Source organism: Genypterus blacodes, unplaced genomic scaffold (genome assembly GCF_046128005.1).
Source record: "Genypterus blacodes isolate CSIRO-AG114 ecotype Tasmania unplaced genomic scaffold, CSIRO-AGI_Gbla_v1 ptg000085l_1, whole genome shotgun sequence".
In the NCBI taxonomy this organism is placed as follows: Eukaryota; Metazoa; Chordata; class Actinopteri; order Ophidiiformes; family Ophidiidae; genus Genypterus; species Genypterus blacodes.
Genome location: NW_027466890.1, coordinates 1,078,720 through 1,222,898, shown reverse-complemented (window position 1 = coordinate 1,222,898; position 144,179 = coordinate 1,078,720). Strand labels below are relative to the sequence as shown.

The window sequence follows — 144,179 nt, the reverse complement described above, 5'->3', positions numbered from 1 at the left end:
AGCTTATGTTTGCTCTGACACCTTACAGCTCCGTGATCAAGATGGATGATGATCTGCCTGACCCCCCGGCCTTTAACAATAACTCTGAACAGGCCTTGTGTAGCTCTCGCTTCACCTGCCCAAACGGCTCTGACACACAGGAAGCTGCCTTTGCAAGCTGCCTGGGTTCTGACAGGAAGTGCTTTGTTATTCTCTGCAAATGTTTCATCAGACCAGCTCCAGGCCCCTGACGGCCCCTCAACACGCACGCAGTCACGCAAGCACGCATGCGGTCATGGATGTTCGTTAAGGCAGGGTTGCTCAGAATAGAGGAATTATAGGTGAACAGAAAGAAAGAACGAAAGAAAGATACTACACACAAGAATTAATTCTGCTTGAGCAAGGTGTCTCTTTGGTTCCAGAGTAAATTACTCGCGAAGCTCAGTAAAATTCCAACGAATGGAAGCTGATTGCACCATTCGTCTTGCAATCATTGACGTTCCTTCCACAACCTCAATGTTCCTCCTTCTCCTCCTAAAATGGATCATCGTGACTCAGCAGCACAGATCCCGTCAACCTTCGCCTTAAAAGGCATGAAGTATAATAAAAGTATACAATTGAAAGCAACCGTTTCTTTAATTTAATAGTTTAGTTCCCCCGAAAACGTCTCGACTTCATGGCCTGCTTATGGGAATGTGTTGTCAGCAGCGTTCTGTGCCAGCACGCAGGCATCAACACTATCTCACTCCCATGGTTGTGAACCAGACCAGAAAAAGGAAAGAAAACGAAAAACATTTCAAACAACAAACAACCAAATGAGGAAGCAGGGTTACAAAAAATAATTTTCCTCTCTTTTTGTCTCTCTTCTGTTTGGGTTGAGAAAGATGAATGTCTGTCAAAAGGACTTTAGTCGAGAGGACAGATGGACAGAAACAACCTGTGTGGCAGGACACAAGGTCAAAGTGTCATGAACAGAACTGAGCAGGGGCAAAACTCATAGCACAGACATATCCTGTCCTTAAACACACCAGTCCACGTATAGTGACACACACACACATTTTATACCTGAAGATAAACAAGCACTTTCAATTTTGAATGCTGATGTGAAGTCACAGCAATCAAAGGTTGTTTGACACTGATTGCGATCCCTCATATGTTACACAGTAGCTGCTGACGTCTGTACTCAGAGGAACTAGAGGAAGGTTCAGTCTGAGTTCCTCTTAGAAATGCCTTTAGCTGGCAAAACTCATGATACAGAAATGTTTCATACATTGCTAAAGAAATCAAATGTTTGGGCTCGTGCTTGAAGTACCATGCTGATCATTTTTATGCATACAGTTTCAAAAAGCGAGTGTGATAAAACTAAATTATTCAGACTTTGCAGGGTGACTTTTATGTGGCCGGCCCACTTGAATCTAAATTGGGCTGAATGTTGCCCCAAACTAAAATGAGTCTGACACCCCTGAAAGTCTTAGTGTTACAAAAGTGACCCTTTGGTGAATGAGTGCACTACTAACAAGCTAGAGAACTTGATGTACCGCAGAAGAATATCAGGTCATGTTTTTGATTTGGAGAGTAGGGCTTATACATAAACGGCATTTCTGTGTGACCGAGGTGGAAAACACACTACTGGAAATAAAACTAAACCTGGCGTAGGAGCCTAAAACAGGAACTGGAACTCTGATCCAAAGTCTGGCGCTCACCCACTGAGCTATCCAGGGTCCGTGCAGGGTCTGATGCACTCATGTCTCCCATAGTAACATATGCAGCTCCAGCTCATAATGGTGAGGAACACACAAACACAACACACATACAATGAGAAATCTGGAAGGTGGTACATTAATGCAAAAATTCTAATATTTATGTTTACTTGCTGATCTGTTATGCAATATAAATGAATTGTTTTTGGTATTCCAGTTTGTGCACTCAAACTAGGCTACTACTATTCATTAGATTTAGCTGACTAGGTGTAGCTATTGCCAATCATAACCACTTTAAAGAAAGAAATCACAATGAAAGAGTTACATAAGGTGACCTAGATTGGTGTTAGTTTAGCTTATTCTTCTCCTTTGCTAATAAAAGACTGAGGCCTTTTCTGATTTTGATGAATGTGTGTAAGAAGACAAGTGCCTGAAGCGACCCGGTGGAAGAATTTGAAATTAAAGTCATTATGTTTTGAAGTACAGAAGTCTCCAGTTTATTTGAACAAAGAGAGGATTGTGTTCTTGTCTGTAGTAGCAGCTTTTTTCATTTTGTTTTGCTACCTGTTGGATGCCTGCAGGGTAAAATTGTAAAAAGTGCCAATCAATACACATTTGTTCCTTTGTAAGTAAGTGTGTGTGCATGCGTGTGTCTGTGTGTGTGTGTTTGATGGAGAGAGCGGGTGTACAGATCTCTCAATGCCTCGTCTGTGGTCCAAGATACTTTTGTGAAGCTGGATCTCGATGTTTATCTTATGTAATTAAGCAAGAATGCTTGAGCAAACCCCAACACACACATATGCACACACATGTACAGACATGCATACACAAGCACACAGACGGACACACACAAGCACACAAGCAGACACACACACACACACACACACTGCATTAACTCTGATTGCCATGTATAGTAGAGTTTGTAAGTTCATTCATTGTCAACAGGGGAGGACGTTTATTTTGAAGGAATGCAGAGGACAGGTGTGGCACTATGCTAACAGACAGATGCCAGAACTATAATAATAATAATAATAATACATTTTATTTGTAGAGCACTTTTCATAGTTAAAAACAATCTCAAAGTGCTAGAACTCACCACTGAGGCTGTACGTTTCCCTCATTTAACGCTGAAATGGAACACGTGGGAGTGAATCTGTCTGAAAGCGTGTTTATTACTCAACAAGGTGTGAAAGTCTCGCCAAAAGCAGGATTTATATTGTGTGGGTCCAATGATTCTGCAGAGTAAAGTCGATACTCCTGCAGGTAATGAAGGCATAGGAAATTTCCAGATAGCAGCTTACTGTGAGGAGCGCCAGAGGTGTTGGAAACACACCAACAAATAAGCACCTTATCTAAAGCAATCAGTTCAAAGTTGCAAGGACAATCAACTTAGAAAAATGTGCACCATATTACAGAAAGAATGGGAGTTCATAATCTGATATATAGTCTCTTTAAAGCTGTCAATACATTTACCAGATCTCAGCCATTCAATTCAATATCAGGGAAGCTACTTTCAAGCTACAGGTTACTCATGAGTCAAAGCAGTTAAACTGTTGCCAAGCTACACAAGAAGCTACTTTGATTGGTAATACTGAATATTTTATATATATATATATATTGAATATCTCAAAGCTAATAAGCATAAAATGTGGAAAAAAGGTGTAGCATACATCTGTATTTCTGTCTGCTGTTTCCCATAACAATTACAGTCAAATCTCAAAAAGAGCCAGTTGATTTTATTCACAAACAAAATGTAATACATGTTAAAAAAAAGAAGTAAATAATGATAATTGTTGATCATTTTCTGGCATAGATGCATGTTTTTCCACAGGTGGTATGTTTTTGTTGTTGCATACTTTGCTATTTTGCTGCATGTCTGTGTGAAAAACTGTATTTACGTATGGAAAAAAACCCATAAATGGAACTCGGGACTTTCCCAAAGTGATGTTGCTGGAGTGATAACCCTGTTCAGTTTTTTTCACACTCATAACCAACATGAGACAAAGTCCTTGATAGCATTCTGTCCTTCTGCTTTCACATCCTGTACATATTTGAACAACTTTTAGAATTTTCTCGTCAGTTCTTGCAAAATGCCTCATCACCTATAAAACACGCTTTTGTCTGTGTTTACCTAAGTCTGTGCAACTGTAGGCACAAAATGTCAAATGCCTAAATGTTCACTATATGTATGTAGGAGCAGAAGCATGCAGTGTTTGCACTGAATCGTGGTTGTTGAATTAATTTAGAGTACATCTGTCTCCTTCTGTGCCTCACATACACATCTACTCAGAAAATGCAGGCCATGTAGTACTTAATATTTGTTGTTTAATCTGCCTGCGGGAAATAGTTTGCCACAGTTGAGACTTGTTCCTCTAAAGCTTATGTTAAAACCGCGCCTGAGAGTATCAAACTGATGAGCATAATTATAGCCATAAGTATCTGAGGCTCTTTATGAGTGCACTTACTGAAACAGAAAGAAACCTTTGCTGTGCGTTCATAACAGCATCCCAAGCGAGGTGAAGTAGGGGACACATACAAATGTATACACAAAGTGGGACAGGGGGAGTTACAGATCACACCATTCTAGTTTGTGTCACTTGCCTGCAAAGACAGTTAGAACTTCTTACATCCTTCCTGTCACACTGAATCAGGATGTATTTTATTATGCGTCAGTTCACCAATGCCCAATAGTGTCGCTACGAAACACACCCACACGCGGACACATCACACAAATACACACCAGCGCTCTGTGTTGCTGCCGGCAAAGATAAAGATTCTGCGGTCTGAGTTTAAAGCGTGTGTTGTCATGATTGCACAGGACACAAGGTACGTCCCACTTACAGCGTTACCATGTGCACTCTTAGTAAGTCATAAAGTATTTGCCCCTGTTTTGGTGCTTGAGGTCGACGGGTACAGTTTGAAATCTTACATTTAGTTGCTGAAGCATTTGAAATGATGTCACATGCATATTGGGTTAACTGTTTTTGTTTGTGGTCTTTAATTTGGCAATTCCTTGCATTTAACACGGCTGCCATGACAGTGTCACCATCAGATATCACTCGTGTTAATCGCATATATATTCTCACTTCATCAAGGTGCTCAATCTCTTGATTACATCGTCTTTTAAAGTGGGATGTATCACCATTCACGCCACTCTGCGCTATACAGCCCTCAATGCATTTTAAGGTGCAACCGTATTTTATTTTATATTATATATATATTATATATTTATATATTTTTATTATCACTGATCAAGACTGCTGTGATAATTACAAGCATATACGCTGATGAGTTTAATAGGACGTCTTACATTTAAGAGATTGTGGCTGTTTTGTATGTGACTGTCCTCCCTCTCAAGACGCTTCCATTTTATTTTGGCAACTCAGCCAACCGCTGATATGATACAATTTTAGGAATGTGTATTGGGGTTGAATCATTTCTATCCCAAGCACTTGCCAACAGAGCCTTATCTCTCAACCTGACTCCAGAGGCTTCACTCCACACTGCTGATATGGGAAGTTTACGTGGGATGTGTGATAAAGTTGGACCATGTTGTTGAGCTGACAGTGTGTTACAGGGAAAACAATGAAATAAGGACATGCCTCTCCGTGACTCTGTCTTAAATTAGCACAAGATTTAATAAACCCCTGAAACAGTTGGCACTGGAAACTGTGTGGCAGAAAAAACATGTATAGTCATAAACCGCAACAGCAAATACAGATCTGCACATGCCGAACAGTTACAAACAAAAGGGCCGTCATTGGCACGCTGACACACACAGAAATAGACACACCAAATATTAATGTTTTCTCTCCAAACTGAAACGTATCCATTATAAAGCAGCCTGGAGGTGGTCTGATATGGCCGAGGGGCTTTGGTTAATGGTGTTTTGACTCATTCCCCAGGGGAAGATCATCAGAGGTCTGGGTCCAGGTCAAAAGACTCAATTCCAACATGACCCTCTCTGCATAGCGGACCTGAGTTGAGATGGGGAGGCAATAGTCGAGGTTTGGTGCTTATACCTCCCCAGGGAGCTAAAAAAAATGTCTCTGGCTTTCCCAGGCTGGAACATGACTTCTTATGGGTGTTTTCCTTTTTATATTCGGTATTTCTGCTCCTGTTTCGAAATGCAACCTCAAGAATATCATGTTGTCACACAAAATTAAATCACTCATGGCAGCCGAGCACTTCAAACAAAGTCCACCCTCCTGACACTGACAGCTGATTGATAACTCAGATTTATTGATTTGGATTTTATCAATGATTCTGTCTGTGTTAAAAGGACAAATTAGAAGCTTAGTCTTCTAAGGCCTGTAGGCCTGTAAGGTCTGTAGGGCAGCAGTAGCTCAGTCCATAGGGATTCAGCTTGGGAACCGGAGGGTTCGAATCCAGTATGGACCAAGTAAGTGGACTGGTAGCTGGTGAGTTGCCAGTTTGCCACCAGGGCACTGCCGAGGTGCCCCTGAGCAAGGCACCGAACCCCCAACTGCTCCACAGGTGCCGAAGAATGGCTGCCCTGCACCCTCTCTGTAATGCATGTGTTTGTGTGTGTGACCTTAAATGTTAAGTCAATTATTTTTTTTTATCGTACAAAATTCAGTGCATGTTGCATTCAGTAAATGTTGAAATAAAAGCACCAAAATAAAGCTGAGGGGAGGAACTGTGATTGTGGGGTCACTAAGCAGAAAGGGAGCTGGAACAAGTAGGGCAGTTAAGGAGAAATGTTAGAATTACTTAATAACTTCTATCAGCTTTTAAGAGTTTGATTGTTCTCTAGAAGCCAGACCAGATGTTGCCGTAACGCTACATTGTTCTGACGGATGAGGAAGTTCGACCGTTGACCTCTACTCTGTATTGAAACCTTCTGGGGCCTGTTATTCAAACAGATCTTGATTTTCAGGTCTCTGCAGGGTTCCTAATCCAGTTCTGGGAACAGGGAGTCTATCATGATGAAGGAATGCATCTGTAGCAACTATTTGTCTGTATTAGAGATTATCATTCATTTGAAATTCTGTAGAAATGTGAGTGAAGCGTCCAGTCGTAATTTTAGTCAAAGTCACTGTTCAGACGGATGCTTTTTAAGGTTGAGCCAATTATTCATATAAACTATTATTGCAATAAAATAATAACTTGTTCTTATATTTTCATGGGTTTACGCAGCATGTGGGAGTTACATTTTGCTTTGAGAGGAGAAAAGAAAAAGGAGAGCTCGTAATCCTTTGTGTCCTGATGTTATCTTGATCCATTACTTTAACGGTTACAGTTAAATCTCTGTAATGAAGTGTATGCAAAGTGTTACACAAATGTATAAACAACACACCAACTAATATGGAGGATTTGCCCTTAGTTTATATTTAATTTAGAACAAGGTGTCCTTTTCTTGGTGACTGTTATTATCTTAAATGCCACACAGAAGGTTCCGGTAATATTCTGTTTTGGAAACACATCAAAGTGTTTCACTGGGAAATGAAACATGTACACACACCAGACAGATTTATTTCTGTGTTCTGTGCAGGTCGCAAAATACCTCATATTTGCTACATACCTACGTCATGTGATTACATAAATAGAATACAATTAAATGAAATGATAAACAGAGAGAATAATAATTTGGCACACAATCATATATTTCGTGAATTTCTTCAAAATGAATACATTCATCTTAAAGGGGGGACTTGTTAAGCTGTGTGCACTACGATAGACCATCATTAGACTACATCTGCTTTGGATTCCAATAATGATGTGGATCTGGTGGTCAGAAATGCATTCCCAGGTAGGAACAAGACTTGGTGGGCTACAAAACATGGAGCCACCTCCATCATCCATAGCTGCAATCAGGCTGCTACAGTAAAGCTAAACCACATGAATGGACAGGCTTTCATCTTCATTAAAGCCTTTCCAACAAAAACCTTTTTTTGGAAATAAGAAACTTCAATATATCTTCAACAGCAAAAGAGCTTGATCCAAAACCAGAACCACCAAATGATTGTAACATTAACTTATGAAGCATTCAGGGTATCAGATTATAAAAGTCAAATATATACTGTACATAGAAATGCATGTTTTGGACTTTTTTGGCAAATTAGTGAGGTCTTCGCCCTCTGAGTGTCTCACAACATGCAACCACTTGTTATCCTGACACTACAAACCGCAGAAAGCTCTGATTTGATGGTTCAGCTGGTGCAGCAGTGACTGACTCACTATAAGCTAATGGTTCCACAGCCTGGCTTTTGCAGAGCCAAAAAACCTTTCTGGTGAAAGTACCCGCAGATGGTAGTTTACATCATTTGTCTCACTTTCACATGTTTTGCACCTGTCGGGATCCTTTGGTGAACCTCGAAGTGCAATTTGCTGGCAGACAGTCATGCCTCAACAGTAACACAGTAAAATACAGCACACTGTTGCCAGTATGTGATTGTGCCAAAGCCACATCAAGTGTAAACTAAAGTATGTTACCTGATTGGATGTCTGGTTTGGGGAATAAGGTGCCTGCTGCACTGAAGGGGAAATACCAATGCAATGGTTGAGTCAAACTGCCTCCAGGGTGTTCCAAACATACCTTACCTCTAGGGACGGGCGTTGCATAGCAGAGCTATTGCAGGGGGCGCAGTCAGTGTGGGGTGGAGCAGATGTAGCTCAGATGTAGCACACTCATAGATCCCACCAACAATCACCAATCTGCTTTGTGATTCTTCGGCAAAAATGCACTAACATCCTGCACTGAAAACATTCTGTTTACAGGTTGTAATTACAATAGGATTGACTTGTTAGTCACTCCGTGTTTGATTCAGTGAACTCACTGTCAACTTCCTGCAGCCTAACAAACATTCACAGATTTATCTGACGCAGCTGTTTTGGTTCCGAATAAAGCTTTCACTCCCAGTTTAACGTCTAATTTTTAAAGCATCTTCATTCTGATAAATCCTGTGGGAATATAGCATACATTGTAGGAAAATCAAAGCATAAATACCAACACTGAGGCTGTATACAGGAAGGGGATGAGCAGACTCTTTTTCGTGAGGAAGCAGAGATCTTTCAATGTGTACAGCAAGATGTTGGAAATGGTTTATCAGTCTGTTGTAGCCAGTACACTTTATTGCGCTGTTGTCTGCTGGGGGAGCAGCATCGGAGCCAGGGACACCAGCAGACTTCATAAACTTATTAAGAAGGCTGGCTCCGTAGTTGGCTGCAAATCAGATACTTTTGGGACTGTGATGGAGAAGAGGTCACTAAACAAACTGTTGACCTTCATGGATAACCCTGATCATCCTCTCCATCACCTACTGGACAGACAGTGGAGCTCCTTCTCTAAGAGACTGATCCAGCTTCGCTGTCACAAGGACCGATACAGGAGATCCTTCCTGCCTGCTGCTATGTCCCTTAACAACTCCTCACCAGTCTGATAGAGAACACTCTGCCCCATAGTCTTTGTTTAAGTCACATCCACTCTTTCTGCCCTTTAATCAATATTTTGCATTATAGCACTTTATTTTATTTGTTATGACTGTGTTTGTATTTACTACACTGTGTGTTATGTTCATTTACTCTAGCGTGTTTTACTATAATGCTGCTGTTTGTATATCTATCTATCTATCTATCTATCTATCTATCTATCTATCTATCTATCTATCTATCTATCTATCTATCTATCTATCTATCTATCTATCTATCTATCTATACTGAAAGAAATTTAGTTACCAAAAGTTTCATGTCCTTAAAGAAGACTGGAAACGTTTCAAATTGACGTCACCTTCATGAACTTTCACAGCACATGCTTGTGTCATGCGGTTTGTCAGAGCAAAAAAATGTCCAGTCCATTTGATAATTGGAAATTTCAATAAGGCACAAGTCACTTGTTCAGGCATCTAATTCAAGTCACCAGTAAAAAAATGAATTTTGAGTCCTAAACAAGTCATAATGCCAAATATAATGCATAATCAGTTGTGTTTTTAATTATATATATATATATTTAAAAATACACATAATAACTATAAATATGAAAAACTGCATAATTACATTTTTTATTTGAGAAAGTTGTCTCTCCAAGTCAAATGGCTGAAGTCAGTGATGTCAAATCAAGTCTCAACTGAGCAAAGTTGATTATTAGAATCATGCAACTGGAGTTCACTATGATATTTACCATAGTTTACCTGTTTTGTAGTTATTTACATTTACTCAGACGTTCTGAGTGGATGATTTGACTGTTATTCTTCAAATACAATAAGTCTGGAGCTTTTGGGTTATCATCTTCCACAGGTTACGTCTTTTTATCAACATGATTAACATGAAGTGCTCACTCATAACTGCATTTTCTTCCTCAGCAACACGTTTGATTTCTATGCTGTCAAAACAGCATACATAAAGTATGGAACATCTAATAGGCTGCTGTATTTTGTGTCATTAAGTCGCATATATCTTTATATATATTTTGAGCTTTACTTTAATTACTGAGAGTCAAATTTAGCCAAAGACTCACTATTGAGTCACTTATAGTTTTGTGTAATGCATCTTACTTTGGTGCTGATTTTGCACATTTTAGTATGAACAAAGTCCAACTGTAAGGTTTTGTAACAGACAACTAGAGTTAATGCTTTTGGATTAGAATAAACAACACAAGTCCTCACAAATCACACGACTTCATTACCAGGACATGTTGTTGTTGTTGTTGTTGTTGTTGTTGTTATGTACATGATGATTTAATGTTTATTATGTTTTAAAAGGGAATGTGAAGTTGGAAGGAGACCATACAAGCTGTGGCTGTGTTGCTGGTGTGTGTGTGTGTGTGTTTGTGTGTGTCACTGACATCATTCGTTTTTGGTAAAGCCTGCTTGTTATGTGCCAACAAATAAATGCAGACTTGGCGAAAATGTATAGATCCTCAGTGTGTGTGTGTGAATACACAGCCAAGTGCCGTTCTGGTGTCTTTTGGAGAGATGACTAGGATGAGTGTGTGCGGGTTAAACAATGACGAGGTCAAACCATTTTCTCTCTCTGATACAGGCACGCATGCACGCACGCACGCACACACACACACACACATACACACACACACACACACACACACACACACACACACACTTATGTCCTGAAGCTGTCTGCCGTTTCAACCTGTATTTGTGTTTGACTACGTACGATCGCGCGTAATTGTCAGCTCAGCAGTTAAAGGAGCTGCAGGGGGAGGCGCTTCCAGAGCCCCCAAGAACAAACTTCCCTGTCAGTTGTTTGTCATAACAACGTGAAGCTCAGTCTCGTTTGCAGCGTAAACGTTGCCCTGTACAGCAATAACTTTTTGGCCTTTTCCTTTCGTGCGTAAAATGGAAATATGGAAACGCTGGACTTGCTTGTTGTTGGAGAACCTGGAGAATACGCCTAAATGGAAAGCCCACTCGCAGTGAGAGAACATTTTGCTCCGTCTGTCAGTGAAACAATCCCCGCAGGTATGAACCGCACGGCGAGCGACGCGTTGAAACCGCTCACCATCCCTTCCATTATGTTCATTTTTGGCGTGATGGGCAACGTGATCGCCATCGTGGTTCTCCGAATATCAAGAAAGGAGCAAAAGGAGACGACCTTCTACACGCTGGTGTGCGGCCTGGCGGTGACAGACCTCCTGGGCACCCTGTTGGCGAGCCCGGTCACCATCGCCACCTACATGAAAGGCTCCTGGCCCGGGGGGGAGCCGCTGTGCCAGTACTCCGGCTTCATCCTGCTCTTCTTCTTCGTCGTCCAGCTCAGCATAGTCTTCGCCATGTCTGTGGAACGATACTTGGCGATCAACCACGCGTATTTCTACAACGAGTACGTCAACCAGAGACTCGCCGCGCTCGCCTTGTTGGCCATTTACATCTCCAACATGGTGTTTTGCGCGCTGCCCAGCATGGGGATGGGACAGGTGAAGCTCCAGCGAACCCAGACTTGGTGTTTCATCGACTGGCAGAACGGCAACACGACGGTCGTTATGTTTAACATGATGTACGCCGGAGTGAATTCCTTTATCGTGCTTGCGACCGTCATATGCAACGTGATGGTGTGCGGGGCGCTCATCCTCATGCACAAGCGCTTCATCCGCCGCACGTCCCTCGGAACCGGCCAGATGCGCATCGCGGAGCTCAGGTACCGGCGGAGTTTCCGGCGTTTAGCGGGTGCAGAGATCCAGATGGTCATCCTGCTTATAGCAACTTCCGCCGTGGTTCTCATCTGCTCCATACCGTTAGTGGTGAGTATTGCTCAGGTGGTGCGCAAATTGGATCCTGGCTGTCTGTCCGCAAGAACGTGAACACAGAATAGCGTTGAATGAGCGTTAAATGTTTTTTTGTAGGACTATACAAAGTGCAATCCAGCAAACAACTGACAATAACAGAAATAGACAGTGAGAGGAATTCAAAAGAATCACTTTCTGAAGTATAAGTGTATAATGTGTGTGTGTGCAGAAGCGATAGATCGTGCAAGATTGTGTTTTGCAATACACAATCACACATGCAAAATCTGACAGCAGTGCACAGAGGTTATATGATTATTTTCGAAATGTGTGGGATCTTTCAGTAATGATTTGATGCATTTAATGCAGTTAAAGTTAAACAAGCACAAGAACGGTTGTTCAAAGTCAATCAAACTTATCAAGACTAAACAAACACTTCAAAGCAAAAACATTGACTCTTCTAAGTCAGTATGCAACACATTAAAATGATAGTATTTTATATATTTATATCTTTTCTATTCAACCTTATTGTGATGCATCAATGTTTTGCACACCCCTATGCTGCCAAAGTTCAATGTCCTCAACTGTGGTTAATCACAGACATGTCATGGCAGTGTGCCTATTTGAGCAAATTGAAGTGTTGGGCCTTTGGGGTGAGGTATTTCCCAGAGAGCTCATTCTAATATAGGCCAAAAAAAACCCAGAAACCCCTGCTTCTGTTTGGCCCAAGTCAGTGAGCCTATTAAAGATGTCAGTGCTATAATTCAGGAAAATATCCAACATCAACACCTTTACTTCAGCTACTGTGACTTTGTGAGAAGGGGAGGCAGTGGCTCAGTGGGTAGTGCTTCCGCTGGGGAACCGGAGGGTCGCCGGCTCGAGCCCATGCCGAGGTGCCCCTGAGCAAGGCACCGAACCCTCAATTGCTCCCTCTGCGAAGGTTGGTAATGTAATGTAAGTCGCTTTGGATAAAAGCGTCTGCCAAAATGATCGTAATGTAATGTAAAAGGCTCCTGGTGATTACACTCTTTGGAAACCTAAATAGCCAAAGGCTCACTTAGGATGAATGAATACGTTTCATTGGCTGCTTGCCACCGGGTGATTAAAAGTTATATTCGGCACCAATTGAGATTTGGTCATTCTGAAACAACTATGATCGAATAGATAAATAATAGATTTTGCAACTCTCATCATTTAAAGTTATTCATGTTAGGATGGTGGTTTTTGTAAATGCTCCACTCAGCAAACAAGCAGTTCATCATTCCTTGATGATAAATACTCATTAATCTTAGTTGTTTTCTCTCATGTGCTGCCAGGTGAGGATCTTTGTGAATCAGTTATACCAAAACCTGAAAGAAGAGCATTCAGGGTTGACTAAAGACCTGCTGGCAATCCGTATGGCCTCAGTCAATCCAATCCTGGATCCGTGGGTCTACATCCTGTTCAGGAAGACTGTGGTCCTTAAGCTGATGGAGAAAATCAAGTGTCTATTCTGCAAAATAGGTGGACGAGGAAACGGGGGACAATTCCGCTGTGCTGATGGGCCACTGTCCTCCTCCATCGTGTCTCGTGATTCCCCCTCCATGGTCTCGCGTGAGCTGCGGGAAATGGTGAGCACGTCACAGACCTTCCTGTACCCCGTAGAGGGGAACACGGGGATGCTGGGGGCCTTTCACACGGGGGGACAGGGTGGCTCCAGCCTGCCACCCATGGGGTCGTGCCTGCTACAGGGTCCCAAAGAGGTCGAGGGTCCTCAGAGGGGGGACTCACTCAGCTTTTCAGAGGACGCGACACCGGGCTGGACATGCAGGATTCAAACTCCATCAGTGAAAGAACTTCCAGTGGCCAGTACAGACCAAACTCTATATGTAACCTTCACAGACGAGACTGTGAACATGCAAGAGAAGTGCATTTGACAGCTGCACAAATTCATCGAGGCAAAGTGAACTCTCAGGACAGGACATGAGATCGAATGAGAGCGCTTAAGAGAAAGAAGGACGAAATCGTGTCCATCATTTCTATAGATCCGTGTGTCATACGGACTAGGAAAGATGCATTACTGAATTAAATGTGCAGTATCAGCGTATTACTCCTCAGCCATAACTTACCACAATCACCCCCCAACATCACTAAATACTCCTCATTGTTATTACACTCTAATGTGGATATTACATTACCGACATTCAGCAAACATGACGTTTTAAAGGAGATATTTTGTTGCACTTTTTGAATGATAAGAACCACCGTGAGGCGAGGCTGCTTGTGAGAGCTGCAAACACAGTGAGTGTATAGTATTGATGTTGAAATGTGAATGGTGTCCCGTCATTTTAATGTATTTTTTGAAATGTGTTTTATTGTCTTCTCTGTGGGAAGGTCCATTCTGAATCAGTACAGGATTAATATGTTCATACTTGTAAGGTACAAAGAGAACAAATAAGAGTATACTGGTTAACTCTGCAAAGCAAGAATAATACCATTTTCTGCATTGAATAACAAAAGGCAGCTATAAACTGTGAACAATTTTAAAGTAGCGTGGATATCAAGAGTTAGTTGATACGATTACAGTTTCTGAACTTTTAATTCAATCTGACCTTATTGGGAATTTCACAAGGTGGACAATGTTGTTCAAAGGGAAATATCTTTAAAAGGACTTTTGACTGATAATGTAAGGGATATATGATGGGAAAGGGGATTTTATAATTAAGGGTTATGCCTTTGTCATTCTAAAGATAGATATACTCCAGGTATCAAACATTTCATCTTCATAATATTTCCATATCTTCAAATCAACATTTGCCAGTATTTACATTTGTAAGCACTAAAATATCTGTTTTGTGAACAAACATGTTGTACCTAAAATCGTGAAAATAAAAGTCATTTAGTATTCACAGAACTTAAGAATACCTCTGTGTTTTGCTGTTTTTCCTTTATTATATACAATATTTACTGGAATATTAAGTACGTAAAGAAAAGTACTTTACAAAACGTATTTGACCTTAGCGAGGCCTCGGTGACAGACCAGCTCAGAGATGGAATATTGATCCAGGATAAAGCAGCACTGATGCAAGAAAAAATCAAAAATCAATACTGATCACCCAGGTTTAATGGAGCAAAGTCACACCTTTATCAATCATAACAACTGAACCAAGCAACAAGATGGCAAAGAAACGCTGAACATGTCTGAAAAGATTTTAACCCTCTCGAATCTAAAGTGATTCGAATTATTTTCCACAGATTTAATTTGACTTGAGAATTTGCCACCTAAAGAGTTGTAATATAAAAATAACAATAATCCTCAATCAAGTCACCTACTGATATCACACCTCGTATCATTATTGTGACTTCTGGCTGCAGTGGCCACAAGTTTGCAAGGCCTTGTTTTAAAGGGGAAATACAATACTGATTTTCAATTTGATAGCTTTGCAATGTTGGAAACCTAAGATAGCCGAGAGAAATTCATGCCGAATAGCTGAATAAGCGCTCTACCATAACAATTGCTCCAGCCAACGCGCCTCTTTCAGCGCTGCAGCTTTTACTCCCTTTATCTCCACTGCTAATAGCAAAAACAGCCGGTGCAGATGTGGAACGTCACCATCGCACAAGCTTAAACCAGTTTAACCTAAAAGCAACAGCATTTCTTCACCTCGAAAGATTTCCAAATCTAATGCAGCCCGTGCCCAAAGCCTACCAAGAATAATAAAACCTCTGTTAAAAGTCTCTTGGGAGACAGGAAATTGTGATTGACAAAACAGTCGGGATATGATTTTAAAAGGCCAGGCGAATAATGACTGTTCCTGGAAACTTTCTCCCTTTCGCCACACCTCATCTTACACCAGCAACACACTGCAGCGTATCTGTTATACACATTTGAATCCCTGCCAATGACTAGACTGTGAGAACAATCAGCTATTTCAAGATGTTACTCATAAACCACCAAAGGGTTAAAGCCCTACCTGGCATGTAGACAGCTACCAAGCCAATGTTCAGGCTGACCCAATTGTACTGAATTAGCGTTAACCTGAGATGACGGTTCATTGAATTGCCAACCTGGGAATCCAGAAAAACTTGCCTTATAGGAATCGAGCCTCCCACATTCATTTCAACTGTGGCCTTAAAACGTGCCAGGACAGCCGCTGCCAGGTCAAGTTTGCTTCTGTTACCCTTAAAAGTCATTGTAGTTGTATTAACTGGTAATGCCTGATACGATCTGTGTGGCAAGGCAATGTCAGTCTCTTCCCAGAAAATGCTAATGTTTTCCCAAACTGTCTACAGCTTGAGGTCGAGATTAATAAGTCAACCACTCGCTCTCTTACTAGTTATTAACTTTATTCGGGAAGGTGTATCAGCCTGGGACATCTACAGGCCCTTTTATAGAAAGTCAATTATCTCCATATTTGTACTGACCTATGAATGCCCTTGAACACAAAATGACTGAGAAAGGAAACTATGTGTTCTTGTCCATTTAAGTAAATATTGGTTTTGAAATATACAGTAAAATAATACGTATGACAGGGAATTTGTTGTACTATACCATTCTACAGTAATTATCACCAACATGGTATTAATATGGACATAATGTATAGGTGTGGTTATCTCAGGTATGAAAATAAAGGTTTCCTCAAACAAGTCCCGGTAGGAGCATTGCTATTACAAGTTAAAATGATCCGATTTATACAGATTGATGTGTTTGATTATATTGGGGTGATTACGCTGAGCAATTATTAGTGGTATTGGATTGCTATGGAAACCCCAACGTAAAAAGAGTTTTGTTTTGTCTTTAATCTCCTTTGTGTGTTTAGTCACTGTGATTGACCAAAGCATATTTTCTTCTTCAATCACTTTTAGTAGCGCACAATAGATAGAAACTTTATTGGGTCAAATCACACATGCTAACACATCACCATGCAAACACGCATCTGAAATGTGTCTTGCGTGACCTTCTTACACACACGCTTTTACAGAGGGGTCAGCGCAGGGCAGCCGTGACACGGCGCCCGTGTAGCGGTGTTGGGGTTGTTCAATGTTCGGTGCCTTTCTCAACCCTCGGTAAACTAGCAACTCTCCAGCTTGCTAGTCCACTTTCTTCCATACAGGACTCGAACCGGCGACCCTGCGCTTCCCAAGCTGAGTCCCTATGAACTGAGCTACTGTCGCCTACGGCCGCCACTGATCACACTATGTGCTCCAAATGTTGTCAGTGCAGCACCGATGTTGCACCTGAACTAACACACCCTCTGGACGTCCTCCAGGAACATTTAATCACTGGAAAACTCTTGTGTTCCAGTGCATGATCAAATCTATCACTTTCACTTATTCATCCAACAGCTTTTTAAAGAATATTATTGTCAATCTATGGTGGATCAGTCACACCTTTCATTTGTTTACATAGCAAATAGCCAAGTATAAATCAGACCATATAATAATGAGACAGATTTCATTCAAATGCAGCGCACATGAACATGAGGCACGTGGCCACTCTGCATGACATACTGTACATGTTTAGACTGCAAATGCTGCAAATTACAATGCAAACAGCAGCTACCTTTGATTTATTAAGTTTTTAACTTGTTTGTCATTGAAATGTTGTGTCATAGCCCCTCATTCTCAGAGGTGCTTGTCGCAAAACAAAATGTCTGTTTTATTTATTATGCTTAAATATGAGGTGTGTCAGGTTCAGCCTTAAGAATACACAGTGCAGTGCAACCAGATGGAAGTTGGGTACACACCTGGTGCGTGCATGTGAGAAATGTGCAAAAAGAGAAGCACACAGTAGTCAAACCTTTTCATCCACCCCTTTATTTGGGTTTTCACATTAGTTTCACAAACATAACAGCTACAGGAATACAACCAGAAAGGCCTAAAAATCTGACCAGAAGCAATTCAAAATCCACGCACTTTGACAAACTGTTCTTTTGAAGGAGACGCTCCGTCCGCTGATCCCTCATCTCCCATCGGCACACTTTTTATGTTCCCCTCAGCATCGATAACAAAGGCGGTCCTCTTCAGCTCCTCGTAGCGCGCCTGCCTCTCAGCCACGGCCTCGCAGGCGGCCAACACCTCGTCCGACTCAAAGTCATAGTCCTGCTCGAGCTCGGGCGCGCTGAGTATCTGTTTTTGGGCCTCTTCCTCTTGCCTTAGTTTCTCCTTGGCCGCCAAATGCTGCTTCTGCAACCTCAAGGCCCACGCCAAGTCATCCTGCCACAAAGTCAGATCTGATGGCCACAGGTGGACTGCAGTCTGGAAGGACCTGACGGCCTGTAGAGCACAGATATGTCAGTTTAGGGCAGGGGGGCCAAATCTGGCCCGTGTATTTATATTTGGCCCCATGATAATATCAAATGTCTATTAGAGCTGGCCCGCCGGTATAAGGACCATGCACCGCTAATACTACATATCCCAGAATGCTCTGCGAGTGCATTCTCTGTAGCATCACGAGCCATCTCGATGTGCTCAACCTGCAGCTTCAGGGGTGCGGCCGTGTCATCACAGACATGTCCGCTGCGGTGAGGGCTTTTTCAAACCCAGTTGTGCCTGTGGGAGACTCGGATGCTGCGAGGAAACCTGGGCCATTTCCCGTGCTGCTCTCTATGTTCGGCAGCACAGATCTATGTACATCAGAGTAAATCAGAGTTTAGAATAGTTGAATTGTTGGATTTTCATTGAGGGAAGTTATTATTTTATTTGGGTTGTTCTGTGAAAAAAAGCTTTCCATTGCACATGAACTTGAAAGGTTACAGATAGAGAGAGGCATAATAATTATTATTATTTTGTCCCACTGTGTTTTTGAGTTTGACACCCCTGGTTTAGGGAGAAAAATGTTTTTGACGCGTTCTGAATCCAGCAAATGGATTGGGAATCCGGGGTGATGGGTTGAAGAAAAATAGGAGAACTCAAACTGTGAGTGATGAGTCAAACCGCTTATCGGGAATGACCTGTGGAGTCGCTGTAATTCTCACTGATGAATAGTAACGTAGTGGATAGTGGCGCGTCTGACGCACAAACAAAAGCCTTCCCTACCTCCCTGCGTCTGTACTGCAGACAGATTTACCGTTTCATTAAGGCGCAATCGATATCACACCGCTGAACATGCAATTCAGGATCGATTTCTACATTAATGTCTCCCCGAGCAGAAATACAAATGTCCTCCCCCGGTCTGTAGTGGCCCCCTTTGTCAGTCGTGTCCTGTGAAAATTCACAACCCAGTCCAGCATGCGACGCGAGTTCAATAATGAGCTCATACATCACCACTGACAGATGTGGGAAATCCGTCTGCATTGCGGCATATTCTGCAATTGAGCAAAGAATTGCTTTTCTGTCATGGAAGGTCACTACTTATATAATATGGTAGGAAGGAAATTTCTTCGAGTTAGTTTGGTTCCAACGGTCCTGGCTGGATTCTACAACACCAACATTAAGAAAGAAACAAAATCTGACAGAAATATTACTGTGATTGAATTTAGATTTTGTTTTTTTGTCTTCTTTCTTTAAAAGGCAGCAAGGACAGCCTTTCTCTGATTTGAAAGCCAGTCCTCGTATGAAAATCCAAACAAATCAGGCCGAAAAAGTCGGTGGTGTTTCAGCACCGCCGCCTCACCGTATCCCCGATTCAAATGGGAGTTGTGGGCGGTCAGTGTGTCTCTGTGTGACAACGTTCAGGATGAAGCCCGCATCCCATCCCGTTCAACGTGATGTGCAACGTCCTTAATGGGAAAACCGCACATCAAAGCGCAACTGAGACAGCATTTGCCAAATGGAGCTGTTGATGGATCTGTGAAGTGTATGTGCCAAAACAACCACTCACATTTCATCTTGCTGAATTGCCAGTTTCCTATTGTGAAAGTGAACTTTTGACAGTCACGAAAGTCTTGAAAACACCCTTAAAAGAACTTATCAATTACATAACAGAGTACTTAGCGAGCAACTGTATCAATGGCCGCTTTAGATATCAAAGCATTAGCAGTGGGAAGAAACTACGAACAAAAGACATAAGCGGTGCGATTGTTTTCTTTGGGCGTTTTCCACATTTTTCTTTGGATGGAGAGAGAAGGTGGAACCAAAGAGGGGGAAGAAAAGAAGACAAGTATGAAAGAGAAAATGGGGAATCACTGCTCTCACTTTTGTACAAACAGGTGCTAATCAAACATGTTGATACACAGAAAGCTCAAAAACCCGACTGAACAAGCCTCGCTAAAAATAGTTGTGCCATTTTTTCCCTCCTGCGTAAAAAGCCGTCCCTGTAAAAGGAGGCGTGTCTTTATTTTGGTTCAGCTTCGGCTCGGGGTGCCGTTAACACTTCCTATTGTTAGTTGGGATACTGCAGGACAGCTCTTTAGCTCTGGGACATGTAGGATCAACACACGGTGCCATTAGCCGCCGGCGTTTCGAGATTAACCCCAATTGCTCAGCTCGGCTCTAAATAGGTGAACGCTGGATCTGTGATCAGCCAGCTCTGCACTGCCACAGGTCCTGGCGTGTTCCGGGGCTCTCTGAGCAATGCTACATGCCGCGGGCACCTGGTGTGCTTTGAAAGACACACTTCAGCTCAGGCAGGGAATTTGCAAGGAGTACTACAAACAAAGTGACTAATGCACCTAATTCAGACAGAAGGGAAACACTTATAAACAGCCACAAAAGGCAAATAAATACATTGTAATTAAAATGTGAATGGTCAAGTGACTGAGTGTAATTTTCCAGCAAAGCTTGTACAAAATACAGTCGGTAGGTATACATGCACATTTAGGATTAAATCTGGAATAAACCGTGTTTGTGACGGCAGTGATTTGCAGAATACACACAAATTGTTGTCTGATCAACAATTGAGAAGAATTAGGGGGTATTGAGGATGCTTGATTTATTGTTTACCTGCTTGAGTAAATGGACTTACACTTGCCTATTCAAGGTCTGTTACTTTGACAACATACCAACACCAATATATGCTGATTTCAATCTAAAATCTACGTATTGGCGGATTAGAATTGCAGTTTTGAATCTACAGTATCTTATAGTTTAGGTGGCAGCACTGTTTAGATGGTAGCACACATAGGCTTCAGTGCTTTTGCCATGTTTTGCACAGCTTTTTGTGCTGTATTTGGCTTTAAATGGCACAGTGAGCATCAATTTTGCTTTCCAAGTAGTTGTGATATTGATTCACGCCTCTTCCCTCTGGCGTAGACGCCATTACCCTCACAGATCTCAGTTCATACAGAGGATACATGTGGTGCCAGTGAGTTGTTCATACGCACCAGGTCCACCTCTCCCAGGTTCAGCTGAGCACGGCCCAGGGTCCGAAAACCTTCCCACCAGAGGGGGCGGAGCCTGACTGCCATCTCTGCCACCTTCACGGCTGGGAACACTTCCTGGAGAATGGTCAACACCTGTCGAGACATGGGGCACGGTGTTAAGTGTGTGTGCTGTGACGAGTGTGGAGTCTTCTTCCTCTACACAAGTGACAAAAATCAATCATCTGCAATCAGGCATTACATTTGCAAATCATTTTGTGCAACGAGCCAAGGATAGAGTACATGGTCAACAGTGTTTGTGCCTGAGACTCACCCACACAGGCTGGAGCCTTACAAGGAGAGAACAAAAGGCTCCACTCTGCGCCTGTGTGGGGTGGAGCCCAGACAACGGAGGCTGACTACAGGTGTATGTTGGTTTACTTTGTTAGGGCAGCTTGGGTGTGTGTGTGTGTGTCGAGCTGGGAGAGAGTACATACGCCACAGTTGGGAATTTGGAAGTTTTTACTCACAAGATGATGGATCTTCATTTGCAAGCAACACACATATGGCAAAAAAATATGATATGATATGAAATGCCAATTTGAATGGCTCATTGGCTTCAATGAATCAAATCTATCAATGAGCTCCCTTTTTGCTGAATATCATCTAGCCAGGAAGAGGCGAGTAACATTCTGACAAATTGAGCCAATTCCCTACAGAGCCCACTCCAGACTGGGCTGGTATATCATGCACAAGCTGATTGAGTTTAAGTCAGTGGTGAGCGTCAGAGCAGCCGTCCTCGTCATCTCGCCTGACGATGGGGATATGACGCGAGCGCCTAATGTATGTGAACAACATCAACACTGGCAATGAGGTGGTCTACATGAGTGTAATCCAACACATCCGACATCGTCTGTGTCATACTCTGTCGTGACGATAGGAAGTTGCAAAACAAACTTCACAGCCAATGTTTATTTTCCAGGCCTGGTAGTGTAACGATTTCCTTCTCCAATATCCTATATTGGATAATGTCAGACATATAATCCTGAAACCTCCATGTGATGTAAATGGTTCTGGATTACAAAGAGCGATAACGACATAATTGTGCTTGTTGTAGTAAATCAATAAAAGGATGTGGTTGAGAATGTAGAAGAGTCACTGTCAACATACAGAGAGGAAGTGAGAGGACACAGAATGAACTGGACTAAAGGGAAAGGACGCTTGGTCACACACTCCTCGGTGAAATAGGGTCATTTCCCTGCTGGACTACTGATAACACCTATCTAAACTAAAGGCATACCAATATGGCAGCTGGGAGAGGGTGCTTCTGATGGGTGACACATCACACAGTCTGCTGTCGGTGAACGGAATTTACCAATACAGGAGTAGAAACATTTTGTGTTTATTTAACATAGCTCAGCTACGTTTCCCTGTTCACCCTCAACACCAAACTCTTGACCTTTATTTCTAGACTTAAAACTATACACCAAGGAGAACCCTGAGACACTGTGTCATTTGGCAAGAGAGGATTATAACCATATTCACCACAGACAGGATGGCAATGCACACACAGTAGGGGACATTTCATAATATATACCTGAGACTTCATCTCATAGAGAAGTGGGTTGTCAGGGGTCAGTTGAATGGCTTCGTCCCATTTCTTAACGGCTTCCCAATGCCTACAGAACACACACACACACACACACACACACACACACACACACACACACACACACACACACACACACACACACACACACACACACACACACACACACACACACACACACACACACACACACACACACACACACACACACACACACACACACACACACACACACACACACACACACACACACACACACACACTAGTTGAAACATGGATTGGTCTTTGTTCTACCGACTTATCTATAGTGACTAGAGTGTGACGGGGAGCTTATTAGCAGCCGAGCACACAGAGGCAACAGTGAGCAAAACAAACAGGCCGGTCCTCTGGGATCAACACGCAGGGTTGCCCAATCCAGCTCCTACCAGGGAAGTCTATCATTTAGTCTGTCTTGTCTAGGAGCTGCAGTGAAACACCTTCAGATTAGCTGCCGGCTTCTGTCCAGACATGCACGGAGCAAAATAAACAGGTTTTGCATATTTTAAGCCAGAGATGCGTAGGGATTACCGCAGGCTCATGTTAAAGAGGACCTACCACTGCAGCTCTTAGTTTTTGGATTATCAGGGGTTATTTTTGTTTTTGTCCTATTCATACTTCCTAATTATGTTCTTTCTCACTCTCGCTGACTGATCAAAACAATTAACACGGAATCGAAACAATGAGCAGTAATAAATCTAGGGTTTGACAGTGTTTTGGACATCTTTCAATCTTTTATAGCTTCATGGGGGCGGATATCCTTCCGTTTGGCACTGCCATAAGAAGTGGGTGAGTGACACCATTACCCGTGTTAAATAGTACAACTTTTAAGATAACATTGCTATGTCACAGCCAGAGGAGAGAGGCAATGAGATGGGGGCAGTTTGGAAATATTCTCAAGAGTAGATTCAGCAAAACCATGACAGGATATTAAGCAATCAAATCTAAGCACATGAAGTCTGCAGCAAAAGAATGTAAAGATCAGAGCAAAAAGCCGATTACTGTTTATGAATTCATACTTGCATGATGCAGAAGAAGTCACAAGCTTGGTTACCACTGCAGGTCTTTAATTTAGAAAATGAATATTTCAGAATAAGCAAGATTGTGACGTCTCTTGATTAGTCACAATTCATCCCGTTTGAAAACAGGAAGCAAACATTTGTGATGAAGTGGTGTGGTTCACTGATTTTGTGCAAATTGACTTCATGCTGATGTTTCTGTTATGTAAGCACATTAACATGCACGTCCCCATTTCCTTATCACTCACTTCCTTTAAGTAAAACAGTGTCCAAGATATACAGCCTGCAAAAAACTGTGCACTGTGTGACTCAAAGAAATTCAGATGGCAAACAGGTTATAGAAGATTTTCAATTACATCAGGAACATCTGAGCCTTGATAATGACAGTGAGACATCAGAGGTCAATGTGGTTAGAGGAGAAAAAAACTCCCAGCTGACATCTTTTGGCCAGACATCGTCTCAAACCACTGAACAGCCGTTATAGAGCAACCGGACATCATTTCCGCTGCAGAATCCACTTTATACTGGCAAATAAGATTAGAGGCAGTTACTGAGGGCAACAACATTACATCTACTGGACAAGGATTTCGTTATTTCGCTAAAAAGGTCGATTATCGTGGAACAAATATCAGATTACAGTTCCTGAAGGTGGCTTATTTGTTTTCTATTATGTGCGTCTATAAAAACAATATCATACACTGGGCTAATGAGAAATTTCCCTACCAATGTCACAAGGCAAATATGTGCGTCACCATCACATTAAACATGAACTCTGCACAGTTTGAGGTTTGACTGAATTCTGAATGAGGTGCAGCAAAGTCTCATTCAAACACGTAGTGGATAATATGAGGCGCAACGGCTTCAAGTCGTTTCTCAGGTTTGATAAGAGCTGACTGATTGGATATAATCACTGCACATTGGCCTTATCTCACCTCTGGAATGTGTATGTTATAGTCACTGAACCCAAATGAACGCAACTCTTGTGCAAAAACACCTCAGGTGCAGTAAGATGAGGTATATTCCTTTTCTTCCCCTTCATCCCTTGCTCACATACTTGTGTGTCAGGCTAAGTATTCATCGGTCAGCCCTTCTAAAGTAAAATATAACTTCATTGTGCCATTTCATTTCTGTCCTGCATATTAAATGTCTGTCAACATTCTTTAAGGGCAGCTTCTTCCATGATTACAATGACTGATTATGCAATTGTATCTGCAATCAGTTACTTTTTATGATTGTGGGTACTAAAGCCTCATCTTGCAGTTTCAGATAACGCAGATAAAACCTCCTGTTCACAAAGAATGCAGTAACAGATAAGTGTTCCAAATTTTTTACCAATTCCTCCCATTGCCAGTGTTACGAATAAGGCCTTGTCCTGTATAAGGGCGCTCTCCTGTGGACACTCTCTGCTTGTGCATCTGCCTGTTGCTGATGACACGTTTCTACTTTAATATTATTATGCTGTCACATTATCAGAACAAGTTTGGGGACAAAATGGAGTCAAATTTGAAATAATGAAGGGGATGAGACAATAATAATATAATTGTCATCGGAAGGTCCAGGTGTAAAAGATTAACTAAGATTTCACCTATAATTAGACAAATGGCCACCTGCTCTTGCTCACCTGCCCTCCTCAGCCAGCAGTGCTCCCTCGTCCTTCAACCTCTTGCTTTTGACCTCACAGTCTTCCTGCAGAAGCTCCCGCCTTCGTTTGCTGGCGTGCACCCTGTCAAACTCTTCATCCCGGCTTGCCCCATCATCATCAGCCCTTTCCGCCTCGGCCTTGAACTGCTGAACCGCTGACTTTGAAACCTTCTCACCGACTTTTTTCTTCCAGCCAAATGAAGCCATCCTACAGGGAACAGAGTGACGTCATTGGCTTTTGTTGTGACATTTATTTATTTTTCTAAAAACCCAAAATGTGTTATTCTTGAACATTTTTAAGGTGCTCAAATTGCAAGTATTTTGATATGGTCGTATTATAATTGCTGCAAAAAATGTAATTAGCAGCAGAATCCGTCTCCATTATTCCTCATTATTGCTGAACCCTCCAGCGTCCTACGGTTACAAATTTCGACGATTTCCCGGTAATTACTAATTAACCAAATGCGTCACTGAAAGCTAGCTAACCTAATCTGCTAGCTACCATGTCCGTGAATATTAAGATTTTTTGACACGTTGGACACACAAACAACACGTCGTATAATGTAAACAATAATACACTACACGAAAAACATAGTCAGATATGAAAGTATACCCACAGGCATATGCAAGTGCCAGTGCTATAGAATTAGAGCAAACTATGAAAGCTGCTGGTTAGCCATGTTTTGCTACCGTGCAGTGACCCGGATGCAGTGCAAGCGTTAACGTCGTTTCTTAAAGACACACGAGCCAATAAGAGAAGCGCGAATGGTTCGACATTCATCACGCAATGAGAATCTGGTAAATGCAAAATGCATAACTTGGAAATTGCAACGAACGGGCGCCCGACAATTCTGATATGTATGCGAACTTTTAAACCTACAGACTGGGATAAAAATGGTAACAATGCAAAATAAAGCTGGGGGGAAAATAACCTGGTGCTTTTCTATTCTTGTTTTTGTAGAACAGCCTCTGCCCGAAACATTGATATAATACAAAGAGAACAAAGGCAGTATTGTGACTGCACCTCCATTTTTATACTCTCGTGTGTTTTGATTGTTCCCCCAGAGAAGCGCTCGAACGCACTGAACTCGCATGTCCCGCTCAACCATCACGTATTTACCACCTTCCACTGGGCACCCGAACGCAACATAATTTCAATAAACATTATTTTATTTTATTTTATTTTAGATCAATTATTGAAACTCTTATCACGACGTAAAACCACCCAAGAAATGCTTTATACGCGTATGCCATTTCAATACATCAAAGTCATTTTCTAAAAATAAATAACAGCCTTTTTTTTAGATACGATATGGTCTGGTCTTTTATATTTGAAAACATTATACTAGAATGTGATCATATTCTTCTCAAACACACTTCATGACACAAAAACGACAGGTTCAGTTTCATCCACTAGATGACACTTGTTACATGTCACTTACTATACTTTTTTGCTACACTACATTTAAAATCGAACAAGTCGAACAAGGAGACTGCTTCATTTGTATTGCAAATTGCACGACTCATTACTTTTATCTTAAAGCAGCGGCAACACTGGAAACACACAGATGCTGTCCGTTCATAAACGAGTGCAATTTAGCTGTTTATTAGGCAGTTGTGTATACAAATGATTTCAACACTGTCCATGAGATATACATTGGTCATTCTGGTGGGGTCTCTTTACACACCAAACAAAAATAGAACAATTCTTTCAAGCTGTTTAAACAGACAGAATGGCGCTCCATTCTGCAGATTTACAACCTCCACACACTGACAAAAGGTCTTGGTGTCACACATACATATTTCCCACAAAATCCACCATTTATCCATCAAACCCATCACGGTCCTTCAAAACTGAAAATGTTTAGTTCTACAAAATATCTTCCAAAGACCATGGTGTGTTTCTGCACCATGGTTACTATATTCAATTCTAGTTCAAAACAGACACCACAGTCAAATATCAACTGAAGATTTTTGTGAAAAAGGAATGATCACAAATATTATCATTCTTGCCAATATTTGCTGTAGATTCATTACTTCTGTGGAATTTAAAATGGAGTTTGGTCTCTGAACTGATTTTAAATTCCAACACTGACAATGACCGACACCTCGTTCTAAAAAACAACTTCAAATATTTCGTATTTCTGTGAGAACATGTTAACATTTTTAACTTGTTTTAATACAGAATTGAGGACAAATCTGAGGATGAAGCTCCATCAAGTTGTGAGGAATGAAAGAGGCTACAGCAGTTACTGAGGTGTGCAGGCTTTGCCGAGAATATAATTATGTACTGCAAGTTCTTTTGATTTCACAGTTGATAATCCTATTTATTTTTGTAACACTAATCCTCATAATTTGTGGATCAGTGAATGAGAATGTTCCAACAGATGCCAAAAATTCTGACAAGCACTAAATTCCAACTTTTACTGATATAAAAACTGATTAACAGTACTGATAATAAGGCAGCCAACAAAAACAGATACTACTTAAGACTTTAAGACATCAAACAGTAAACAGAGGGTACATGTCACGTCCATGTTTAAAATACATGACTGTGAGTTTGGAAGTATAAGGTTCTGTGTGGCATTTTGAAAATTAAATTATCAATGAATTCATGAGATCTGAATGGTTGTTTTTTTTTGTATTTGTAAAAGAAATGACAGCTGGCCAGTGGGAGTTTATATTTCCAAGCTCACAAGTCTTCTGTATGAAAGTTTCAGGTTTTAACAGAATGTAAACTTTCCTTCAAAAGACAACCACTGAAGGAATGAATGTGTGGGTAATTCAAAATAAACCAAACATTTTGGATGTATTCACCTGCCAAAACACACCGTCCATGTACTGCATGTAGTGGCTACGACTCATTTTGAAATTGAGCCCCAAGCCCTATGTTTTTGTGATGGATTGGCAATAATAAACAGAATGTTGTCAAAAGGCATGTCACTTGGTCATAAGTCTCAAGTCTTAAATCTTAATGTGAAAAATAAGAAATAAGGAAAATACAACTAAAAAAAATCAAAGGCATGATTTTTAATGACACTGAAAATGATATATAGTATCTAGAAATTGACTGTCATGGCAAATACCTCTTGCTTAAGTAGTGAAAGCAGGCTATACTTATTTGAAAAGACAATCAAGTGTATCAGAATAACCGTGATTGCAGGAAGCAAAAACTGTGATATTGATTCAAAAACCAATACAAAAGAAAAATATACATCATCCAGCAATAGATCTTAACGCAAGGAATGCATTTCCAATATAACCTAGAGTCCCTCCACTTAAAGCAATAAAGCACTGATAAATATATTCAACCCTTTATATATAAAAATGTAGGGGATAGACAAATTTAAACATCTTTACAAGGACAAAACTATGGAAATTTAGTCTCCGACAACTGAATCAGATTTGTAAAAAATAAAACCAAACACAAATCGGACGAAGCGCTCTTATGTCCCGGACCAAAGCAGAAATGCAGGGCTCATTGCAAGTCTTCAGTCCAATGAGTGTTTTGGGTACGGTGACCCTCGTTATAGCCAGTGCAGCATCCTGATACATCTGCAACATGTCTCTGATCTCCACTTAGGAAAGGCGGAGCAGCAGGAAATAAGGAAAACTGTGCAAAAGTGCTTCCTGCATCCTAAACCTTTGCCACCCAGGTAGCCAAACCTCAACTTGTGGTTTCCTTCTCTGCAGGCAAAAGCTTGATCTTGTTCTCTGTACTAGAAAGCAGTGCTCACTGGCTACAGTACAGAAAATTCAGTGTAATCACTCAGGACTTACGCATATGTATGTATAGGTGGGACGTGGAAATTTTTTCTAATAAATTGATCAGGAAAGGTAAAGCCATCTCTTAAATATTGTTCTGTCATAACTATTAAGTCGGCTGTCATTCATCTTTCCAAATAATCTCCAACATTCTCTGCCAGCTCAGTATACACCCCATCTGTTTAGGGAACACCACCTGCATCAGTGCCATGGAACAATCACTTCATCCTCAACAGGGATGAATTGAGCCATGAATTGGTTGCATGCTTATTGCTATAAAGACACTCCGAGAGGAAAAAAGGCTAGCGATTGTTTTGCAAGCTATCGTGCAAGTAGTTTAATAAGGTTTGCGCACATCTCAAAGAACTCGATGGTGTGGCTTCCCGGTCGAGGTACAGACACGCTGTCGGCCCCTCCAGTCGAGTCGATGGATGAGGTCAGAGACGAAGCTAAGGAGCCCTCTGCAGCCTTGGGGGGGTGCACAGGTGTAGATGTCCCTGCAGCATCTGCCCCGTTTACATCGTTCTTAATGGTGTTGCGGTAGTTCCCTACTGACCCAGACCTATGTGGGGTAGCAGTCCCAGATTTTGTCTCCAACATATCGTCTGAGAAACAGAAGAGGACAAAAACAAACATACATTTCACCCCACATCTAGGATAAAGAATCAATGATAAAGTAGAAACTCGTCATTACATTATATAAAACCAAATGACTTTCTTTACAAAGTGAATTCACCCTAGCACCCCCCATAATGACATCAGGGTATCACGGGGCTTGCTATATCAGCCTCCCCCGCCCCTCCTGCCCAAATATAATAGTAACATATTAAGTACAAGTATGTATGTACAGAATTACTGAGTTGATGTAGAGCTATGTGTTGTATAAACTTACCGTCTATGCTACGGAAGTCGAGGAGGTAGGTTCTGCTGTCCACCTGGTAGAGCTGAAGGCTCATCTTGGTTTGCATCCCGGTAACCGGATTCTTCCTTCTCACGCGCAAATAATATGGATTCACAACCTGGAAGAGTTATGATGACTGAGTAAAGTAAGGCTACACCAACACTGACAGAAGTGCAAGACAAGTGACTTCTTACGTTCATTACAACCCATGTAGTATATTTAGACAGTGGTTCAGCTCATCGTCATCAACAAAGCATCAGATTTCAATGAGTTTTTGGTTTGGCATAGTCTTATGTAGGTTATCTCACCTTCAAAGTATACACATATATATATACACACACATATATGTACATATATACACATATACATACATATATATATACATATACACATATATATATATATATACATATACACATATATATACATATATACATACATACATATATATATACATACATACATACATATATATACATACATATGTATATATATATACATATATATATACACACACATATATATACATACATACATATATACACACATATATATACATATATACATACATACACACATATATATACATATATACATACATATATACATATATACATACATATATATATATATACATATATATATGTGTGTATAAATATATATATATGTGTATAAATATATATATATACATATATATATTGTTTGTTCTTCCCATGCTTTGTTCTCATTATTTTGCTTATTAAAACAAATCATTTCAGACCAAATGTAACACAGACCAATGTAGACAATGTTCTCATCTGCATATGCACTGGTATGTAACCGTGTATCTTTTTTACATATATATATATATAAATGGATAGTTTTTATATGTATATAAACATATATATACATATATGTATATATATACACGTATATATACACACATATATACACATGCATATATATACATACATATATGTGTATATATACATGCATATATATACACATATGTGTATGTGTATATATATGTACATATACATATATACATATAGGAAATTATCAATTCCCTTGAATGTTGACATTCAGATAATGTGGTTTAATTCAATTGGTACTTCATATGATTTACATATCATTCTAAAAATAAATCAAGCCTGGTTGGAAAGTGGACATTCCATTCTAAACTGTGCAGACTTGACCTAAAAAAGGAAAGTGGGCAAAAGTTTTACAATGTGCTTGTCACTGCTTTTTTTTTTTGCGGCTCCCCGACTGCCATTTATGCCACTAGCCAAGTCCATCCTCTAGTGTCCTTTCTCCAACATTTGCTTCTAGATTGGTAGGCATCACAGTAGGCCTGCTCTCTGCCTACAACAAAACTGTATACGATACTGGAGCTGATACAGGTCATTGTGAATGATTTTACGGACCACATAGTAGCAATTAAACATGCATGGAGCGACAAGTGATACCACATGTGGAAAAGAGTTTCTCTACCAGATGCTGTGATGAACCTCGACCATTCCTGGTATAGAGTAAAGAAAAACTTAAAGAGGTATTTGGTGAGACTGTGTCACAGCTCTGCTCTGATGTTTCACCTCAAAGGAAATAACATCCGAGCCATGGTGGGAAAACAAATATGGACTGGCTTGGTAGGATACATCAGCAGTGGGAAAACACATTTTAAATGCCGACCACATATGAAAAACCATGTTAGACCTTGTTTGTTTGTCCCTTCCTATTGACTTTGTCTTACCTTCCACTCATAATCCAGCTGTTTCATGGCACGGCACACTTCGGTCATGATGTCATTGGGCCTACTTTGACTGCGAATACCCAGGTGCCACTTGGCCCGTCTTACGCCCTGATGCTTAGACTTCTGGGGGTTTAATTCGTCCAGTGTGTGGCGAGGCCTGGGTGGGGTCTCCGCGACGAGGAAGGGGACGCGCTCTGGGTGAGGCCTGAGAACTCCGGAGACGGCCGCGCCGGAGGTGGTCAGGTGCTGGTCGTCTAGGAAAGAGTCAGGAGGGCTGGACGCCAAGTAGAAATCCTTGGCCTCGTTCATGATGCGACGGTTGTCAATGATGAGATGATACGCGACAGCCAATGGATCCTGATGGTTGCGACCGTATAGGCACGCCAGGACCTCCTCCTCTGTGCACTCAAACTTCTCGCATACCTCCTTGAGCGCCTCGTCGTCAATCATGTTGTTGCTGTAGGAGGGGTCCTCAGGGAACAAGTACTTAGGTAGGTCCTCTTTGAACCATTCATCCTCTCTGTAGGTAGAAATACAAACTCTATTAGTAAACTGATCAGGCACATAATCTAGACAAAAATGACTGAAAGTTGTACATCTCTCATGCTCACCTGATCTCTTTTATGGTGGCTCGTTTCATGGGGTCCACCTGCAGCATGTGCTTGAGCAGGCTGATTACTGAAGCGTTCAGATACTGTGGTGTAAAAAAGATCCCGTCACAGATCTTCTTGAAGAGCGTTGGCACATGGTCGTCGTCAAAGGGAAGTGTCCCACACAGCAAGGCGTACAAAATCACGCCGCTGCTCCAGATATCCACTTCTGGACCAGCATATAACCTGGATGAAATTGGTTAAGCGCAGCAAAGATAAGTTTGATTATGATACGAGACTTTCACACTTGAGCCGCATGACAACAAAATAGGGTTACCTTCCTGAAATGACCTCAGGAGCAGCATAATTTGGAGAACCACAGCTTGTGCGCAGGAACTCTCCATCTGACATCATGTTTGAGAGGCCTACACAACATTTTACAGTATTATTACGCATAATAGACAAAAATGTGCTCACTTCAAACAGCTGGCATATATTCTTACATTCCTGCAGCATCATCCTAGTCTTTGATTTAAGTTGCTGATGTCTGGCTGCATCACTAACTGAACAGTTCATATCTTTTCAAGAGATGTTAAGTTTGATAAGTGTGCACAATATTTTATGTGCGGCTAATGCAGTGTATACAAGTTTCCCAGAGACGACAATCAGTCATCCGTATTCGGCCATTTTGACTGTCTTTAACTTCTATTTTGACACAATAATGATGGCTAGATTACATAATGGTTTGCTTGATTCTGGTCAGTGGTATTACAAATACCAGGAAATTACAAAAAAAACACCATCAAATACAATCATTTGCATTTTCTCTTTCAGGCACATTCTGAGCTGCCCTTGCCACGAAACAAATGTGTTTATAGTCAACAAGCAGTGTCCTCTGCTAGTAACAATAACTTTCAGATACATTAGCATGTTAAATTTGAGTTTAGAAGCTGCGCAAGGCTATCTGCTCCTATTTTAAAAAGCACTAAGAATGCTCTTTCAGAATATAAGACCACACTGAGCACTTTGGCAAAGTGGATTAGGCTGAAATAAATATTCAGATAATAACTTCATCCAGTTATTTGGTTCATAGAGCATTATGAACCTGACTAAACCCAAGGGTGGTGTGTGGTTTTAAGTTTTAAAGGATATGTTTGGTTTTTAACCTAAGCTGCATTACAACCTTGTTTGCGCTTCATCCTAACTGTTCCAAGCACAAAGGCGTCCGCTTGTGTCCCATTGTTCTATCGGGGTGAGTAACAGTTTTATAGCCTCGTTATTTTTCCCCCTTGACCCGTTTTACCAATTTCTCAAAAATGCACAAGGTTAGGTTAAGCTGGTGCACAAACAATGTCGTAATAGGGCTTAAGTTAGGCTACAATATTACCCTTCAAGGGCTTCCACTTACCAAAGTCAGCAATCTTGGCATTCATGTGGGCATCAAGCAGAACATTCTCCGGCTTGAGGTCCCGGTGCACCACCATGTGCCGGTGACAGTAGTCGACTGCCGAGATAATCTGCTGGAACAGCCGTCGACTCTCTTTCTCATCCAACTGTCAAAGCAGAGAGCACATCCAGGTTCAGCAAACAGTCCCCATGTTGTGTTTCTGATAACTTTCCAAGGCAGTGGGACAGTTCAAAGTTTAACTGATCATAAGGACGCAATGACACCGAGCATAAAATATACAGTTATGCTCAGGTTTCCTCACTGACTTTTAACCGATGTTATCCAACATCTAAAGGAATCTTAGAGTATTATTGCATATTACCTTTCCATTTTTGCAGATGTAGTCAAACAGCTCTCCACCTGAGACATACTCCATCACCATGAAGATATCTGTTGGGGTGCTAATTACCTGATACCTGTAGAAATAACAAAGTTGAGGTTAAGTAACAACTGATATAACACTACTCAAATATGTTATGGGTGTTTACTGTCATCTTATTTATTGTATTTGTAATTATACATCAAGAAATGCCAAAAGTGAACAGATGAAACATTTCAATACGCAATCTGTCAGTAGTGACTCAAATGCATGGGGACATTTTGGCATATATTTTTGATTAGCTCATACTTGATTGAGAAACAGCAGTGCATCACAATTTGGGTTTAAGGCCCCACTTAGTGAATCGTCAAAAAGTCAACGAACACTGACTGTCGGCACTATAAGTCCAAGGCTCAACTGGAAAGTCTTACATCACAGAATCCACATTTCAACACATCACACAAACATCCACTCACATAAGGACGGACATGTGCGACTGTCATAATCAACATCAACAAGGTGAAAAGGGAATTTCAAAAGTGCAACATTAGAAGCTCTGTCATCTTTGTCATTCTTTCAATATGCTTAATGGTAAATATTCTCGGAGCACTTCTCACGGTTGACAATGTTGGCCCAAGTTTAACTTTAACCTTGGATGATATGCTTGTGCTTATGGCACATTCCTCTAAGCTTTATTCAATGCCGCGGTTAAACATTAACCTCAGACAGTCACTTCAAGACCTTACGCTGTATGCTTGCTTTTAGGTTACCAAAAATTATTGGGCAATGGAAGCATGTGAGCTCTGTTAAACACGCACAGTCACTACTTTCAATGACAGCCTGTGTTGTTTCATAATAAAATTAACACTGAAAGGAGAGAATTAATGGAGTAGAGTTAAATTTAGGGCACGCAATGGATCACCTAAAAATGCTGTACTTGGGTGAAGCAGTCGTGTTTACAGTTGCAGTTTACTCCAGATAGCTTCATTAAACATCTACAACACTAGATCAGTGTGCCGGGCGCAAAGCCTGAGCATGTAGGCAAAAAGCGGCAGCTCAAACACAAACAATTTGGCATTCATACGCAGGAATAATGTGGAGCTGATACTTCCACCCATTCAGCCACACCTCTAGGTCAGTTTAACGACTCCTTTACTGCAGCCGTGTGCTGTTGCTCAACACTATTGCCATGGTGTCAAAGCAACATCAGAGTATTGAGCGGGTCTCTTAATGATTTGTGACACTGTCTGGTTAGAAATATGCAGTTCAGCAATGACTCATTCTCAATCCTCCAGCAACCAATCTGCACTATTGTCTTATTTTAGATGCTCGGCTGCAGTGGCACAAACAAAACAAAACGTGGGCAATATGTTCGCATTGACAAAAACAAATGTAGACTTATTAGCATTTCAACAGGGCCAAACCCCAAAACCACGGTAGAAAGTCACACAGACCCACAAGTTATGTGACGCACACAACGTTGACACACATTTAGCATATAGTGATTTTACATATTTTTGTAACACTTAATAATTAAAAAAGGTCAAAAGAGGAAATAATTGCAAAACAGATACTAATTCATGAACTGCGAAGGACTTGAGGGAAAGAGATTAGATAGGACAGAAATGACCCTGGATGGATTCACTCTAAAACACATCATCTAAATCTCAGAATAGATCCCTGGGTGGCACAAATGCGGCGACAGGGGGATTACTCAACGGCAAACCGGGTGTCATCTAGGACTTACAGTTTAATTATGTGAGGGTGCCTGAAAAGCTTGAGGTTCTGGATCTCCCTGCGGATCTTCCCCACCACGTCCAAACTGCGGATCTTCTGCCTGTTCAATATCTTCACAGCGACTTGGTGTTTGGTTAGCTCATGTTGGCCCACTGCAAGAGAATGCATAAGACATTACACAAGAAAGCGCAATTTAAATAAGGAAGTATTGCATAAGCAACTAAATTCAGACTTTTGACCCTGTAGACCAAAATTAAGGGATGTAAAGCAAACGTGACCCACACAGCGTTGATGTAACAGACAGTAGCTTTGGATGAAGATTCTTACGGCAGAGAGGAAGGAGAATCATCTCACGCTGAATATGTTAAGTCTTCATCACAAACTGGTGCCACAACAGCTGCTTGGGGATGCACACGAAGATGATGAAGTACAAATGAAATGTTGTGTCATGTGTGTAAAAAACAAGTTTACGTGAGGGAACTCAGTAAATACCTGTTAATGAGTTAACAGTTATTAACCAAGTTGAGGAATATACTGACTGAGCCAAAATCCTTAAGCGCTCAAGCCCACTTCCAATATGAAAAGAGACTTACAGGGAATGACTCACTGGGAATCAGCCGACTGTGATCAGGGCGAGTGTGTGTTAGTCTTGTGTGAGTCTGTTTGGTTCAATCGAAGTAAATTAAGGCCTAAACATTTATTCATAGAAGACAACATTGTAGTGCCTGGTTTAAAAAACAACAACGGCAGTCTACAATTTAAGCTGGGAGAGCTTCTTTTTCAAACCATTTCAGTGCCTAAGGAAGCATCCGACATGGAAATGCAAGCAAATACATCCACATAGATTCACATGCACTTTGTGAGCGTGTTGCAAGCAAGCACCGCCCGCCGGACAGGTAATACACAGCTGTCCACTCACCCCCACAATACAAACAAACGCGCACCTTGTGAATACTTCTGTCTCCAATTAGTCTCTAACGTGGCGTGTAAACCTAGACTAAACCAGAGTAACCGACTAACTCGACTATTTATAAAGAAAAGGGGATAAAAAAAAAGGGAGAAATAGGAATGCTAACACCGCCCAGGGTTTACTTCCCGGTGGCTGTCTTGACAAGTGACTTATGGCTAATAGCTTTCACCGCAGCTAACCAATGCGTGTTAAACTAGATGTATATTTCATGTAAAGTAGCGTCGTAAAGCTGCGTTGCGCATTTGCCGCCCACTTCTACGCGTATAACGCAAGCGAAACATTCAACATTACTCGCAAACTATTCGCTAGCTAGACCGAGACAACAAGTGTTAGGGTTAGCGACATGTTAGCTTCGCTAGCCGCGGTGCTAGCCCCGCTTTCGTCTGGCTCGTTTTCAAGTTGGCACGACGCGCGGACGTCAAAGATGGTGGACCGTACCTTTAACTTTTCCGAACGTGCCCACTCCGAGTGTGTCTCCGAGAATGTAATGTCCAATTTTAACTCTTCCTTCATGCTTCTGTTTCTCCGTCGCCATCTTCCCGCAGTGGCCTTGCTGTGGAGGCTACCTAGCTGCGGGCAGAGACGGCCTCAGCTCGGCTGTGTGTGGCTCCGGCAGGCGGCTCTGATCACACACGGTGGGCGGTGCCTCGGCTGCTCTGCTGCCGCGGATGTGCGATTCGCCAGAGGGTGGAATGACGCGCTACGCTGCCCTCAAACGCTCTCTCCAGGAACTCCAGCTCCTCATTCAAATTCACTGCACAAAACAGCGATACAATTAATACAATAACGGAACTAAGTGTATACTCACACTCCGATCATGTCAGGACACGTTTTTAAAATTGTGTGCTGTTCCCATTGAAGAGACTGTTCCGATTAGACGTCATCAAAGTGGCCAATAGTCCCTGTAGAATGTAGTCACATAAGGACTCTTTTTTTTTTTTAGAATGAGCTTCTTCCTAAACTTTGGCAGCTGTTAATGAGAGAGGGTGAGGAGTATAAAACAAAGATTAAACTTCTGTCTTGCTTGGTCCAGACGCTCATGTACACATGTAGAACGCATATATTTGGTAAGAAGGAGAAGGGCACCATCTTGTGGATTTTTTGTGAAATGCAGTCTCGGGTCTCACCGCCTTAGTATGTACAAAGGTCACATTTCAAAATAAACAAATGAATGATAATGATGATGATTACAATCACATATTACGACTGATGTTTTGGGACAGTAATTTGTTGTTTGTGATGATGAAGGAAATATTGCTCGTCAAATGTTTTTTTTTTTATCATTATCCAGACAGGTGTGAGGATAACCTGGACTTTCACATAGTAGTAGTAGTAGTAGTGCAATTGCGGTCTGTCTCGCGGGCCGGATCGGCTCCCGGACTCAATAAGTGAAGTTGAATTTCCCCCACCTGATGATCTCCCACGCATTGAAAACAATGTAAAAAATAAAAATAGGAATACTTTGGAAATTAAAAACATGTGTCTGTTGGTTGTGTAGATGTGACGAGCACCATCCTTAGAATTGCTTCCAGCGACTGTCACTGTCAACAAGAGCCATTGTCAGGCGTCATTTCCCTGTCATGTTGGCTTTCTTAAATTGCTCCTGGGCACCTGCGAGGTGCAGCCCTCCTCACTCTGCATCTCTCTATCATCATCAACTTGTATGGACTGTGTGTTTCATGGGGTGTCCGCATGTTGTGTGTTTCCTAACCCGTGTACAAGTGATGCATGTAGAAAAATAACAACTGAGTGAGGCAACATAATACCCCCTAGGGGATCAAAAAAGTACCTTTCTATCTTTCTCTTCTTTCTTAGAGATAATAAATTGCCATAAGATTCATTTATACTATTTCCTACCTCAGCACTACCTTGCGTGTATCCTTGCACCATCCTGCTCACTTTAATGTGCAACAAAAAGGTGTATTAAAGTGTATAACTTTGTCTGTTTTGCATCAGCACAACAATAAATGTATTGCTGCTGGGATTCATGGGTAGACATCAGGCAATCATTAAATGAGTGGAAACGCTTAAACTCACCTGTAAGTGTACTCTAAACAACAAGTAGCTGTAATAATGGAAACCTTCCTTTCTCTTAGGCCCCATGGCAAAATGATCTCTGGCTACTTTCCTCTATGGTCCACAGTTATCATGACTGCGACACACACTTTCTAATACCCAACTTTTCTAATAATAATAAAACATTCTGAAAGGCAACCATTGACCATATTTTATAAATATAGTTTAATTCCTGGCTGTGTGCAGCTGAAACACTGAGGCAGACGGAGCCAAATCCACTGAATCACACGCCACATGACAGCACATCCTCAGCCAGATTATGAATACAATGTCAGAGTATAGGGAAAGATTGAAGTGTAGCTGGCGTATGTATGCTGTTTTCACAGAGATGTGGTCTAACATATGCAGAAAGAGGAAAGGGGAAACTTCTAATTCAATACATCGACCAATTGCATTCTTGCTCTGTTTATATAGTTGAGGTGGCAGAGTTGACATTTTCCAAGTTATTTTGACATTATGAGCTAATGCACTGTTTTTGCTTTGTGTCAGTGATGCTGCCCTTTCCCGGAAACCTTTTATTTTATGTCTCTGTTTTCACTCTACAGATCAGGTTTGTCTATTACAACAGAATGTAGTTTATAGATACCAAATGTTTCCTCCAGTTTTTTAGCCCCTGGCCCCGGTGCATTTTGGCAAAGTCTGAGGGCCGGATGGCGACACAGTTGGACCAAGAAAAGGTTTGATCTCACTCTTGCATTTGGCAGTGTAGCAAAAACTAAGACAAAATAAAAGATTTTAAGAGAGCCTGAGAGGAGAGGCTGAAGGAGAAGGATTCAATTTAACACAGTCTGTTGAAATGAAAATCAGGGTATAATCAGGGTATAATCTGATCAGTCGATAGCCTCAAAAGTTATGTTTAGCAATTTAGGGATAGTGAGAGTTGAATTACATTGTTTGCTATTAAGGTGACCAATAAGGATCAGGCAGGTAGTGCCGATCCCCTTGAGAAATTAAGGACTTCCAGCATCCCTGGGATTCAGTCTTACCCAGCATGATGAGCATAAATCTGCCAGTACACACACAATTTTGTCTCACAAAGCAAAGACAAACAAAGGAGCTTTTTTTTTGCTGCTGCTGCTGCAGGTATTTTGTTTCTTCCTTTCTTCATTGTGGCAGTGTGTCCTTCCTGGCGTGGAGGGGGTCAGATGGTGTTCCTTGAGTTCCTCAGGGTCTTTGGGGAAAGGAAAAGGGTGCAAATGGTGGAGTCATGATGAAGCCCAGACGCACAGACTCACTCACAGGCAGAGATAAGTCGAGGGGAAAGCAGGGGTTTGAGTTTCCTTTGATAGTGCAGTGAAAGCTGTAAAGAAAGAAAGAAAGAAAATGATAGCAGCCCAACACCAGACAGCTCTCCTGTCACTGTTCTAAGCAATTTCCTTTCTTATCCATCAGCATCTGCATCAGCTGCAAAACTAAGTACTTTAAGACTTTTGCGTAAGAAATTAAAGTGGTATGCTTCTAACAGCAATGCTGGAGATATGTTTTGTTTAAGTTCTTCAGTTGGCTGTCTCTCTAGTTTGCAAGGACCAACCAACAAATATACAGTCACTGCATGTTAAGACAAGATAAATTAAGATAAGACAAAAGTTTATTGGTTTATTCTTAAAATTTACCAGTCAGCCGTCATAAGCGTATGAGTATAAGCTTGTTAGGAAGTATAAAAAAGCTGAAACGTACCATGAAAGTCTATGTTCTTCATCTGAAAGTCTTGCATATTAGGTCTGTTTCAGTGCTTTGTGTGTAGTCTATCTATCATCATCTAATATAAATGCATATTACTATGACATACTCTATAGTCTGAAAGAAAATGTGCTCATTGCTCAAACAAGTACACAATTTGTTAAAGTCACAGCCAATTGAGTGTAAAGTTGTGGTGTTTTCTTGGTTCAGTCTTGCGTTATTATCTGTGGTATGAGAGGGGAAAGTGAAAGGTCCAAGTCAAATGTCAAACTTCTCGTTCCTTCCAAGGACTCATTCCTACAGTGCTGGCAGAGAGAATAAGAGAGGGTACTTCTGTGCAGGTGTCAGAGCATTTAGGAGAAATGGGCGGACGGGTCAACCTCTAATCCCTTCGGAAACAGAGGGCACTGCCACAACAGTCCGACCCCCGCTCCCCCTCTGTTCACCTCGTCTAACCCCCACCAGCTCAGACTGGATAGCCTCTTAGAACAATTCAATGAGAGCCGCAGCGCATTCTTGTGAAGTCAAGAATGAGGGAATCTACAGAGTGGAGGTTAAGAACAGATGCATACTTTATTTTCGCCATTCAATCCTAAAATGAATGCTTGGCATTGAAAACATAGGAGAAAGGAGAGTGTGTTGCAATCTCGCATACAAATGAGTGTCGTCTTACCTTTCGCCACCAGCAGGAGGGGCTCGGCACTTTACTCTGCCAAGTGTGAACTCAAGTGGTATTTACTTTATACTGCAGAATTGATGTATTTAGGGCCCGTGCAGAGCAGAGCAGAGCAGAGCAGAGCACATACACCCACTGCTTACAGTAAATGTTAAAAGCTTTCTCCATGGTAATAAAAAACTGAAAACAAGACATGACATATAGCTGTGCGGCGATACTCAATCATGTATAAAGGGACTTAAATAAGCATTTATTGCTTCATTCCTAGTAAAATGTGGCTGTTGTCTACAATCTATTTTTCTTTCAGCACCCCCTATTTTCATTTTCTCCCCCTTAAAAAGCATTACATTATATTGTAGTCTAATATGCAATGCTCTAAATCCAGAACGACCAACAGTTGAAAGGTCACAGATTAATGAGCAAATTTCACAAAGAGTGAACGAGTGAAAACATTCCTGCCGTAGAAGAACTAGATGTAGAAGCTATGCATTTTTTTGAGTGATTTTGGTGAAGTTACGGCACCTTCAAATAGTATTAGTCTTCTTTATAGTAAAAGGTTGTACAGTTCTTGTCTGTCTGTCCTCTGAGATGTATGGCAGTTCAATAAGGGGCCTTGTTTTCCTTGTCATAAGATCCTCACCACAGGAACCACAGGCTAGACCCCCCCCCCCCCCCCCCCCCCCCCCCCCCCCCATCTAAAATATGGTAGAAATCACCCAAAACACTGGAGAAAATCCTTCGTTGCCCAGGGAATGCAAACCAACTGTGTGCATGTGTGTGGAAGCTCTTCTGTGCTTGTGTGTGTTTTGACATATCAGGACAGAGGAGAAGCTTTCCCTGCGCCCAGGCGAAGAAATGAATTCATCAAAGGAGGCAAAGGCCCGGCTCAGAGTGGAAAGGAAATGTCCATTTGACACAGATAACCTGAAACACCTGTATACTGTACCAGCTTGCCACATCCACTGAATCACGTCCAACTTTACTGCGGATGGTAATGCAAAAACAGCTTGTTCACGCGTATTGGAGTTAAGATTGTTGTCTGCCGTGCGCCTGTAGGACGGAGTGGTATTTCCACTGCCTGCCAAATAAATGTCAAGCTGCGAGTGTGTAAAGAGAGATCTGTTGCAGCCAGAGGAGCGACATAATGACCTAAAAGTAATGTTCGTCGTCTAGGTGGTTTCCTTCGACACCCGGCAGAAAGTAGTCTGCTCCCCAAGCACTACAGGAACACCCATATCCCAGCATGAATCAAGACAAAATAGACCAACAAAGGCCTACATGGATCTCTGCTAAGAAGCTTGGAAGAGGGAGAGCGACACACACACACACACAGAGAAAGAGAGAGAATACATTTTGAATACAATGAGTACAGTCATCCAACAAACACGCTCTTAGCTGTCCCCATTGTGTCAGGAGCCCCTGTAGTCCAGTGTAAACATCCCGCCATCGTGACTATATTCAGACCCCCGAGTAGGAAGTGATTTTCATATGCAGCATCCGCCTCAGTCTTCCTCTCTCGGGTGGTGACGCTGGTCGTAAAAACCAGGGAAGGGTGAGAAGAAGACTGGACAGGACCCCAGGGCACAGAGGTGCTACGGTGGGGCTCTGGGGCTCCAATGGTACAATCCAAGTTTGAAGTGAAGTGAAATGAATGAAAGTATTTGCATGTTTTACTCCTTTTTTTTACAGATATTACTTATGTAAACAGGGTTTCTGCAGAACAATAACACCACAATACCTACTTATAATATAATAACTTCATAATTAATTATCTGGTGTCAAAGTTCTGGCAGACATGTGACGCCTTTGTTTTATTTGTATCACTGACTGTGCATTTCAATTAATAATGAATTCCTGTAATAGTAACCTTAATTCTGGTATATTTCAGAAATGAGAAATTCACCATCATTCATTCATTCATTTAGGTTACGAAATGCTTACAATACAACATAAAAATTGGTTAATAACATTATTTCTTGAGTTTCAATGAAAAAAATTCCTTCCCAAACTCAAACGTTTCTACTTTTGCTTTTAGTTTAAGTATAAAGTTTGTGACCTGTTTCTCTGGGAAAACCATTACATCATTACAAGTGGAGGTAAGACCCCTGCAGAGAGGAAAGAGCCGCATGGCCGACCAGGTATAAAACTCTCTAATAACTAGCCAGAATAGTTTTACAGCACCGTATTAAAACTTGCAAGGCACCTGAATATATATAGTCACTATGCACGCGCACACGCACACGCACACACACACACACACACACACACTTTTTCATGTATACCACTAGTTTGGACCACATGTCCAAAAGACTGAGGTGCATAATCGGCCTTATGTTGGTTTTGTTGAAGCACAGCGCTGATACTATTTAATGAATAGACATTAAAAATGCTCCAGAGTGGCACATAAAAGCCATAATTACTAGATGCTTTTATGGCAAAAAAAAAGAACCAAAGATCAAACTTTACAAACCAAACAGACACACTAGCAACTGTCTCGAGGTGACAGCTGAGACAGGAAAAGCTTTTAAAAAAAAGAAAAAGAATAGAAGCAGTGTAAGCGCAACAGACAAATGCACCTGTGGTAAACTTCAAGGTAACTGCCCCTTTCAGTGTGTGTGTGCGGAAGTGTGTGTGAGAGAATGTGTCCTTCGGGTCTGAAAGCTAAACAAACACACACTGAACTGGGGTCAGAGTCTATGAACAGGTGTAGCAATCCGATTCAGAAGACTCAACTCGTAGTTAAATTGTTGCCACAAAGCAAGAAATGTAACTCCACTGTATATTAGTGTTAAACAAAATCATTGTTGTAGTGTTTAGGAGTAATTACAGTTTAATGGCCTCTGAACTAAATGGGGGTAAAAACCTGTGAACCATCTATCTACCATCTGTGGCCCCCTGCTGTGACAGGGGCTTGGGAACAACCTGCCACAGAAAGCAGAGGGAAGGATGAAAAGAGGAAGGTCAAAATAAATGAAAGGAGGAAGAGACAGCAGGTGAGGAGAAGATCCAGAGAAACATGGGGGGGGGGGGGAACAGGCTGGATCACCAACTGGCAACTGGAGGAAAACCCATTACAGTAATCACAGTAATCACAGCTTTCACCACTCGTTCAGCTGCTTTCAGCTCATAATTGTGGTTTCGGGTTGGATATACATGACATACAGTGTGTACAGCTTGCATAGCCACTGGCACTTGATGGTACATAGTGGTTGGATAGATATAACACAACAAAGGGCATATCTCTCACCTGTTTGCATTATACAGACAGCAAGCATTTGTGGTCTTCATGTGTTTCTCTCGCATTTTTGTCCGTGCTGCCATTTAGTCAAAAGGCGAGTAACACACGGATGGAAGTTGAATACGTTACATAAAAATATGTTAATTAAATGATGTTAAATACGTTCAAATTATACGTTTCTCCGCATGTACATAGAGTGTTGCGTTAACATGTCTGAGTAAATCAGTTTGCAAATCAAGGAGTGTTGGTCTGAAGTAACATGTGTGAAAAAATATGTATTACCTTAATCGTAGTGCAATCTATGATTTTAATGGGCATGTAAACGTACTGATTGTGTGATGTGTGATGTGTAATGTGGGAGTTTCATCCTGCACCCAACAATCCTGCCCCTCTTCATGCAGGTGCCCCAACTGACCACAAGGAGTTACTAGCATAGCAACAAGGCTGATAATCTATACTTATATATATTTGATTCACATACAGTAAATGTCTAAAAATAACCTATACTACAGTCTTGTAAAGCTAATAGTTTCAGAATTTTACTTTAACTGTTATTGTTCATACCATCAACTGATATTGACAATCAGAAGCAATTGTTTTTGAGTTTGAGTTTCCATAATTATGCACAAATGACTGAAATGAGTTCTAGAGTATTTTCAGGATTTGTCCGCTCCGCCTGAGGACATCGAGCAGAAAGCTCTAAAAGCAGTGAGATGGACGGTTGAAGAGACATTACCACAGGCTCAGCTGTGAGATTGGCTTAACTTTCCTGATGGAGATGGAGCAAGAGAGGTCACTAAAGTCACCCGCAACTTGTATACCACACAGCTCTGTGATTCCTTTCAATTCACTCCCCCTGCCTTGCACTTTAACCCTCCCGCCTCCCATACACACACACACACACACACACACACACACACACACACACACACACACACACACACACACACACACACACAAAGTGATAATAAATCTTATCAGAGAGAAGCCCTGAACAGCACTCTGTTCAGGAATCATTGACACCCGCAAACGCAACCGTGAAAGTGACTTGGTGCCGACAGTCGAGAGGAGGCGAGACGCTGATAAGGAGTGCAGAGGAGGGACAGTGATCAATGGCTGAGCACCATCTGTACATATGCCTGTCACGATGTTGTGTGCTCCTGTTTCAAATCACCCCGGCCCCCCCGCCACACACACACACACACACACACACACACACACACACACACACACACACACCACTCAAATGATTAACTGCCACAGAATCCATGTCCACACTAATGCAGATGCTGTATGATGTGTGTGAAAAGCTTTCCATCCAGAGCACACTAACATTTCTGGCTGAAAAATGGCTACCTACATGGATGAGGTACATATGTGTGCCTAATGCTCACATCCATTGTAAACCCACAAAGCATTTACGGCCATAAGCAAATCAACTTCCCGTCACACTTGTGCAGATGATGGTATTTCTGTCATGTTTGACAAATTTGACTTCTTGCCAATTAGAATGACGTAAAAGTATTGATGAGTTCACAAACAGAAAGTTGGAAATTTGTGCATGGCATGCCACAAGAGGTAAAAGATGCATTTGAGAGGCCTTTGTGAAGCTCTGAGGAGATCGAGTTAATCTGCAGTAGCACTATGAAGGAAACATCAAAAATCATGTCTGCCTCCCTCTGTGCCCTCATAGCCTCTCATGGCGCCTTTTCATGTGAGACCGGTTCATTTTTCAGTTTGATAGATCCCCTTGCACAGACTGACAGGCTCTCTGGGAAGACAGATGGGTCTGCGGAGACTTGTCAAAAGGTGGGACCTTGCTGCACTCCTCTGGGCAGGAGCAGGAGGGGGGAAGAGTCCATCTTGGGTCAGCGCCCCCCAACATTAGCGGCCTTTCAATCTTAACTCCCACACGCGGTCACAAAGTGGTGCACGCAACCGCACTGCTGAAAGGGGAAACCTGAACTCATGTACGTGCACGTGTGTGAGAGCACACAAGTGGAAAAAGCGGGTTTCTTTCTGTATGGGATGTCAGCACCTTCTTACCTTTTTCATTGATGGTTTCGCTGCTTAAAAAGTGTGTTTTCAGTGTATTATGTTACATGCTGGCAAATGGTGCGGATGGCTGAGGATGGCTGTCAGAGGGACTTTGGAGAACTGAGATCATGTTTCCTTCTTCCTCCCATCCCCACTCCTACAGCAATTTGTTTAGGACATCATCTTAATCAATACGTTCTAATGCATTGTGAGGGCAAATGTGATCACCCAGGGCAACCGTTTCAAACTCACGTCATGTGCTTTTTGGTATTTTGGCTAGAAGAATTAACCAAGCCTTTAGAGGAAATGCTGAGTGCTTGGTGTCCCTGCTGGTAGATAAAGCTCCGACTAGGATGTGGAGAGACAGAAAATGCAGTTGTCCGACGCACGCAGTCTGCAATCTGTGAAGCAGGAAACCGAGTCATCCTGCTTGTTTTTTGCGTCCTTGAATGCAACTCAATCCAGACCCGCGGTGGTCGGGGGGGTGGGGGTGGAGAGAGAATAGATATAGTTTTTCTTGAGTCATTTTGAAAAATAAACTAGCAGCGGGGATGAACAGCGTGCTCACAAGGTTCCAGCAAGGCAGACAGTCTGCACTAAGCCCCCACATGCTGTGCATTACAAACCCAATCCGATGTGTTAAACATCCCCCCGCAGAAACCTCAACAGGGTCTGCACCTCGTCACTCAACGTAACTGTCCAAACAGACCACAGTATCTGTTCTTGACTAATCATAGAAATAGATTTCTGATTTCACTGCCGCATGCAGTTGGATTGTCTTTTATACATCCCCCTCCCCCGTCTCAGTCCGCCCTTCCCTGCTGTGCATCTCCTCATCTATCAGCCTGCGCCATGAGTCACATATTATTGTAGCGTTAACGCAGGGAAGCACCCGTCGACCGGAAGATCTGCTTCTGGAGATTGAGCCAGTAACTAAATGACACTTCCTGTCTCCCACCCCTTATTCCCCTTCTAATGTTGCCTTACAGAGACATTATATCAACATTGAAAGCCTCATTCTATAGTGGCTCCAGTCCATTCGAACAGGACATTAGAGTCGTACACTTATATAACCCCAAAAACACTTCCTCACTTTGTGCAGTGAAATGCATAAACTGCACCAGCATTTTCCAAAATTTAACATGACAAAATAAACTGTCAAAGTACCGACTACATGACCAGCAAATTGAAGACGAATCAACCTCTGCTTACAGGACATTGCGCTTGCCGCCATTGCCCACCACAGTCCCCCGCAGCAGAATGCTACAGGAACCAAGAGTCATAGGTCACAGCAGGTTTGCATTGAATCAAGCGCAAAATAGACCCTGACACATGTTACAGATGTATCCTCCACTTCTCACCACCAATACATCTACATTTACGTCACAAGACAGAGCAAGATTGAGGCGAAGTACAAGTTCAGGCCAAACGGTGCAGATAATTACAGCCGGTCTGGTTTGAGCTGACAGACACGAGTGAGGGCTCAGAAAAAACATCGTCAGGGGTCTCGCTTGGGAGACGTTACATGGAGGAGTTAACTGAACTGATTTGCTTGGTCAAACGGTTGCTGTGAAATAAAAGTGCGCGGGAAATCTATGTGTTTCTTGCTTGGCAGGTGTCAGGGTGGGGCCCAAGAGGGAGGCACGGGTTAGCCAGTCTGCAGGATTGAGATAAATTCAGAGGGGAGTAGATAGGAAGTTCTCTCACATCACTTCCTCTCTTTGTTTTAGTCGCTATTTTCAAGGCATGGAATGTAGTTCCTGTCAAGAGGTGAAGGAATTCAAAACAAGTTCATTAACCTCTGCAAAAGGGCTGCCGTGCTGAGGTGGGAAAGGACCCTTGAGTCTCTGTGAGTGAGCGATTCCCACTCAGTTCATGCTGGATGCTAAAGCGGCTCTTACATTTTCTGTAAGACCATCATGCTTTAAGACAATGGTGTGTATTGCACATACAATATGTGCCTCCGACTGTGTGTTTGTGTGTGTGTGTGTGTGTGTGTGGGAGAGTGAGAAAGTCTGAGTACCACACCCTACTCACATCCTGTGGCAGGCCTGTCCTTGTGTGTCTCAGGCCCGAGACATACCAAAGCCCTGCAGTCCCACAGCACGCGGACATAAACACTGACCCTTAAAAGGAAGTCTGTGGTGTGTGTGTGTGTGTGTTGGTATGTGCATGTATACTTCCATGCGTGTGTATGTCCACTGGTGGAAGAAGAGCTCAATTCTTACAGCAAAAGCAATAATCTGGCATGACTCTAACAACAATGATGAAAGTGCGAAGTGTGGTCCCTATTTAAGACAATTTGTTTATAAAATTCTACCAAAAAAATGTAGCTTCGTTACTTTGCATAAGGTAACAACAAGTAATTTGGGAAGAAGTAGAGAAAATGTCCGTTTTTGGGGATTTTCCTGCTTTCAGATAATCTACCGGGTGAGTTAACTCACTGACCTCAAAGCTCTTGAGAAAAAGTCAAACATTCATTGTGTACACAATATAAAACAAATGAAACTGAACTAAACAGGAATCTTTTATGCCTTGAAAATGGGAAGGCATTTTGGTCAGACCATTCTGGGTTCAACCTCCTCATTCACATCTTTTAGGGGAGACAAATCTATCAAAATATATCCAATCTAATTATTTTTTACACTAGAAAACAGCTAAAATACGAAAATTGGCAGAAATAGCATGCTATGGGTTTATACTTAGTAGATAAAAAGGAGATGGTGAATCTAATGGCCTGATTAGATTTCAGTTGCTGCTTTTTTCCTTTACCTCTTAAATGTAAAGTGGACTAAAATGACCAAATAGCACACAATTACACAAAATTATTCTGAAGTACAGTACCTCATTTCTGTGACTGCTATTTCAATATTTGATATGTTCAAGTCACATAATTAACTTGTAACGTAAATATAAAAATAAAATAAAGGCATACTGCAGCTTTTCCCTCAAGCTAAACTGCCTTTGGTTCAACATTTACAGTATATACACAGTACGTGGAATGATTCAGTATATATAATGAATGTTGGTGAGGAGAGGGTGCCATGGGGGCAGGGGGGGTGGTGTTATTAGTATGTTGTTGTGGTATAACTTATACTCAAATACTTCTTCTACCACTGTGTTATTAAGTTCAGGCATGTTGTGTGACAAAACCTGTGAGTGTTTTTGTGTGCAGTGCATGTGTGTGTTGCTGACTCTAGCAGGAAACCTGGTGACAGCATAATTAATTGCTGACTTAAAATGTATTTCGGGATTGCGCAATAATCTCTATATGACTAAGAACCCACATAGAAGAAAAACACATACAACTCTTTGCTTGTTGGCTTGTTTATGTTGCGTGTGAGGTCCTCTCTTTTCCATTGTTTTTATTACTCACTCTTGCGCTCTGTAAGCACTCCTTCATTTCTTAATGCACCCCTCCTCTGTGCCATCACGACAGTTTGTTGATGGGGTGATGCCACTCGCACTTTGCGGGCACATTAGGGCCCCACTGCTAATGTCTTTGACATAGTTATGAGCGTGCCTTGCCTCATAAAGCCTGTGGGAGGCAAACTGCGAGGCCGTCAGGGAAAAGCCCATTTATTAGGCCTGGTTACTGAAGCATTTTGCTGCTGTGTGTGCTGTCTGCTCCACATCCACATTCCGTGCTCTCAATTTAAGGGTCGAGAGGTCATGATTTGTATTTTTATCTGCTCCCGTCAGAGTGATTGACACCCCACCAAAGACCCCAAACCACGTGGGTATATATTTGTGAGAGCTTCCAGTCTGTGGAGATATCTGATGCCCCTTGTGTGTTACCCCTCAGTTCAACAGTCAAATTGGAGGGAAAGGCTCAACAAACTGTCAAGTTTGATTTGTTTGAGTTTTACTCACCATAGCTATGCTGAATAATTGTATTTAGAGTAAATGGATGTCTAGGACAGTGGGGCTTTGGATGTCATATAAAAATGGAGACATGCAGAAGATCAAATAGCTGTGAAGTTGATGCCGTTGCCAGGGTTCAGCTGTGGTTTGAATTAATCCCCTCCCGAGTCTCTGTCTGATATACCATAACTGTCCTCAACCATGTGTGCCTAGTTAGTGAGTATGATTTGTCTGTAATGATCCTGTTATTAAAACAGAAGGTGAAACTAACTTGTGCCAGGCTGGTGTTCTCTCTGTCTGTGACACACCTGCGTCTCCATAAATACACTCTTCAAATGCCGCTGCACCACATTAAAGAGCCAGGGCTGCAAGGCTGAGCTCTACACAAGCGCAGAGCATGAAGAATCAATCTAGCACATCAATGAGAATCAAGTTATAAGCAAGCAAACTGACAAAACGGAAGGTAGGATGTGTCTCTCTCACACACTCACTCTCAATCATACACAAACATAAGAGCACATACAGATAGACACTGACACTTTCAGGAGCATCTCCTATGTCTATTTGTATCTCGTTTGTCTCAAAATACACATGTTGCACTAAATATTCTCTATATGGCTGTTTATGGCTAAAATAAACTTTGACATCTGGGGGGGGGGGGGTCACCTTTTCATTGATAATTAGAACATGATTATGATCCAGAGCTAAACCAGACTGTAAAAATGAATGTAATGATTGATGATCATGATGATGCAAGACAAGAGGAAGCTATATGAAGGAGAAAGCCATTAAAGTAACATTACAAAATGACTTAAGTATGCTGTTTGAAACCACCAAACTAGGGTTTTATTGCTGGGACCACCACTGTGCAGAGTCGTTTGTTTTCTAATGAACACACTCCCTCAGGTTTGTCAGGCTGGTGGCTGCTGAGGGGTGACAGGGTGCGATGGTAGAGCTGGTAGGCCTTGGACAACGGGATGTCCTGTTTGGCCGGTCAGCAAGGAAACCCCACAAAGCAGAGAGGCACGCGCGTACACGCACACGCACACACACACACACACACACACACACACAATTTGTGATTCAGCATTGTTCGAAAACCGACACATATCCACCACTTAACGGTAATCTGGATGTTACCGGCTGTATAAATGTACAATTCTTCATCAATGCAGTCATGCACATTTTTGACGAGAATGCATGAATAACGTCACACATCATTACGTCTGAAGACAGTTCTCAATGATGCATGTCATAATTATTTTAAAGTACCAAACCTCTACATTGATGATTGACATCTTCCTATTGAGTGACTGTACTCCACTGATATGTTACTAAAAGAATCAGGGGAAAAACCGAGACAACCATGGCCATGAGGAGGTTTTGTTTTCAATGCTGTTTGTCTGTCTGTGTTTGTCAGAACATGGAAGGAATTGGTTTGATTTTGAGGAAGCAATTTCTTTGTTTCTTAAATGTTACAAGATTCGTCTCAAACACAGACACCACAAATTCAGGTCCCATTTACCTTTAGTGTTGTGGTACATAGGAAACTGAAGCTAGAAACATCTAACTGCCAACCGATGATGCTTTTCACACGTTTCCAACAACTAGTGATGCAGATTTAAAAGAATGATGATACACGGACCTGCTCCATAATGGATCTGCGTGATAAAAAGCTGATTTTTAAGGTCACCATTGGAGGACTCTAGATTTGTATCGGCACATAAAAAGAGCTGGGCCTTGGTGGAGGTATGAGGGAACTTTGAGTGAACCCTGAGTGAACGCTTCACCTGCACTTGTGTGTTATGTCTGCCAAAGACACAATGTTATGGATCCAGTTTGAACTTTGACCTCTTGGTTACCAGAACATCAGAAAAAACGACTTGCATTGTGATTTGGTGGCCATGTGCCAGAAATTAGCAAGAATGTTAACCACTATGTGTCCATTCAAAGACGTTTTAGTTTATTGTTTCAACTGTGACAGAGACAAAAAACAGTTTGGCCGCAGTTAAACATTGTTACCAATATACCTTTTCTTTACTTTTAACTTTTCTCTTACCAGTTGTAACAAACCGCTTGAAATTTGACACCAAACATACCTGGGTGGGCCTATTTCTTGGTGGGCCTGTTGCTTTCAAGTAATCAGTTGCCAAACTTTGGAAATTTGGAGTATTTGACATAAACTGTCATAACACACCCACAGTTATGACAGTGAGTGAGGATGTAACATTCTATGGCATGTGGCCTATAGGTGGCGCTACAGCAACACGATCCAGATGCGAAATGTTACTTCTTCTTCTACTAATTCTGTTATTAAAGTAACATGTTTATAAGCCTGTGAAGTCATATTGGTGCACAGTTAGATCAGAAACAGAATAGAATAAAACTTTCCAAACATGAATACAGCATCTTTCTATGAGGTGTTTACTGCGGCCAGAATGTGAGGTTTCCAATCCAAGCATCCATACACAGAGAAGTCAATGCACACATGGATACACATAAACATAAAGTCACACAAACAACAAGATAATTCCTCACTGTACTTGCAAACTATTGTGCATACGGACAATAAACATAAATCATGTGGTAGGAAAGTTTTTGTCCAAAATGTTTGTGAAAGGCCATAATATTTCATCTGTGCCAAATATTTTCCTCTACTTGCATACAGCTTCATTCTGAAAGCTGACTTACGTGGAGAAATATTACAATAGATGTTTGAATGTATTGTGTATATTTGGAATTTTTTGACTTAATTGTTAGGCACAGCTGCCCTCTGTTCATGTCCCATCCAGGGTCACTGCCTCTGCCCTTAAGCAAAATCTGTTAGGCTCGCGTTGACGCAGATCCGTTTCCTGTCAAAGTGAGATTTTTATTGTTCCAAGGGAGCAGACTCCTGAATCTCACCCCTGCAGCCTTTTCCTGTTTCCTCCCAAAAAGGAAGCGCCGCTACGCCCCCCCTCCTGCATCTTCTCTGGGCCAAATCTGGAACGCCAGCAACAAAACTCTGCCTGCTTCTGTCAACCAAGACTTGATTTCAAAGAATTAAAAGTGTGTAGGCTTGTTTGTGTAGGAAAACAAGCCTACACAGATTTTGCATCCTTATATTCCAAGGATCCCTCTGTGAGTGATCAGGTATGCGCTGGTGTGTGGTCACCTGTGACCCCGAACCAACGCATTCCCATGGTGCCTCAGCACGTAGGCTCTTTGTTATCGCAGTGAAAACAGCTCTTTGTATGCAGGGAGGGTTGTATCGCACATTCAGCAGGTATAGGCTCTTCAACCAACACTATAAAACCACTAAAAGCTTTACCGTATTTTAAAAAGGTAAATGTAAAGAAGATATTAAAATTATGAATGGATAGAAAAGCAGTTTTGGTTCATCTAAGTAGAGTTCTGGTTCTTGTCCAGCCAACACACACACACACACAAAGAGATAGTTTGTGTGGGTCATGAACCCAATTGTCCATATGCCTGGAGAGGTCACTTGCAATTCAAATACAATCCAAACAAATTTAACTATTACACTCAAAATCAATGGAGACAACTCAACTTCCTCTGTTGTAGGTCCTTTTCCCTCAAATAACTTTTAGTATCATTACACTGAAATCTGGTTTGGTGACAAGATTTATCATGCAAATTCATGGTACAGTCATGCTGCTGGATCATCTTAGCCAAACATTGGAAGCAGTTCCATGTTTATATCTGTTAATGTACGGAAATGTGAGCAATATTAGTGCAGATGTTTTTAATCTAGCTGAAAGGAATCAGTGTGTGTGATAGGACACACATGCCTGATTTTGATTTAAAAAACAGGTGTATTAGTTTTTGAGAAAAATGACCAGGTTTTGATCTACATCTTCCTGATCTACATCTTCTACCCTTCAGCCAAATCTCTCATGGCAACACTGGCAACACATGGCAACTTCAGACTAAAACCCAGCATCGAAAACACGATGAAAACATTGACATGTTACTGTAGTGACATAATCCAATAAATCCTCGGAGGCAAATCCGCAGAAAAAAGGTTCTAAATCGACAAAATGTTCAATCGGTTGCCATAACAACAGTGTGAGTGAGAATGAGGCAGCACTGCTGAAAAGATACAGAACAAACACCTGGATGAGAAAAATAAATGAAGCGATCAATGACAAAAAAAAAAGGGACAGTTTCTCCCTTTAGGAGTCCAAAGAAAACATACAAGCAGCATGAGGAAAATAAATGTCATCCTTATCATGTAAGTCTTTTGGTGTAACAAGCTGCAATTTAACTGATTTGATCTCACAACGACCTTAACCGCTGTATAAACACCAGCCTTAAAGCTCTCCATTGTGAAATCCGTATTGAAAAACTGAATTTATACTGAGGTAGGTGAACGCTTCATAACATAACCTACAAATAACCTAAGAGGTTATTCCAGCACTTGTTGGCAGCCTGAGAGGCCCAAAAGGCCCAAAGTGAACATGTGAGGGTAAAAAGCTGAAGGCACTTGCCCTCTTCAACATGTCTGGCCCACAAAGGGGACAGAGAAATGCTTCAAAAATCAGATTTGCAAAACGATTTGAGCAGGATGGAGGGTGTTTTTTTGCAGAACAGGAGTTTTATCAGCGCCAAACACTCACAGGAATTCCGGTTTGGGATTGTCCGTCCAATTCCTGCGTTCCACAGGAAGCTCAGCATAAAAAGCAACTGAAAAACGCCCAAACACATTTCATTTGTCGCCAGTCGACTCGCAGTGAGCACCGAGAAACAAACGCGGGCTTTACTGCGTCTGCAAAAGGCGAGTTGACGAACTTCAAAAAGAAATTGGTAACATGGAAGAGTCGAATAGAGAAGCGGTGCAGCGGCGTGTGCGCGAGGCCGCCGCTCAGCCTCTGCGCGCACGAGCAACGGTCGATCTCACAAGCCTGCAGAGAGGGTAAGAGCTTTACATTCAATCGTATCCGGGCAAAACAGCGTTTCATTCTATTTATTTTATTTCATTTTACTGTTTTACAGGTTGCGTCACCATTAATACGGAACTTCAATGGCGTAGTGCATTCGCTGTATTATATCAATCCCATTGTGCGTCTACGTGAGGTTTTTCCGTGTAATAATAATATTATAATTCCAGGAGGTGCGCACAATGGACCAGTTCTTTACAGGTTATTTTAGTTCATGTCTTCAGGTTTATCTTGTCAATATATTATGTTAACAATTAGTAAAAGAGACAGAGAGAAGGAGGAATATAGTCATCCTGACTTATCACTGCACAAAAACAAATTATGATCATGAACAACTTTGACTAATGCCTCTGTTGCGCTTTGGCAGCATCTCTTCCAAAGGTAGAACAGCCAATTTTCATTGTGCAAAGCTCTTAATAGTTAATATATAACTCATAGTAATAAGAATTATACTGTAGATCTTTTCAGGTCAAATGATTAGGCCAGACAATTTATATTTAACTAAACTCCAAATGAAACTCCATCAATCAGCGCTCCTCGGTCCTCTTTTTACGCCCACAAAACACTTCTGCAGGCTCCTCATCAGTATTTCAACCACAGAGGTAAAACGTTCAGCCCAATTTGGGAAGTTTAGGGGGGAGGGGGGCGAGTATAGTCTGTCATTCAGTGACGTCAACCCCGGGTCCCCCCAGTCTAGCCTGGCGCTCTGACAGTCTGAGCTCCAGGACAAACCTGACTAGTAGCGGAGTTTTATCACTGGACTTTTCTCCCTGGGCGGAATATAACGGGACTCCACGCGTGTTTTGAGGGCATTAACGGGACTCTGCGGGATTTATCATATAGGAAGGTGATTGTACTTCGCACGATTTGTGATTATTTCTTATGTTATCCATGCATGCGTCCTGGGATGTCGGTTGGCGTTGGGTTTGTTCGTGCGCCACAGTGGGTCCAACATCCGTACGAGTCTGCCGCATGTGTTCAGTGTAACAATGGACGCGGGATAACAAAGTTGTTTAATTGTACTTAAGAAGTCGCTCATTTAGTGTGTGAGCATGTGTGTGTGTATGTGAAACAGAGAGAGAGAAAGAGAGAAAGAGAGAAAGAGAGAAAGAGAGAAAGAGAAATGAGGTTCTGTATTAAGGATGTTGTAATGTCTCCGCGTGTACAGCGCCCTCTAACGGCAGCTGTAACAAATTGTTGCACCTACTGTCAGGCTTCAGCTTTCAGAATAAATTGAAAGTGGCAGTATCATCTTTTACACAGACACACACACACACACACACACACACACACACACACACACACGCACACACACAACCCTTATATTCCTATGTTCTGTTATTTAATTTTCCATATATGATAAAGGGAGAACAACCTACTTTTTATAAATAGCAGTAGTAGCCTCCAGATTTCTACAACACCATGATTCAATGAAAACTCTTGTTCAAACATATCAGCTGTTATGTCAGGGAAACTCCCATACACGCTCAGATGTCTGTGAGTTGGCTGACCTTTACCTCTATTGTTTGAGGGTTTTGAAAGCGATCTGTTGTCTTATTACAAACCTGGTTGTATTTTATTCACGGACATATTTATTGCCTTCAAATCTCCCTCCTGCCCCCCCTGCGGTGCTGAGAATCACACTAGTTGTGATGATGATTTGTGAATGGACACCGGCTTAGATGTGCCTGTCCCGTCTCTGGGCGTTGAGCCAGCAGGGATTCAAAGAGACATGCGAGCTGTGAACAGAGGCTTATAATGCCTTTAATGCAGGTTAGCCCATCTGCAGACCAGGAGAAGGTCCAGGGTGCCGTTACAGTCGCTGCACTCTTTAAATAGTTGTGTGTAGGATGACTCAGTGCTTCTTTTAATTCTCCACAGTATGCATGAATCTTTAATGGAGTGAAGGGATGAGGGAACGTTTCTGGGAAGTGTGAGTTCTTTGTCTTTTCTGTTGCTGTGTCCTTTTGTCTGCAGCGCGGGTCAGCGAGAGTTCAGCGCGCTTCACTCACAAGCGTGCTAAACATGTAACACACCGACGATTACATGTGAGGCCTCGTCTTTGCTTTTGTGCTTTTGCTGTGTGGTGAAGGTGAGGTCAGGATTACAGCCTCAGATCCAGTCAAACAAGTCCAGCTCCAGTTGTTCCTCGTTGTCAATATGTAATTGTAGGGGACACGAACTTCACCTGAGTAGTTGAAGGTCTCCTCCTGAGGTTAGTGGACACAAACAAACGCAAATCAAGCCCCACTGCGATGACAAGCAAACTGCTGAGACTGAGCATAAAACACAAACGTCTTTACTGCGGTCATAAAATCCGTCCGGCAGATGACCTGGATGTGCTAAATCTACACACACCATTGCTTTCTGCTTTATGATCTGCTTTAACATCAGTCACTCAGTCCATTAAAAAATCTGGAAGGATTAAATGATCATTGGCTGACATTTGAATCTAATACTTCATGACAGGTAACTGCAATGGAACCTTTCAATTTCTCTTTAATGTAATGTCTACATCCTCCTTTTTGTTGCTCAAATGTGGCCGTTTTGCAGTTTCCCCTCTGACCCTCTTACCTCACCTACCCTCCGCCTGCGTTTAATGGTATAAGACAGCGCTTGATGGTTGGGTTTCTAGCCAGATGTTTCACGCCACTGCGCCTTACTTAACGTGCACTTAATGCTTGTGCGAGGCATGCACGGTCTGGTTCGCAGAGGTTCCTCCGAGAGTCTCCGAGAGACATGACACAGCTGACACTGACAGGGCTGGAAAAAAGAGCAGAGTCCATCTCTTCAAAGGGCACAAGCCTTGACCTGCGGCTGAGGAATGAGGAATGAGCTGCATTTCATTCATGTTTCTGTCGCAACAGCTCTCTGTATGATGATTGCGTGTTGGAATTTATCCCCCTGTTCACCTCATTTCCCAGATTCAGACAGTTTTAAGTGTGTGATGAAACACAGAGCTCCGTTTCTGTTTCAATGCAACTGTTTTTCTCTCCTTGCAGGTAGCGGGAGTCGACCTCCAGGAGTGAAAACCTGTACGGCAGTGGAAGGAGACATCGGTCACCATACTCGACTCCTCCCCTGCATCCTCCTCGCCTCTTGTTTTCTACTGGCACAGGGAGTGAGAGCGGGCGAGCCAGAACGTGGGAAAGAGGAAGACATGTACCAAATGCTCCTTCTGTTCTCCTCCCTCTTTATCCTTCATGTGATGGGCACTCCCCAGTTCTTTGGTCACCAGGGGTAACAGCACATTTCATACTTTTCCTGTGTTTATTTTAGCTTGTCATTTGCTCAGTTGGGTCCTAAGGAGCTTAGGAGGAGTTGGCTCCTTTTAGCTGTTATGTGCCACTTGAGTTGACATTTTGCACCGACAGCAAATGTACACAGTTGGGCCAAATGGTATTTAGGCATTAAAGAGGCTCTCTGCCCCTTCTGTCCTCAGCTATTAGCCTGAGACTCGTCTTGTCATTCTCAGTTGATTTCCAGAAAAGCCAAAATAAACTGAGAGCCTTATGGAAGGTCAAGTGGAGCCTAAGAAGTCAAAGGTCAGCTCTTAACGCTGACAAATTTGGTTGTGATTACAGGGGTCAATCAGATGGCATTTAGGCTTCAGAGTCACACACAAAACTCCGGGCCTGAATCTGGACTTCTTCAGGCTGTCTGAGTCTTTTGAAGTCTACAGGCTATACATCAGGTTGGGTAATGTTCGGTCCTAACGTCTCGCCTCGCTTTGCAGGAGGAGGGTGTGCGGCCGGGACAGCCGCCACAGTGTTGTCATGGCGACGGAGTCCTACGTCCAGCCGGTGCACAAGCCCTACATCACCCTGTGTCAGGGGCATCGACTTTGCAGCACGTACAAGTGAGCTACACTCTCCAAAACAAACACATCCCTCAACAAATGAAGAAATGTAACCTTTTTGGTTTTGGTTATGATTCAACAAAATATACATAAACTGTGGACGTCTGTATAGCGAGCCTCCATCAGTGCAGCGGTGGAGCGCGGGGCACTTTGCTGAGATAACAGCGTCAAAATCAGGATCAACACAAGATGGAGATGTAAACAATATTTTATGTGATTTCGGAACGGAAATGATTTGAAGTATAGTCACACTGTAAATAGATCTAGATTTTCTCCCAAACACACAAATGCGGAGGTCCACAGATCTGGGTCATGGTGGCACGTATTTGGGTGGAATCTAAATATCGAGTGCTTTGTGTAACTACGGGAAATGAACAGGCTGCCCGCAGAGACCACCGTCTTGTTTATTTTGGACCACTTCTCGCTCCATACTTACGTACTCTCATTCCGGCTCTGTTGCTTTCTGACTCTCACTTGTTCCCCTCTTACATTCCCCCCAATTCCCCTGTTTTAACCCTTCCCTCCACCTCTCAAAGTCACTTCGTTTGATTCTTGTCTGAGATGTACAAACCTCAGACAATTAAACAAGCCTCCTATCTGCTCCCGTCTCTTTCTGTGATTGTTTATGTTTTCCTCCCACTAAAATATGCCCAAATCCCACCAGACTCAAATGATTTATTATTGCAAAAGTATTAATACCGCAAAGGAAAAACTGCTTCATCAAGTAAAACTGATGCATATTAAGAGAAATTACATTTTCCAACCACATTTCAAGGCTAAAAGGCTCTCAGGACAATTAAAATTAAAACGTGTCAAGCTACTGAGTGAAACCAGGGCTGAGATACAGGGTTTTTCTCTGACAATCTGAACAGTTTATACTTTCGTACTTTTGTAACTTTTAATCTGTGTAGTGAAGTACTTTCTCCTCTGGAATTTTGTGGAATGGCAGCAGATTCACACAAACAAGACAATACATCTTATCCTCTCCCTCCATTCCCGCCTCATCTCGTGGAAGTCTGCCGTCTGTGGTTTCAATATTCCACCCAAATTTCCATTCTGTCATAGACAGAACATGCACCCAGCACAGTCCCTAACTATCTGTGTGTGTGTGTGTGTTGTGTTTGAACAGGACTGTCTACCGGGTAGCTTACCGGCAGGTGAGCAGGGCCCCGCCTCGCTCTCACTCACTCTACCCAGAGTGCTGCCCAGGCTGGCGAAGGTTGCACTCTCAAAACTGTAACCAAGGTAACATTCTGGGTCCTTCATGTGCACAATCTCTGTAGACTCCTCCGCCATCCAACCCCTACTTTTAAACATGTTACTACATTGCATTACTATTATACACTGCCCCTCTCCTTGGGGCCCCTGGGTGCTCGGCTCCTTTGCTACGGCCCTGCTTACCTGTCCAACGTGTGCATTTCTGTTAAGTGGTGTTCAATGTCTTTCACAGCCGTATGTGGTCAACCTTGCGCGAACGGAGGCAACTGCTTAAGGCCCAACCAATGTGCGTGTCCTCTCGGCTGGACGGGGGATCTGTGCCAAACAGGTACACAAACACACACACACACACACACACACACATGCACTGGCGTATTAATACAAGCTTGTATGTGTATATTCACAAAAACCTGTCCTCTACTTTCTGTCTCGTCAGATGTGGACGAGTGCAGCGAGCGGCGGCCATGTTCTCAGCAGTGTGTGAACACAGCTGGCAGCTATCGGTGTGTGTGCTGGGAGGGATTCAGACTTGCCGGAGACGGTCGTTCCTGTCAAAGCCTTCCACCTCCAGCTGCACCACCCCACCCTCCCCCCTCTCCCACCCAGGGCAGCTTGGCAGCAGTGGGTGGTCACAGGCCCTCCTCCGCTGATACGGGTAAATACCCAGCAATGGAAACGTGTGTGTATGTGTGTGTGTGTGTGTAATTCTGTGTTTTGCAGCAGACCAGTTTCTGGTTTTGGAGTACAGAAGAGAAAGAACGTAGCCAGTTTCGCGGTCCATTATTACTTTTGGTACGCGCTATGCCACTCTCAACTCGTACCGTGAGTAATAATGCACTGCGACTGGTGCCGACTCCAAACAGGTCTCGCCTGCGTGAGTGTGACGCTGTGCAGCAGGACTAGGACTGGTTGGGACTAATTTCATAATGATTGGTGCGGTGTAAATGCACTGTGTCTCTTACGTGTAAAAGAAACATGTCATTGTTAAATAGCCCCCCTGCGAATACACTTATTACTGCCCTGAACGCATCATTACTTCTTGTAAAAATGCTGCATGTCACTCAGCATGAAAAAAAAAATCACTTTCTCCTATTTGTGTGTTTCCTGTATCTTAGCAACAAGGTGATATTACCCCCATGTCTAGAAGTGTGTATTTAACCCCAGTGCATTACCCTGAATTCCTATCCCGAATGCACTCTGAGGAATTCCTGCACATTAACACAAACCCTCGCAGATCGGTGACGGTGCATACGTTCTCATGCACAGACGTAGAATTTGTATGTGTGTGTGTGACATTGCCAAACTTCCTGGGCTCTGCTCCAGATTCCTCCTTCTGAAGGAAATGAATCTCTGCCGCTCGAAGGAGACTGATCACCCCGTGTTTCCTCTGAACATGGGTGAACGAGCGCCTCATCAGCAAAATGATCAAGAAGAGGGGTAAAAAAAAAAAGGCAAAATATGTCAGATCTGTGAATTTGTTGAAAGGGGATGGAGGGATGTTTAGTTTTTTAGTTTCGTGCAGCTCTAAGATGGGAAAATGCAAAGCCAGCAGAGGAGATTTTTTCGAGGCTGCATTCCATTATCTGTTCACATGCAAGTGCAAGTGGGCTGTGTGTTGATTGCGCTTACAACTATAAACACAACTTTCAAAGTTCTGCTCGGACTGAATCTCTCTCTCTCTTTTTCTCTCTCTCTCTCTCTCTCTCTCTCTCTCTCCTCCAGACTCTCCCCCGCTTTTTTTTCCTTCCCATTCGGCTCTTGGCAAACACTCTCATCCTCATTCCAGCTCCATCAGTCCTGTCTGCTGGGGGTCATCGCCAGCTCCCCCTTTCCTCCCCCTCACCCTGTTTCTCAACTTATTCTTGTCTCAACAATAATGGACCACATCTGGGAGAGATTGAGCCGCTTTCAGGCCTGCCGTAGCGCGGCCAGGGAGCAGGGGGCTCCTTATTTTGTATCCCGATCTGAGACAATCCCTTGGGTGGAGGCAGACACTATTTGGTGACGTGCTGGATTATGTCCAGCCCGCCTCCGTTCGGTATAAATGATGCAGGGGCACAAGCGTCCAAGAGAGGGATGAAGGACAGCTCATCTATTTCTGGTGACTTTTCTTTCAGCTTGTGTATCATCTTTGCGCCATTCCCATAGCCGTACTTTCACCCTGTGCCCTAAATTCCCTGGGCTCCCCGCAGCTCTCCAGTCCTCTTTGTGGTTTGGCATGCAGAGGCCGTGCAGTGGTTATGAATCATTCTTGGAGAGGAATTGATATAAGGGCACATTTCTCTAAGGAATTTTGGGATGTAAACAGCTGATCTGAAGAAAATGATTAAGCACATCACTTTCATCTGTGCCCTGACCCTGATCCCTTGGTGAAACTCTTGCCATAGGCTGATCTATGTTGCTGCATCTCTATGGTTTCTGCAGGTGGAGGGTTCAGCCTGGCGGAGAATGTGACCGAGGAGGTGCAGAGTCTGAGGGACAGAGTGGAGTCGCTGGAGAAGGTACGCAAACTGCACGCAGGACAAGCGCACACATAAAAGCCACATATACTGTATACAAACTAACTTATGTATGAAGACTCATTGTTGGATGCCGTAATGACGCCTCAGGTGAACTCGATTTTTCCTCATTTTCCCCCCCTCTGTGTAGAAGTTGCAGTTGGCCTTGGCCCCCTTCACCAGCCTCTTCCCGGATGACGGCCTGTCAGAGAAAACCACCTTACTGTCTCACTCATTCCTGCAACTGGACCGCATCGACTCCCTCAGTGAGCAGATCGGTTTCCTGGAGGAACGCCTTGACACATGTGAGTGACCACAGCCTGACAAAATCGAAACTTTTGTGTTGATGATGGTTCACGGCCGACAGCAAAAATACTCGGGAGGACAAATCCAGCAAAACCGAAAAAGTTTTGTTTTCGAATTCAGTGATACTGAGGCGCCTGAGGTAGATCAGAATGGAACATGTAAAAGAACAAAACATTAGATTAGTCTGTAATGTAATAGATTTTACTGGACATGACCCCAAGTTTTCATAAAACACATTATTGTGTTTTTAAAAGTACACTGTAAGGTTTTCAACACTATTTCAAACCTGAATGATACTTCAATACCAAATTGTATATCATTTTCAATATGGACCGGCTGGGAATTTTCTTCTTTTTTTTTACAAACAGGTCAACATAACTTGATAACCAAATTATTCTTTGTAGATTCAGCTTTCCCTAATAATTAGCAAAAACAATAAACACTGACAATAGCATAATTTCCACATTCATATCAATAAGTGCAAATTAAATTGTGCAATATTTTGTGAAGAGTAGGACATTTCACATGTAGGATGTTAAGATTGGTATCGTTTTAAAAGTTCAGGATCAATACCTTACCTCAGTGCATCGTTCTCTGTTTTTAGGTTCCTGCCAGGAGAATTAGACAGAACGTGGCAGGCGATTGGAGGAAAAGGATGGCAGGAAGCAGAAACAGTCCGACGCCGTGGCGACATTATCCCAGGGAATCCTCTGTGATTTTTTTTAAAAAATGTTTTCATTATTCCCAACAGGTTCAATCACTTTTCTTGTTGAATCACTATCAAAACTGTGTATTTTGTAACAGTACCTATGGCAGGGTTCAGCTTGGACCATTACGTCATCCCTGCAACATCTGAATCACAGCACCGAGGGGTCAAAGGTCCAATTGGCCGCTTTGTGTCTTGAGTATCTTGTTTCTATTTTGTTTTGCATCGGTGCAGCTGTGTCCTCCGTCAGAGCCCCAAACTGTCCAGGGGCACACGGGGACTTCTGTATTTATCTATTTAAGTTATGATTACTTTTAGTTATTTCTCGGAGTGATAATACACATTTTTTTACCTAGTTTTGTAACATTTTGTAATAAAACCTCTTAATCAAATCTTTTACTGTCTTGTGTATTCACTGATAAGTAAAGGTTATTGAATAATTTGATATATGATATGATTTACAAACGTGGCTAGAAGACAAACTGATTGATAGTTATAAGAAATGCTTGTATTGCTGTGACCATTCACTTTCAATTAGTACCACAGGTGTTTTCAATATTTTACTCATTCGGCCAGTATGAATGGAGACAAGTAATGACTCTGCCCACTTACATCACTAAAAATAGAAAAGGAAAAGCAGAGTGTGAGGTGGTGAGCCAAGCATGAGTTTGGCGTTTCAGTTGCCAAAATCAATAAGTAGTTTAAAGCCTGTGAGCCTGTTGATCTGAGAGAACAATGAGGCAAGCTTTTAAGTGCATCACCCGAACTTTATTTTCACAGAAACCGCTTAAGTTTTCAAAGCGAGCATCCCTACTGTGAAACACAGAGGAGGGTTAGTGATGGTTTACGCAAGCCACAAATGAAATCAGATCAGATCAGCCCAAAATCAGAGAGGTACGCCTCAGTAGCAGGTCACGGGTCCATTGGCACACTAATGACCCCCAAAAATAGCACAAAAATGCACCAAGAAATGGAAAACGCTGGACTGTTTTCAAAAATCCTGCTACAAGACCTGTCCTGACTAACTTTGATTACATGTGGAAAGAAGTTGAATCTGGCAGGAGAGAGAACTGGAGAGAACAAACCTGAGAGAACTGGAGAATCTTGATGAAGTGGGTCAAAGCGTCGGCAGGAAAGAGAAAACTCGTGTAGGAAACGGCTTGAATCCAGGAAATACAGAATAAGGTTTAGGGTACAAATACTTTCCAACATTAGATCACACAGATATAAATGGGCTGTACTTACTCACACATACACACTGGACCACACGCATAAACTCCGCCTCTGCAGGACTGTTTCTAAGTCACTAAATTATAATATAATAGCTTTGTTGAAAGCCCCCCTCCCTCCCTCTCTTCCACCACCACACCGCACCCAAACAAACTCAGCATGAAAAGTGCTTTATTAAGATTCAGAATACTTTACATTTTTTTCCCCAATATATTTAAATATTCAGTAAACAACAGCCCAGAAATCAACCAGCGGGAAAGATGAAGAAGAGCCTGTCAACATTTTCAAGCTCCTTAACACAAAGCTTCCAAATCACACGTTTGGATTACAAAATAAGCAGGAATCAGGGGGGTAAAGAAAAAGAAACACTCCATTAGCAAAAACAACACAGGAGTCCTTATTTTGGAAGAAACCAATTTGGTATTAATATTCATCAACATTCAAACCACTTGCTGCAAAATGTAAAATGTACTCTTACAGATAAGAAATAGAATAAATATATTCAAACTATGAAAATAAATGACATAATTTGATTATTTCAGTACGAGTAGGGGTCTGTGTTCCATTCTGGTCTTATAAATAAACCCCCTCACTATTGTTTGTACTTAACTCCTTAAAGCCAAGAGCCCAGCGAGTCTCACTAACACCACTGCCGCACTCAACTATGAAGAGCAGCGTACAGGCTTAGGACCGGAGCATTGATTCATCCATTCATTCCCAGACCTCCTCATAAGGTTTGTGTGCACAACAAGTCTGTCTCGGAATAAACTGAACAGTCAAATAAATACACTTCACAGATTTAATGCCACTCTACACCAGACGAATATAAAATAAAGGTAAAAACAGCAAGATGCAGTTAGTAATACACAAATATCCCGAATGCTAAAATACATTCTCAGGGTGATGTTTGATGGACAAAAGCAGCAAGCTTGATTATTTTGCAAACTTCAGTGTCAAGGCAGTGAGCGTTTTCAAAAGTTTAAGACCTGGATGCAAAGTAAAGGAGGTGCTACCATGTCAAATCTATCAGGTTAGATAATACAGATTACACAACATAAATCCTACTGGAAGCATCCAAAGTGCACAACCGAGTCAGATTTAAGGCCAAAAATAAAACAAACAAAAAAATACTCATCATAAAAAGCAGAGACATCCATTCAGAAAATAAGATTTGAGTAATTAAACCATTCTAACACAGTAGACTGGATGAGGTTCATGATTACTGAGTCTTTAGGATAATAGGAACAAATAAAACACAAAGTTAAACAATGATTACGATCCACACCATTTCACAATTCTTGTCATTCATCAAACGAGATCATGAATCATTGGTAAAGGGAACTTATATTCCTATAAACACTTTGACATGGCACGGCGGATAGCTTGCACTTTGGAACAGAGACGCAGCGGGACATTGCACTTAATGGAATTCCCCTTTGACACAACTTAGTTTCACTCACCGGTTCTCTCCGTGGCGCGAAACGTGATCACGTTCTAAAAACGAGACGAGAGAATGAGGAAATAAATAAGAGAGCAAACACAGAGAACGGCGAGAAGACACTTGCTCAACATTCCATGCAGGTTACGTCTCATCGATCGGAAAGTAAAACAAACTGAAAGAACTCACGGTGACACATCAACAATGCACAACATTGAAAATTGATCAGCCCACTCAAGTCCATTAATTCAGTTCAGATGGGTACCATTGTTATACACCGTGTCTTGTAACCTGGAATTCTTTGCTTTTTGACATGTCGTATGTCATCAAGTTCTATCGGTCACTGAGTTGAAAAGCCAGTATGGATACAGTCCATTTGATGGAAGAGGGAGTATGAAAGTCCACAGCCAACCAGTGTTGACCTCCCACCTCCACACACTCCACCACGTGTGCAGACCCTGCTTCTTCTGTCTTACGGAAAACAGGCAAGAGACTGGAATGCAAAAATGGGAGAGAAAACAAAAAGGCAAGGAAGGAGACGGGGGAACTCTGTGTATGAGCGTGTGTGTGGGCAAGCCACCAGAAATATCTAATGACATATTAATGAGGAGCACATAAATATTCCCTGACATTTATACCAGAAAATAGAGAATATGAGAATCATCTGTTTAACAAAAGACACAGAAAAAAAAAGAGAACAAAAGAAGGTGAAAAATATATATCTACAAAATGAAGATAAAAGTCAGACGCTTAACAAATGCAGGCTTACGAAGCCAAAAGAACAAAGCGAGGATGAAGGTGGACAGAGCCTTCCACAAAGGCATGCATGATGAACGGAACACATCCGTACTGTTCAGCTTGCCGTCCGTCACTCCGCTCACGGCGTGCGGTGCAGCTCTGCTGCTGCAGACGGTGAGGATCAGGACTGACTGTGCTGTACGGCCTGCTCACACTTTGAATACGCATGATTGATTTCATGACAAGAGACCTGTGTCCTATTGTTCGGTGTCCAGGTAATGAGACAACCTGGGGAGGGGAGGGGAGGGAGAGAGAGAGGGAGGGAGGGGGGGGTGGTCTCAGACAGGGACACTGGAGAAAAAGGGGGCGGATGTATGTTCCAAGTTCAGTGGCGAATGGGCCCGTTGCTCTGGGTGACGTCCTGGAAGGCAGAGCTCATCACGCTGAAGGACTTGTCGGAGAGGGACGCCACGTCGTCTGATGTCATTCCCTTTGTATCGATCTTTGGAAGGACCTTCACCCGGATGGTCCCTGTCATGGAATAAAACAGTCAAAATGCAACTTCCCCACTCTGTGTATGAAAAAAACTCTCCAAAATGTCTGCAAGCTCATTGTCATGTCTGCATGCTTCATCCAATACATTTTACAAAACAAAATGCAGACATGCACGATGAACATCTTTGGAATATAAATGTAGACTACACTTAATTTACATTTAGGCATTTCGCAAATGCCTTTATCGAAGAACAACACGTGAGATTTGAATACAACAAAAGCAAAGCGCTAGTCTGCGAAGAACAGGAAGTGAAAGTGCCAAGAAGCTAAGATTAGTCATACATTACTGAAAGGAAACACAAGGGAACACAAGGGAACACGATAAGTGCTCAAATCAGTTACCTGAATTGAACTGCTTTTCTTTCCGTCTGTAGAAGCTGCTATAAGAGGAGAACACCACAGGTATGATGGGTACCTGGGAGGAAGAAGAGAGGGGTGAAAGGATGCAAGGATACAAATCTACTTGCAAGCGAACCAACCAAGAGCTGGGGAACGTAATCTGTGTCAAAACAAGACTGTACAAAGCAAATGCAGCTACAGATGACTGGACACGTGAGGGAGAGATTGTGTGAGACGAAGAGAGGAGTTAGAGAGAAAGGGAGGGGGGGTGTAGATTGTCCATGCGTTGCTGTTGAGGGCTCTCATTGTTTGAAGATAAAAACTGCTTCTGGTTCTCTCAGCCCTCGTCTTCAGGCTGCAGAGGTGCTTCCCTGACCTCAGCAGCCTGAACAGTGCGTGTCCGGTGTGTGTGTGTGTGTGTGTGTGTGTGTGTGTGTGTGTGTGTGGAATCTTTTCTGATGCTTAGAGCCCTAGTCATGCACCTCCTGGAGTAAATAGACCCGATGGTGCGCTTGAGCAAACGCGCCACCTGCTGCAGGGCTCTCTGGTCCTGAGCGGTGGAGTCATCACAGCGAGAGACCGTTCCCCTCTCTCATCACCGTGGGAGCGCAGTCAAGAGGTGTTGAGGGAGAACAGTGGACTTGAAAGCAGGGTGCCTCTTTGTTGAGTGTACCCTGTCACAGTCCTGGTGGTCCTAGGGAGGTTTTTATTGGCTACATTTCCCTCGCTCTTCCTCCTTCGCGCACATTCTCATCTTGACACTAGCGATCTACATCTCCTCCACTGCTGCTGATAGAGGCCAAGTTGCTCTCTTAGGGCCCGGGGTGGCAGCTGAACAGGGGCCGGATGAGCCAAACCTGGGGCCCCCCTGGGGAGCCGTCCTGCTTTCAGTCAATCTGGCTCGCTGGGCGCAAACGGATCAGCAGGAATAAAACTCAGCAGAGGCAAACACCGAGAGATAGAAATAGTTTATGTTCACAGAGAGACATAAGATCTCAAGCAGAGAGCAAAGTCCAGAGGGGGAAAAATGCAAACCATATTCTGCAGATCAACCCAACACAAACAGTAAGACAATAACGCTGAGAACATTCAAATACATACTGTTGGTGTGTAATAGAAGCAGGGGACAGGCAACTATAGGATACAGAACCTTTAGAGAGTATGTTTGCTATTAAGGAGCAACGGGGCTTTATTACAGCGGCCTCTTAACCTGGGTTCCTATCTGACCTATATTCATATTAATGTTTCGCAGCCTCGACAGCCCCGCAACAGAAATATCCTCGTACACACACACACAGCAACAGAATCTTTGCCTGGGGTGAACGCAGTTGCGGTTCTTGGCGAGGTTTCACTCAGCAATGTTTTTTTTTTTTAATTCATTCCACCTGCCGGACCCCGACTGCGTGCTACGAGACAGGAGCTGAGGAGAGAGAGAGAGAGAGACCTCCCGCCTCCACGCAAAGAGGCCGACTGGCTTTCCGCTCGGCGAGACAGCGAAGGGAGCTTGTAGCCCCACACACGGCTGAGCCAGCTGACAATTACTCAGCAGTAATGTTTGGGGAGTAGGTCTGGCCCTCCCCGCCTCTTCATCATCAGGAAAAGGTATGGCCGGTGAAGTAATTTGGAGCAGGGGCGGGGGGGGACGGGGTTACATCATAGACAACCCAGGATCATTTCAGAGAAGAGAAACACAGAAACGTCAGAATGGAAACGCTCAAAAGGGCCAAGTTCAAAAACCGTTAGAATTCTGGGCTCTTTGTGCTATCGGGGCCAAAACTGCCTTATTGATTCAGCCAATGTTGTCATACATGTAGCAGATATGCTTAAGTCATGTTGACGTTGCGGTATTGCGGAGGCGTGCTCTTCCCCCCCCCCCCCCACATGCATCTATCAATCAGCGTAATGAAGGCAATATGACCCCATCACTCTTTAGGAGACAAAAGCTGGCAACGGCTCCTGGAACGAGGCCAGTGTCAGCGTTATGGAATGAGCAGGATGTAGCGGTGTGTAAATGTTGACTTACTTCAGGTGAAATATGTTACGCGAGCGTCAACATGAAAGGGCAGTTCAGAGGAGAGCAAAAGCAACAAGACTAACCTGTGCCTGCACTGCCAGGTGGAAAGCTCCCTTCTTGAAGGGGAGCAGGCCGCCTCTCTGGTTCCGCGTCCCCTCTGGGAACACCCACAGACGGATCTGCACAGTTCAAAGTCCCAAGGGTTAAAAAAGAGTGAACAGGAATGTAATCATTCCCCGGGATGAATTACTCAGAGACGTCAGCCTCTCCGCCGTTCTGAATGTGGCTCACCTGGTCTTCCACCATCGTTTCGGCGGCGTCGGTCATGACACTCTTTGCGTCGCTTGTCTTCTTGCGATTGATGAACACGATGCCGCCCAGCCAGCAGACGATGCCCACTGTGCCGGCGTAGATCAGCTCCTTTTTGGCAATCATGGTGCAGCGGTCTGGTAAGATCTCCATCAGGCCTGGCAAACACGAGGCACAATATTTACAAACAACTTAGGTCGTTTGTAATTCAAACCGTACATTCATTTCTATTCTTGATAAACTGAGGCGACTTCCTATGGTCTGTGTTAGCACACGTGAACATGAAGTACTATCTTCTTAAACCACAAACCAGGCAAATTCTTAATTGAAAGCCAGTGAGACGTCACTGCATTTGCAGGAATTGACCTTTGGCGGTTGTGTGTTCACTTTCAAACAAGACCTGGCACGCCGTTCCCCACTAAAAGAGTTTGTAACACGTACAGTAGCAGCACCAGTGACTATGTGGCACAGCAAAGGACACAATTTGAGCTTTGGCCTTCGTATCTAATCACGCCAGCCAAATCACGCCACCCTCTGGATTACATCATGTATAAAGTATAGCAGAAATGTGATGTAATAGACGTGATGATGTTGGAACAGACACACGTGTCCGAGATTCAAGCGTTTGCATTCAGATGCATCAGGTATGTTTGCTTTACCTTTGTGCCCTGAATCAATGAATGTTTCATCAGCATTGTTGACATTAGCATGGTTATGGTAAGATGCTAAATACACACACATTAGAGGCGGAAAAAGGCAGCACAGAAAGTTGATGTGTGTGTACTGGGACGTGAAAAAACAGAGCAAATCACAGATGAGAACAAGAGCTTGACAGTCCACCGTAGTAGAAGTGAGAAATCTGGGCTTCCTTATGTTGGAATCAGCTGCTGGAAATGGCTGGGTGTAGCAGTTGGCATGGTAACTTGGATGCCAAACGGAGCTCGTGCTGAGTTTTCTCTTTGCTAATTAGAGGCCTTGCTCTCCTCATGCTGTCACAAACCCTGGACTCCAGCCTGCCGACATGACGCGGCTGCACTCGCACCCCCCCACTTAACACACTTCTGCAAAATGACTGCTCTCAACACTGAGATAGAGGAACTGGGTTGATTATGTGAAAGACAAACTGTGCAGCAGCGCACATACACACACACTTAGTCCCTATTTTACAAGGCATTCAGTATCTTTACAACCATTATCTCACACTCTTAAGGGTCCAGGGTCGTCTTGTCTGCATACAGGTATTTCTTTCAAAGCATCCATGTATTCATCAATGATCTTCTGTGAGAAATCCAATCCTAAGTCCCTCTTTAATCACTATTTCAAAACACTTTGAGGTTGTAAGACACTCAGTTCCAGTCTTTGTGAGCATCCGGTCTGGTATAATCTTACATTTACACAGGACCCACCCAAAACATCCAGGGAGCTCTGGTGGTTAGAGATCATGACGTAGGGTCCGTTTGTCTGAAGATGCTCCCAGCCGCTCACTTCAAACCGAAGGCCCAGGAAGTACTTCACGTGACGGACCAAGAAGCGGATAACCCTGAGGGAGGAGGAAAGGGTTAACTGCTGTCCTGAACAAGCACAGGTTATCTCTTACGATCACTTGAAATCAATGAACTTCATCGTGTCAAACCAGTCATTATCTGAGAAACGCATGTCGGCGATATCAGTGGAATGTGTTGTTTGTGCAAATGTTAAGCGCTTCGATCTAAAGAGTCCAACGTGGACACATCTACGAGAAAACAAGACACAAAAGGACCGAACCATGTGCAACATTAGCTCCGTTTGTTTCTCGGGTGATTACTCGATTGCCTGTAGGAAGCACGACGCTCCAGTAAACTCAAGAGAGAGAGAGAGAGAGAGAGAGAGAGAGAGAGAGAGAGAGAGAGAGAGAGAGAGAGAGAGAGAGAGAGAGAGAGAGAGAGAGAGAGAGAGAGAGAGAGAGAGAGAGAGAGAGAGAGAGAGAGAGAGAGAGAGAGAGAGAGAGAGAGAGGAGAGAGAGAGAGAGAGGAGAGAGAGAGAGAGAGAGAGAGGAGAGGAGAGAGAGAGAGAGAGAGAGAGAGAGTGTTCTACCATCTGTCTGCTGGCCTCTGACACTGAATTGAGGGGGAAAAAAAAGAGTTATGACATATTTTCCTAATCCTAAAAATCCTCAAAAAGTACGACTGCCAAGGAGAAATCTTCAAAAGTTGGATGGCAATAGTAGCAGAGATGTGAAAAGTGATCATTTATTATCTCAGATAAGGAATTAATGTCTATTTAGGGTCCGGTGAGCATAAATGTGAACATCTGCAGCTTCAAGGTGACGACCCCAGCACATTCACAACCTCAGCATAAAGGATTACAACTTTCACAGTCAAACAGTAACCGCGTGTTACTTTGGCTGGCTGATCTCAATGGCATTTCCCTCCACACACACACACACACACACACACACACACACACACACACACACACACACACACACACACACACACACACACACACACACACACACACACACACACACACACACACACACACACACACACACACACACACACACACACACACACACACACACACACACACACACACACACACACACACACACACACACACACACACCTGATGGCAACTTTAAATGCTGCTGTTGTTGTTGTGGGAGACCTGGAGGCATGACACAGTCCAACACACAGCAGTGGTTTTAATTAGAAACTAACCAGGTCGCCTTTCTTTGCTGTCCCCTAATTACCACTTCATCAAGTCTGCCCTGCTTTTTCCCCTAGGAACCACAAGTGGCAGTGTGTTGGGCAACGAGCAATCTGCCCCTCTAGGTGCATTCTGCAAAACAAGGAGATCTCCAGAGGTTCAGTCCAGGGGTGAGATTTGTCTGAGAAAACTCTGGCTCATTGACTCACCATCTACCTGCAACTCGACCGGCTTGTAATGAACCGGTAGAAAAAGCTTACAGTACTTTTCCACAAAGTAAACAAAAAGAGGAACATCATCCGTTAGCATCAGTTTGCTCTCTGTCCTATGAACTCCACCTAGTCCAAACATACCATATCTGTGGATGACCGGCATGTAAGAATGACACGGTTTGGTTGGTTTCCGCAACACACTAATCATTGCCACACACTGACATCATTTCAACCTTTAAACCAGAATACAGCCGCCGTGTTATCATTCACACAGCAGTAAAGTGATAACACATCCAGATTTGAGCAAATGGCACTGGTTACGCAATGACTCAGCCAGTGCTGCAGCTTGTTCAGAGGTAATGAAATTGCCTCCCCTGGATTCTTTTTCATAGCCAATCCACTCAGCGTTCCCTTTTGTTGATGTCATTGTCGGCCCTAAATACAGTATATTCCTTTAAAATCTACAGCGGAGCGACATTAAAGAAGTTAAAACGAACAGAGATTCCATGCAACCTGGCTGCCCACAGATAAGTGAGTCTGTGAGGTGAGTCTGTCCTGTTAAGTCTTTAAACCATTGTATGAATGCACAAAAGGGCGCTGGTACCAAAGCTATTTCACTTGTGAAAAAGATCAAAGGGTGGTTTGAGAAACTACCACAGGCTTGCAACAACAGAGCGGAGGTTGGATCAACTCACACAAGCTGAGATGCGGAAATAACAGTCTCACCCAGGTAGAAAGGAAGGTCACTCACATGGTATTCTTAGTGGCAATAATTCAGCGGATCTAACAGGCAGAAACAGTAGTACTTTCCTGTTGATATTAGAGGATAGTGTGCAACACAGAGGCAGAGAACATGGGGAATTGTACATGACAAGATTAAAGCCGGGGGGAGTAGAGTGAAGGCCCAGATACCTCCCGATTACTTAGTGAAGGATCTCAAACTCTGAGACCTTCCCTGACACCCGGATGGATGTGGTGACAAAGAGAACCTTCTCATCTGTGCACACTCCTCTGAACGGGGATAAAAATCAACATCAACATGTGCTTGGCTGTGTTCCCCCGCAGAAGATAAAGTCTACTTTTCAGCTGAGTCAGTTCTGGAAGACAATCACAAGGATGCACTTGCCTGTCAAGTTGACTTAAGTCATAGACACCTTCCGAGAAACCTGACCATAAAATGAAAACGCTAAAGAGCGAGCGAACGTCCGTTGGTTAGAAGCAGCGATGCAAGTCACAGGAGACTGGCTCTCTAGTCTGGTAGGGATTTACTAATGTTAACGCTACTTCTTTCAAACCTATAGATTTGTCTCTCGCACAGGGCACTTTTAAGGGGAGGGGGAGGGGGGAGGAAGGAGAGTTTACAGGTGATAGGTAGGGCTGGGATGAAGGGGGTGATATATTATTGGGAAAATGGAGAGAGTGTCTGTGTGTTTGATGTCCTTCGGGCCCTTTCCTCTAGCCTCCCATATGTTGACTGGTGAACTCTGACCTAACACCAACAACAACAAAAAGCAACAATGAAACCAAAATGAGCAAGACTGTTTCATTCACCATAGTTTAGTGTGGTACATCCACATCCAAGTACTCAGCGCCAAATTAAGGCCTTTGTATTCTTGTGTACCCATGTGAGGGCAAATGACTGTGAGAAACTGTACCTTGATGAATCAGTGAGCACGTTCTCCCAGACACTGCCAGTGTGTAAATTGAGAATCTAAAACCCTACTCACTTCCAGTGTAAGGTCTGACCCCAATTCAGTCACTTTGTCGGAGTCAACAGGTCCAGATAACCTTTGAAGCAAACAAAATGGTACACTGGTGCAACATGACACCACTACAACGGCCAACATGACTGTGAAACACTTATTCCGAGTGCACTGAGGCAGCCAGTCTGTTGTAGTTGTCGGTGACACGCCTGGTGTCAGCAGATCAAGGCAAAACGAGGAGGTGATCTGAACTCTGCACCGAGGATGGGTCTCGTAACTACTCGGTAATCTAATTGTAGTCAGGAGGAACATGCCATCTGCTGTGTACCTCCTCAAGGTAATTGCCAGGATGTCGTCAGTTGTGTGCAGCAATCCACTCTCAGTCTGCAGCTAAAGCCACAACACCTAATATCCCGTGATACTAAGTGGACACCGACACAAAAGCCTACTACATCTCTGTACTAGCAGGGATCACGTTACCATGTCAGATTCTTGGTTATGTATAAAATGACATTATGGGATGATACGGTAAAGCACATTCCTATAGAAGCAGTGGAAGACAGTAACAAAAATACACAGCAATTTTAAAAGTCAATTATAAATTTGGTAAAAACTACTAATAATTAGCTCCTTCTGAAATATGAGAATTTGCTGATACCTCAATTCCATCATTCTTGAGGAAATAATTATTTTAATAATTTTTTAAAAATCTTTAGGAAAAAAAAATTGAACCGTCACTTTAGGCTCTTGTACTCTGTTATTTCACATTTTAAGGCAAAAAAAATTGTTGAACACTCAGCACATTAATCAATAATGAAAATAATCGATAATCGCAGCCGTGATGAGCATCTCCTTTACTCACCTCAGGGGAGAGATATAACATATGAATAACCCGAGTAAAGTGAGGAACACGCTCGAACACTCGAACATAAACTTCAACAGTGTGTACAGTTATATTATCCTGAAAGTTAAACTGGTTTCGCTTGTGTTTTTAAAATTCGACTCGACTAACGGTTTATAAACACTTCCGACGTGATTGATGTTGTGGTTTAGCCGTGAGGGTTAACCACATATGGACATTTACACTGAATGGAAAACGTTCCGTCCAACAATGTGTAACATGCACGAAGGCGTCACCTCGAGATAAACAAACTGAGATTATTGTGTTTTGTTTAGTTCCATTGAAGAGCAGTCAAGCCCCGGACTGGTTCTATGTGTTGTTAACATCAAAAACCTCTAATATGAAATGTTGACGTTAGCATTTGCGACATTCGCTAGCGTTTACGTTTGGACGATGAGGCTAATGTTTGCGTTGTTCAAATCTAAATGTGCCATTCATTTCTTTTTTATCCGTTTCATTTCCAGTTGACAAGTTGGTATTTGAATCCCGCGGAGAATGAGACACCACGGGTTCTTATTTTAGTCAGCCCATGTGCTCAATTCAGACTGCAGAAATTGTTAGCACACCGCTATATCGCAATGTTTATCGCTAGCCCGTTAGCTTGCTTGCTAACTGGAGCTAGCTGTCAAGCAGCGCTGCTAGCGAGATTTATGCATACAAGCTCACCTCATGTTTTCAACGTCCCTGCCGCCGCTTTTTAGTATACACAGAGGGATCGCGACCAGAGCCAAAACCATCATCCAGGCAACGTAAAAGCACTTTTTGAAATAAAAAACAAACGTGCTGCTGCTCCACACCAAGAGCGGGATGATAAGGAGCAGCAGCGGCATCCATAGCACCTCCATGGCGAGAGAAAGTGAGTGCCAGCTAAAACACGCGCATCTGAGTTACATCATGAGGTGGAGTCATGACGTCACCGGTTGAAGCCTTGTCTATTTCCGTTGGCTGGAAACCGTTATTTCTAATGTCTATATTATTACCAGAGAATAGTACAAGTAGTATAGTTTACCTTTTTCACCTGTAATACATCTGCGAAAAATGATCAAATAAACAAATAAACAAACAACCAAATATATGAATAAAGAAATAGTTTACCAATTACAGCTGATATTCCTTTAATAGACATTCAGCATTTTCATTTGTCATGCTCTATTGTCGTTATAATGGTATTAGACTGTAGTTCTACATCAATAATGCAAAATGTTAATAGCCTATTTATTATGAAAGCAAGAAAGTATTTACTTTATTTTGGTCGGTGTATCCATAATTGTGGACCTCTTTGCAGCAAGTTAAGGATCGTAAAGATATCACTTTACTGTCTCCACAGGATTATCCTCAGCATGAGCCAGTTTGACATCCGATTACACTTCAACAGGTGTAATTGGATTAGTAGTGATAATCCAAGGTATAATCTCACTCAATCTCACACTGTCCAGTAGTCTTTCCCACACATCTTAAAATCTACTTGACATCATTTGGAAGATTAGGATCAATTGGTCCTTAAACCTGATGTAGTATTTGCAGTGATCCTAATCAACTGCGGACTCTCAATTTGACATCATTGTGAGCATTGACAAGTTGTGGGTTAAAGATACTGCTGAGTGTTTACATGCATATATTCCAAAGGATATTATTGGATACAATTTGTGATTACTTGATCAGGGCAGGTTTTATGCTTGAGGCTAGAAATGCTGAGATCCCACATACTGAGATCACCCACCCATACAGATCACATAGACACAAAAAGTGTCTAATATTATTTTGTTTTATGATTTTTATGTCTTATTTGATCATCTCTTTTGTAGATGTTATAAATCATTTAAATACTTTGTACATGGCATACATTTAAATGGGATTAAATAAATTGTTCTTAATATAATATGTTGAATGAAAACATGAACATTTTTCATAGAGGACCGTTGGACTTGAATGTTACAGCTGAATTCACTATTCAGACATAATGGTGAGCTCCTGCTGAAGTCAAATCCTCGTGATGTCCACAGCCGCTTTACCTATAAGTTGTCGTTGACAAACAGTGACTGTGTTCCTACATTCACAAGGGAGTCAGACAAGTAAGCACCATGCTGCTTTGGGAGGGAAGGAAACGCTGATTTGGGACCGTGTGCCTTTACACCAACAAGGCATGATAGCATTTAAGTACATTCTTAAGTCAACTAAGTGGTATCACAAGTGTTCAATTCTTGAATCAGTGACTTCAGAATTCTTTAACTGTAGTGTAGGTCAAGACATTGCAACAGCGGGCATGCAACTATCTGCAGAAATTCATTCAAAGCACATAAGCATGTGGGGACAGGCAGGAGGAATGCAGGCTTTTCTCATGCTATAATTTTAACATCAGCCGACATGTGATATTGGACAAATTGTACTTCTCAGGTTGAATCGCTAACAATCTGCTATAGCTCTGTTTATATTAGATCAGTTTGCAGGCCAATTCAGAGGACAGTATTATCCCCATGACTTATTGTTTTAAAACACATAACCTCCTTTTCTTTGATTCTTTCATTGCACAAACTGTGTAAAGCTACTGTTCCTCTGCTCGGTTCCAGATTATAACCAGGATATACCAAAATAACCTGTAGCCTTTTCACACAGACTGGAACACAACAAGCCTAAGCCCCAAATGTGTGTTTTGTGCTTAGCCCTTGGCTTGGTGAACAGTTTACTTTGTAAATCAAACTGTAATGAAAAGATGTAAGAGATGAAAAAGGAAAATCCCTGGAGTTTGTCATCAGGGAAATAGAGCAACCAAGGCTGGGGACCTACCAGTTTTTGTGTGGGAGTGTTACTGCTGTGTAACTACTTTTACATTCATGAACTGAAAGTCTGAAACAAAAGTGTATCTAAGTTACTATTTCCTTTTCTGTTATTGTTCTACTGTAAATGCTATTTGCAGTCACACAGTGTTTCACTGATTATTTTTGTGAAGATTTTTTAAATGTTTAAACCAGATTTGCATCATTGTTGATGATTCACATTAGTTCGAGATGAATTCTAAAAACCATGAATCATTGTCAGTTGTTGTGTCAAGGATCACTGTTTTACATTCAGAAGGACAATTTAATATTCATGAAAAGATGGTAAACCTTCTAAAGGTAGAAAATATGTTCGGTACATTTTGGGGAAATGCACATACAATGACAACACTGTATCTACAATGTGTAACAGAAAGCACCCTCCTGTCACTGGCTTTCACCTTGTCAAACCAGCAACCTCCCAGAAAGCTCTGCCTTTCATAAAATGACTCATGCACACGAGTTTAAGTTGCAGTCAAAATGTGGACCAGGTGGTACAGAGGGGGGAATCATGCATTGAACTATAGGGTGAGGCCTCTTTCAATTTGCAGAACTCTGCCATTCCTGCTTTGTTTTGTAAAAAAATACATTTATTTGCAAGGCTTTACAGGAATGAGGTACCTGTATTTAGCCAGCACAAACAGGCATGGCTCTGTATCGAAACCCTGATGTCCCTGATGAACCTCACCTGGAACTTCTGGAGTTGAGGACCAGGACAGGCTTGGGTGCAACAGACTTTAATGGCAGAATGATGAATGGAATGTCTGTGTGGCAAAGGAGCCTGATTTGGTTCAAGAGTTTCAAGGTACCAATATTGATGTGATGACAATGCTGACTCTGGAATCAAACTCCCCCATATGGGGTGTGTTTAATCTGAACATGGTTCAAGAATTCTCAGCAGACTTCAAGTGCTCATGTCAGAAACTGCAGGAAAACCTTGAGTAGTGTTGCCAGGGGGAAAAACCGTCCAGTTTGTTGTGATTGGACTTCTGCGTGAACCATGAATTGTCCAAACCAAACAGCATGTGGAAACATAAGGAGGTTCTCATGCATACATGGTATCAGATGGGGTTTGGGCCAAAGGATGATGACTGAAATTGGAGTTGTTTTTTGGGATGTGTACCCTTGGGTGGGAAAGGGGCTGATCACCATCTGGTGGTGAGCTGTATCAGAGGAAAAAGGGAGACTCACTGATGATCAAACATACCTCATTAGTGGATGGCAGAAGCTGTTAATATCACACACCTCACATACCAGCCACATGCATGTGATTGGCTTTTAATTCTGAGCTAAGGTCAAATGGGTGCCCTCTTTTCAGCATTAGTTGAAGGGTAGATTTAGAAACACAAGATGAAGAAAATGATAACGGATCAGTTATGATTATGTATCATGATGTGTCCTGATTATTAATTGCTTTTGCTCTCACAAGTCGGATTCCAGTTGTCTGATTTTATCGATTGGTGTGTCCTACTGTCAAGAATGGTCCATGAGCACCCTCTGTTGGTAAGTATTTGCTCTTGCATTCCATAGCCTGGTTTAACTCAAAGTATCTTTGAGGTCACAGGGTTCAGCCTGGTAAATTACATTTAGGTTGAACATGCACTTGGGCAGATTAACTGACATAAAGATAAAAAATATAAAAAATAAAAAAAAATATATATATATCAACAGAAATAGTAGATAGTGAACTGCATACATTTTCTCCATTAGATCCCAATAATTAGCAGCCTAATAAATATCATTTATATTTTAAATGTAGGTATTTATGTTTTGTGTGATGGTGGACACATAACAAATAAATCCTGTTACAGGGTGGTGCTGTAAGGGTTAGGTGTTGTATCTTAACTGGAGGGTGTATTTATGGCTCTTCATGTTCAAACAGGTCTGCTTGTGAAATCATCGTCCAATAGAAATAAAGTGACAACTGCAAACAAGCTCTCCTGGTTCTTTCCAAAATGAAAAAGAGGAAAGTGAGTATCAAGAATACAACCTGTGTTTGTTTTACTTGCCATTATGATGACATAGTGTTGCGATCCAGCTCGTTGAGGAAATGTGAAGCAACATGTTTTTGGTAAAAGCTTAAAGTTTTTTATTTGGAGGGAGCTCAGACAATTATAATGGATGCTGTTTTAATCAAATAAATACGTATATAAAAAAGAGAACTCTTAAAAACAGATAAAAGAGCACATAAGAGTCACTTCAAACACTGAAACACAAGTCAAAATGTCCCATTGCCTGCAGGAGAGCTGGGTCATGATAATCAGTTACTCCTCCTCTCTTCTCCTATTTAATACATTTTACAATGCACATAATGCACTTTTAAAGGGGTATTTACTTGTGCATAATGCACTAGTTTAGTTTTTTTATTTATTCGGGCATTGAGGTTAGCCTGCTCTTCTAATTTCCTACCACTAGATGGTAGTGTTGTTACACATTAGTGGCTATAAGGTTGTCTAATATTAGCCCCATGAATGTTTTATCTCTTAAACGGATTCCACAGAGCCCAATAACTATGCTAATGATGAGGTAGTTGTCAGATGTAGGTTGTTGCATATGTACACTACTAGTCAAATGTTTGGACTGAGAGAAGAGAAGAGAAGAGAATGCGAAGGTGTGTCCAAACTTTTGACTGGTAGTGTATATCATAGACATCTGATGAAGACGGGTGCAAAAATATACTGCATAAGGCAATTGAAGTCTATGTGGAATACCATTGCTTCTGTACCCTTAATGCATGACAATCATGTACTGTCATTGCAAAATCTGTAATGATGTGCAAGTTAATACTCTTCAGTCACAAATAATTCAAGATTGTAATCAAGTACGTTTCTACTAGTTAAGATTGCAAGTACAGAGGACTTCAATCAATCAGTCAAACTTTATCTATATTGCAGTTTTCATACAAAGCTGCAACTCAAAGTGCTATCCATAACTGAGTAACAAAAAAGTGTGTTTAGTGTACGAAATAGTTTTGAAATTTGATTTAAGAAACTATCAACCATGGAGACCAGTAGATAATATATGTACAGATATATGCACAGACAAAGCAATATTAGTGAATATAAAAAAAATAATAGGGATGATCACACACGCACAAAAATAATAAAAATATATATAAAAAGGAGTACCTTAAGAAAACTCGTGCTAATAAAAAAAAAGTGCTAATACCATAAATAATTTGACAAAACCACAACAAAAAATGTTGCAGTTGTTTACCACAGTTTGCAAATAGCTGAACGGATGGGCCCGAGAAGAGACGATTCTGCGAACCGAAGAGGAAGTTTGTGGCTGCAGTGACATACAAGACATGTTTAAAGAGTGAAACTAAAGACACAGAGAGAAAGTAGTAGCGTGTCACGCAGTATACGGACCCAATGGGGGGCATTCTATGAAACATCTGCTATGGGTGTTGACCTTTATGAGCCTCCCCCCGCCCCCATGTTCCTCCGGCATTCACGCCACATTTCAAAGCCCGAGCAGGGGGTTCATGTGATGGGTTTAACCGCAAGCAGGGACATCGAGCCCAGGTATCAATGACGGCTTAACTGGCCGATTCCTCTGCAGCGACATCCTCCACAAACCTTGTATACGTCCACCGTGAGTCCGTCGTGCGCGCGTGTTTGTGTGTGTGTACGCGCGTGTGTGTGGACGCGCACGCAGAAGCAGCTGTCACCGGGGAAAGGGAGCGGGTGCCCGCGCAGTGCAAACCGCATACGGGCAAAACACAACACAACACAATACCGATCCGGTTTTGGAAAGAGATTGTGTTGCTGCAGCTCCCCCCTGACCATCTTGCATCAGACAGGATGAGGAGCTGAAAAAGAACAAGAAGACGACGAAGAAGAAGAACGCATCTATCAGAGGAGCACCCCCCTCCCTCCCCCTCCTCCTCCTCCCCACCCCTCTCCCCTCCCCGAAGACGAGCACCCACGGGCGAACACCACCAAAGCGGGAGAGAGAGAGAGAGATAGACAGAGAGAGAGAGAGAGCGAGAGAGAGAGAGAGGGAGAGAGAGAGAGATCACGTCTACCAGTGTTGATTATTGAAAACAACCCCAGCCGAGTTGTGGATTATTCCGCGGATACTGAAACCATGAGCTGGGGGTCAGAGCTATGGGTAAGCTGCCGGTGCACTTCGGTGTTTTGTCTCACTGTGCGGACATAACGGTTCTCTGATCAAACAAATAGGGACGCAATCGCTCCGATTTAGCGCTAAAAACCATACGAAATGTGTTGCTTTTGCTCGCCAATAGGGGGCTAATTTGTAACGGCAACATAGCCCGTATGTATGTATGTGTGTGTGTGTGTGTGTGTGTGTGTGTGTGTGTGTGTGTGTGTGTGTGTGTGTGTGTGTGTGTGTGTGTGTGTGTGTGTTTGTGTGTGTGTGTGTGTTTGCGCGCGCGTGCACACACACGCATGTATACGCTATTTATAATAAGATGTGATGTCCGTTTGGTGCGTTTCTCTAGTTTATCGTCCATTTTAGTTGACGCTGCAGCATTTCTAACCACGCTTATCACACACCCCCTCAAAATATAACACAGCGACCCATGTAAGAGCAAGTCGACAAGGCTTGAACTTGCTTGGAAGCTGCTGCAGTGACAGTTAACGCCCGTTTTGTAACAGTATGATAGATGTGTAACAAGCAGGGACGTTAGGATGACGCAGGTTATGATGTTACAGCAGGTAGAAGAAGTAGGAGGAGGTTTAGGCCCATGCTGATTTAAGAAACGGCAGATGCGGACGTTAGAGGAATCCGTTACCTCGTGCTTTATGCAAGCAGGTATTGTAAAGAAATTAGAATATATAGTCATTTATTCGATGGTATTATGGGCTTGTCTTCTACCATGATAAGATGTTGTCAGTGGACCCAGAGTGACCTCATATCTTATACGTTACCGGTTGATTTTAAGTAGGGGAACAGTCAGGGATTCTGTTTGGTGCATAGTAAGAGTAGAAAGAGGAAAGAAGAAGTCCAAAATGGAATCCCACCTTGACAGTAATTTCCAGTGTGATGTGATATGATATCAAATGACATTCTGTCTCCACAGACATGATGTCATATCTCTCCCAGTTTTGAGGCCATATGTTGTCCATATCGAGCCAGCTGCTGCTTGAGTAACAGTATCCCTATATCCCCCCCCCCCCATTCACATACACACACACACACAATTAGGGATATGTGTCATAAACTACAACATGGGAATAAGGAAGATTATAGGACTGCGTCAGTGTGTCAAGCATTTTTACGAGATGATAATAAGCAGTGGCGAGGAGTGGAATTCCTTTGCCTCATATTATTTTGTGGGAATGATCCACTTGATAAGTAATCCAGTCTGCAGTATTTGTTGCAAAATACCTGGAAAAGATGCAGGCTTCCTGCTTGTGTATTTGTATTCTGTTTGTATTGATGGTGGTGTCGGCTATTTTGAGTGTGTGTGCAAGTTGCTACATGGAGTTGGAATTTTTAACATTTGGAATTCCAGTGAGCAAATCTCTAATGTTTCTGTGTTGTTAGTTTATCAGTAGGTACAGATTCTAACCAATACCTGACCGGGATACCTGCTGTCGGATTCTGTCTGGGGTACATTTTAAAACTGCAGAGTCTGGAATTTGCCAAAGTCAATATTATGAGTTGGATTTCTTTCTTCTTGTGGACTGAGCAGCAAAGGGGTCTGGAGATAGTTAAATCGGGGATGTTGCTTTCCTTTCAAAGAAGAAGGGAGAGGGAGGCACTCCCCGGAATTCTCCAGTAATTTACCTGGTCCAAAGTTCACACAGGAAAACCACTAGTACTCCAGATTCTTTGTGTTTTACGAGTGATGTCACTGCATTTTACTTGAATGCTGCAGTGCTTGACCGAGAAGTCATCGCTGCCCAGGTAGTCATGCACAGCGAACGTTGCCTGAAGGTTTTGTTAGAAGCTTTCATGTGTACCCTATGTCTGGAAAACATTTGCCAGTTTTTCAAACAGAGACTAGAGTTTTTGCAGAGGATAACGTATTACAACCAGATGCTTGCTTTTTTCCTAAGCAGGCTGAATACAATCCAGACACTTGTTTCTTTAATCTTAGATCATGCAATGGGATACCAGGCAGATGCAATATGCTACAGGTGGCTGTTGACTGTTGCCACTGGAGACTGAAAGATGTTTTGTCCCAAGTCCAGATCAACAAACAACAACTCAATCGACAAGTCAACACCATGACTTTGATTTGTCTGCACACACACACGGAAGATCTGGTTTGACCTGCAGCTTTCTGCTTCATTTCCCCTCTTTTCTATACAACAGTTTCCTCTTGAAATTATTTTACTTTCAACCTCAAACGTAAGAGTCGGTGTGACATGACGGATGAAGGATGAGTCGAAGGGGCTCCACATGGATTTTATCAAGCTCATCCTATTAGGAAAGAAATGGATGTTTCAGGAAGTGAGGTCAGAGCACAGCAGGGTTTCTCAATCTCACACGAACATTACTGCTGTGTTGGAAGTATTGCACACAGGCTCTATTTGTTCTCCATTACAGTTTAATAATGTGAGAAGCAAGAAACTGGATTTATGACATGATAGAGACAGAAATGCAGAGGAAGAGTTCAAATAAAATCAAGTGATATTTGTTGAAATAAGCATCCATATTCAGCTGATTGAGCGAGATAAACTAATGTTCAAGAAAAATGACTTCTGTACTTAGGGCTTTCTGAGTCACTTTTAAGCACAGTAGCAGATTACAGCTAATAGACCCTGATATTTGACATCATAGCACTGATAACAGTATTTGTTCTGTTTTCAAAGGTTGTCACTTGAACTGTAGGGGCTCATGAAACTTGTGATCATCGCTGCCCTTAGTAGCATTAACAGTAAAAGCGTTGACACAGAACACACAGAAGTCTATCTTCTCCTACAGAGAGAAGAGTCCAGCTGTGTCCTGTTGTATCGGAACCAGACAGCATCCTGCAAACACACATTGAGCTCTGGGTGTCAAACTGCAGTGCTTTTTGAGTACCAGCTAAAATGTGTCTGTAAACTGTAGAATGAAAGTTCTTGTTGGTGGGCCATTGCATTGCCTGCCTGCCTTGTTCCAGTTGCAGGTGGTAAGCACGGTGCCCTTGTATACAGACTGGCCTAAGTTGTCTATATCCTTATTTCATCAGCATTGGAATTGCCGTCTGGTTCCTCATTGTGAAAGCAGTGCCTGAAGTAAGTTGAGCAGCATGTGCATGCACAGCAAAAGCCCCAAAACCTCCAACAACCACATGCATGAACACAGCCAGAAGGAGGAAGTCAAATGTGGTGAAACACGTGACTGTTTGTCAGTGAAAGAGGAGCACAAAACGGCAAAATATTATACTACATATATACACTATAAACACTACCCGGATCCTCCCTCTTAGGACATCACCTACTCTGTCCTAGCTCTTCTGATGCTCTTGTTTTCTAATCTTTCATTTCTAATCTGTCCTTTTGTTTTTTGTTTTTTCTCATTCATCATAGTACCTAACTTATTGCACTTCTACTCTAGCTCTAGTTATGCTCTTAGCTGTTGGTTTAGGAAGGAAATGCGCTTACGATTTCTTGTGACCTGAAGTTCCTTTATCTACCTTTGTTGAACACACTTATTGTAAGTCGCTTTGGATAAAAGCGTCTGCTAAATGACCGTAATGTAATTTAATGTAATATACAGTATGTCAAGGAAGTGGTGGTGTCACTAAAACTATAAGACAGACAGGTGGCTTTATAATACACACCAAACTTGGACTAAAGATATCTGATGAAGAGCTAAAATGAAAATGTGTTTCAAAGCAACCACTTCACCTTTTTACTCCTACACACCTCAGATGATTCAGTTCTGTCGTGCAGTAAATTTAGGAACTGGATATAAACTGATACTCTAAGTTCCCTAACTTCCTATATTGTGTGGATGTGAAGTCAACGTTTCCTTTCACACATGGTACTAATGAGTCAACATGGCTGAAACCTTACTCAAAGAGCAGCAGCTTAAGGTGAGTAGAACTGCACAGGGGGTTAATGTTACTATTCATGTTATCGTAGTGGACAAATTGGTCCTCGTGTGATCCTTGAATCAACTTTGCTTGGCCGGTTACTTGCAGTCCAAGGCTGAAAATAGTTCTTCTCGCTATCAGAGGCAGCTTGATAGATGGATGCTATGGTATGTTTAGCCATTTTAAATGTAGGCATATGTCTGTCTGTTTGCCATCACCCCTTCTAATCGCTGTAATTGTGAAGGGAAAGTGGTTTCGTCAGGATAGGACTTTTAAACGTTACTAGTTTTCACTCCTGCTGTTAAGTTGCACCCCAGACTTCAGCCAGAGGGGCACAGATGAGTTTAATCGAAACCTCATGGCCCTCATGGATTGAAGTTCAGTCATACACACACAGCGGTGAGATGAGGGCTGATCTCTTCGTAGGTTGTTTCAGCAGTCACGCCGGTTTTACTCTGATTTACCTCACTATCTTTGCTGTTGTACTGTATCTTTGCTCAAAATCCCCCCAGGAAACAACCTTGCTCCCCTGCTGCTCACTTGAAACTCAGGGTACTTCCAGGGAGGAAACCTGAGCTAGTTTGTTGCCGTCTGTCAGTGTGTCTGAGGGCAGGGGAGGGGGTCAGGGACCAGGACCTCTGGTAGGCTACAACAGGGCTCCATGCACCATCCATTTACTGCGGTACTCATCCCCACCCACCTGCTGACTTAGTTATAGCACCACAACTCCTTTTTCCCTTCAAGGGTTTCTTAGACCCCCCATGAGGCTGAAACAAAGATGAATGGATTCACCGTAATGCAGAATGCACGACAGGGAGCGAGAGCGGCACAGAGGGAGAGTGAGAGGACTGTAGATGAAGGGTTGTTGAAACTTCATAGGTTTTCTTTGACAAATGCAGATTAATTAATTACGAACGAATTGGCATTTGTATAGCTGATGAAACAGTTACAGTTAAATTTCAGGTAATTCATGCATTTTGAAAAAGACAATAATGGACTTTTGAAACAGCCCTTTTTTGTTCACATTTATCTTAAAGAGCTTTAACCTACTAAAATACAGTTTGTGGCACCTTTTGAATGATAGTAAAGAAAACTAAAGCTGGTAGCATAAACACATGAAGGCATTTCACACCAGGTAGAACTGTGGCATGGTGTAGTAATTCCTTGACAGTTTCTGCTCATGACTGCACCCTCGACGCACACACACACACGTAGACACACACACGTAGACACACATGTAGACACACACGTAGACACACACGTAGACACACATGTAGACACACACACGTACACACACACACACACACACACACAACACACACACACACACACAGACCATGCTAGGATCAGCCCTATCTGCGTGCACATACACAAACAACTGCTGAGATCTTTGTTGCATCTAGTTAGGCAAAAGTTTAAACAGACCATAAGATCAATATTCTGAGTAGATTCTGTTAGCTTTACCACTGCGGCCTGACGATGTGACTTACAACCTGTAAGCAGTACAACATGAACAGCTTCTAATCTTTAGTCATCTCCTCTTCTGTTATTTGTAAAGCCAGCCACTAATCACTGCTGTGACACAGGAAATTAGATAAACTCTTGCCATATGAGCTGCAGGAGTCACCTGAGCCTCGTAGCATCACCTGCTCTCCTCCTGATTATTGCTATATTGTAGTACACAAGTGTCATTTGTTCGCTCAAGCTGTGATAGCATAGAATTTCCTTCACCATAGTCAAGTAACACTGGAACAGATTGCGGCGTCACTGATGACTGATGTTTGTTTTACCTCAGTGCGCCTGATGAGCTTCTTCTCCTTTCCAACTGTATGTGATATTTCATACTTTTATTCTTATGCGTAGCTCAATGCAATCAAAACTTGCAGCAGCGGTAACTGTAATGATCAACAACTGAGTCTTTCAAAAGTCCTCCGTAAATGTATCCATAAAGAGATTCGGGGGGCCAGATAGTAGAAAGATAAACCTGAACTCTCTCAATGAAAAACAACAGATGCATACTAATGCTGTGTATTCTGCCAACACTTCAGTCTTGACTGTTAAAAAAAAGTGTAACATTCGGGATATAGTGTACTTTAGGGCTCAATTATGTTGCCTAGCAACATCAACAGGCAGAAAATAGTATTAAATCGTGTCCAAGTTGCTTCTGTTGGGGAGGATCATTTTAGGGTCATGATCTTAATGCTTTTCAGTTCCTCTGGTTGCAAAGATTTTAACTTTAAAGTAGTGGGCAGGGGGGTTCATGTAAGAGCCGGTTATGAATTAGATGATTAGTATTTTACAAGGTTCATCATTCTGAAAAGTCAAGAATGGAGCAGGGTTTCAGGTCTTCAACCAGCCATAAACGACGACATCACAGCGCTTCTCATCTATTTCCACTGGCTTCCATTTGTTCACATTAGGTTCAAGACTTTAATGCTTTAATGCTGAGACAGCAGTGGCCAGAACAGCACCAATGTACCCAAGCGCCCTCATTCAGGTTTATGCTCCTTTTCCATCAGCTAAGCAGTTGATGTACTTCTTCACTCTAAGATGAAAATGTACGAACGATCGGTGTCTTGAGAGAAACACTTTAGAGCTGGCTGCTTAAAAGCAACTGATTTCAAGCCAGACAGGAAATGTACTGTAGAGAAAGGTGATAGGATAATAACAACAGACTCAAATGACTAAAGATGGTAGAGGAAAATATATTAGGTGTTTTTTTTTTTTTTTACAGTTATGGGTATCTACGCTGAAATGATTCAAAGCAATAATGAGTCATTGTAGCCAAGTAAATGTAGCATGTTGTCTCCTGCTGCAAAATAATATAATTCCAATATTTCAAATCAAATCAGAAGATAGCCTCCCCCACCAACTCGATAAGCTTGCCTGTGTACTTAAGTAGCCAAATACAGTAACTGTACACACTGTAAACAGAAAATGATGCTGGCTGCAGCTGCCAACAGACATGCATAGCAGTGTGTCATACACAGAAATATGAGTGATCTGTTTGCGGTGCCAGGCAACCACCCTAAGAAGTGCCATCTCTGCTCTTTGATGAGCCTTATGGGTGGGTGGAGCGTAAGTGCTGGCATATCATTTAAATAACCAGCATGACAAAAGAAGCAAAGATTGAAGATCACCTCAGCTGAGCTCATTTTGATGGCGTAGTAAAGGCACCTACAGTGAACTTCAATGTCCACTGAAGCTTCTGCATAAACACATTTATTTGTAAGCGAAAAAAGCTTCGGCTGCTAATTTCATACAGGTTGTTTGCAGGTTAAAGGGTTGTAAAATGGGCTTCCCCCCCAGTAGAATGAAAGCAGCTGATGAATAAGCAAAACTGGGGACTTGACAGCATTTTTCCATCTTCTTGGGCTTAAATTCAACTCATCAATTTGGGCAGAAAGTGTGCTCTTATCCTGCAAAATCATTTATTTCAGATCAAATGATTTTTCAGTGAGACAATGAGAGTGCACTTGCTGTGGATTTTCTCCAATATAATAAATCTATACTCTAGCCCTCAGGAAAGCTGTGCCATTAACCGCAGCAGCAAAATGTTTCTCTGTGTTAATATCAACACACCATGCAGCCAAAATACATTACGATGCCTTAAAATAGCACCCGTGCTCACTGGCCACACTTGCCCATATGGCTTATTGGGCAAAAATCTGTCTCGTGATGCCTTGCTCCAGTACATTCACCAAAGTAAATACACTTAATGTACTACCAACGTTAAGTGTAGACTATCATATTCACGTATACCTGAACAGTAAGTACTGGGAAAACAAATAGTCTCACACTGAAAAGATATATATCTACAAAGTATAAGTAGATGGTTCAATTGCTGTTGTGGTGTGATTTGATTGTCAAAGGGGAGATTTAATGGTTTTCCCCTGAAACCAATTTATCACGCTGCAGAGGTGTCAGTAAAGAGTTACTGTAAGATGAGAGGTCTTTGCTCAACAGTGACGATAAAGGCAGTGGGTCGGATCTATTTATGAACTGAAACTCACAGCAGGACAGACACAAGTTTGAAGTGCGATACCCCGCAAAATGTAAATAGATCCTTGTCTTTCCGCTACGACTATACGGTACGGCGGGTCAGAAGTATAAATTATAGCATACAGTTACTTGCTATTGCTTCCTATTCCACAAAGTCTGCAGCAGCACCTATGATTAGACTGAAAGACGGCTACATCTTGACACGGAAGCATTGTAATCAAACGCTATTATTTTGACACCCTGCAACAGAGCATGTAGTTATTATGTTGAAATCATTGTTCTTTGGAGGTAATGAAAAGGCCGACAGGACGTGTCACGGCAACACATAGCGTGAAAATAGCGTGTTTAGAGATTCACCTCAACCATGTTTTGTACCCGTGAACAATCTGTGGACAACAGGAAAAATAGAATACAAGTTAGTCACTGCTACTCCTGCGCATTAACTGGTTCACCTTGTGTGTGAAATGTTAGACTCCTATCTGTAAACCTAAAATTGCATAAACTGTGACTATTCATAACATTTCTTAACTTTACTTTTAATTTCTCTGAGCATATTCTAGATCTCAACCATTCTCAATAATTCCCGAGAATGTGTTATATAAGTACTAAAGAGCTTTATCTTTGGGGAGAAAAACACATAACAGATGGAGAACAATGGCTGATTTGTATTTGCTAGACCAGTTGGAATAAGCCACAGAACAGCAGCGTCCCATTGGGTGGTAAAAGTAGTTTTAAGAGAAGTGTAGTAATCAGATTATTTACAGAATCATTTAATCAAGTTTTGTAGCGGGTATAACATTTTTAGTGGACTCACTTGTTTGGTTGGCTGCATTATGTGTGCAAGGATTGACCCTCGATTATTGATTATGGTCTTGGATTAACTATAGAATATGTGTTTTTGGATCCATTTTGATTTTACAAGATCTGTTTCTCCTTTGTTTTGAAATGGAATAATTTCCTTTACGGTTCTTTTTTTCTTCTTCGTTGTCGCATGAAGATTGTAGCCATGTTGCGTAGAAGAAGTGAGTTTTTCACTTTCCTAGACGGTGTTTGCTCTGTGAAATCGGAACCCATCGGCAATGACGATCACGTTCGGGGCCCATTTCAGGAATATCTGCAGGTGCTCCTGCAGATGAAGATGACCAGCGATGTGAGTGAGCCGTGTGTGAAAAATGTCAGTGTATTCTAAATGAGCTCCAAAGTCTTAGTCTGTTTCTTTCAATGCAACCTAGTGCAACAAAGCCTGTGTGGTGAGTAAGAATCCATTAGACCTGAACGTCTTACGCTTTCACGATACCAGAATTGAAGAGAATGTTTCCTTTTGACTTGCATGAATGAGTCCACTCTTACTCTTCCAGTTACTGTGACTCACATCAAGCAATTTCCTGTTGCTCAACGTATGATGAGAGGGTTGGTATTACTAAGAGAACTGGCTGCTCTGAGTTGATGCCGCCCTCCTCTAATAAGTGACAGGGACAGAGAGTGTGTGTGTGTGTGTGTGTGTGTGTGTGTGTGTGTGTGTGTGTGTGTGTGTGTGTGTGTGTGTGTGTGTGTGTGTGTGTGTGTGTGTGTGTGTGTGTGATCGAGCACCAAACACGCTCACGGAGAAGTGTACCATAGAAGAATGATACATGTGTAGGTATGATAACACACTTGTAACGTTTCAGGCTCAGTTTTCTAAAAATATCTACATGGCATGCAAAGGAGAGCTCTTACACATATAAGGTCACACACTGCCAAAAACAGCTGTTCATATTCTGTAGAAGTTGTGTGCATGTGTGTGTACTGTGTGTGTATATATTTGCATATCTTTGTGTGTGTGTGTGTTGTTTAGGTGGTCATATTTGCACAGAGGTCAAGGTTGATGCCAGATCTTTGATAGTGAATCATCTCTCTAAAGTGTCTGTGTAGTAATTAATGTCTGTCATACATTATTATTTCTAGCATTGGATTAGTTTGTCTCATTCTGTCAAGAGCAGAAATAGTCCAGTTTTGAAAATTTTGTCAACAGCTCTCATTTATGTTGTGTACATTAAGGTCTTTGGCTTTAATTAAGCAAAGTGTAAGAAGTAATGAAGAGCATCATGTGATCATCTGGCTGTGTTTTCGTTTATGTAAGTGCATGTGCATGGTTGTGCGTTTGTAGCTGACACAGGCCTGACAGAGGGGCTATGAAGGCATTGTTCCAGCCCACTTTCTTAAACAAAGCTTTGTGTGTGTTCTAAAGAGGCTTTGACATCTCCCCCAAATATTTGTTCATGCTGCTGGACGCCCACAGTTGCGAGACTCAGCGAGGCGAAGCACTGACCATCTCATACACAAAAGCAAAGTTTTAGTCGATTAGGCTTTACGATGGAGCATCTCTCTGCGGTGTGTCTGTTGTGGTCCATAAGTGCCAGTTAGGAGAAGAGTTTGCATAATCACAAAAAGAACAACGGCGTAACTTTAGACATCAGCCACTCCCACATATTGGATGAGGCATGGATGATTTTGCTGGAACAATCAGGCTGGTTGTTTATTATTTATACTGGAAATACCCTCATGACAGTTTCCTTCTTCACTCTACTCATCCTCACAGCAGCTTTGAGTTTATTGAATAATGAGAGTCCCACTATAACCCACCCTAATGGCTCTATAGAAGGGTATAAAGACCCAGCCCGCTTTCTTATTACTCATCCGACCGGAAAGGCTGAGGCCTGAATATGAGGCAATCGCCGCTTAGTCATAGTTTCTTACCCACAATTTGTTTATTTTTTCTCTGGTCATAAACAATTAATGGATTCCAAGTCATTCCATGCACTCAGGGAGTTTCAGTCCAGTGCAACAAACATGCCTAGTGGACGAGCTCACTGTTACAGTTATCTAAGGGTGTACATATTTTCAGCTCAAGCCCCCCTTCACCCCCCCTCCACCCTAACCTACTATCTCTGCTTGTTGGTCACTGTATTGAACCACTGATAAAGGACCAGCTTTGTTGGACAAAAGCCCCTACAGTCATGCTGAGCAATTGTTCTCCCTCCAGCAGGACAGCTGTCTGCTCGGTCATTGTGGATTCGCTCTCCTCTTGGAGTGACATCTGCCCTTCTCTTTCTTAACAGGTTTCTTGTCAGGGGTTTAACTTTATGGAGACACGGTTGATGCATTCGGAGTTTTGCAAGGTTAAACGTTTGTTGTGAAAATTTTGCTGTTGCTGTTTGAAATCCCATGGTTGCAGTAAAGGCTTGCCAATTCTTGATGACAGACTGGGATTTGCCTTGTTTAGTGGTCAGTTTGTATGGGCATGTTTATACTTGTTGGTAACTACACATCCTCTTCCACCCACAGTTGCTACATGAGTGGTGTTGCTTGCGTAATTGGGTACTTTAGAGGAGGGCTAAGTACTTTATCTACCAGTGTTGGGTGGCTCTGGAACACCTTAAATACAACACTAGATTTTACCCAACAAAGATGGCAACAATCAATTAGATCTTTTTTACTTTTGTGAGGCCAAAAAATAAATTCTACCTTCCTGTTTTCACGTGCTTTCAGAAATACTGATTTATTTAGTATTTTGTGTTATGTGAAAACGTTATAGTTCAAAAATGACAAAGAAGCAAATTTTTACATTTATTTAACTCATTAGGTCATTTGTTATTCCTCTTCTCTGTTGCCCCCAGTGAAACAGCTCTCCGTTTCCTCTACCCTTGTTCACTTAATGACATATGGATTTCTTGCTGTGTTCTTCAGAGCAGCAAACTGGTCTTTGCAGAAGTGGTGAGGTAATAAAACAAGAACTGTCCCCGGGAGCGTTACAACAGAGGCCTCAAACAAAGCAGCACTGAACAACCAGCCGTGTTCGAAGTGTGTCTGTTCCTTTTGCTGACACCAACCTTTTTGGAGGATAATCACTCAGCAGGGATCCTTTGTGTCTTTTTATAAAACTCCTGATCAGTTATTTCATCATCTTGCCTTTTTCTATTGAAAGACACAAACAACAAACCTGTCAAACGCTTCCCAGTGTGTGTTGTCTGCATTCTTTCAACATGAAGCAACATGTTTAGAGCCGTACAGGTGAATTATTATACAGAACTCATTTTTAAAGTCATTACAGAACACATAGGCTCGTATTATAGGCCATGTTTAATGTAAAGCAGTCTTGTCATTTGCTCAAAAGAAAAAAACATTCCTCACCATTGCTCCAATGACGTTGCAACAGCAAATAACATACCTGCAGAATATGGAGATTGCTAGTGCTCTGTACTGCCCTCTGTGATGGGAGGAAGGATTACTGAATAGATCATTATCTGGCTAAGTGGTACCAAGAGATGCATTTGAACATCTCTAACATTGCCAGACTGTTGAATATATTTCCTTGTGTGGAAATGTATTCACACTGGATAAGCTTTTCATATTAATTCATTTTATTTTTTTTAAATAAATAATTTATAGTCCTCATACTGTGTACTATGTCACACATATCCTTTACAGAATATACGGTATATACACACATTGGTTTTTGTTGGCTCATGATATTTTTAGGACCTGGTCAGTATCCAGTCTGTGTTTAAAGACGAAACGTGCTTTGTAGGAATGCAGGTTAGTAGACCTTTAGTATGGTAACAGGTGATCTGATCTGGAATGGTAGCCAAGTAATGTGTATTACTTTAGATTAACTGGCACTCTAATGCATTAAAATACGCAGTAATCCACATCAGCAGTTGTGACGGGTGAGAGGTCAGGAGGCTGATCCTTAAACAGGCATGTATTTGTTTTCATAAAACACGTGAGGATCCTACTATATTGTATATCTGCAGTATATAGTAACTGTGGAGTGTCTCCTTTGCTCTCAGTTTGAAGCCATTTTTCATTTCCTGGATCATCGAAATGCTTAGTTGCACTGATGTGTTTATTTTCCTTCGTAGTCCATCACAATAGCACATGCATCGCAGTGAGTGGGCTTGTATCCTGCAATAACAAGCGGAGAAGGGCTGGTTCTTCTCCTGGAGGGATCCCCTCCTCATTCCCTCCTGCAGAAATAAGGTCAGGTGTCAGGGGCCACAGAGTGGAAGTTCAGAGCAGGAGCTACAGTTAGTGTTTGGTGCAGGGGCCAGATGAGGGTATTCAGTATCACATACATGCGTACAGCCTTGCATGCTTGATCAACTTAAACATTGGAAGTCTATTGATTTTCCACAGAGCTAGTCACATTTTGGAACAATCTGTTGCCGCGTGCAGATGATATTGTGACTAGATTGGACTGGAAAAGGGTGAATGGAATTTTATAATAATAATAGTCATGATAATATTATACAGATACTACTGTGGATAAACATAAACTGACATCCAGTCATTGTTTGCCAACTATTCTCATAATCACAAACTTGATAACAGAGTTCATAAATTCATTTGTTTTCCTTTATTAAGTATCAAGAATTGAAATCACGGCTTCCACAGTTACTTTTGAAAACCTCTCTATGATTCCTTCCTTCTTTTTGCCAAATATTTGCTGTGTTTTCTTCGATACTTTCATCACTGTAGTTCATGATTTATTAATTAGCTTTTCCTTTTTTCTGTTAGCTGGAAAATTGCCCTGCTGGTGAATGTTTCCTTTTAGTCATGTCCGATTTTAACACATTCATAAGCTCAGTATTGCTCTGCACATTGGAAATTATAACCTTGATGCCTTTTATTCCATATATTTAAAAAACAATATATACTATAGGTGGTGACAAAGTTTACTTGCACTGACCAATGAGTAAACTGCTGCAGCTTCATTTTAATCTCCTCCCATGTAATCCCGCCCCTTACCTCTTTTAAACCCCATCCCTTTGTTATTCCCTTGGTATCCTCCTCTCACATCCCACATATTCCACCTTACGCCTGATGGAGCATTTAGCCTGAGTATTGCAGGCTTTGGCCTCAAATGAGTGTGCGAGTGTGCCAGTTCTGCATCGATTTCTCCCTGCTCTGCTCTATGGGACTCTCGCTTCTTCAGACTACCAGGAATTGCTTTGTCCAGCTGTGCAGTTTCTCTGTTTTTTTGTGGGAGTGGAACAGTGGACGTAGCTCCCGAGCCAGGCACGCTCAGTAATCAGCACTCCTCCTCAACTTGGATACCTAGGAAATGCTGTTGTGGATACCTTCTCACACCTAATCTTTGTGTTTGCTGTATTGTTTTGGAGCTGGATGGACATTTTCTGGATTTAAAGGGTGCACATTCCACACCAAGACAAAGCGATAACATGGTGCCCCTGCAAAAAAGGGTAATCTGAGTTATCTGTGTGGAGGAGTATGTGAGGCAGAATGGGGAGGATTTTATGTGCATGGCTGACTGCAGTGATGTGTGTGTAGTGATTGTTGTGTGTTTTCGTCTGGTGATTTATTCTGTGTGAGCCCCCCCCCCCCCAAGGAAGGTAGGAAGGTTGCTGCCAAGTGATAATGAAATAAATGCCGTTTGATGACTGTAAGTGGCCCCCTGGGAAAAGAGGATAGGAGGTTTGAGGGGACAGAGACAGTGAAATTGAAGAGCAAAAATGAGTGAAAAGCAAGAGGAGAGAGTTGTATTTCCATATAATGACTAATTGTCTTTTATCTTGTCGCTCTTCTCTTGAGTGGGCTACTGATAAACGATTTCTCATTGAAACTGAAGGACAATACAGACTGGAATGTCCCTCTCACTCTATTGTTTTAGTGAGTGAGTTAGTGAGTATTTCAATTAGGCATAATCTATTCATTATCTAATAAGTGAATTCTACAATCTGTCTCAATCAGTCTTAAGGAGATTTGTTTAGAAATAAAAATGAATTGATTAAAAGTTATAAAGCAAGACTACAGTTGAATCTAAAGAAAGGTGGAGAGCAAGACACTTTTCTGTCACCTCTTACCTTTCATTACCACAGCCACTTCCCGTTTCTCTCAGTGTTTGTTTGAATGTGCACAGTGCAGAAAACAGTCTCAGCTTGCACTTTAAGGTGCACTCAGAGAATCAGAGGAATCAAATGTGGTCTCTGTTGTGAAAGAGGAGCATAGGCTAGACTCAGGAAGACAGACACAGAAGAACGGATGGGGGGCTGTTGGAGTAGCATCAAGGTTATTTTTGTTAATTTTTTTGCAGTTTTACAGAACTTGCCATGCCAGTTTAGTTCAGAAATTGCCATATTTTAACAGTAGAAGTTAACTGAGGCTTTGCGTGTGTATGCACAAACACTCTTTGAAGGAATTGGCTGCTGCCTGTGGTGCAACAAGATACTTTTACTCTGTATTCTACATGGTTGTAACAGGGAAATCATGTCTGTTTTTAGAGGACTTCACATACAGACCGCATCTGAAGAACATTAGCTGTGTTTTTATTGTGGACTTATTTTTTTTTCACAGTTATTTTAAAAAGTTTTCTTCCTCTTGTGATGATGGTCCGTTCTTCTACATCACCTTTATAGGATAAGCACAAAACCTTTGAATGTGTTTCAAAGATTTATGACCATGAGAAAATAGGCCAAATACTAATGTGTATTCCTTGGCTCCAAGTAGAGCAAAAATGCTCTCACAGGCACTCCCCAGTTAATTTGGTTGAGGGGAGCCAGATGTGCAGTGTTCCCAATGGCAAATAAGACAAAGGGTAGTACCTGTGGCTTATTGTGTATAAATTATAATGAATAAGAGTAGGTAGGAGACAAATGTAACAACATGTAATGTAACATGAATGAATACCTTAATGTTTATTTTTCTGCACTGGTTTTTCATTCATACTAGATTGACGTAATCCTTGTGGATCTGCTCCATTTGCCTTGGATATCAATTCTACAATACATAAAAAGTACACAATGCAAAGTCAGCATCAAGCAGTGTTTCTGTGAAACACATTTTAGCAGGATAGTACAAATGGCAAAGCACAACGTGTTCTGTTTCATACATTATTTGCACAAAAATTGTTTATTTGCTTTTCATCAAGTTAGATAATTATTAGCAGTCCTTGCAAATGCTTGATTTAATCAATCTGATTTCTTCTTTGTTTTTGCAGGATCAGTTTGACAACTTGGAGAGGCATACACAGTGGGGGATCGACTTTGTTGAGAAGTACACCAAATTTGTCAAGGAGAGATCAGAAATTGAAACCAACTATGCAAAACAAATTAGGTGAGTATCCAATTTGACCTGTGGTTCACACTCCAGGTTGCAGAGGCGTATTTGGACGACTGTTTTCTGTCCAGATGGCCTAGTTAACAAACCCTCACAGCAGATCTACACGAGTGTCCTTGAAGCAGGAGCTGAATCCCCATCGGCTCATTATGTAGCTTACCCTGACCTCTGACCTCCCTTGTGGAATTATTACAGTAGCATTGTTTAATTAATAGTGTTATGTTGTTGTTGCCACTGTGCTGATGTGTAATTCAGCCTTCATCATTATTTTTTGGTTTTCTAATCAGTCTCTCTCTGTCCGTGTGTCTCCTGCACGGGGGTTTGCTTTTGTTGCTCGCTTCTGCTTCAGGCAGGAGGAAGTCAGGTTGTGGGGGGATGGGGTGGAGCTTGTGTTTCCATAGAAACTAGGTATCAGCATTATCAAGCCCAGGTCTGACCCACTTTTTCCCTCCAACCACAAGTGTTGTCCCCGCCCCGTGTTTCTGTGCAGTCAATAATTTTTCAATGCTATGGATGTTTCGTATATGCTGGCAGGTTAACAGTTCCATCCTCCCACATCAGACTCGCCACAAACCCCTCATTTAGGGAGGAATGGCAAGCTGGCTTATGCTCAAAGTATTGACCCCAACCCCCCATTCCATACTGACTAACCAATACCAATCCACTATTGAGATAATAGGTCTAGCTGTCAGTGTTTACATGCAGGCATTATCCACATTCTCCCACATGCACGAACATTTTACTATTATAAAGACTTGATTTGATATCTGCTACTTGCTGTTGTTATGATGTTAGACATCAGATTACAGGAAAGTAATGTCCAACTTGCAAATAATGGATGAACACATTCATATGCACACACAGACATATGCAAGTAATGATTTTGTGTGCAAATGACCACTTAAACAAAAAATCGGACACAAACATTTTAATTTGCATTAAATACACACATACAGTCTGAATTAATTGTATGTGTTTGTCTCCACTGTCTGCATGTTAGACAGTGAAGTGGGCATGGCTCCGCAGATGGTGTGGATGTTTGGTCACTTTGTTTACACAGTGGGTTCACTGTGGAATGGTCACTGTACTTGCCGAAGACACACACACACACATACACAGAACATAAACACACTTATTAACAGCTTGTGTCATAGGGTTGTCCTGTGTGCTCCACACAATATGCACCTTTGTTGTGCTGCTACTTAGCTCTGGACTAATAATCCCTCATAATGAATTTAGCTCATAAAATCTGCTTTAATCTACTGCACACACTCAAACCACAAAACAACAAAGGCAAACATGAGAACACAGGGCTGCTAGAATTTATTAGTTATTACGTTTTTTAATTCAGTCTTCTTTTCACTCATCTGTTAGGTGGAGAGCTTCTTCCTTTTGTTTTGCATTTGCTTTAAAATATAGATGGATAGATAGATAGATAGATAGATAGATAGATAGATAGATAGATAGATAGATAGATAGATAGATAGATAGATAGATAGATAGATAGATGTACTTTATTGATCCCAAACTGGGAAATAATTCTGTCACAGCAGCATTACAGTTAAACACGGTAGAATAAATGAAAACACAATACACACAGTAGTTATTCAATAAAAACACAGTCATAATAAATAGAATAGAATAAAGTAGTAAAAATGCAAAATACTGATTAAAGAACAGAAAGTGTGGATGTGAACTAAACAAAGACTATGGGTTAGAGTGTTCTCTATCAGACAGTGGTGAGGAGTTGTAAAGGGACATAGCAGGACCAGTGCAAAGATGGTTTTAGGACAGCGTTCCTCATTCAACAGTAACACAGCAAAAGACTTACATCCTCAGCTGTCCTTACCAAATGTGTGTCATTTGTGGCTATAAAATACGTTAACCATACCGTTATTGCCACGCTAGTCATCCACTCCACTAATCCAGGCGTAATCCTCTTTCACAGCACTGGTGTAAATACTTGCAATGCTGCAGTCTACTCCAGTGCAGTGCAGTGCATTAAGGCCTCAACTGCCCTCAAATTCCAGACTGGTATAATCCAGAGCACATTAGGAAAAAAGTGCAACAGGGAGGAAAGAGAAGGTGAAGAATCTGTCTGCCTTTATCGTAGTTGTACTATAATATTAACCACTGTTATTATATCATATCATTCTGCCATTATACAGAAAGGCATAGATGCACAACAACACCTTTAAAGCAGCACTGGTTGTGACCTTCATTTTTTCGTGACATGATTTAGAAGTAGAGGGACACATCCAGTCTGACCTGTGACCTGTGACATCTGTGTGTAAGTGAATGAATGCGTGAACTAGAGCTATAATAAGAAATAGAGTGCGAAGGACAGGGAGAGGGAGGCAGACAGAGAGATCTGCCTAGCAACAGCACACACAGGGAGGGAGGAGAAGTGCGGGGCGTGTCCGCAAACAGAGTGGGATGGATGATGGATTATAGTTTTTAAACACATCAATATTTAATTTCGGCAGGAGAATGCACTTCAACAACAATGCAAGCAGAGGTTTAGATTCCATTAGTGAGTGTTTTATTCTCAGCGCATGGGCAATGCTTTGATTAATGAGCTTTTTGAGCATAATTGACACCATTAACATCATTATATAATGTACATTTTGCTACTTTGATGACATTTATTTAGTTAAATTACTGATAATTTTTCTATTTTGCTCACACTATGACTTATATGTCTAATGAGAGGTGGACTGGGTTATAACTGTGCCAAAATTATCATTTTAGATGAGAGGTAGATTTGGCACAAACCACATATTGAACCTCAAATGCAGTTTTCAGCGACTGGTTGCCAACATGCTGAACATCCCAGCTGGTTACTTGGTGGTGTAATGCAGGGTCACAGTTTTGGCAGCAGGTGCAGAGTGGTTCATAACAAACACAGCATTGGAAATCAGTTAGGCTTTATGTCGCTGGCACTGATCTGTTGAAACTATGCCTTGATTGGCTGTGATGTTGAATTTCGAGGCATCCTTTGTCACGATGATTACCAGCTTCCTTGTTTGTCTTCTTACATTTGTTTCTCTGTGTAAATGAAAACATCTTACTATGCATGCATTATGTGTGGCTGCTTTTCCATTTTTCAATTCATCGCTCCATGTGTGTATGTGTTTACAGACCTCCTGATTGTTGTTAGTGACTTGACAAGAGCGCATCAATGCTGTTTAATTAAACAAAAGATTCTAAAGGCTGAATCTGTACCCGAATCAATCAGGCTTTCAGAACGTAGTGCATGTTATTATGTGGTGCTGACAGACGAGTCACCACAGAGCCTCAGTACAGCTGGGTGATACGCATATTCCACTGACCTGAAAAAACAAACACGTGCGAGACCGTAGAACAAAAAATGGCAAAAACTGAGTCAGTGAAAGCTGTCAGCTAACCTCAAAGTGATCAGGAGACCGATGCAGAGAAACACCTGCAGAACAGCAGCTAGTCAAGCACCACCAACACGGCGACATATTCTCTCTGATCTTCTCTCAGCCACGACTCCATCTCATTCCTTCCACTCTCATCCTCTTCACTCTAGCATTCCCTGCATTACGCACACACTGTACTTATCCCTCTCCCCTCCGCTTTCATGCAGCCAGTGTCAAAACAGCAGCATAAGAAAAGCATGCCAGTTTCCGGTGAGTGACTCTGCAGGCGTCCCTTCTGGGGGGGGGGGGGGGGCGATGATTTACAACCTGAAGAGTGGGATGGGGATAGAGTGGCGGAAAGCACTCTACCAGATTGGGCCTCTGTATTGGATGATGTTTTGGCAGGTGCATGAAGACGGTGTCAGGGAAATGCAGAAAAAAAGCTAGAAAGTTGCTCTTTGTAAACATATAGTAAATAATGTCTGACAAACTCTTTCAATCTTTGTCCCCACAGGAATTTATCGAAGAAGTATCAGCCCAAGAAGAACTCAAGAGAAGAGGAAGAGAGCAAGTGAGGATCTTGATCTCTGTTTTTTTGACCGCAGACAAACATCTACCACACTGTCTCTCTTATGGCTTCCTGTGTTGTTCCAGGTATAGCTTCTGTCGAGCCTTCCTGTCGACGCTCAACGAGCTGAACGACTACGCGGGTCAGCATGAAGTTATCGGGGAGAACTTGATGTCTCAAATCATCGCAGAGCTATCACGCTACCTGCAAGAGCTCAAGACCGAGAGAAAATCAGTGAGAAATCTTCACTTTTTCATATTGAACCATGTTCTCACTCCCCCCACGCCCTGACAGTGCTTGAAGTCAAATGTTTACTCTAGACAGTAGGAAATAGATTATGTAAGGGACACACACAAGAAAGTAAGTCACTCATTTCCTGTAAACTCTATTCTCCATGAGCTGAGGTCATTGCTGAGTAAATATAGATACACCCGAATGCTCGCCAGAAGTGCTGAACGTGACTGGCTGTGTCCTTTATATGGAACCAAGTCACGGCCTCTCTATCATTACAGGATCATTTCTCTATTTGAAACAGAGTACAATGCCACCCTGCACGAGTATTCACCATTATAAAGTAATTTTGAAGACCAATGGGCACTTAAAAAAATCAGTTGTGGACATAGTGCACTTGTGACATCAGTTGTGTCACAAATGCACAGGAATGGAAAAGCAAAACCAGCAGGTGGCTGAAGGGCGCTGCAACCCGTTTAGTGCACATCTGGTGACTCCACTGGTGAACGTTCCTTACTCTACCACCTCATGTGCTGATGTCAATGTTACTAATCAGCTTTGTTTGAAGCCCCGCAAAAGGAACAGCACATCTTAGAACACACACAGGCATACAGACTGAGCTGGATAACACATGTCACTGTCACTCTTGCTGCTCTGAGCCATCTCCGCTCTTGGCTTAGCGGTTTGGTTGGCTATGTATTGCAAAAACAATCTCTGTCCAGTGTCAAGATTTGGCCCTTGTCTCTGGGCCCCCTGTGCCAGTGGGGCCCTGCTGCCCTCATGTCTCCTGCAGGATGTCACTCTGACACCCATTTCCCCTCTTTTCCTCTACACATTTCTGGACTGGGTACCGACGGACACCTTCTCTTTTGCTCCATTTTGTTTGTGATTGTCTCTCTCTCTCTCTCTCTCTTTCCTTCTCTCTCTCTCTCTTTCTTTGTCATTTTGGTGGGACAAATGAAGTAGTTTCTCTGTTTACATACAGGGTAAATACAGCCCATTTTATATAGACCCATTTGCGCTCTCTCTCTCTCACACGTACACACACATACTCATGAACACAGTCACTCTTTAACAGATTCATGCATTGAAAAGGTTACTGAAAAATAACAGCAAATAACAGCCCTCCATCACATATGGCCCGTTATTTCTTTGTTCTGTACAGAAACAAACTCAGCAGATCTGTAATATTGTGATGCATCATGGCTTCCACAGCTTCCTTCCTTCCATTCTTTCATCCAGTTTCAGTATGTTTTCGGTCTTTTGCGCTTTTTGATTGGCCTCCGTGTCAGACAATGCTGTGCAGACAGACCCAGACATTTGGATTAGAGGAGGGTCAAAACCTGTCCCTTCTGGTTAATTGTGGAGATTATGGTTCATAATCAGGACATTGTTTGAAACAGGTAGATCAAAATAATTTCCCATTTGTTCCTCCTGTATGATTGTTTTGTAACCCTCCCACCTTTCTTTGTTTTCTCCCCCGGAATGAGCCTCTCGCTAATCTCAGCTCAGGGGTAAAATATGAGGTGAGGGCGAGGGCGAGTTTTACACAAGAATGTCTCCTACAAGGATTTTCATTGCAAAACAAATATACTCGATATCATAAAAGTGGAGACAATCTTATAGATCTGATCGCTTTATTTACTGAGAGATATGCAATAAAGCAGACATGATTTGGTCAACTGTTAAGGACAAAAGTTGATAAAAGCTGAATGACCTTAAATGAGTTCTTAAAGATCCTTTAAGGAAGTGTTATGTTTTGTTGCTCCATTATATGTGGGTTGCTGAGTTTTCAAGTGTTTGTTCAGTTGGTTCAAATTCACCTGCACAACATATATTTATATAATTTATTGTTTTATTATGCTTCGTTTTGACCTGTTTAACCAGCTAGAAATAATGAAAACTAGAGGGAAATAGATCTTAGGCAGCTGTCTGGGGCAGGAGAGTAACTGTAGCGTTTACTAAGATGTCAGCTAAAAACTATCATGCACTATAAAATACATGAAGGAGGTTTGACAGAGGACATTCGCTCTCATTTTCTCTTAGCACATTTAACCGACCTGTAAGAACAGTGTGTCTCTCGAGTGGATTCACATTCCACTTCATTTTATGTGGAAAGATAAATATGAGAACTGATCATCGGATCCTCTGTAGTCTTTGCTTGCACATTTCAGTGTGTGACTGCAGTAGAACTGACCTCTGCAGTTTCACGCTGCCTAATAGTCTAAATATAAGGAAAATTGTGGATATGTTGGAGAAATGTGTCTACTTAAAGGAGCCAATGACAATGTGTGTGTTGACAGCTGAACCGGTCTGCAGGTGCACATTCCTGTGAAGCAGGAATGTGCACCGGAACAGATCAGATCTTGTGTGCGTGCAGATGTGCAGGATGTGCAGGATGAAGGTCATATACCTTCATCCATAAGTACACTCGAAAGTGCACATACAGTGTTGGAATGAGGTTTTTGTTCCCCCTCGACAGAAGAGAGCTTTGTTGTATAGTTTGTATATGTCAACAATCACAATCATCACTGCCAGAACACATCTCTCCCTCAACTCAGCTCAGTTCAGGACAGGGATGACACATGATAGTGGATGATGTTTTCTGCTACTTTTGACACTGCAATTATTACCCAGTAGCCTTTGTCATGGTTGATGATTACCACCCACCAATGTGCAGCTCATGGGTAATTATGTTAGAGAATCCTAAAGCATTATTGAAGGTATATGTGTCTTCAACTTCAAACATTATCCACATCAATTCATTATGAAGACACCATGTTACACAGATTTTAGCTGGTGTTGTGTTTGCATTTGTGAGTACAGAAAAATGTAGTCACATGGAATTGTATTGATTGTAAGCGTATAATCCACTGAAACAAACTCATTTCTACATACACCACTTCTAGCTGGAGGGTGTCTGGCACTCCAGGAGGCACATGACAACAGCGGCCAGCATTAGGAATTCCTTTGTCTTGGGAAAACGAACGAGCTGCTTATGATAAATCTGTTGTCCTAATATTTATGATACTATATTAACTTGATTTAGTTGTGGTTTGGTTTGGAAGCAGGTTTCAGAAGTTGTTGCCAAGTGACGCCCAGGGACCATAAATGCTTGGGTAACTGAGAGTGGCAGCTCCAGGTCGCTGACCTGTTGAATCAGCCCAGATGTCCCTGGCAGTGCCTGCAGTCACATGTTGCTCCAGGGCTGTGCGAGAGAGAACGATAGGGTGTTTCCTCTGTTGCTTTTGTTGACCATACGGCCTGGATGGAAATGGGCCAAGTGCATCTCTGCACTGCATGAAATGAGATGAAACACTGGCAGAAAGACCAACACTGCAGAGAACCTCAACTTCTGCCTACACAACCTCGCAACCCATACTACAACCCCAGATGGCTCTGTCACACTATTATTAATGAGCATTGCTTTTATCAGAGGCTAACAGCTCAGTTTTTTTTTTAACTTTGGTTTGGATAAAGCAAATGTATTCTCGGTTCTCCTGATGGAGCTGTTTGGAGAATACAGTGTAATTTGTTTATATCCAGAGTGATGGAGCATCTGTTGAAGGAGACAGTATAAGATGTGGCTTTTTCAGAAATGTTGTTATGGAGACAAATATTTGGTTAAAGGAATGTTCCATTGTTGCAATGTCACCAATTTCTGTGCAGTGTATGGGAGAAAAGACTTTATAGTATCAAGTCTTTATCAAATCACCTTTTCAGTGCAGGGAGTTTGAAAGGCAGAGACTTTGTGTCCTGCTATCATCAGCAGAGAGTCGAGGATGGTTGATCATACTGTGGCTCCCTCAAGTCTATTTTCTGTGAGAGGTCAAGTACTTCCTCTGAAATACCGATTCACTTCCTTTTTTTACTTTGCTTCCCTCTAAAGTTTTGGGAAATGAGAAGTGAGACTATCTTATGTAAACCAGGATTCAGTAGTACGTGTTCACCTACAGTTCTCAGGTGAGATGAACCTGTGGGCCCCCAGCAGTGCTCACACTTTCACATCTCTCGCTTCTGCTCGCTTTCCATCAGCCAATAGCACGGTGAGGGTTTCTTTGTGCTGTTCAGAGGACTGCCATGCCCAGTGAAGTACAAGCAATGGCTTTCTGTTATTCATGATGGCCTGGGTCTCTTAGTGAATGGCAGCAGAGTACATCAATATTCAGCTCAGCTACCGCCGCTCTTTCCTGCAGTCCGGGTAAGCAGGGGATCTCTCATTGATGGTCCAGTTTCTTAGGATTATCTACAGAATAATTAAAAAAAAAGTTATGCTTTATATGTGATCACAATCGATATTAAAAGCAACAAAGGTTTGAAATTGAAAGTGGTTGATTTTGCTCTGATGTGCTGTGGCCGAGGGCGAAATCTCGATCTGGTTTTCTGGAGCCTAATAAAGCAAGTGAGGCCTTTTACCCAAACACACAGCGTACTGTATGTGTTGTGTGTGTCCGGAGCAGCAGCTGTCACCTAGACTTGTACAGTGTGTGGCATTTGGCAGTGTCACAATCCAGCTTGGCCTCTCTGTCTCGCCCAAGATACACTTTTGCTCCCCTGGCTTTTTTAACATCTCAGCATATGTGTTCTGTAGTGTTCTGATTTCATGGCCAACCATTGTTTTTGCATTATGAGGCAGACTTTCTCTGTATATTTGTCTACTCTCTTGCCCTCTCAACTGATTTTATATCTTATTTTCTGCTTTAAAACATTGTTAGTGGTCCCCGGAGAGACACTATTGCTCGTTTGATGTATGTATTTTGTTTTACCCTATGGAGTCTTCCTGTAGTTGATTTTAGCACAGGTTGGCCATGAATATATGTTGATATTGTACCATTACATAGTCTGTACACCTGTGGTGAAACTACCGGGATAAAATAAGGCTTCCTTTAATCAAATAGACTTACAGCCATCTGCTCATACCCGTACAAATCTCTTGAGTTAAGCCTTTGGGTTATGTGGTCATATTTAATATTCTGTAGCTGTAGTAATTTGCCCTACTTTCCCAGTTTAGATTGGTACTTTCCTATCATAGCTTGAGTAATATTCATAGTGTTTAATGGTTAAGATAAATCATACTGTATCGTCTCTCTCATTCCAACTCCTTCTAATTTACCATCCCAGCCTGGGTCAGTTTTACCCGCATTTAAATCGCTTAAGATTGCGAATGGTATGCTAATGTTTCTTTATTTTTGTTCTTTTCTCTCCCTTATGCTTCTTGAAGCACTTCAACGATGGACGGAAGGCGCAGCAGCACATTGAGAGCTCGTGGAAGCAGCTGGAGTTGGTGAGGGACAACATCAACATGCAGTACCACTTAATTCCACTAGCATTTACTGTCATTGGTCACTGGACAAAAGAGAGCTTCTGACACTATGTTCTTATAATCAATAGATCACAGATAAACAAGACAAAACAGATCAGAACCTCAAAAGAAACGTTCTGTAATCTTAGCTGCATGTTTTCTGTAACTGCCAGGCCAGAATAACCCTCAGATGGCTGCATATCATGGTTAGTAGCTAAGTGCAGAGTATCAGTTTAATTTTAAAAGAGAAGTTGGACAGAACACCACCTCTTATCTCTGCCTGGCCCCTTTGACGGGGGAGAGGGAGACAGTGTGCATTAGAGAGATGCATAACTGCCTTGTCCTCTCCAACTCTCTGCGCGTTCAATGATCCCATTGTGTGTGCAAGGCAGATAGGCATAGTTCAGAGTGCACACTCGCACAACAAACACTGATTGTTCAGTTAGAGCGGTCAAAAGAGGGTTTGATGAATAGTTGTTTTTCTGTACACAAATGGCCACTATGAATATTTGCTTAATCTGCAGCCTGCAGACTTTGAAAGACCCCCTTGCTGTGTCAGTAACACAAAATGACCCCTGTCACACACAATACTCGCTCTGAAATGTATATGACGCAAACATACATGTTATGACGTCCATTATTGTGCTTATCAAAGGTCATGTTATACAAAGCACACAGGATATCCACACTTTATATACAGTTTCCTGTTGAGGTATGCTGATGATGTCATGTCTGTGATTGTAAGGTTTCTTTTGTTTCACCTCAGTATAAAAGAAGATTTGAAAAGGAATGTAAAGAGGCGGACAGAGCGCAGCAACACTTTGAGAAGATGGACGCCGACATTAATGTGACTAAGGCTGACGTGGAAAAGGTATGTGTCACCCACTCAGGGCGCACACACACACACACACGCACAAACACACACACACACAGCTTCTCCTCTCTTGCCTGGCTTCCGCTCTCCCTCCCACCCAGCACGCTCACCATTTCCTTTACATTTTGTCCTCTCTGTGCCCCACATCCCCCGACTCCTCTTTCCACTGAGCAGGAACGATAGTGTAGATTCAGTGACCCCTGTGTTTGATGCCAGTGGACGCGGTTAAAGGCCTGTATTGTTTCAGGCCAGTGATCAGCTGCTAAACAAAGCTGATAGCAACACTGAGTCCTCATTATCACCATGCAGCAGCCACTGAACATGGTGCTGTGTTGTGTGGGCCTTGGCAAAACAGAGACCTGTGTGTCCATCGTCTGGCTTGTGTGTGTTAATGTGTGTGTTGGCCGTTGGATTTCTCGTTTTGTACTGAATTATATTAATGTCCATGGTTTCTGTGCTGGTACATCCTCATCCATTAACGTACTACATATGCTGCAATCACCGGACTCTCAGGAGTTGCAAACCAAAACCCCCCGGGCCTGTAGCGGATGTCATTTCCTGTTGTCATGTCTAATTAAGATGGTCTTCAGCATCACAGCCTTTAACCCACACTGCTCCCACGGCCGCGAGGCATCGTGGGTAATCAGCGCGTGCTCCCGCTGCGTCCTCCCGCTGCGTCCTCCAGGCTCTCAGTTGACACGGTTCAGACCTGATTATTATGCAAATATGGGACTGAAAAGGAGCCTTTCTGCTTTTCTGGACAGACAGCCAAATAGCCACAATGGGTTTAGGCGAACACTCAACTCAACTGGACAGACTGGGTGTTGCGGCCCAAGAAACTGGTCTTGAAACAAGGGTGGTGTTGTTTACCAATACAGAATTCCTATTTATTAAAGCATAAAAGACTCATATATTACACAGCGTTCTGTTCAAAGAAGCTCAACATTGCTGTGACTCATGCTCTTAGTTGTATTATTTCATTTTTTTGTTTAAAACCACGAATGGGTTTAAAAAAGTTAAACATAGCAGATGCTTATTCAGCTTTATACTCGTGTTTAAGACTATATTAGCCTTTTAACGGCAACTTTTGTTTACAGGGTTATTAGACAGGTTTTAGTGTGTGTTTATGCCAAGAGATGTCCTGTTAACACTTTGTTGACATTTCATCCAACTCTTAGATGATTGAACACACCAATAACGAGCCCATTAGTCACTTACAAGCAAACTTTGCCCTTTTTGTCAAATTAAAGGAGAATACATCCAGAAAATGTGGAGTAGCACACTACAGGCGTTCTGGTGTAATGATTGTACAAAATATAGAATCACCCTCGTGGCCGATTAATTGTGATGATGTCATCCAAAATTCAAGTCAAACTCGTGCACTTAAAGCCACATGTGACGTTCTATGCAAGAATCAGTGGCACCTATAGCGTCATATCTATGTTATATTCGTCACGCATCCACAATGTGAGCTTCCAGCGTCTGACACCGTTTGCCATCGTATGAATCACTGCAATAATATCAGCTTTTTTCATTTGTTATTACTTCTCTGTGTGGGCGAAATTATTTCCTCACCATCGCTCAATTAGGGAGAGAGAAAGATTTTTGTTTCTATCCATTTTTAAGTCAGAATTTCTGATTCTTCTGTCATATACTGTATTATGTGTTTTTCTACCAGTCTGTCTTCTATTATTATTCTGTGATTTCACAAGAGAAGACTTGAAAACATGTCTTTTTGTGTGTGTGTGCGTTTTAGTTTCCCTCCTACAATCCGTGCTCTCAGTCTCCATTTCAAATTTTCTTAAATGTATGCGTTTGTCATTTACACAATACCCACATTACACAGATAGAAGCGTATCATTTCACCAACCTCTTACTAACACACGCAATGTCTCCACGTCTTTTACGTCATCTCTGAGTATCGCATCTCCAGATGAGTTGACATGTTTCCAAATTTCAGTCTTAGTTAAAACCTTGAGGTGTAAATATGTCTGAGATGGAGGGAAAGAAAGAACGGAAACAACTGGAATGCAAAGCGTCTGTGCATGTGCTTTAATGTTGTCAGTCACAATAACACAGAAAGCTGCCAATATTTGACATAGATGGATTTTGATGCGTGAGGTCCAGGAGTTATTGGCCTGTAAAAGAGTTGCTGTTTGCCGAGCTGAGGTTTGGTGGTTTTTCTCCTAACAGCTGTTACAAACCTCAAACTGCTCCCTCTCCTCCGCAAATCCCTCCATTTTGGGTTTGTATCCACAGCCCGGCTCTCCACAAATGCCCGTTCCAGTCTTTTGAGGGGACACCTGGGCCCTCACAGACGCTCATTAACTTTAGTAGTGGAGATCAGTCAGTCTTAAAAGTGTAAGAGGAAGAGAAACTACAAGAGGTCCCCACTCTCCTCTCCAACCTCTTCTAATAGTTTATGACAGTGCTTTACAAAGCCGGTCTCAATGGTGATTGTGTTTGTTTACCTTGACACCAGCTTCCCCATTTGAGTGACGACACGCCTGTTGGTCTGGGAAGTGTATCTATGGCAGCTTCTTGTTTAGCTGGAGACCGGCTAACAATCCTTTTTGTTTTTTTGTATGTGTGTGTATATTTATGCCATGCCATGCCTTGAAGCGAAGTTCCCACAAGGTAGGTCCGGCAGAGAGCCTGTGATATCTGAGGGAACACACTGTCTCAAATATTTGTCTCAACACACACACACACACACACACACACACACACACACACACACACACACACACACACACACACACACACACACACACACACACACACTCTTGTGTGGAGTCTTGACACTAGAGTCTTGACACACAGCCTTGACCAGATCACACCTGTCCTGTCTAACCGTGTTCCGCTTCTCATACAGTCGATTGTCGTTCTGTCTGTGCGATGCAACAAAATCGTTAGATTATAGATTTTATAGATCTATTATTATAGATCGTCCGTCAGATAGTACATATATTTATAAATCCGTACGTGTAGAAAAAACAGAGATGTGAGCCACAGCAGCAAAGCTCCTCCTCGTTTCCAGGAAATGGCAACAGGATATGATGCAACTACAGGCACGTCAGCTTGTTTCGGGGTTTGTTATCAGTCAGGTTACCAAGGTGATTTGGGTGACACGTTCAAGCACACTCGCAGACCACAGCTTTGCACGCATCCACAGAAAGCACCCACAAACATGCATGCACACAAGGCTGCGCTCACCAAGCTCTGCTGCAGAACGTCACAAATATACTGCGTATATATATATATACATATATATATATATATATATATATATATTAAAACGTCTGGACTTTCACATGTGCTCCTCAGTTTGTCGTTTATTTCTCTGCATTCTACGTTCTTTTCGTAGGCTGTGACGTTCATTTTCCACTCGAGGTATTATCTGTCGTACCTCCTGTGCTGGAAATAATGCACCTCTGTATCTGGCGAGTCTCTCCGCTATGGGATGTCCTCCTTTTCTCCTATTATCTCATCAATTACTTATCCATATGTGTGTTTGGGAGAGAGAGAGAGTGTGTGAGTGAGGCCAACCAATTCAGGGCCGCAGCATAGTTTGGTGTGTGGGTGAAAACCTGTTAAAGGAACATGGTCACTGTCCTGCAGAGTACTACAGGTGCACTTTTTGGTCTCTATCGTCTGCGCTCAGTTTTAATTTAAAATCTCGGGTTTTTGTTGCGGGCGGTTAAAGAGAGGCGGCACCTGTTTTAAATGACCCAATGAAACCAGTGGTGGTGGGTTGGCAGGATTTAGTAGTAATGGAAAGAGGAACTAGATGCACGAATGCACACGCATGCACACACACACCCAGCACGCTGTCTGGCTGAGATAATCTAATTTCCATCTGCTGCTTGTGGCTCTGTAGTAGGCGGATCCTTCTGCATTTCTGACCGGCTGCCCTCCCTTTCCCTTAAACTGAATCAGCTTTAAATAATCAACGTACAGTAATCAACAGGAGAGTTACGCCGGACAGGGCAGGCAAATCGAAATCACAAATCACTGCGTTCTAGAGGAAATTCTGCGTCTGTGTCTCTTTTTATGTGTGTGTTCTGCCTTACATACATTCTAATGCCAGTGGCCATCGCTGCTGCTCGACATAGGTTTGCACCTGTGACTGTCAGTGAGCTGTGTGTTTGTGTGAGTGTACACCGTACATGCATGGGTGTGTGCGCTTGTATGTACCACTCCTGATTTTCTGCAAAGGGCTGTCTGCGTGCGCGCGCGTGTGTGTGCCGCTCATGTATCTGTGTTAATCGGCGGTGGAGTGAGGAGAGCATATGTGTGTGTGTGTGTGTGTGTGACACGTTTGCTTGTGTTTCCATCTTGCAGGCACGACAGCAAGCTCAGATGAGGCACCAGATGGCTGCTGACAGTAAAGGCGATTACTCCGCCTACCTTCAGAAGTTCAACCAGGAGCAGAATGAGCATTACTACACAGTCATCCCAAACATATTCCAGGTAAAGACATCGGCACCACACACAAGTAACTCCATTTTTGCTGCACACGTCATCAGGAAAATCACCAAGAGCACATTTATGGTATGAAAAGCTTGATGAAGATTGATTAGTCCTCCTTCAATAACATGTTTACATCATCATCTAACAGTTTTGAATTGGTAACCTGGTTAGACCGAGCAACTGCCATTTCACTCATTGTGCACAGTGGTGCTGCAGCAAGGAAGATTAGAGCGATGCTTACAAATTAACGACACATAGATTGTATATGTTCCCTTCAAATATGATGAATCCATATTAGGTTGTACCTCACAAATACACACACGCTTCTTTTTTGTTCATGTAGAAAATCCAGGACATGGAGGAGAAAAGAATCGACAGGATAGGCGTGTGCATGAAGACGTTTGCAGACGTGGACCGCAAAGTGCTGCCCATCGTAGGACAATGTCTAGACGGCATGACGAAAGCCGCCGAGTCCATCGAGCCCAAGACTGTGAGTTCACACATTTGTGTACATGTATGCACACACGCACACACACACTCCATCTCGTGAGACATATTGCGCATTTTTGTGAATGAGTCACCCACAAACCCTCAAACCCTACAGGTCATGTTTTTTATTTGCAGCCTTGTCCATGCTGGCGGTTTAGCACTTTAGTACTTCAAGAAGCCAAACAAGATGCCACCTGTTAACAGTAAACTACTTTGGGTGGGGCTTCTAATGCCTTGCACAGTCTTGCAATATAAACCATGATTTCCATTAACACATGGCAAATAAGTTCCACATGACTGCATGAGCACACATGTAGCCAGTTACAGTACATACACACATAGGTGTCGTGTCAGCATTTTCCCTAAGGACGGCCTGCTTGAAACGGATTACTCTGGTGTCGCCTAAACGTTCAATTCGTTTACTGTCTTGAGTCTAAAATGCAGTTTTTGACTTCTTGAGCAGAGTTACATAGTCACACGTTAGCAGCTTGCCGCAGAACCAAAACAAAGATGCTCTCCCTGGAGGGGTTGCACATGCGCTCTGTGTGTCTTCTTCTTGTGTGTGGTGGAACTCCAGGGAGATGAGTTAAGCTGCTGCAGTAAACAACCACATATTGCTTACTTCCCCCCCCCCCCCTCTCTCTCTCTCTCTCTCTCTCTCTCTCTCTCTCTCTCTCTCTCTAGTATACAGTCAGCAGAGGTTGACCCCTGACCCCTGACCCCTTTAACCAGGCTCTCTGCCCTAATCAGCACAGAAAGGCAGAAGCACAGTGGACCTGATAAACATTCTTCTTCCTGTCTCCCACAGGAGCCTGGCTGCGTTCTGACCTTTTTGCGCTGTAGATCCTGCCTGACGGATTTAGGTCTCTTCCTTTTCTTATGTGGCCCATAAAGCAAATCGGGATAGGCGTCCTCCCTCTCCCCCCTCAGCTCTTTGACACATTGATGAACTGTTAGCAGGAGAAACTGCTTTTAAGAACAGACCCAAGGAACCGTTAGTGTTTTGGGCCTTTTATCTCTAAAGCTGCTGATTAGCTTGGCAGACTCAACAAACAGCCGGAAGGAAGATTTTGCGTTTTGTGCTTGTTTATTTACTTATTTATCAATTGACACTGCAACATCTATCTACACCCTCTCCTCCCCCCCCCGATCAGGATTCCAAGCAGGTGGTGGAGTCCTACAAGTCGGGGTTCGAGCCGCCGGGCGATGTGGAGTTTGAGGACTACGGCCAGGCCATGAAGAGGACGATGTCCAACACCAGCCTGTCCAACTCCAGGGAGCTGAAGGAGAAGCCGGGCGGCAAGAGCAAGGGCAAACTATGGCCTTTCATTAAGAACAAGAACAAGGTAACACATAAAACACACGGCCTAACACACACACGTCGCACATCCTCTCCAGGAGCACAGTGACGCCTCGCTGGCTTTAAGTGCAGGAATTCATCATTTCATTTTCAGCTGGAAGCATTTGGAGGTCAACTTGCACTGGGACGACTTTATTTGCAGTGTGTTTTAAAGTTTGTTCTGTGTCTTATCTGTTACATGTAGTTGTATTTTGTGTGTTTTGTAGACTTTTCTTAAGATGGATACATATGTTGCTAGTTGAACTGTTAGCGTTGCCATTTGTTGTTGTTATTATTTGCCACCCATCTCCTCCCCCCCTCGTGGTCACTCACTGGCAGTCACCCTCAGCAACGTGGAGCCTCCCTGTCTGTACAGTAACACACTAATGCATTTCTACCTTCATGCCTCTGGACCTCACTTTTTGACTGTGAAGTGATTAACTCGCTTACGGGGGCCTGAAGTAACAAGAGTCTCGCACTAGTTTCCATTGACCGACACGCTGGTTGGTGATCAGCCTGGAATGGCCTCCTTCAGTCTTCTCTTCTTCTTCTTCTTCTCTGGCTGTGACATGGGCTGGTTTTGGGAGGGTGGCACTGTTGGTACTGAATTTAACGAGAGACCGAATGAGTGTGTGTGCAGAAAGTCCTGAAAATGTGTGAGATGATAGAGGAGAAGCTCTTGCTCGCTGTACTTAGAGAGAATATTGTTTTTGTTTACCACACTTGATGTATTTAGGATTAATTACCCTTTGCAAGTACTGAAGAACAGAGTCTACAGTACAGTGAGGTCAGACACACAGACGCCTGCATAAAATAAATCATTTCCCATGATTTGATTGTTTGTCAAGTGCAAATCCTCAGAACTGCAAGCTGATGCGTTCCACCGCCTCTTGTTGCTCGGGAAGTAAAAGGTTTCTCAATCACTGGCTCCTGCATGCGCTATCCTGTGGTATCTCAGATCAGATTCATCACCACTTCATTCTCTTGACACTCAGACTTGCCGGTTTTTATGAGCATTCTAAGAACGGCGATGAGCTATAACCTTCTGTGACGATGACCTCACATTCTGCTGATCTTATCCTTGGGGATCCGGTCGGATTTCTGGCTCTTGCTGGCATGTGGCGAGGTCGAAACAAAAAGGGAAAAAAAAGCTGCTTTAAAATGGACGACTGCATGCGCTTTGAGTGAACCTGGGCTCTTTGCTGTGTCGCAGCCGCTTGCTTTAACACGTTTTAAGCTTCCCACTCACGCTGTTCTCTTCTTCTGACAGTTGTTTTTTTGTTTTTGACGTTTTATGTGTTGGTGACAGTTTTCCACAACATAACAACTGAAACATTAGGTTCCACGCTCCTCCGGTTGTCTTTTTATGTTTTCTTTTGTTTTTCTGTTATATGTTTATTCCTTTAATATCTGTAGGAGGCTTATTTATTTCGTTTTGTGTTCCCTCCTTCCTGCCTTCTTTCGTTGGATTCTCGCCCCTTCTACTTTTTCTTTTCCTTCTTCTTCCATGTTTTTCCTCCTCTCTCTCTCTCTCTCTCTCTCTCTCTCTTTCTCTCTCTCTCTCTCTCTCGCTCTCTCTCTCTCTCTCTCTCTCTCTCCGTCACGGCTCCCTCTCTTACTGGTAGCTTATGTCCCTGTTAACGTCCCCCCACCAGCCCCCACCTGCCCCCCCAGCCTCATCCCCACCCTCACCCTCTGCTGTTCCCAACGACCCCCAGTCTCCCAAGCAGCACAAGGAGCCCCTCTCCCACCGCCTCAACGACTTCATGGCCTCCAAACCCAAAATGCACTGCCTCCGGAGCCTGAGGCGAGGGGTAAGTGTGTGTTTGTGTCCAGCAGCTCTGTGCATGCGTGTGGCTGCGCGCGGGTGTGTGTGTGCTTGTGTGCACCTGTATCTCTGAGCTCTGTATGGTCGCACTGTATGGGTGAGGTACCACTAAAACTATATTGCCCACACTGTCTCGTCCTAAATGCATCAATGCCCAATTACAGCATCTTCTTTCATAATTTGCTATCCAGAACCATAATTAATTTGAAAGCCAATATTTGAAAGTAAAAACATACACATTTTCTCAAGCCTCCCTCAAATTTGGTTTTGTGGCAAAGACATATATGTTGTGGTGCAGAATTATAAACTAATCGTACAGATGACAATAACAGTGAATACAATATAAGCAGCTGTTGAACAGTAAACTAAACGATATTAAACATGATATTACTGCCACATTTCTGAGCTGATTTACTGTATTTCAACTACAAATAAAAATATATCTGAAATACAATAGAATTAATGATATTTTTAATTTTTTTCACATGTACCATAATGTATGCAGGTCATAATAGAGAATCTTCAAATATTGACCTCGCTGACATTATCAGTCTGGCAGTGAACTCCAGCATATTGAATGGAGTGATAGCGCGTCGGTCAGCAGGCTCCTCCCCTTTACTCACACAGTGCTCGGCCTTTTTGCTTCTCTAGCATGTGTCTGTCGCTTTGAATCCTTGTTACCTGTCTAACTCACCAACATCTCCATCTCGTCCCCTCATTCTCTGAGATTAACTTCTGTCCCTCTCACCCCTCCGGCGCCCCTTTTTAAAGGAAATTAGCCAGATGCCTGAGCAGTCCTGGCAGTAGCATGCAGACTGCTGTTGCTCCCGATGCTTTTACATGCTGGAGGCAGATAGCTTTTTTTTTTTGTGTGTTTTTGTGTTTTTGCATGTAATGAAAAGAAAGTAAAAAGGTGTTCATAAAACTTTCTCGGTGTGGCGGCAGCTTGATTTGGCCGTTTGAGTCACTCTGAGTTGAGTGAGTCGGCCAGTAGAGTAATTTTAGACAGCTTCCCGGAGGGTGGCTTAGCTCTGCCACTTTAACAGCACCACCTGGGGGTCCTGGTGGATGCTATCACTAGTTCCTGCTCCGTCCACTCTGTGTTGTCATGGAATTGTAAAGCTGGGTCATGCCACTCATGTGTCATGTGCCTTCCCATAATGCAGCTCTCCCGCCCTGACCCCAGGAACGGGTGGTAACTCACGTGTTCCTTCCGGTCTCCAACAAATATAGTTTTGTTTATGCTCGTTTTTTGAAAGGGCAGCTTTTTTTTCAATTTTTCTGTGGATGGTCACAAGCACAATCTCTGCTAAAGCAAAGGAACAATACAGTGCAGCGACACAGTTTGCAAGCATATCGCAGAGGAAATGATTGAAGGTCGGCAGAAAGAGGAAGTGTGTTTTTTCTTTCTCAAACAGGACAGCTCGAACAGGAAGTGCGTTTTCTGCTAAAAGCGGAAGTGCTGAAACAGCCCCCAAGCAGAGAGATAAAAAAAAACGATGCAGAGCTGAACCAGATGCATTGTTTTTGAGAAAACACAGATTACAAGATTTCTTGTTTTGACCTTAGTATAACATTTCATGACAAAGAGTCAAACTTTCAAAGCTTGAATGGAGGTTTGGAGATCAAGATACAGTTGATTCAGAATCCTTTCTATGGAGTTGTACTCTTTTTCCAATCTCATGCCCTGCAGATTAATTTGTGCTACTTTTCAATTCCCATGACAGAGTGATAAATTTGTACCCGTTTTCATTCTTTGTGACAGCAACTTGTCTGTTTTTCATTTATATACATGCTTTCGCTTTTACATTGCAATCGTATTCTGTGTAGTTTTGCTTTATTTTTGTTGTAATTCTCCATATATATAGTGTAGGACAATAGAAGTGAACAGAATTTGCATGGTTAAAGTGTAAAAGTCCTTTAGGGACAGCAGGCCCATTGCCTCACAAGCACTGACAGTATGAGCTAAGACCTCAGAACAGCTGCTGGTTCGATTCCAGGCCTCGTCCTTGGGCCTCTTACAAACGGGCCTGCATGCATCATGTGGACCCAATGTAATTACCAACACTTTCTCAGTATAATAGAGAACACTGTGTCATATTTGAGATCAGTACAAGTGTGGAGGCTGGGAGTGACAGTGGAGAGGTGTCTGACTCTGCAGGAGACGCTGTGTGTAGTGCATATTAGCCGTCTGATCCATCCACAGTCAATTTATATGTGTGTTTTGTGAGCTTAAGTGTCTGTTGGTAGTCAAATGAGACAAAAGTACCACAGTACTGTAGAGTGTAAGAGCTTAAAAATAGCCCTGTGCTATTTTCTCATTAGAATTAATTGAGTGTTCTGAGCTGTGTTCTCTCTGGCAATCACAGCAGCAATCCCCGCGCTCGCTCATTTATCACAAAGAGCTCATGAAGAGGACTCTGGGCCGACCCACATATGCTTTCGAGGCCAGGCAATATGTTGTAAGTGTGTGAAATGGGAGTCAGAGTGTGTGTGTGTGAGACTGTGCAGGTGCATGAGAGAAGATCTGAATGAACACACAGTGAGAGAAAGAGAGAGAGAGAGAGAGAGTGTGTGTGTGTGTGTGTGTGTGTGTGTGTGTGTGTGTGTGTGTGTGTGTGTGTGTGTGTGTGTGTCTGATTAAAGCCATACCCAACACAGACAGTAGTCTCGTCAGTTATAATGATGTCATCGACAAAAAACTATTTGTCATATGACACATTCAGCCTCTGTGGGATGATTGTACCCCACAATTTTATGAGATGTTTCCCAGCGTTTCTTCATAAAGGAGGCTAGTGTCTGTGCCTGGCTCCGTATCGATCACATGGCTGCGACGCGTGTCGAGACGAGTCAAGTGATCAGAGAGGAAGATGAATCACATCACACATCCCCATAAATCAGCTTGAGGTTTCTCGACCCCCCGCCCCCTCTGCTGAGCATCCATTAGGGGTCAATTCACAAAGTGTCACAAGCACCCTAGGATGTGGAGGTGCTACTCATCCTCAGCACTCACCACTCCTCGCTGGCTGCATCTCACTGTCAGGTGGATGTAGCATTGAGCGAGGTGTTTGGTAACACTTTGGGGTTTGGGGTTTAGCTCATAATACCCAGAATTCACCCCTCTCAGGGCTTTATGTGTGCTGGTGTGCCATACTGCAGCAGCGTTATTTCGCCTATGTGTAAGGACCATAATATACCTGTATATCTATGTTTGTCTAAGTGCTTGGAAATGAGAATTTTCCTGAATTTAGCCTTAAATGTAGTCGAGGCTTGGCTCATAGTAATAAATGTTATGACTGAGGACCCATTAGAAACAAGGCTCAAACTGCATCAATCTTATAAACTTTGGAAAGAGGTCATTCACACAGATGAGGGGGGGTGGGGGGGGTTCCTAAGTCGACCGTCCTAGCGAGGACCACAGCAAGGCCATTCCAGGTGGATGACTTGATCGGTGGACTAAAGTGAGTGGGGCTCGAGCCTCTAACAGGATTACAAGTCATCCGCTCCAGCTCCACCAGCCAATGATCGCTAAGCTCCTCAACACGGCCTTTGTATTCAAAACATTACCACATCCTCACCGAGCTCAAAACCAATATTTTCTTTCTTTTGGACTTTCTCTTTGTTCCCGTGATCATGTATTGTTTTTCAACCGTGTTATTTCAGGCGTGGTCTCTTTATAGACTGTTTTTTCTCCCATGGGAAACATTGTTAAAGTGGGTCTCTGTGTACATTCCAGTTATCTGCCTCCATGTCAGTGTGTGGAACCCGCTAATGTGACGCGTGCTTTTGACGCCCCCTGCTGTCCGTTTTTCCCTGCCTCGTACCACATGCAGCAGAGAGGGATGAAGAAGTCAAAGGCTCCCGACATCTCTACTTCTTCCTCTACGTTTATCTCAACTGTCTTCCCTTGTCTTTCCATCCTTTCACCTCACGCTTGTGCAGCAGAATAGGAATTTTGCCAACCTTGACATTCCTCACGTTCCATTAATCCATATATCAAGAATTGTTAGACTTCACCATTTTAGAAAAGAGCAGGGGTGGTGTTACAGCTGTAGTGATGAACCTTATATATACCTAATAAATCCTTTTTGTGGTTTTGTGTACCCTCTTTTCATTTAATGGTGAAGTTTGGCAAGGTGGAGAGTTGTTTTCTGTAAAAGTGTTAACTGTTTGTATGTGAAAGGAACAAGTGCTATATTCTTCTGATGTCGATTTTTGTCTCTTTCTCTCGCTCCTCGCCATTTCTCTCTTCCTCCTCTACTCCATGAAGCTTTCTCTCAAGCTGGTAAGCATGACCGGATAACTGCACCATGGTAGCGGCATGAGCCATAGTCACGCATGTCACGTCCTCCCAGTAACACATTGTTAACCACGTTTTCTACACGCCGTGTACCGTACCTTTTTTTTTTTTTTTTTCCTTTTTTTCTCTTATAATTCATTTAATTTGAATTTTTTTGCTGTGACACAACGATGGACTACAGTCTCATTTGTGTGTTGTTTTGTTGTTATTTTTTGTGTTTATGTGGTTGTGTTTCTGTCGCCTCTCCCCCCACTGTGTCTGTGGTGCAGATCACACTCAATTCCCACATCCGGAATCTCATTGAGGTGATCAGATTTACTCTATGTTATGCCTGTCTGTCCCCTTAGTCCGTCTTGTAGTAACCATTTGTTTTGACGAGTTGTTTTTGTCCTTGTAGTTATCAGACTAGAGGTTATATACTAAACATTCCGATCCTTTGTAACAGTTACTCACACATTCTGTCCCTGCATGCTGGTTTAGATACAGTAGATGGGTGTTTAGCCCGTCTGACAGATGTTACAGTGAAATTGACATGTTGTAGCTACTTTAAAAAGTTGTTCTGTAGGATAAGAAGTAGAAAATTAACACAAAAAGTACTTACAAAGTATCATTGAGACATTCAAAATCAGTGTGATTTTTCATGATTTCTACATAAACTACAGTATGTCTGATTTTAAATAGAACTAGAAGGGCACAGATAAGAGCTCATACCTCCACCAAGGTAGAGCAAGCCTGTGTCGGATTCGAATAATATATAGAAATGGCTATAGTAATAATGAGGCTTAATTATAAAGTTGATAGTCCATCATGAGATATTCTAACAATCAAGTTGACAACACAACGTCCTTGGTGGAGGTATCATTGGAATGTTATGCTGACCTTATCAAGCTTCAAAAAAACAAATCAGCTACTGTTAGTTTACTTTCTGTGTTATAGCTTTAAATCACCTGAATGTCAATCTTTGGTTGGACCCAGATCAGGCTGTTTGAATGGTTTTCTGGGTCTCACACACGCACATACGGATGATGTCACTGAGTGGTGGGAAGCATGAGTCTGCATGGTGACTGACAGATCTGTGTTATGTTGCATGGCCGGTAAGTGTTGGTGTTGTATGCTGATGCAGAGAGACGGGTGAGGTTACCATGGAAACAAACGTTTTGCATGAATCCCGACAATGTCCACTACTTCTGATGATTTCAGATTGAATAATTGTTAGTAGATTCGTAGGACTGGCAGTAGTGAACAGCAGTGATTTCTCTATGGTATCTGCTATTGTAAACCACAATCCACTTATACACTTTGTTCACAGGCCCTTGAGCAATATGACTCATCGTTTCAGAGTAACAGACAGAAATGTTCTCATCAGGAAATATGATTCCCGGCCGGTCCAAACCAAACTCACTCACGCCGGCCTCCTTTTAAGAACACACAGCCCCGTCAAGACACACTTTCTCCTCCATTAGTGAGCTCATCCGGACACGCTATATTACCAATAACAGGATGTAGGCAAAACTCAATTATATTCCTCACATACATTTGGCACGAGATGCAAGATGAACACACACCTACAGCTCAGCGAGTGTGTTATAGAAAGAGTGGCTGCAGTGTCTCTGTCGGGTAAATTATGCGGTTAGAGTTCCACTTTTGAGTTCTCCGATCATCCCTGAGCCAAGACGAAAACAACATCAAATCAGAAACCTGCAGTTTGTTATCTTAAAATGTATATCTTTCTCTTTCCTTTTTCTGCAACTTTCTGCATCTCTCCTCTCCCTTCCTCTCCTCTCTGCAGGGTTCCGGACCAGAAGACTTCAGCCACCTTCCGCCGGAGCAGAGGAGGAAGAAGCTGCAGGGCAAGATAGATGACCTGAACAAAGACATTCAAAAGGAGATGGACCAGAGGTACAGTATCTCCTGTGTTTCCATCAGTTCATCTAATGGACAAAAAGCAGCAACAACAACACTGACATTGGTATTTTGCTACTTTTCCAGAGATGCTCTAGCGAAGATGAAAGACGTGTACGTGAAGAACCCTCAGATGGGCGACCCGGCCAGCGTCGACCCCCGACTAGCAGAGATAGAACAGAACATCGAGAAGCTGCAGTTCGAAGTGCAGAAGTTCGAAGTTAGTGCATCGCTCCGTGTGCCGTCTTTGCTCTCTCTTTCTCTCTCTCCCCTTTTGAGCGTTAGTGTTGGCAGAGCAACTCTTGTTTGTTTTATCCCAGACAGTAAATAATGAGATGTTCCGACGCACGGCTCCGGCTGGGGGACTTCCAAGGAAGCCTGACACTCCTCCATATTAGGAGAAAGATGTACTGCAGCTATGTGCTCATGGAGAGAGCCTATAAAGAGATGTTTCCTCCTGAGAGCGCTCTCGCCAAATCGCCAGAGAAATTACGTAATTGGTGTGTGTGTGTGTTTCAGGGCTGGTTAGCAGAGGTGGAGGAAAGGATGCCCTCCAAGAGTGACACACACCGGAGAAGTGGACTCTTTGAGACCCAGAACAACACGGTAGTGAGCAACAACTGTGCACAGGACAGAGAGAGGTATGGTATACTCTGGCAAACACACACACAACCTCGCTCCTTATATATACACACATATATATATATATAAAAAATAATATAGGAGACGATCCGATGGGGGGGAAAACAAACAAGCCCATTTTCACGATATATTTACTGTGTGTGTGTTGGCCCTTGAGCAGCCCGGACGGCAGCTACACAGAGGAGCAGAACTCAGAGACTCAGGTCAAAGCCACTGTCAACCCTCCACCCACGTCCTCCACGCCGGAGTTCGACGACGAGTTCGACGACGAGGAGACGCTGCCCACCATTGGCACCTGCAAAGCCCTGTACCCCTTTGAAGGTAGCAAAGGACAAACAAATCCTAAATAATCTGTTTTGATGGACTAAGACCCTGAGGACAGACACAGAGTCAAGAACTTTCATTATGTACTGTCCTCCCTTTCTCAGGTCACAATGAGGGGACCATTGCAGTCATGGAGGGGGAGCTGTTGTACGTCATAGAGGAAGACAAAGGAGACGGCTGGACGCGAGTACGCAGGAACGAGGACGAGGAGGGATACGTCCCGACGTCCTACGTCGAGGTCTTTTTGGAAACAAATGCCAAAGGTGCTATGACGTACATTTAGCTCAGCCAATGTGTGTTTTTTGTCGTTGTTGCTTCAACTTCAAATTTCCGTTCACCTGCCAAAAAGAGTGTCTGGAAAGTTTTTGAAGATTTTGTAAGATTGTCACCGGTCACTCAGACGAAAGAATGTTGCGCGACTCGCTGTCCAATCAGTCAGCAATTTGTCCGCTGTGCCTCATCAAGGATAAAGAGAACAGAGTGCGAGCTGAGCCAGACAGATGTCGCCCGTAAGAAATGTGTGTGAAATGAGCACAAAAAGTTGCAGTTTCTCATCTTTTCCTCCCAGGAGTGCGACCTAGTGGTCGGAGAGAGAGAGTGACTATTTCCTGTTTTATTTTGTATTTAGACCTCATAAAACCTTATTCCACTTAAACGGTAACTTATCGACATGTATCTAGTTGACAGTGTGTGTGTTATTCTGAACCACCGCCTCTGTCAGGATGATAATGAAGCACTAAAACTCAGCGTGAGTGAATGTGACAATGAGCTTCAATCAGACTCCACCTTTATGTGGTTTTGGACCCCTGCTGTATCTAATTGCAAAAGCATGTGAGACATGTGCAATCACGCAAATGAATAAAATGTCATTTAAATCTGCTGTAAGATATGAATATAGATGAAGAACTATTTTTATAGGCCAAAATAAAAACAATCATTTAACCTTCTCCCTTCCCTCTCAAGTTGCATGCTGTAGGTTAATGGTAGTGCTGTAATTATTCTGTCCCCTTCGAGTAAGAATTTATCCTCGAGTATTGTAGAGAGCAGATGTAGAGAGTATTAAACCATTTTAAAATGCCTTTTCTTCCTTTTTAATACATATTTTGGTCCACATCTGGTCCACTTTTTTTCCAGGCCAGTGGTTAAAGGAATACAGGACTGAGAATTAGCAGCACTAAGCTTTATGGTGAGAAGTTGTATCATGGCATCAAAGCTTTGTATGGGGTGTGTGTGTGTGTGTACAGTGTATTTTATGCATGGCCTCTGTGTCGTGTCCATATCAGCCTTAAGGTCGCCATTCATTCACTCAAAGCATCGTCTCTCTGGCCGACTTGTGGTTCTACCATCGGCGCCCCTAAAATGCTCATTTCTCGCCTCCTGTGATCTGTACGAGAGTGCGGCTCGAGTGTGATGCATGTTGGGTCGTCTGTGAGCGATGTGGCCCCGTGTCATGTCATGGTGGTCGGCATGTTGTGACCTGAACTTTGTCTGAATACGGAATAATCGGAGAGGTTCTTAGTTTGAGCATAAATAGATATGTGATTTGAAAGTGGTTTTTTTTATAAATAGTGACCTCAGTATTAAAAGGTTTTATCTGGCATTTTGGTCAAAAATATAGCACATAAACTATGTAAGTGTTGTGAAGATATTTTTGTTAATTAAGGTTAAATATTTCAATAAGTCAGTCTAAGTAAGAGCTCTAGGGCAGATAAAACCTTGTAATGTCACCAAATATAATAACCTTTCTCTCTCTCTATCTCTTTTTGTCTATATAATATTTTGGGTCGCTGTCCCTGACCCGATTTCTTCTTTGAAACAATTCACACCGTTTTCTTTTTTGTAATTTGTTTTGTTTCTATTCCCTGTCTTATATTCGCAGATTCCTAAAAGTGAGAGAGGCTGGCAGAGGATTGGCAGGGCAAGCAGCCTGGGAGAAGCCAACCACGCGCTCGTCACACACACACACACACACACACACACACCCACGCTTCGCAGAGTCAGAGAGAGAAAGTGAAAGATGACCCGTCCCGTCCCGTCCCGTCCCCCCCGGTGTAATGACAGAGATGGCTGATTATAACGTAGCATCTCCATTTTATCCCTAAATTGTTTGGGACGGTGGTGTGTGTGTATGGGGGGGCAGGTTAGTGTCATGCACCCCCCCCCCCCGCAGAACTCTGGGGTGTGAAGCAAAACCGTCTCAATTTCCGACCTTTAAGCCACACACGCCTGCGAAACGCTTCCGCAGCGTCCAATCTGCTTGTGCTTCGCTTCTCAGTGTCACTAACTCTGCTCGTGAACATGGCTGTTGGCTTCCTCGCTCTGAACGCCTCCCCCCTCCTTCTCCTCTTCCTCTCCTAACCTCCGCCCCTGTTACGCTCACACACACACACACACACACACACACACTGACATACATGGCAGGGTGTGTGGTCAGAGACAGGACAGAGTCCAGCCACGGAATCCCAAGTGTGGAAGCCGCTCGTCCGTCACCTTCATCCTCACTCATTGACTCTTTGAGAGAATCATCCCTCGTTCCTGGGAAGCCATCTTTATCTTTTCTTCTTCTTCTTCTTCTTCTACTTCTACTACTATGAGTCAGATAAATGTTGGGGGAAGGAGATACAGAAGGTGTCGTATCATCTTAACCGTGCGTTTTGTTTGAGGTGAATGTGTGTATGTGCGTGCGTGTGTCTAAGGATCTTCTGTGAAGGTGTGTAAAGAACTGTGTCCAGTCCCATAATCCCCATGATTACGCCACATTGGTGCAGGTTATCCAGGACCAGCTGGAGAGAAAGGGGGAAGTGGCAGGGTGGCAGGCAGGCAGGCGGGTGGGTGTGTGTGTGGGTGTGTGGATGTGTGGGTGGTTGGGGGTCCACTTGATTAACCATCACTCTCATCCAACAATGCCCGTCTTATCGCCGGTGTGTGTTCCTCTCTCTGACCACATACCACCCCACCACGCCCTTACCCCCACCCCCTCACCTCTGCAGCCCTCCCCTCACCCTCCCTCTCTCCCTCTACTTCGGCCGCTTCCATGGCTTGTGGGTCAGGCGTCAGCCTCTCTCGGCGGCGGCGTGCTGCATGCTTGCCCTCCCTCTCCTCCTCGCCCCTCTGTTGGCGGGACGGTGGGGGCGGGGTCAGCACACCCCCCACCTCCACCTTTGCCTCTCTGTTCAGTTTACCCTCATTGCCTGGTCGTACGGTTTGAATTAACCCGTATGCCACTATTTGGGTTCTGTGCCTGTGGTTCTTCTAATTTTTTAAAAATGTTTTCTGTTGTTGGTTCATCACTGACTGACTCACTGACGTTGCTTTGTGTCAGCACGGCCCCCAGCTGACCCCCCCCCCCCCCCAAGCGTAAACTCAATACTGGACAATAAGGACTGAAAATGTTGTTTGACTGAATGCTTTTAGGCATAGGTAGGTCATGGATGTGCCACGGTGATACTGTAAGTATGCAGTACGTATGTGATAACGAGAGTCTAAAGCAAGTAGTTGGAGCAGAGTTTACCCCAAAATAGAACCTATGAAGATATGATTTATGTTCAGTGTTTTCAGATTGGCCCACTTACTTTCTACTGTATATGAAAATATACTGTGAGCGATTCACTCTCTGAAGTCTGACTGAAATGTGTTGACAATGCAGAATCATCTATTTTTGGTTGAACTGGGTTTCTATCGCATCACTGTTTGGAGAGAATGATGCGGATGTTACCTGTGGTATCGTCATAAGGGTTTACATGTGATTTTATTTCCAAACTTTGCGGGGCCAGTTTTTCATAACTAAAAAATTGTCAGATTAAAGAAATGTCATCCACTGATTCCCCTTTCAAAGGCACATATTGATTTTTAACATTTCTCTGTTATATTTGATGTCAATATCATAGAATCCGCTTTTTATTGTTTGTTTTTTTCAAACTGGAAATCTGATCTGTTGTAACTGCTTATTCCATGTCACTGGGACAAAAATCCCATTAACTGCAAATGACTAACTTTGTTTTGTGTTTTGGATGAAGCCATTGTTGATTTGTCATCTGGGGCAACTTCAAATATTCTAAACACATTCTTAGTGGAGCAGTGATGGATGTATTCGTGTCAACCATGAATAAAAAACACGATAATTGAACTCGATGACTTGATTGAAAGAATAATCAAATCTCTGCTGTGCGACAGAATCAAGCTTGAATCACCACGTTTGCTTTTTACATTATTTGATAGGTGAAGTAATCAAAACCAGACACTTTTATTTGTGAAATAGTTCATTACTAATAAATAACAAATCTGACCTTTTCATAGTTGCTGACACACATACCTTTATGCAAGGCACAGATCACCCCTAGGGGGCAGCAGCAGCTTTACAGTTGCCATCTGCCTGCCAGTGGTTCTGCACTGCGGCCCCCAACAAACCTTTAGGCGATGCCCCAGTGTAGGCTGCTTGTACAGAGGAAATGGATTGTTGGAATTAGAGAGAATATATATGATATATAAATAAAAAATTTAAAAAGGAAAACATCTATTTTAACTATTGAAAGTATTACCATTACTTTACTGCTTTGCAAAGTAAGACTTCTTTTCTTTTTTTTTCTGTCCGGTTTACCAAATGGTGTGTTTTGCACTTTTTCGTTTGTGTTCCATTTGGTAGCCCATGCTTGTGTTTTCGAGCACTGAATACTTTGTATTGTGTTTACTGTGCCAATTAAATATGCCTGGAAAGTGAATATCTGTGTTTTAGGTTTTTTTTTGAGAATTTAGGCAGCCTGAATTTATCAGCTCAATTTATATCAATATTTATTTTTTAAATTCAAGTAAAAGCAACCAGACCTGATTTAGATGTATTTGAATGAGCTGTGACAAAAAAGTAGTATTTGGAATTACCTCGATATCTGCAATAATTTCAGATATAAAACCAGGAACATCATTAAGAACTCCTCCCACCCCAACAACAAACTTTTCACCCTCCTCCCATCTGGCAGGCGTTACAGAAGCCTCCGTTCCCATACCAGCAGGCTCAGGAAGAGTTCTTCCATGAGCCTGTGACCCTGTTGAACTCTAATCCATCCCCTCACTAGCATCATTTGTCATTGCATCAATCCATTTCACTTCAAACTGATCTACTGTTATGCACATAAAATCCTTTGCACTATTTTACATACTACATATTAAATTATCTGTATATCTTGTATATAGTAGTTTCTGTATATAAGATAGTACATGTTTGCACTTCTGGTTGGATGCTAACTGCATTTCATTGGCTTGTACCTGTACTCTGTTTAATGACAATAAAGTTGAATCTAATCTAATCTAGTATAATGATTACATGCATGGACAAATTGAATGTCAATGACAAAATTAATGTAATAATAATGCACAAAGACAATGAAAGATGATATGAAAATGATATAACATGTGTATATAGAGTTGTGTTCAAAATAGATCATAATAGTAATACAGCTGATTTAATTTGTCGTTTTCTCCCAGTTTTCAAGGACGAAAAAAGCACATTTTGGAGGATGTTCTTTGCTTTGGCCAGCAGAGGACACTCATGTTCTATCAAGCAGTGCAATTCGGCTCATTCGGCTTTAACCGTTTCTTTTTTATGCAATTATTGTCATAGATACAAACTTCACCACACGAAGGTTGTAAATAAATCCCATTCGGAATTTAATTATTTTAAGGGATTAAAAGGGGTTAATTGACTCTTTTTAATCCAATTTGATATTTGAATCCCCGTTTAAGAGTAGAAAACGATCCTCTCGTATCCACTTTGTTATAATCCTTTGATTTTTTACAAAGCGCTCTGCTGATGTTAAGGTGTATTCCTCTACAGCAGTCTCATATATTGATCTGGCCCACAGACACATGGCTTGGACTGCAGCCTGATTCAGGTCCACTGAGCTGCAGCTGTGATCATTCCCTGTTGCCCTGCAGAAATATGCAGCCACATGCTGTGTGCCAGATGCAGCACTCACCTCCTCCAACACACTTTCAAAACACTAATTGGCCTTTGCACCCTGGAACCAAATAAAAGAAAATAAACAACAGCAATAGGATCTTCTGGTGAATTTCCACTTCAAACATGATGTCACTCTGTTGCTCTCTTAATTTGGCAGTAGCCTGCAAATCACTTCAGATTACTTTAGTTGTATTCAAGTTAGATTGGAATAGGATTTTTTTCATCTATTTGCACTGCATTGTTACTGAATATAGATGCCAAGATTTGCCATAGCTATCCTTTAAGACATGGCAAGAGACCATAACAAGCATGTTCACACGTTCCAAACTGTTTGTTAGACACTTTCTAACAAACAGTGACAGGCAGAGTGGCAGTTAAGGTGGGAGAATTACAAAATGGTTACAGACGGAAGCACAGATTCAGTGTTGGCATATTGGCTTACTAATAATTCAGTTTTTAAAGGGGGCTGCCGCCTATTTTCCCCATTAAAATCAGTTTATTGCTCACAAGGAGCACTACTCAAAATGTCTGAGGGAAAAAACATTGTTAATGACCTTTTTGTGGCTGTAGAGGGCGCTGTGGAAAGTCTGGGATACTGTGCTAAAGACAAGTTTGGAAACTCAACCCTCGTACAGGTTTGTACGAGTTTAGTTTGCCAAATGTTTTTAGAGTGGCATGCACTCCCAAACGTCTACAGCATCTGCAGTATCTTCAGTGGGACGAAATAATGGTGCACACTGCCCTCTACAGCTATGAAAACCGTTATATAGATATTTTTGTGTGATGAATAATGTTCTTAAATTGAACTGACTGATGACTGGGGTGTCTGCTTTGATAGTCACTTTGTTTTGTATGAAGTTCATCAGGTATTTGCACCACAATCCGCCTTTCAGGATGCTCAAATCTTTCTTTAGATCCAAATAAGTCCCATCTTTCATGCACTGATCAATCATTTTCACATCTTTTAAAGACATTTCAATTCAAAATTCACATTTCTTACTTGAGGCAATGACAAATTAAACCAACAAAGACAAAAATGACTTTGTATTAAAGAGCTTCAATATAACCAGTGGTGACTATTGTGCTTTTGGTTATGCTGCAGAATGATAGACTACAAAGCTGTGAGGCCATTTTTGGCCAACGGCTGATATGTCGAGGCAGAGCCTTGTTCTCCTGAATGAAACTCACGTCTCTGGCCAGCTCACAGGTTTTATTTGAAGTCATATCCTGAGGGAACAGCATTGATGATTCAGATCCAAGATGATATGATCAGACAGGAAGAAAAGTTTGAGCTCTGTTGCCTTGCATTTCAACTGTGGATGAGAAGTATACTGATGTCCAGCCAAGACAAGACCTCAGTGTGAGCATCCCTTACCCCCTGTAGCCCAAAGTGTCCCTGCAATCTAGCTTTTTGTTCAATTTGGCACTCATTTGACAGCCTCCAAGACCAATCCTATACTCAACAGGGCCACTTATAAAGACATAACCACAAAAAAAGTCCTCTATAGTGTTGGAATGCTGGTTTTGAGGCTTACATGTGTGAGGACGACAGAATATGAACAAAACTTCTCCTTATGAAAGCAACTAATACATTATAATCACCATTGGTTTGCATTAGATTGTAGGTGTACCCAGTAATAACAGGTCTCCCTTTCCATCATCAGATTGCTCCCTCAGTTTAAGAGAATCCCTTTCGTATAACTGTAATTGCATTATTAAAGCCCCAACATAAATGATTCATCTTGGAGACAAAACCACCTGAAATAAACACAGTCTGCTGCTGATTTTTAGGATATCAACAAAACTTGGACAATAAAATTCACCTCAGTGCTTAAAGTGTGTAAAAGATTCTTGGCAGGTCTCCGCGGTGTGTTTCACCTCACAGCTCAGCCTCTTCCATTACGGTATGTTCCTGTCTGGGCCAGTGTGAGAGGAACAGTGGGCCTGATGGGGAAAGCACACCTCTGGATATCAGCCCAGTCTGAGTCGTCACTGAGGGCTGGTGGGGGCTGGACGTCTGTCTGTGAAAATCATTAAGCCTGTCACCTTCTGCATTTGTGTGCGTGTGTAATTGTGTGTGTGTTATGGCAGAACAGTGGTATGGTCTGACACACATTTTTCCTTCAACTTCAATTCTCGCTCTCTCACATACAGAAGACGAGCAAAGTGTGTTTTAGTAGATGGTATCCAGAGTCACAAACTGTTAATAGAACATCAAAGATGCATCTGAGTTACATTTTGGAGATTGTGACCCAACACCACTGCATATGTTCCATTTAAACCGCCAAGAACAACTGTGGTTACCAATAAAAAAACACATGCAATCAGACTTTACCCTTCACATGTGGAAATAAATCTGACTTTATTATTCTTTATTATTAAGATACTTCTTAGTACTACCTCTTTATTATTAAGATACTTCTTAGTACTACCTCTTTATTATTAAGATACTTCTTAGTACTACCTCTTTATTATTAAGATACTTCTTAGTACTACCTCTTTATTATTAAGATACTTCTAAGTACTACCTCTTTATTATTAAGATACTTCTTAGTACTACCTCTTTATTATTAAGATACTTTTGAAAGCAACCATTTGTATCCTCCATAGCAGAAACTAAACCATTGTTTTGCACATGTGGGCTGTTTCAGCTCTCGGACATGTAAGAACAGATCAGACATGCAAAGAGGCTCCTATAAATCAGAATTAAGCCTGGACATAAGGGACGTAAATACTGAATTGAAAATTCTGGAAAGTATCTCCAGTGGTCAGATAAATGATTTAAAATGAACAACGTTCCGCACAGAAAGACGATGGAGTGAAAGCACAGAACCTCCCAAAATGATGATACACATGTAAAGCAGTGGTGGTGCCTCTGGGTAAATGTATTTAGTTACACTCCACGTCTTGTAACTAAGACAGTACAGGTGTGTGGGTGGACAACATGGTCTTTGTGTTGAGGCTCAGTTGAGGCAGGAACAGGTAAACATCTCTCATCACCGAACAACACTCAGTTGTTGGCCTGCTGCAACTTTGTTTTCTTCACTGGACAATCTTGAACTTCTGAGATTTTCTACAGCCAAAGTATGTCAAAACCTTTCCAAAAGAATGAGAACTGTGGGAAAGGAAGGAACAACCCAGCAGTCATCAGAATGACACAGTCGCTTGGCCTCCTTCGCCTCGCATCATCTGCACAGGCGCAACATTAATAGGCCGAGTTAGAACCTTCCAGCACATCTACATTCCCCTAAAGTTTAAAGAACAGAGGTTTCGTCAGCTCCATAAGGAAAGATTCTAAAAAAGAACAAATGAAATATGTGAATAAAGGTCAGAGAACGTCCTCCATCTGGAAAAGATGTGCTGTGAGTGAGCGCTGCTGGAGTGTGCCGAGCGGCGCTGAGATAATGCTTGGACTCGGTTTTCTATATCATTCTGCACATTGAGGCCTCAGCTGACCACAACTCGACACGATCCAATCTCCATTCTCAACTCTTCGACTGATTTACTTTGCAAAAATCACCACTTACACCCTCACTAAGCTGTAACAGCGGGCGGTTGTTAGGTCGTTGTATGTTACTATATGATTTCATCGGGGCCTGGTGGGTGGGGGAGGGGGGGCGTGTCTGTGTCAGCACTTTCTCCACAGCAAGCCACTCGTCGCTACTCTTTAGACTCTTTACTCTCCAATTAGAGAAGGAGGCGTAAGGACGAGCGTGGGTCAGAGACCATAAAATACTTCACAATCTAGAAACAGAAATCTCTCTCGCCCTCTCTTTCTCTTTCCTCTTCTCTCTCTCTCCGTCTCTCTAGGCATTAGCAATTATACGACGGGTCCCATTTTATTCCTGTTGCTCAATAGTGGAAAGAATGCAGCCGCCCGCTCGGAAAAATAGTTTCCAACCAGAGAGATAAACACGGAATTCCACCGGCCTATTCACATGAAAGTCGTTGTAGCTCCGCAGCACGTTGGAAGCTATAGAAAGCATTAATGATAGAATCCAGAGGAAGCAAATGGAAATCAGAGTGCTGACATAACCCCGGTTATGACAGAGAGTTTCAGTAATGACCGTATCACAGTGCATTCTGGGAACAGTGACCTGATGATTTCCATATTTCCATTTTGTAGCTCCGTTTTTTAAAGGCTGTTTTTTAAAGGCCTCCGTGTGGTTCAGGGATTCCTGTATGACAGAGAGAGAGAGAGAGAGAGAGAGAGAGAGGCAGGGAGACAGTGAAAGTCACCCCCCTTTCAAGAAGTCCCCCCCCCCTAGGCCACCCACCCATAAAAGCAAAAACAATGAAATCCTCCTGTGACCTCTCAACCTTAAGTTGTAATTTGGCGCATCAGAGTGTGACATTTTTACCAGAGAGACAGTTAATATGAAGCTCTCCCTGTGTCATCATCCTCTTTTGGAACCAACACACACACACACACACACACACACACACACACACACACACACACACACACACACACACACACACACACACACACACACACACACACACACACACACACACACACACACACACACACACACACACACCACCACCACCACCACCACCATGGAAAATGACATTTGGAAACAAACCTTAGCGAGCATTTGCAGCGAATACCGCAGCGTATGAGTGTAAGGAATGCCTCCACCGCAGGACAAAGGAGCGTCTGTTGCCCCACTCGCTCTTTGTAATTTTTGGACAATTTCAGACGGGATTTTGCTTCGCCGTGTGCCTGTAGCTGTGGCGAGCGTCCAGGCCTCTTCGACCACCTCTGACAGCCGCGCCACAGAGGACTCGTCTGAGAACCCGACCAAGCTCAGAAATGGCTTTTAGATTACATTTTCTACCCTCTACTTCCACTCGGGTATACTTAAATGTACTTATAACCGGCTGTTTTTTTCTTCCTTCCTACTTCTCTTTCCTTCATTCTTCCCCATCCATCCATCCATCCTTCCTTCCTTCCTCCATTCTTTCTTTGGCTAATCTGCAAGCAGTATTGAGATGAATTATGAGATTTTCACCATTATTTTCATTATGTCATTATGAAATAATGGCAGGATCGTTTTCTTTTGGAAGCTTTTCCCGTGGAAATATTGGTTAACTTTCTTTTACCTGTAGCACAGTATTTCTACGCTGTGCAATTATTAGTCAAGTAAAGTATTTTGTACTCTTCCCTCCATTAAAGACTGCAGACTGCTGGATAGCTTTTGACCCCTTGCAGATGTCAGAATCAGGAAACATTGAAAAGCATTTTTTAACACCTAATTGGCATATCAAACACATGTTTCTGATGATATTTTGCTGGATGTCCCTTTCTTTTGCTGTGTCTATCCCAGGAGAACTGTTAACAGCTCTGTTAGACGTGCCTGCAGCCATGGGGCGGATGGCGTCCTACATTCAACAGTCCTGCGGGAAATTATACTTGCAGACTGCCAAAATGCCAAACAGAGCAACAGAATGACCAAATGGGAGTTTTTTAAGAGCTGACTAAGGGATCCTTATGAATCATGCACACACACCAGACCTGGATGATTGGCATAGCGGCGTCAGTCATTCAGACTCTCAGGGGCTGAATGTGTCTCCTGGTGAGAAATGGCCGCCGCCCTGGATGGGCCAAAACACACTGTAATTGAGAGCCTGTGTCACTAATGGAATCTCAGGGTGCCTCTGGGACAGGACATCTCATTTCCTCCTTCCAGTTAATTCGTTACTCCTCCCTCAGGCCTGTCTATTCTCTAAAACTGATTACCAATCACAAATTGGATTTCCTCCATGCAACTAATCAAAAGCAGGAGCATATGAATTTAAATGAAGTCTCACCTTCTCTATTTTTGTCCTTTCAGAGGCAAAGAGAGGTAAAAGTTGCGGATATGATGAGAATTTCATCAAGACAACTTCATGAAAACCTGCTTCAACTCATTTGGCATTTAAATCCCATCTACCAAGTTCTATGTACTGGCCAAAAAACAGTAGAATTTGCTGGTATTGTTTTATGAATTGAAGAAAACTGTTTTGATATTTTATTTCAACCAGCACTACAGATTATGAGACTTTGAAAACTTTTAAGCAGTTTAGTTTTCATTCCTATTATCACAGTCATGTTTATACAGTAGATGCTAGATTTTAATATTCAGCCGGAGGATTTCATTTTACATCATCTATACATATTCAATTGAGAAAGCCAAAAGGAACTCAAGGCAGCTACAAATCTCCTATGTGAGATTTCAGGCATTTATAGACATTTTCCACACCATCAGTGCAGCAGGTGAGACAATGCCGGTCTGATCCAGAATTCTCCTTCCACTGTCGCGGAAATCCAAAGCATCATCTTTTTCCCATCTGGGAAAGCTTCAGCCGGATTAAATGTTTCCTCTTTTTTACTGGCACAGAATAAACTGATTCATGTTTTTGTTTCTTCCAGAATCATTATCAGTGCAGCACAGAGGTCTTTGTTTGGGCTGCTTCCTGTCTCACAAAAGGCCTAATTTAATTATTCAAGGCTTGTGCGAAACTATCCAATCATTACTATTAACTATTAACCTTAGTTTACTTATTCAGGTTAGTCAAACCAACACCCAAACTTCCACATCATCATCACTTTTACTGCTTTCCTGCTGTCTATCCTAGATTAGCCATGTTTGCGTTGCTATGAAACCACACAAACATGACAAATACATCCAAATATGAATACATATAGGGCACAAACTGATAATATACATACATAAATGGATGGGGATTGGGGTCAAAACATAAAGGATTCAATAATTCATGACAACATCCTTCTAAGAGAATTGCATCATGGTCGTGGAAATAGCACAAGTTGGCTAATTAACTTATTTAGCCAGGAATAGGCAAGCATGGCTAATTGTAAACAATTGCAGCATGTAGGACTGCTTATGGCTTCATAGTCACACTTTTTCTTTCTTTTAATTACTTAGAAGGTGACTAGTGCTTTAGAACAGTTTTAAACCAGTTTGACATTTGTTTTTACTGGTCTTTTTTTATGTTTTAGCTGTCTGTTTTGTCTGTTTTTACAGTTGTACAGCCCTTATGCCCATTCTTCAACACAAACAGTCAAATCTCGAGGCTTCTGTGGGCGTCTTCTATGATTCTCTGATCTTTAGTTCTTTAGTTCTTATAGATTTTCAATTGGATTCAAGTCAGGGGATTGGCTGGGCCATTCTAGCAGCTTTACGTTCCTTCTCTGAAACCAAATGAGAGTTTGTTTGGTTGTGTATTTGGGATCTTTGTCTGCCTGGTAGATGGCAGCAGATTTGTTTTATCAAGAATGTCTCGTTCATTTTTCCATTCATCCTTCCTTCAATTTTAGGAAGTTTGCCAGTACCCAATGCTGAAAAACAGCCCCACACCAAGATGTTCTGAACTCCGAACTTCACTGTTGGTACTGTGTTTTTGGGGTGATGTGGGGTGCCATTTGTCCTCCAAACATGGTGTGTATTAGGACATACAAAGAGTTAAATTCTGCTCATATCTGACCAGACTTTATTCTCCAAGTATTTCACAGGCTCGTCCAAATGTTGTGCAGCAAACTTTAAATGAGCTGCAACATGCTTTTTCTTTTGCAAAGGAGTCTCGCATGCATACAGACCATGGCCGTTGAGTGCATTACTTCTCATTCTTCTTCTAATTAACTTTGGCCCTTAGACAACTCTTCTAAAAATTCTTTTCACTGTCAGAAAATCTTGTGAGGAGCACCTGGTCGTGGCCAGTTTATGATGAAACTATGTTTTTTTTAACTTCCAGATTATGGCCCCAAGAGTGCTCACTGGGCTTTCAGAAGTCAAGAAATCCGTCTGTAACCAATGCCATCAGTATGTTTTAAAACAATAAGGTTGAACATGTCTCTTTGCTTTTACCCATCATGATATGTTTCTTGGGTGACACCTTGGTGTTGAGACACATTTTATAGGCCATCAGTTGGGACTGAACCAGCTGATATTAATTCGCACTGACAAGGGGCAGGAACGCTTTCTAATTACTGATAGATTTCAGCTGGTGTCTTGTCTTTCCCTGTGTCATTTTGGATGATTACACATAACTTCATTTCTGAACTTATCTGTATTGGTTTCTTTGTATGTTTGGATTACTTGAGTTGTTACCAACATTTGGTGAAATGTTTTTGTCAATAGCACCTTTAGAAATATATTTACTGAGAAAAATGGTGATTTTCTTGGTTTTGTGCTTTGGTTTAAGGTTTTAACCCAAAGCTCAAAGTTCCAAGGCGCGGTTAAGTTTTAGACTCTCTTGACAATATTGACTCTCCTCCCAAATCCATGCAGTTAACAGATGAATGAACTTCCTGCCAGCAAACCAGCTCTTCCTCTGAGATATTGGTATGCTTTATTTTCCAAAAATACTCTGTCATCAAAGAAATGAACATCTAAAGAAACAAACAAATGAAAGAAGCAACATTCCATTTGCCCAAACCAGTGGTGCTAATGGAAGTAAAATACATTCTCATGTGGGCCTGAGCCAAAGTTTCAGAATTATCACTGGTCACCATTTACCAAATGTCTGGAAAAACAGATGACAAATGTAGGCAGCGTGCCATTGTGACACCGTGCTGCTGAATGTGATCATAACTGATTCGACAACATAGAAAATTGAGTGCAACAAGAGTAAAACAAATGTTTGCAATTGAAATTACTTTCTGGTTGAAGCACGGAGACATATTTCAGCATGTCCCAGCCTTTTGGATGAGGTCCACACACAAACTATTGATATTGGCCGATGTTTGCAGACTGTCAGACCAAAACGACTGTCTTCTTATTTTAGAAAATTGTTTTTTATGCTTCATTTCGTGCTTGTGAAAATAAAGTCAAGTGTTATTAAATGGAGCAGCGATGCTACTTGAGAATGCTTGGCAAGATTTCAGTTGGCGACTCAATAATTTATCAGTTTTATGAGGCTTGCTGAGACTGTGTTTGCTTTACGGAAAAGTGTCCTACTGGTACCTCACTTCTGGGTTGATGCAATCTCTGCATGTATACAGCAGGGATCCTCAGCCGGACTACATCAGAGTAGGAGTTCAAAGGAAGATTTTTGGCAAATGCTCCCACTCACTATTAACCAGTCGCCATCACAGGAAACCAAATCCAGGCACGAGATTCAATCATTTTTTCCTTAAACTTTTAGACAATAATGCAACAGCTTCAGATGAATCCTGAGATGAGAACTTCAATCGCATGACTACAGCAGCATTGTGCCATTATGGGCTATAATTAAATAAGCAGAGCACACAAAGGTGCCACACAAATACAGACGGATTAGCCTCAGCTGGAGTTCTGTCATAAAGTCTTTGTAGTAAAACCACACAACAGACACACACAAAGGAGGGATTTGGACCAAACGCACACTTGTTTTTTATCACAAAAGAGAATCAAAGCGAATGTTTGTAGGCTGGATGGATCATTTGTTGTCAGTTTTATTTCCTTGCAAGAATCAATTATGCAGTGAGACTTTTGGATGTGGGTGGGCTTGATGATTAAAGTTAAGTAATCTGATGAGACTCAGACTGATGAGACTCAGTGATGAACTATTTATTCTCTACAGTATAAAATAGATAGTATAATATAAAATAGAATCATGTGCCAAGTCTACACAGAATGAATGCTGAATGTAAATTTTCAGGAATAGTGATCCATGCGGTTTGTCTCTAAGACCATAGTTCTGCAAAGCTTTGAAGATCCTATAGCTCATTTTACCAGCAGCAGAATGCAGCTTTGGCTATTGAACAAGAACATCTAAGTCCCCAAACCCAGACATGCTTCTCAGATTAGGGTGGATGGCAAAACCAGCGCTCCGGACAACGAGACGTAAATATTTATTAAGATGGACGGACACACAACTACACTGTGGGGACTATGTTGCTGTGCTGGTGAGCCAAAGTGCAAAATACCAGGATGCTGACACTGAATGAAATGCAGCCATGATCCATATGATCAATGACATGCACCTTTTTCCTGCAATGGCAATGCAAATGCAAAAGTGTGAGTTTGTCTTGTTTTCTGTCCCTTAATGTCAAGGGGAACATCAAAGCTGCCTGGTTAAAAATGTTGCCCGCGGTGATTCAGGACAGTATTTGATCTGCTCTTTTACCCTGTCACGCTCTGTCTCCATCCGTGACGAGCGTGACAGGGTGACATATATGAGTTTCTCTGGCTGCAGCTTGTGTCTTGAGTCCTAAATTCCGGTCCAGCTGGAGCATTTATCAGGTCTGAGTGTATGCTTGTGTTCTCCCCACTGGCCATTCCCCCTTTTCACAATCACACCCCGTGACCTCAAGCAGGCCTCGCGCCGCGGCTGTTCTTTTTTTTTTTTTGTTGCATTTTATTTACACTGTAGTCGTCTAGCAACCACCATAACACCCACCCACTCCTCCACCGCTCTCTCTCCCCTCTCTCTCTCTGTCACTGTGCCATAAGTAGTTAACCCTCCACATCTGTTTCAGACGGAGATGCGTACATACACTTTGGGATGTTCAGGTGCCGTTGGTGGTCCAGGGTTGTGATCTGTACAGAGCTTGTCTGAGAGTGTGTCTGCTCACTTACACGCAGACACACACACTCACTGTTTCCATCGTTTTGCTTAGGTCATGACGTCAGGTGGTTGACAACCCTGTGCAGGCAATGCAGTGGGAGTTCAATGAGTAATCAGTTGTGAGTCAGAAAAACCTGTGCGATACGCGAGATAACCCTGCTTTAAACCTTCATCTGTCGGCTCTCTGGGAACTTATCGACTGTGTTGCTCTTCCTCCTCACGCTCCCAAGTCTGCGATGAATGTTTGCTGGAGAAAAAGAGTGATCACAGCCCAATGCCTCCGGTCTGCCATGACATCATCCCTGCACACATCTGGAACCGCTATAGCGAGCTTGTGTGTATGTGTGTGTGTGTGTGTGTGTGCGTGTGCATGAGAGAGGGGGGGGGAGCTGCAGAAAAATAGGGGGCTGGTGACACATCAGCAGTATGGAGGGAAGGGGAAGAGAAAGAGAGAGGAGAGGAAAAAGCCTCTTTACTTGAGAACAGAGGCGGAGATCAAATGTATAATCATTTTGTATAAACACGTTGAATCTGAAAGCATGGTGCATCTGAAAACCAAACACTGGCGCTTGGTTTTCTTCTATCTTTTCAGAACAGCTTTTGAGAAGCAATTGAATTGATTCCCAAGCTGCTTTTGTGCTTTTAATCATTTATCTTTATTTATTTATTTCCTGGTTACAAAAAATAAGCAACAAGCTTCTTGGGGGTCTATTTTTATATTGTATGGTTTATTTTAATGTCTGAGTGACTTCAAACATCTTACTTGTTATTTGTTCACAAGTTTAAAATGTTTCTGGTGGGAATTTTGGGAAGAAGAGAAGATAAGAGGGATAGAGGGAAATTTGGCATCGTCATGGGTTTGTTTTCATTTTCACCACTAGGTGGAGACATTTTACTAATTGTATCCATGCCAGTGATCTGAAGTCATGTAAGTAACGGCTCATCAAATCATGGGAACTGAAGTTATGAGTGTCCTTACAAAACAAATAAAGAAGAGAACATTGTAGCATAAAAAAACGCTGCCACATTATGCTGTCGGATTACGTGTTCCTTGTCTGCACAATCCAGGATGAAGACAGACAACAAAGGAGAGTTAAAGTCGGCCCAATCTTCTGCCCCACAAGCCTGCAGAGATGTCAAATAGTGTAAAATAGAGGGATGGGAGCAAAGACAGAGAAATATAATGAAGCAGAGTTAGGAAGGGGACAAAGAGAAAGCTGTTTTCCAGATGCCTCTTCACACACTGCAGCATGTTCTGTCAAACAAACATTTTGCAATATGGAATTTACAATGGGCTTCCACAGTGAGTTTTAAAAATTGCTTCAAACTCTCCAGGTCATGGCACAGATTATTTTTTGCTTCTCACGCAGCTCTCTGCTGGTTTTATGCTCCATTTTTATGACTTGACACGGAGGGAGGGAGGAGTTTATAGTAGATATAAGGAGAAAAGAAAGAAGAAAGAAAGATGTTAGGCTGATGAGGCAGAAATGGTAAAAAAAAGAAAGAAAAGAAAATTAAGCAAAAAGTTTTCCAAATATATTACGCAAGAGAATGTGAAATGGTAGGCCGGCGAAAGAGATGAGAAAGAAAGAAAAGGAGGGAGGCAGAGCGTGCGGCATAAAGTCTCCAGAGCCCACATGTAGGGCTTGGAGATAAGTAGAGACTCTCTCCCTCTAAGGTTTACTGCACCATGACCCACTAATCCAGCCACAGTCCCCTGTAATGTTGGTGTCTCCAGCAGGGCCTGCAGAGCACAGCGGACCACAGCGGAGCACAGCTCTGATCCTAAACTCCCACTCAGTTAGGACATACAACCGCGAGAGCCACAGACGCTGCCTCGCAACATAACCAATCTGTACGTTTGTCACACTCCCGCTCCATCTCTCATGTCTCCCTCCGTCTCCTCCTCCTTTTCCTTTTCCTCTTTCTCGTCTCTTGCTCCTCCTCCTTCCTGTGCCTGTCTCATTTCGCAGCATATACGCCTGCATCAGATCAGTCTTCACTTGACTATTATGACACAACTCCATTTTTTCCACGACAGTCACTGGTCTTGGATCTCTCCTTGGGGGTGGGGAGGGGGGTGAGTAGAGGAAAGAGGTTGCGGGATTCTTACGGTTTTTTTTTTTTCAGTTTACAGGACAACTCCCACCCCCAACCAACAGTCAGAACAAGGCCTCCACCCCCACAGGGGTTATCCTTCCTTCAGTCTGGAAAAATGGAAGAAGGCCTGACTCACAGGGTGATAAATTCCTTTCCTATGTTGAAGGATTCCCCAAGGAAACCACGACAAGAGCGGGTTACCACAAGTTGCCAGAAAATTAAAATAGGTAGACGTTTCTTCAGCGCAAATGACAATGCCTCCAAATGAATTCAATGAAATAAACAGATGTGAGTAAATAATAGATTGTTTGTGTGTGAACAATCTTTTTTCTGTCCTGTATCTCATGCTTCTAATATTAAAACTGCCTCATATTTTCCATGTTATCTGATTTAATTCGTGGTGAGTTATGACTCTGATCAGTGTTGTGTGTTTTTAAAACATTTGTGTCAGTTTGGCCTCTGCAGAGGCTTCACGCGGTTGTGTCATGCAAGATGTTATGGACTTGGTGTTGCTTGGTTTTAACTTGCTTTAGCTAAACATGTTGCTGATTTCAACTAACTGGCAACGCCAACGACAGATTGTTTTTGTCACTGTGTTTTTTCGACTGAAACAAGTCGGATGGTGAGCGAGTCATACACACAGCTGTGAGTTTCTAAATCATCTCTAAAATTTTTGCATTAGAACAGAATAATTTCCAGCTGCCACATTAAGTCAGCCTTGCCTTCATCTTCATCTATCAACAAAACACAGTAATGAAGACCAACAAGCTGTTTTCAATCAAACAACACCATCCCAGCTCCCCCCCACCTTCCTGCTATTTCCTGCCGTTTCCACTTCTCCATTCATATGGGGTAACGTAAGTTATATATATAAAAAAAAGTGCTTTTTGGTTTACGAT

At 42.4% G+C, this 144,179-nt stretch overlaps 6 protein-coding genes across 19 annotated transcripts; 3 read left to right on the top strand and 3 right to left on the bottom strand.

The window, feature by feature from the left end:
- Positions 1-10,811: 10,811 nt before the first annotated feature.
- Positions 10,812-14,780, top strand: ptger4b (prostaglandin E receptor 4 (subtype EP4) b). The gene is made up of 2 exons (XM_076158730.1): positions 10,812-11,895; positions 13,194-14,780. Exons 1-2 carry the CDS (start codon positions 11,053-11,055, stop codon positions 13,791-13,793), a joined length of 1,443 nt encoding a protein of 480 aa, XP_076014845.1. The 5' UTR covers positions 10,812-11,052; the 3' UTR covers positions 13,794-14,780.
- A 2,877-nt stretch (positions 14,781-17,657) lies between these two features.
- ttc33 (tetratricopeptide repeat domain 33) lies at positions 17,658-26,113 on the bottom strand. Of its 2 annotated transcripts, none has more exons than XM_076158710.1 (5): positions 26,014-26,113; positions 25,381-25,608; positions 22,693-22,774; positions 21,120-21,251; positions 17,658-18,132 (listed from the first exon to the last, which is right to left on the bottom strand). In XM_076158710.1, the coding sequence occupies exons 2-5, from the start codon at positions 25,605-25,607 to the stop codon at positions 17,758-17,760; spliced, it is 816 nt and encodes a 271-aa protein (XP_076014825.1). In that variant the 5' UTR covers position 25,608; positions 26,014-26,113; the 3' UTR covers positions 17,658-17,757. The 2 variants fall into 2 exon arrangements, with proteins under 2 accessions (XP_076014825.1, XP_076014823.1); XM_076158708.1 differs by having other exon boundaries at positions 26,018-26,113.
- An 869-nt stretch (positions 26,114-26,982) lies between these two features.
- prkaa1 (protein kinase, AMP-activated, alpha 1 catalytic subunit) lies at positions 26,983-37,506 on the bottom strand. The gene is made up of 9 exons (XM_076158669.1): positions 37,297-37,506; positions 35,899-36,040; positions 34,155-34,248; positions 33,794-33,938; positions 32,723-32,810; positions 32,407-32,631; positions 31,796-32,315; positions 30,058-30,184; positions 26,983-29,770 (listed from the first exon to the last, which is right to left on the bottom strand). Exons 1-9 carry the CDS (start codon positions 37,391-37,393, stop codon positions 29,487-29,489), a joined length of 1,722 nt encoding a protein of 573 aa, XP_076014784.1. The 5' UTR covers positions 37,394-37,506; the 3' UTR covers positions 26,983-29,486.
- A 17,643-nt stretch (positions 37,507-55,149) lies between these two features.
- On the top strand, positions 55,150-64,348 carry egfl7 (EGF-like-domain, multiple 7). 2 transcript variants are annotated; one of them, XM_076158693.1, is made up of 9 exons: positions 55,150-55,344; positions 58,372-58,609; positions 59,106-59,228; positions 60,358-60,473; positions 60,679-60,774; positions 60,883-61,101; positions 62,871-62,947; positions 63,096-63,249; positions 63,855-64,348. In XM_076158693.1, the coding sequence occupies exons 2-9, from the start codon at positions 58,530-58,532 to the stop codon at positions 63,872-63,874; spliced, it is 885 nt and encodes a 294-aa protein (XP_076014808.1). In that variant the 5' UTR covers positions 55,150-55,344; positions 58,372-58,529; the 3' UTR covers positions 63,875-64,348. The 2 variants fall into 2 exon arrangements, with proteins under 2 accessions (XP_076014808.1, XP_076014809.1); XM_076158694.1 differs by lacking the exon at positions 55,150-55,344 and adding an exon at positions 56,072-56,216.
- A 992-nt stretch (positions 64,349-65,340) lies between these two features.
- Positions 65,341-76,967, bottom strand: agpat2 (1-acylglycerol-3-phosphate O-acyltransferase 2 (lysophosphatidic acid acyltransferase, beta)). The gene is made up of 6 exons (XM_076158705.1): positions 76,753-76,967; positions 71,986-72,119; positions 70,562-70,737; positions 70,354-70,449; positions 68,260-68,332; positions 65,341-67,893 (listed from the first exon to the last, which is right to left on the bottom strand). The coding sequence occupies exons 1-6, from the start codon at positions 76,929-76,931 to the stop codon at positions 67,748-67,750; spliced, it is 804 nt and encodes a 267-aa protein (XP_076014820.1). The 5' UTR covers positions 76,932-76,967; the 3' UTR covers positions 65,341-67,747.
- Positions 76,968-82,551: 5,584 nt separating this feature from the next.
- On the top strand, positions 82,552-129,388 carry fnbp1b (formin binding protein 1b). Of its 12 annotated transcripts, XM_076158719.1 has the most exons (18): positions 86,756-86,898; positions 98,897-99,012; positions 102,913-102,969; positions 103,053-103,200; positions 108,419-108,481; positions 109,266-109,370; positions 113,718-113,846; positions 114,190-114,336; positions 115,490-115,681; positions 117,300-117,488; positions 121,773-121,787; positions 122,072-122,107; positions 123,592-123,701; positions 123,792-123,924; positions 124,224-124,345; positions 124,507-124,667; positions 124,775-124,933; positions 126,550-129,388. In XM_076158719.1, the coding sequence occupies exons 1-18, from the start codon at positions 86,863-86,865 to the stop codon at positions 126,555-126,557; spliced, it is 1,926 nt and encodes a 641-aa protein (XP_076014834.1). In that variant the 5' UTR covers positions 86,756-86,862; the 3' UTR covers positions 126,558-129,388. The 12 variants fall into 12 exon arrangements, with proteins under 12 accessions (XP_076014835.1, XP_076014832.1, XP_076014836.1 ...); XM_076158720.1 differs by lacking the exons at positions 86,756-86,898; positions 126,550-129,388 and adding an exon at positions 82,552-83,015 and having other exon boundaries at positions 124,775-126,521; XM_076158717.1 differs by lacking the exon at positions 126,550-129,388 and having other exon boundaries at positions 86,611-86,898; positions 124,775-126,522.
- The last annotated feature ends 14,791 nt before the right edge of the window (positions 129,389-144,179 follow it).

Coding starts and splice junctions, on each gene's coding strand:
- ptger4b (XM_076158730.1), top strand. CDS start 11,053: ATGGAAAGCCCACTCGCAGTGAGAGAACATTTTGCTCCGTCTGTCAGT. Junction 11,896..13,193: donor TCTGCTCCATACCGTTAGTG/GTGAGTATTGCT, acceptor ATGTGCTGCCAG/GTGAGGATCTTTGTGAATCA.
- ttc33 (XM_076158710.1), bottom strand. CDS start 25,607: ATGGCTTCATTTGGCTGGAAGAAAAAAGTCGGTGAGAAGGTTTCAAAG. Junction 21,252..22,692: donor TCTATGAGATGAAGTCTCAG/GTATATATTATG, acceptor ATGTCTCGACAG/GTGTTGACCATTCTCCAGGA. Junction 18,133..21,119: donor ACCTGGGAGAGGTGGACCTG/GTGCGTATGAAC, acceptor TGTGCTCTACAG/GCCGTCAGGTCCTTCCAGAC.
- prkaa1 (XM_076158669.1), bottom strand. CDS start 37,393: ATGGCGACGGAGAAACAGAAGCATGAAGGAAGAGTTAAAATTGGACAT. Junction 32,632..32,722: donor CCTGAGGTCATTTCAGGAAG/GTAACCCTATTT, acceptor AATTTCATCCAG/GTTATATGCTGGTCCAGAAG. Junction 32,316..32,406: donor GCCACCATAAAAGAGATCAG/GTGAGCATGAGA, acceptor TTCTACCTACAG/AGAGGATGAATGGTTCAAAG.
- egfl7 (XM_076158693.1), top strand. CDS start 58,530: ATGTACCAAATGCTCCTTCTGTTCTCCTCCCTCTTTATCCTTCATGTG. Junction 59,229..60,357: donor CGACTTTGCAGCACGTACAA/GTGAGCTACACT, acceptor GTGTTTGAACAG/GACTGTCTACCGGGTAGCTT. Junction 63,250..63,854: donor GGAGGAACGCCTTGACACAT/GTGAGTGACCAC, acceptor CTCTGTTTTTAG/GTTCCTGCCAGGAGAATTAG.
- agpat2 (XM_076158705.1), bottom strand. CDS start 76,931: ATGGAGGTGCTATGGATGCCGCTGCTGCTCCTTATCATCCCGCTCTTG. Junction 72,120..76,752: donor AGGGACGTTGAAAACATGAG/GTGAGCTTGTAT, acceptor CTCCTCCCTCAG/GGTTATCCGCTTCTTGGTCC. Junction 70,450..70,561: donor AAACGATGGTGGAAGACCAG/GTGAGCCACATT, acceptor TGAACTGTGCAG/ATCCGTCTGTGGGTGTTCCC.
- fnbp1b (XM_076158717.1), top strand. CDS start 86,863: ATGGCTGAAACCTTACTCAAAGAGCAGCAGCTTAAG. Junction 103,201..108,418: donor TCAAGACCGAGAGAAAATCA/GTGAGAAATCTT, acceptor TGCTTCTTGAAG/CACTTCAACGATGGACGGAA. Junction 123,702..123,791: donor CAAAAGGAGATGGACCAGAG/GTACAGTATCTC, acceptor CTACTTTTCCAG/AGATGCTCTAGCGAAGATGA.